General features: G+C 43.8%; 1 protein-coding gene across 2 annotated transcripts; it reads left to right on the forward strand.

Moving 5' to 3' along the window:
- The first annotated feature begins 38,218 nt into the window (after positions 1–38,218).
- Positions 38,219–118,516, forward strand: GDA (guanine deaminase). 2 transcript variants are annotated; one of them, XM_068236388.1, is made up of 14 exons: positions 38,224–38,733; positions 76,265–76,353; positions 84,369–84,540; positions 87,366–87,453; positions 89,896–90,001; positions 93,446–93,473; positions 96,458–96,565; positions 102,461–102,568; positions 105,231–105,328; positions 107,429–107,496; positions 109,506–109,757; positions 113,349–113,467; positions 117,142–117,169; positions 117,279–118,516. In XM_068236388.1, exons 1-14 carry the CDS (start codon positions 38,626–38,628, stop codon positions 117,347–117,349), a joined length of 1,443 nt encoding a protein of 480 aa, XP_068092489.1. In that variant the 5' UTR covers positions 38,224–38,625; the 3' UTR covers positions 117,350–118,516. The 2 variants fall into 2 exon arrangements, with proteins under 2 accessions (XP_068092499.1, XP_068092489.1); XM_068236398.1 differs by lacking the exon at positions 109,506–109,757 and having other exon boundaries at positions 38,219–38,733.
- Positions 118,517–144,179: the final 25,663 nt, after the last annotated feature.

Raw genomic sequence — 144,179 nt, forward strand, 5'->3', positions numbered from 1 at the left:
GTGTACCTAGTTTTAGAGGCAGAGGATCAGCAGGACAGCCAAGCAATGTGTATTGTTTAAAGGGAAATAAATATGGCTTGCATATTCACCTGTTCAGGTTACCTTCAAGTACCCATTCCTAAGGAAGGCCTTGTTCACATCGACAGCAGATAAGGCCCGTTGCATTTCCCCAGATGTGTTAAAGAGAAACTCCAGTGAAAATAATGTAATAAAAAAAGTGCTTTATTTATACAATAATTATGTATAAAGGATTTAGTCAGTGTTTACCCATTGCAAAATCTTTCCTCTCCCTGATTTACATTCTGACATTTATCACATGGTGACATTTTTACTGCTGGCAGGTGAGGTCAGTGGAAGGAGATGCTGCTTGCTGTAAACCGCTTTTATTTCCTACAATGAGGTTCACAGACAACTGTCAGAATCATGGTCCTGACATCACACTGTGAGAGGGGTTTCACCACAATATCAGCCATACAGAGCCCACAGATGATCTGTTTGTGAAAAGGTAAAGATTTCTCATGGGAAAGGGGGTATCAGCTACTGATTGGGATGAAGTTCAATTCTTGGTCATGGTTTCTTTCAAGTCTACATGCTGCATTTAGGTCACCCTCACCAGCTGACAGAAGCGCTGTACTGACCTGTTTGGTTCAATGCATTTATTCTTTGTCACTGGATGGTTAGGTGACCCTATGAAACTGGCATGAGTGCTCATTTTAACTGCCCGTGTTGGTAAGTTTGGATTCAATACCTGTGATTCAAGCATAGGCACAGCAATTTGGCTACATCTGTTTTAGTTCTGTTCTGTAGTTGCAGCATTTGTCACCTAATTTTTTACCAACCTCTTTACCCTTACTTTCCATAACCCACTTTCCTGAAGACTAACCCTGGCCTCCCCTTGAGTCAGAGACCTCTTCCACATGCCTAGTCTTAAAGAGACACTGAAGCGAAAAAAAAAATATGATATAATGAATTGGTTGTGTACTATGAATAATTACTAGAAGATTAGCAGCAAAGGAAAATATTCTCATACTTTTATTTTCAGGTATATAGTGTTTTTTCTAACATTGCATTATTCTATAATATGTGCAGATTACACAACACTCAGCATTCAAAATGAGTCTTTCAGAGCAGTCTGTGAAGTAATGACATCTCCTCTGGCAGAGGAAAAATAAACAGTTCAATTACAGTTGAGATAATAAAAGTCAGATAACAGCCCTCTCCACACTTGGTCAGAGAGCTTAATGGCTTGTTTGCATAGAGATAACAACTGGAGTTTCTCAACTCTTCCTGTACTGGAAACAATTAGACTGATGTATCTGATCTTAATGTTTTATTTCTTAGCTGTACTACACATACAAATCATAATATCATAATTTTTTTTTCGCTTCAGTGTCTCTTTAAGCTTTGCCTACTGTAACCTCCCTAAATAGTTAACCTTAACCAGTGTTTACCTTTGTCCCTTCAGCTTCAACTTGGACAACTGAAACGGGTGTGTTAGCCAAGAATTCCAGGGCTTAAGATTTAAATAAAAAGGCCTGCTGTATCTGTACATGTATCTGAAGTGGGCACTTAACAATACTTTGGGATGTGTCCTTGTTATCCTAAATGGGAAAAGTTAACCTCATCTAGCATGAAGTTTTTTGTTTTTTTTTAACATGATCTTGTTTAGCATTAGTTGGGTATTTATTATTTTTAAATAAATTGACTGCACAAAAGTGTACAGTAGAAGGGGGCTGCTCACATAAGCTGAGCCAATACCAGTAAGGGAAGAAGATTAGGCATGGCCAAACGGTTCCACTATTAGACCTGCTCAACGGCCGCTCATCAGCTTGCATTGGACCGCAAACAGTTGCGCACTGTCACCCCATAGTTACTCATGGAGCTGTTTTTTTACCCTTCGCCCTGCAGTTAGGTGGCGGAGGCCAGCCAATCCGAGCTGATCACCTAAGCCACTCCCCCTTTCTATAAAAGGCCAGGTCCCATCGGCCATTTTACAGTCAGTGTTAGTATAGGGAGAGGGGCTGCTGCTGCTGATACAGGAACAGTGTAGATACGCTGCATATTGCTCTAATTTGTAAGTAGCTGCTTGCTAGGTGCTCTACTAGTAGTTGTAGTGCACCAACTAGGGAACCCCAAAAGTCATTTTAAGGACTAATTTGTCAGTATATAGTGCTGACAACACACAGCAGAGAACTCCTATAATAAGGTGCTCTGCTGTGTGCTGATATATTTGTAGTGCACCAGCTAGAAATGTATACTACAAATGTGCTGTAGTCTAAACCTGTATGCTGTATTGTGCTGTGTGCTGTGCTGTGTGCTGATACTTGTAGTGTACCAACTAGGGAGTGATACTGGTGCTGTCAGTCACTGTCCTGTGGCCCAAGTCTGTATGCTGTGTTATATTGTGCTATGAAGTTGCGGATACAGTATAAGATGCTCTTCTGCTACCTGCTGATGCTTGTAGTGTACCAGCTAGGGACATAGCAAATTGCAATAGTGCAGTGGATATACTGTATTGTTGTGGGCTGTGTAGCTGCTTTACTGCACAGCTATGCTTCCCATCATATCAGGTGCATGTTAGCACCACCACCCCTCCCTGCAAAAAATATAACTGTCAGTTTTCAGTGCATTTACTTTCTTGTCCTTGTCCTACTTTCAGCAGGCCCACGGTGCCTTAACTTCCCCCTGCCCCCTCCCCAAAAGATATTTTATATATATATATATATATATATATATATATATATATATATATATATATATATATATATATATATAAACACACTATCTGCCTTAAACATGCCATTTTTCCTGAATGCTGGGTGCATTTGCGTTACAGGACACTGGTTAGTGCTGTGTGCATCCTGTCTTATCAGCAGGCCCACAGTGCCTTACCTATTGTCTGCAAGCTTGCGTGGCTGAATGGTCAGTACAGTATTACCATGCCACTGTCCGGGTTTGGGTACATTTTGAATACCTTTTTCAAAAGAATTGTGGCTGCGGATGTGCCCTGAAGGTTTCAGAACTTTGCCCTGCCATTTAAGTCAGTGGGGCTCACGGTTTAGCATTCACTGCGCAAACGTTTTGGGCGACGTTCGCCAACACAAAATCTTGATGTTCGGCCATGCCTAGAGAGGATCTATGCATGAGAGTTTACAATTCGTTTGCAGTGGAAGGCACTACCTTTTCATGGATAGCGTATAAACTAGACTATCAGGTCTGTGGGGAAGAGGTGCACACATAAAACCTGAAAGCCCATTTCTGAGAAAGTAGGATGGAATGCAGGCTCTTGTGAGCATCATAATTTTCCCGTTTCAAACAATAGTTTATCTGTCTCCATTATGGTATCTATAATTCTTCCCAACACAAGACCCTATCATAGTATCGAGATTCCGAGGCTGTGAGCTCCAGTACTTGTTGTTCTGTGAGTGTGACATCACTTATGTAGGGGCTTGAGGGAAAGTTTAAATAACTGCCCATGTTGAAACAGGGAGAATAGAGGATTCAGAATGATGACAAGTGTTGGCAGAAATAACTGTCACTCATATGAAAAGAGGAATATTGCAGGATTAGAATAACCTCAGGAGATGCAGCTTTCAGTCATAGCTAGCACAGGAGGAGAGAGTGTAATATCACTGGTGAAGAAGGATCCAAAGGTTACTCATAAAACAGAATTTTTCATAACGGCAATAACAAATACACTTGTCACCTGCTGTAACATCTGAGTAAGACAGTTAACCCAGCTGCTAACCTGATTAGATTACAAGTTGATGCAATCAGTCTTTTTTACAGCCAGGTGACAGTTTTGCTACAAGCGTGGGAGCGCTGCCAAGAGCACTTCCAACTAGAAGCAGAAGCATACTTGAAGTGTGCTTCAATTTTTTTTTCCTCTTTTCTTAGTCCGGGATCTTAAGAAATTAAGTTAAACATTTGGTTTTCTTTGTTACTGGTACAGGAGTCTAAACGAGCGCTGTAATCACAGCGCAGGAGATTTGGGCGCATACTGAGTAACTTTGGCGGGCGCCGTCAGAAGACTGAGCAGAAGTTACATTTTTAAAACACTATAATTCGGCCTCCAGCAATAGCGAATTATATCATTCCCCACTATCCACGTGGACCTAGAGGGGGAATAATAATTGTCGCCAGGACTTGTGCAGCAGCAGGATAAGCCATATACTGGCTGTATTCTGCGCCCAAGTCTCCAGGCGGCAATTACATATGTACGCAGTCTAAAGGCTCGGTTCACATCGGCTTCAAAAACGGTATGTTTATTGGAAGTGAACGTGTCCTGTTCTTTGTTAATCAATAGGATCTGTTCACATTGCTCTGTTAGAACGGATTCATTCAGTCTGTTCTGCTAAACAGACCGCAAGTTTGGGTCTGCAGCAATTTTTCCAGATCAACGTGTTAACAGAACAGAGGGTCACAGATGGAAAACTGATCCATTCCACATATAGATAGATAGTTTTTACACCAATCAGATTTTCATTTATGCAAGTGTGAACTGGGCTTATTGTCTACGGCTACAAGTATAAAGCTACATACATACATGCATTAACCATCAGCTGAAACAGCCAATAACAACCATTTCAGCCAATAGATCCTGCTTGGGTGTCATTAAGGATTCGTCCTGTCAAATCCTTAACCTCCTGGGTGGTATGCCCAACACTGTGTCGGGAAAGAAACATTTGAAAGCGGTATGCCGCCCAGGAGGTTTTCTAGCTATAAGGGTGCTAGAACATATTAGCTAAATTTAGCAGCCTCAGTTTGGGTGTCCCCCCTTAGTGATTCCCCTCCCCCTTAGCGATAGCAGGCAGGTGGCCAGTGCTGTTACTCACATGCAACTTGCCTGCGCCGATAGCACCACCAGTTCCGGTCTTCTTTTGCCACAGTACCTGGATGCAGTTGACATCATCAATTTGAGCACCGGGACTGTGGACGGAGAAGAACGGAGTTGGTGGTGCGATTGGCGAAGACGAGAGGCACGGCGAGTAACAGCATCGGCAGCCCGCTATCACTGCGAAGGAAGGCGGGGAGCCAGTGCAGGGGGAATTATGTACTGGGGGCACTTAAAGCTAGCTAACCTGTACTGGGGCATCTATTTCTGGCTAACCTATATTGCGGCACCTATGGCTGGCTAACCTGTACTGCGACACCTATAGCTGGCTAACCTGTACTGGGGCAACTATGGCTGGCTAACCTGTACTGGGGCACCTATGGCTGGCTAACCTATACTGCTGCAGCACCTATAGCTGTCTAACCTGAACTGGGGCACCTATAACTGGCTTACCTATACTGGGGTACCTATAGCTAGCTACCCTGTACTGGGGCACCTATAACTGGCTACACTATACTGAGGGCACTTATACTTGAGCCACCTATAGTGGGGACACTTGTACTCACCATTGGCGTGCTGATCCCTTGTCTTGTACCTCCAATAGCGACAGGTTCCCCGGCGGTCGGTGTTGATGACACCAGGGTCACGCAGTGTCATCAACATCTGATGGCAAACTAACTTTTTTTTTTATTGAATCAATACAATAACCTGCGGGGGATTCCGACGAAGGATGAGCACCACACGGTGGATGACACAGGACAGGTAACATATAATTGACATTTGAAAAAAAAAAAACCTCTGTTGTTCAACTGTTTATAAGCTGTGTGTTCTAACATATTGACAGTCTACAGGTATAGAGTCTAAAGAAGGGTTATTGGCCAAAATCTTTCTTTTTTCTGTTATCTGCTAAATGGTATCATCCTTATCCAAAATCTGCTTTACCTGATGGCTAACACTGTACAATACTGCTCCTGTTTGTAAAACAAGAATTACATTAGTAAACATCCTTTCAAGACCCCTTTTTGATATTCTTTCGTAATTAAGGCATCTGAATAACATTTATTTATATCTGCTGTAAAAAAGCACTACATTGGGTTAGTATAATAATTAGCACACTAATAATAAAAACCACTAGAATAGGTAGACAGTATAATGAGGGGCATTATAGGGCAGTATAAAAAAAAGAGTACTGTCATAAGGGAACACTGTGATTACGGGGGCTATAATAATAAACACTAATGTGGGATACTATGAGAGGAAGCACTGTAAGGACGAAGCATGGAATGGGGGCTAAACAACAAGGCTGTTACACCAAATCCCAACCCCTCCCCCGCTAATGCCAGGGTTCCTTGAGATAAGATATATATATATAGTTCCTCCAGGGTCTAAAGGATGAGAAAGGCTGATCTGTGTACTTCCTTCTGATGTTCAATTTATATAAGCCGTGTGTTATAACATCTTGTCAGCATACAGGATTATAGTTTAAAGAAGGCTTATTAGCCAAAGGCTTACTCTTTTCCTTATAAATTAACCCATAAATAGTACCATCCTGATTCAAAACATGAAAACCAGAACTTTGCCTTCTTAACCTCTCTGGCGGTAATCCCGAGCTACGCTCGGGCTGGCTGCCGAAACCTCTATGCAGAGTATTGCGCGCAGTGGGAGCTTTTACTCACCTCCCGGGGGATCCAGATGTCAGTAGCCATTCTCCTTTCTGTCTTTGGAGGCTCTGAATCACTCTGGTGAGCTCGCCATCATTGATATCATCAAAGAGTGACAGTGCCACGCAGAGGATGTAGGTAAAATTGCAGCACTGGAGCCCAGGGATGTGAGTGAGAGTATGGGCTGCTGCTCGCATTCTGGTGGCATTATTTTTTCCTGATTTTACGGTCTGAAACATTTTAAAACCTTTCTAAAATCCAGAAATAATCATACTGCCAAGGGGGTTAAAACAGAAGGAATTTGCGATTATTCAGGTTTTAGTAAGCATATGAGGAAATTGTCCCAGGATCCCAGCATCCATAGGGGCCCCCAAATGTCTGCCACCACCCCAGTAAATTATCTAACTCCTAGGTTCTCAACGTGTGGTACGCATACCCCAGGGGGTACTTCTGATTCTTTCAGGGGGTACTCAGGCTTGATATACTTAACCAAGAATAACAAATTTAGACTTTTAGAAAATTATAAATTTTATTTTAACAACACCAAATTAGTATTTTAGCTGATTAAAAGCAATAGTAAATGCTGGGAAATTGTTTAGAACCAATTATCATGTACTATGATTAATTATATATTTGCCAAGGGGTACTTGTGATCTGTTTACTATGCTAGGGGGTACCTGGTGAGTACAGGGTTTTAAAAGGGGTACAAACCAATAAAATGTTAAACACTGATCTACCTCACCCTTCCCACCGCAGCGTTACGGAGGCTGTGGTGACAGGCACACACTTGCCTCCTCTAAGTTCCAGGTGTTGCAGGTCTGTTTGCTTTCTCTTCAGTGTTCTCTATTTGGTCTCTAATGCCTGATATGAAAGGCAGGAAGTGTGGAGCAGCAACACTACTGAGAAGACAGAAGAGACTTCCAGCGTCCCGTTTTTGTTCACCATGAGCTTGCTGGGCAGTCTGTAACTCTGGGTCTTTCAAGTCCTACCTCAGAGTCAGAGCCATAATCATCAATACTATGCACTGATGAGGACAAATCTGAAACAGTCTGTTGTATTAGTGTGACTATACAATTAACAAGCTGACACATCATTACATTCCTGTAGTTTAGCTTTCAGGGACAACAAGGGATGAGTTGCATACTAATCATGTTTTTAGTAATAGGGCTTTTTGCTCCTTTTTAGCTTCTTACACACTCCTAGGAGCTCTGGTTCCCCAAAAGCTTGCTGTGCAATCCCAAACTTTGACTTGCTCATCTGCATGCATAAAACTACGCCACAAGATGGCAGTGCAGTGTCACATTGCTTATGAGAAGAAAACTGAAGTTGAAGTACAAAAGGAAAGAAATAAAAAAAACAAAATGCCAGTTATTTTCATACAGAAAAATGCCATTTGTTTCTTTATTAACTGGTGTTTTCATTATTAAATAAAAATAAATCCCCACTTTATGGCTGGCCTCTATTAATTACATCACTAACTATTTTACATTTATTTTATGAAAGCTGCACAAGTTTTGCAGCAGACCTGTGCTAAGAAAATATGAAAGCTCCCACTGCTGATCTTGTTCTAAAATATGTTTATTACCTGATTGTCACGTTTTGGGGTTCTTTTTTCTTACTTCAGTCATATGTCTGCAACATGCATACGCTAGCTTAGGCAAAGCAAAGAACTACTTGTTCTGAGTTAGAGAGGAGGATTTATTGAGGTATGTCAATTCCTAATGAAACTGAAACAAATCCATTGGCAAAATAAAAAAAAATGTGTTATTTGACAATTTTTAAAAAGGGCTATTTTTTCACTTTTTTATTTCTCTAAATAGAATGTAAAAAGCTGACACTGAAGTAAATAAAATCATTAAAAAAATCAATGGAATAGGAATACAAGTCCTATATATTTGCATTTATAAGTGAAAATGAAAAAAAAAAAAAAGATTGATAGGAATACTGTAAATTGCAGGTGATCTCCATTTAGTCAAACTTGTATTTGCAGGGTAAGAGCTTGTTCTAAAAAAATAAAAATGTGGCCTGGTTATGCCCAGACATAGTGGCTCCATCCCTGTTAGTTCAATCACATTTTTTTAATGTTCTTGCTTTGTTTGTTTGTTTTTTTGTGTATTTTTTTTTAGTGTGCGTTGTGAGGGGAGCCAGACCAACCAACAATTGCAAAATGCTCCTTCATTATGGGCACCAAACACCTTGGTACTTTTTATTCTGAGGGGAAGTGCCAGTAAGGGGGGAAATTGATGTATATACTTCACTGTGAAAGGCAAAGAGGTGGCCATTATTTCCCAAGTAAAAGGCTCTTTTATCATACATAAACACACAATGGTGCATTCAAAGCATATCCTGTGTGAGTACGCTGTACTCCTTGTCAGAGCTGGATTTACCAAAAGGCACTGTAGGCATGAGCCCACAGGCACCTGATGAAGGAAAGGCGTCTCACTCCCAGGGGAGGACTGGGACCTTTTGGCCTGGGGGGAAAACACAAACTAGAGGCCCGTTTTCACGACAGCCCCAGCCCAAACGACATCACACACGTGCCCCACGTGCTATATGCCGGTAGTCACGTGGGAAATACAGCAAGGACACTCAAGGGACAGTGTTACAGGTAAACTATAAATGCACTGGCACCGGGGGGTACATAATACATTTTAAGTTACAACAGTCAGGGTTTCTATCTCTTACACACAAGTCCTGCAAGCAGCCCTTCTGGAGTCTAGGGACTGTCTGCAAGCAGCCCTTCTGGGGTCTAGGGACTGTCAAAAACTTTTTAACCTAGATAATATCTTATGTAGCTGTGCACATGCAGTTAACAATGGTTAGAGACCAGACAGATTTTTCCCACGGACCCTGCAGGCAAGCCTCTGCTCTTTATCATGCTGTGTATATTTACTAGCTTGCCCGCTATGCAATTGCTCTGTATTTGGGCGTTTATTTCCCTCATTCAGCCTAGTGTTTCACATTGCCTTATACAAATACCTGAATTCACTAGGCACAGTGCCAGCCCTAAATCATTAAATGAGAGGCAGCCTGGGGGGAAATCTCCCCCTTCCCCCCTGGCCAGTCCTCCTCTGCTCACTCCCCTCCCCGAGAGCCTCCCTCCCTCCTTTCCTATGCACAGTCCTGATGAGAGTGTAAATGAGAGGTTACTCACCCTGTTCTCTGCATTCCACTGTGATTTCCCTTTAGTCAGGGGCACCACTAGCTACCTAGTACTAAGGTTCCTCTAGCTACCTAATACTTGGGGGAACCTCTAGCTACTTAATATTGAGGGTTCTTCTGGCTATCTAATACCAAGGGACACCTATAACAGGAAAGGGAAGTGTGGGAGAAGTGACAGCTGGGCCAGCCAGCACACTTGTCGGTTTGGGTTTATAGGTTCATGGAGGGGAAGTCTAGGGTGCCAAGACATCTGTGCCTATAGGCTCCTGTGAGGTAAATCCGGGCATGCTCCTTATTGTATTGTTCACATTAATCTCGTTTTGCATCCGGTTCGATCCACCACCACTCAGCTCCCCAGTCAAGGACACGCACCACAATACCGATACCTGGACAGGGAGGATTTCTATTGGTCCATCCTGAATTAGTAGTTATGGTTCCAGAAATTATGTCAAGTTTTAAAGTATAAGTTTTAGCACCGTATAGAAGCAGTGATGTCACAGCAACTCCACATAAATTCCAGTGCCACGATCATGACCATGAACTGTAGCAGTTGGTTTTGCAATGACTGGGGGGAATATACATTAAAAAAAGCCCTATAAATGGCAGGTTGAAAAGGCCATAAAAACCTCAGAACCAAAAAATCCTACTCTACAAAAGGTACAAAATGTACATAATGAACCAAGACCTATTGTTACAACTTCACATCCAATGAGCCCCAATGGGGAGGTTTCTAGAGAACAGAACCCCAACAGGATAGTGGCAGTATTATCAAGAACCAAATATGAGACAGGGGGAAGGGGGAGCCTGGGGGAGGGGGGGCCACCAGCACCCTTATTTCAATCTATGAAAAGCCCCAAAAAACCCAACAAGGGATTCCAACCCCCACCCCTCTCAAGATATGGGGAACAGTTCTATAATTTAAGACAAAGGAATGGAACTAATTTTAGAGGGGAGGGGCGATATGAGTATGATCAATTACCAATATCTAATAGATTCCAAGAACTGGTGGATTACGATGACCGTTTTTTAGGGATGGACCAAAGGAGCAGGTGGAATCACCATCAGGATTATCAGGAAGAAGAATGGGAGGGAGGGCAAAAAAGAACAGGAGAGGTACTAGAGGAGGAAGAAGAGAGAGACAGAAAAAGGTTGAGATAGGGACAGGCATATTTAACATCAGTGGGGTTCCATTGACTAAATCCCAATTGAAACTACTTGATAAAGGGCTCAATTATGCCCCTCCCAAGCTCCTTAATAAGTTTGAAGTATATCTGGGGGAAATAGATCACTATTTAACCCCCAGGATTCATCTAAAGAAAATACGGTGGAGACCTTCAAAAGGGCTATATTAGGAGAAACTTGAGGTTAAAAAACAGAGAAATAGCAGAATTATTGATTCACAGATTAAACAGCTGGTGGACAACAAAGATTTAATACTGAAACCCGCGGATAAGGGAGGGGTGGCTGGTGGTGCTGAACAGCCAGCAATATAAAACAGAAATGAAAAGATTACTTGGAGACCCTCAAACATATAAAAAGCTTACAAAAAATCCAACTATTGAATATAAGAAGGATCTAAAAGATATCCTGATGCAAGGAGACCATTATCTCCACTAATGAATTTAAATATTTACTCTCCACGTACCCGAGATTACCGGTTATATATTATAACCCTAAAGCCGCATCTACACGAGTAGATGCGGCCGCGATGCTCCTTATCAATCGAGCCGCTGATGCGATGAAGATCTGACAGGACGGATCTCCGCACCGCCGATTCCCTGCTCGATCCCCGCGAGGGGACAATGGCAGGGAATCGTGCGGGAGATAAGCGGCGCCGGCGGGGGCGAGCGGGGAATTAAATGCGGCGCACGCGCGGCGAGCGGGGACGCGGCAGGCACGCGGAAGAGGCGATCCGGCGGCTAATCGAGCCGCCGGATCGCTGCAATGTCCCAAGGTGTAGATGGGGCTTAAGATCCACAAAGATCAATTAAACCCACCAGGGAGACCCATTGTAAGTAGAGTGGGGTCTCTCACACAAAGGGTAGGGGAATATGTGGATCATTTTCTCCAGGAGGTGGTAAGGGAGCTGCCCTATCTCTTGAAGGACACTAAACATGTACTACAGAAATTGCGGGATATTGAAATAAAAGAAGATGACATATTAGTGATTGGAGATGTCACATCCTTATACACTGTCATCCCACATCAAGAAGGGATGGTGGCGGTGGAAGGAGGGCAAATACTTTGAAAAATAGACAAATCACCTTTTTACTAGAACTCCTCAACTTTGCCCTTACCCATAATTATTTCTGGTATGAACAGGAATATTATCTATAGCTTACAGGATGTGCGATGGGGGCTAAATTCGCCCCCTCATTGGCGAATATCTTTATGGATAAATGGGAACAGGAGATTCTTAGTCTAGATGGGGCTGAAAACATCTTAAGTTGGAATAGGTTTATAGATGACCTGTTTTTTGTATGCAGGGTAACAGTAGAGGACAATTCTGCCAGTTAGCAAATAATTACTGGGAACCAATTAAAATAACGTTCCCGCATGCTTATAAGCAAGTGGAATTCTTAGATCTGGTCATTGTTAAAGAGAGTGACCAATTAGTCACGAGAACATTCTTCAAGACCACTGACAAAAATGGATATATTCCCAGGGATAGCTGCCACCACAAAAGGTGGATGGATAACATCCCCAAGGGACAAATAATGAGGATGCGACGGAATTGCACGCATGTGCAAGATTTCAGAACACAAAGCCAAATTATAGTTCGCAGATTTGTAGATAAAGGATATAAACAGGAGGATCTAGACATTTTAGTGGAAGAAATTTCCCAGTATGAAAGATCCACCAGGAACAAGGAAAAATATAGAGTTTGATGTATTATTTGAATACAACTGTCAATATAAGGATGTTGAATCCATAATTAATAAACATTGGAAAATCCTTCAATTAGATGGCACATTAGGAAAAGTGCTACCAGTCAGACCAGGGTTTGTATATAGGAAGGCACCTAATTTGAGATCAAAGCTGGTCCCCAGCTTCCAAAATCCCCCGAATACAATTATGACAGATTTTTTAGGGCAAAAAGGCTTCTTCCCCTGCCGTAACTGCAGGGGTTGTAAAGAGGCCCAAGCGGTCAGAGGGAATACCCTTGTGGCTAGAAATACAGGACACCAACATCAGGTGAAGCAATGCATCACCTGTCATATGAAAGGAGTTATCTATGTATTATGGTGCCCATGCAATTTAGAATATGTGGGGAGGACTACGCGCAAGCTACACAAGAGAATTGGGGAGCATGTAGCCAACATAACCAAAGGTTTGGCAACGCACAATGTGTCCAATCATTTTAGGTTGCAACATAATAGGGACCCATCAGGTCTGAGATTCATGGGAGTGGAAGCACACACCAAAAGGTGAAGGGGTTCAAGCATGGTAAGGGATATATCCCAAGCTGAGGGGTGGTGGATTTTTAACATGAAGACTTCGGTACCACGGGGGTAAATGTGGAATTTGACTTAAACTGTTTTATTACTAATGATGTATAGTTCTGGGGGGTATGGGGATACACTTGCTGAGAATTCTGTGACCCTAAGGTGAACACACGGGTCATCACTGACACTTAAGCTGAGGGGATTGGTATTGAGGCCCAGAGGGACAGGTCTATAATTTGGGATGCACAGAATTCTCCCCCTGTGGATGATTTGGTCTGTGAGACCTTCATCATGTAAACAGGGGCCACGAGGGCAAAATAAGCTATGTATATGTCATTATGAGGTATAGGGTAAGCACCCCCAGACATACAAAGTGGAAGGAATATTTAAATCATATAGCCCAGGAATATCAGCTGTGTAAAATGTGTAACTTTGGCCGCAGTCAGATAATAATAGGAAGGGTCCACTGTATTCGCTCAAGAGGAATCTAATCTATAACAAGTTAGGAGTTTCAGTTTTGTGAATATATACAGCTCATTTAATTATTTATGAATTAATATACAGTACAATGTATATAAGTTTAATTGTTATCATGTATTTATTAATTTCGGTTTTATATGCTATTATATGTGTATTATGGAGATAGATAGGCCAGTTAAACTTTAGCAGGCATGATAGATTTGTGGCATGCATAATGAATTATCAACTGAAGTTATTAACTGAAGTAATGGGGTTGTGATATAAATTTAAACCTCTAGATGGCAGCTCTCTTTGTATGCTAGGAGGGGCCAAAGATACAAACGGCAATTTGATACATCCCCCAGCCTTAGGAACGCATCCCCTGGCACTTCCGGGATATGCGCTCCAGGCAGCAAAAGGACACGTAACTTAATGTGACCATTATGGCGCATGCGGGAAGGAGCCCGTTGCTATAATAGACGACGGCGTGCCTATGACGTCAGCCCCTGATGAGTCCAAGTGGACGAAACGCGTAGGGCGGAGCCAGGTGCGTCTGACGTCACAGAGTAACGGGATTGGTGCACGGAGAGGAGCGCTCGCTTGATTCAGCGGAGGTACGGGACGCTGACAGCGCGGTGAGAGAGCGATATTGCTGGGCTGAGATGCCCGATGAGCGCAGTTTCCTTTTATTCAAGTGAGTGCACTGGAGTGCGCAGGCCAGGGGTGCTTACAGTGTAAATGGTATTATGCTATGTGCTATTTATTTGTTTTTACATGTACAAATTGGATTGAACCGGAGATTTTATATTTTTGAATTGTTGGAGCTGTGGAGTTTGTTGCCTTCAGGCAAAGCGCTAGATCCACCTGGAGTCTGAGGTGGCACCCATATGGTGAGCGGCTGTATTAAAGGGGTGCTTTTGGATGTCACATGAAGTGGAGCACTAAATCACTTTTTCACTTGGTGAATGCATGTGTGTGAAATCCTGTATTAACAGTAATGCACTATGTGGAGCTTGTTTTTTCAGTTTTGTAGACATTAAGAAGAGGAGTGCTGTCACAACATTGTCACCATGCTCTCAGAGGCTGGCGCTCACAGTGCTATGTGATATCAAATCAATTCACAATCTAGTTGCAGCAAATGAAAGATTTATCAATCCACTTCACATCAATACTTAAAGTCCAACAGTATTTCTCATGTGTTCACAGTGAAATGCATAATTCGTTCATGCAGTTCCTAGGACAAATTCCACACACTGGTCTTATTTGCTTCACATGGATTTCCCATACACAGTTCTTATTGTATATGCTACTGGACAGGACAGCCTCCACCACACCCTAGTGAGAAACACTCACCGTGTGGTAAGACCCTCTGATAGGTCGATTGGCGCCTTGGGACAGTTATCGGGTCGTCCCCCACCACTTTTGCTATGTCCAAGATTCCTTTTCACTTTGCAGATCTCGTCTTTGCAAGTTAACCTTAATAAAAAGGCTTATGATAGTGTAATACTGTTTGTTTAATAAAAAATATAAAAATACATTGCACTTACAATATTCCAGTTAAAAACAGAGCGTAGAGTTTGCCACGGGCTCTCCCCCGTTTGGTGGCCGGCTGGCATAGATGTCACCAGAAGCTGATGGAGTGCTGACCGCCGAGCGCTCAGTCGTCCGCGTACTCCCACCGCCCCAGGTCACGCCGTCATCCACGGGTAATCCACTTAGTCTCTTCCGTGCCCTGGCCCCGCCCGGGGGGGGGGGGATTACTCGTGGATTACTCGTGGGAGTACGCGGACGGCCGAGAACGTACGCCCACATAAGCCTTTTTATTGAGGTTAACTTAAAAAGAAGAGATCTGCAAAGTGAAAAGGGATCTTGGACATAGCGAAGGTGGTGGGGGACGACCCGATAACTGTCCCAAGGCGCCAATAGACCTATCAGAGGGTCCTATCACATAGTGAGTGTTTCTTACTAGGGTGTGGTGGAGGCTGTCCTGTCCAGTAGCATATATAATAAGAACTGTGTATGGGAAATCCATGTGAAGCAAATAAGACCAGTGTGTGGAATTTGTCCTAGGAACTGTATGAACGAATTATGCAATTCACTGTGAACATATGAGAAATAGTGTTGGAGTTTAAGTATTTATGTGAAGTGGATTGATTAATCTTTCATTTGCTGCAACTAGATTGTGAATTGATTTGATATCGCATAGCACTGTGAGCGCCAGCCTCTGAGAGCAAACAAGTGTATATATGTTCCCCCACCCTCATGCCCATGTGCAGTGTTGAAGGCTCACCTGTCACACCAGTGCGAATCCTGGCTTTTTCCAGTGTCCAGTGTCACAGCGAGCACTTATACCACGTGACACTAGGCCCAAATAGTGATGTTGCTACATGTGCCGGTGTCACGTAATGCAGGCACTTGCTGTGATACCAGACACCGGTGGAGGCCAGGATTCACGCCGGCATGTGGCAGGTGATACTTCAACATGGCACATGGACACGGTGAGGGGGGGGGATGCAGATTATTGGTCCATAGGTCGTCACAATATCAAACGCAGTTTCCACCACACACTTGATCAAGCCTCTGTTGGTTTACATTGCAGGTGCAGCTTTGAGCGCTGTAATTTGTCTGTCTGTCTGCTTAATGTAGTGTGTATATCATTTATGATAAGCAGCACAAGTAATATTATGTTTTTATTGCTAGACTAGTGATAGGCCTTCCCCTAGTGGGTCCGTCATTGCCGTGGGGAAGTCTATTATGTAATAATCTGTGCACACATTATCACTGAAGCTAACACCTTCCCCTTTGCCTGTAGTGAGGGCTAGTTGTGTAATATTGTCCAGTTACTGGAGCTCTGCACATCCATACAGATTGATCATTCAGGTATAACTTCTGTTTGAAAGAGCTGCCATGTCTCCCGCTGCACCCATAAAAGATTTGCTGGGGGCCCCATGATTTGTAGTTGTGTCCATGCTCTAACCCCAACACAAATGTTTAGGTGCAAGGTCAGTACTTACAATTATCTTAATCTATAACCCACATCCTAGCTTTTAACAAAAATACTGAAATTCATCCCACATCCAACCCTAACCTTCAGTATAATCCCTTGCATACAACTATTATAAGAAACTTTACACTGACATTACATCTGATCTGAAAATGTATTTTATTGAAATACAATGTGCCAACAAATATACACCATCGCATTAAAAGTGTATTATTTCAATCCAAATGATGTATTCAGTCATGAGTACTGGATACAGCATAGTACAAACATAACCTTACACTGCTTTGTGTTTCTTCGATTGTCTTCTGTTGTCTTATGATTGAAGGACATGACTTTCGTTATTTACACTCTGCGGATCATGTTGACCTTGCTAGTGTATTTATTCAAGAAAGCAGATCTGACGAGTTCTTTGGAATGCATCATATCTGAAACTGAACACTTTTACTGTTTCACTAGACGCTCACAGATAAAATTAAGGAATCCTCAGAATGTTAAGTGTATATGGAACACGGACTAACAAAACTATTGTAGAAGCAATTTTAAACTGTTTTGTTGCTGTAACAAGCTGGTTACAGCTTGAGATATCGTGTTTATTTCCTTTAAAAGGGAATTTTTGTTTTGCAGCTATCTGCATATGCTAATAGGGTCTCATGATTTCTATTTCAACAGTTCTCTGATGTCACTTCCTCTCTGCTAAGCAGAAGTTCCTGCTAATGCAACCTACCTAGCCTCGCCTCCCGCTTATTGATTGGACAACAGTTTGAGGAAGCTGGAGCTGGGAAGGTCATAGTTACATAGTATATACCAGTAGTTACATAGTTAGTTTGGTTGAAAAAAGACATTCATCCATCAGGTCCAACCAGAAAAAAAATTACATAATAATAATAAAAGAAATAAAAATAAAACACCATCCTGAACCTGCCAATTCGTCTTAAAAGGCAAACATTCCTTCCCCACTCCAGATGGTAGTCAGATAAATCCCTGAATCAATTCTTCTGGGAATTACCTAAAGATTATAGCCGTGGATGCCCTTCAATGCAAGGAAAGCATCCAAGCCCTCTTTAAATGCAGATCTAGAGTTTGCCATAACTACTTCCTGAGGTAAGATGTTCCAGATTTTAACTACTCTCACTGTGAAGGGCCCCTTACTTAATAGAAGGCCAAAACCTTTTTCCTCCACACGCAAATCATGTCCCCTTGTCCGTCGTACAACCTAGGGACAAACAGCTCATCTGCCAAGCTTTTGTATTGCCATCTGCTGTATTTATACATGTTAATCAGGTCACCTCTCAGTCGCCTTCTTGCCAAGCTAAATAAGTCCGGTTTAATGGCCCATACTCACGAGGGACAATTGTCGCCGCAACACGCGGGGCGCGCGTGTTGCGGCGACAGGTCGCCCGTAAGTATGGGCCGCGCGCACACCGAACTGTCGCCCGGAAAGGGCGCGCACCCCGAACTGTCACCCGTCGCTGAAGTCGCCAGGCGATTGAAATGTTCAATCGCCTGGCGACAGTCGCTGCCGCAACTCTGCCGCAGCTGTCGCTAGTCCGCGTGAGTACGCGGACTAGCGACAGCAACCTCCATTGAGGTACGCAGAGCTTCCGGCGGGGGGAGGAGGAACGTCGGCGACAGCTTCCGTCGTGCCGCTGGACCCTCTTCCACGTGTGTACGTGCAGGGACCTGGCGAGGAGCTGTCGCCGGCCTGTCGCCCACACGCTCACGTGTGCTGGCGACAGGCCACTTTTACCGCCAGTGAGTATGGGCCATAAGAAACTGGAATGATTTAGCTTGGCAAGAAGGCGACTGAGAGGTGACCTGAATAACATGTATAAATACAGCAGATGGCAATACAAAAGCTTTCTTGGTAAGTGAGATCTTCCATCTATCTGATTCATTTAGTTGCCCGCCTTTGTACCCGTTCTGGAAGGTCAATGTCCTTTCTATAGTGTGGTGCCCAAAACAGTATTCCATACTCCAGATGTGGCCTCACAAGTGATTTATACAGAGGGAGTAGTTTACTAACAACTCAAGATATTATTTCCAGGCTATTGTGGGGAACAGTGTCAAATGCCTTTGCAAAGTCCAAGTACACTACATCTATAGCTTTACCAAAATCTAAATTTTAATTCACCACTTCATAAAAACTGAGCATGTTGGTGAGACAGGACCTGTCTTCATTAAATCCATGCTGTCGAACTGAAATAAGATTATTCTGTGCTACATCATTTTGTATAGTATCCCGTAGGATACCTTCAAACAATTTACACAACTGATGTTAAGCTTACTGGTCAGTTTCCTGGCTCTGATTTTATTTTTCCTTCTTGAATAAGTTAATAAAACATCAGATAGATGCCAGTCCTAAGGAACTGACCCACTTGAAAGAGAATCGCAGAAAATAAGATAAAGTCGCTTACCGATAACTGAACTCAACTCATTTAATACCCGAGGGTGGATGCCATTTGGGCCAGGTGCCTTATCTATCTTCATCGTGTGTAATGGTTCCTGCACGCCTTCCTGTGTTGAGCAATCCATGCTGAATGAGGTAGATTTGGAAAAACCCAGGGCCATATTATGAGCTTAAGGCCTCACTTTGGTAAAGACAGAGCAAAGCAGGAATTTAAAATTTCCGCTTTAGCTCTGTCCTCCACAATCAAGTTTCCTGCCTGATCTTGTAAAAGTTCTATATTCTCTACCTTCTTTCTTTTAGAGTTTATATATTTGAAAAACTTTTTGGGATTGGACTTTAAATCACTAGCCACTTTTTTTTCCACTTCCAGTTTCGCAAGTCTGATGACTTTTTTTAAAAAAGTTTTTGTTACATTCCCTATAATTCTTTAGTGCAGATGCAGTCCCCTCACTCTTTAGGGCACTAAAGGCATTCCTTTTACACTTCATCATGTCTAAAACAGTATTATTTATCCATACTGGCCTTTTTTAGATCTAGAATTTGTATTTCCATAAGGTATGTTCTACACTAGTCATTATGAATCTGTTTGAAAGTTTGCCATTTACTTTCAGTGTCCTTGCCCTGTAATCTACTCTCCCAGTCTACCAATCTTAGCGAGTCCCTGAGCTTGTTAAAGTTAGCCTTTTTGCAATCCATAGTTTTAGTTATCCCCTTGTCCACAGCCCTGTTGAGTAGTAGGTCAAATGTTACCATATTATGGTCACTATTTCCCAAATGTTCTCGAACTTGCACATTAGATATAACATCTGGTCTATTTGAAATGACCAAATCCAGCAGAGCATCTCCCCTGGTTGGTTCAGTTACCATCTGAGTTAAGTAATTGTCATCCAGTGTTGATATAAATCTGCCACTTTTACTAGAGCGAGTGGCCTCAATTTCCCAGTTAATGTATGGATAATTTAAATCACCGATAATCATGACCCCGCTTTTGCTAGCAGCTTTTTCAATCTGCTGCAATAATTGCACTTAGTTACATAGTTACATAGTTACATAGTTATTTTGGTTGAAAAAAGACATACGTCCATCGAGTTCAACCAGTACAAAGTACAACACCAGCCTGCTCCCTCACATATCCCTGTTGATCCAGAGGAAGGCGAAAAAACCCTTACAAGGCATGGTCCAATTAGCCCCTAAAGGGAAAAATTCCTTCCCGACTCCAGATGGCAATCAGATAAAATCCCTCCATTTCATTCATGTGTGGAGGTTTCTAACAGACTCCAATAAGCAATTGACAACTCTTATTTCCGGCACTTACCCATAAAGATGAACACTTACCCATAAAGATTCCACGCTATCACAGTCCTTAGCCATGTCATCTATAAAAACTAGAGATAATGGAGAAAACAAACATACAGACCCCCTCTCCTTTTTTATTGGATATATTGTTTTTATAAAGGCTCGTACACACGTCCAACATTCACACAAACACACACGACCAGCATGACAAACCACACAACCTGACGAACCACATGACCTATATGTCCACATGCCTAGACCTGCTAAGCAACCAACTCAATTAACATAATGCGCATGCAATGATGTGTAACTTCAGTGTAATTTCCCTTTAAAGTGGCCTAGTCACTCTCTGAAATATCTTGGCATACAAATCACCCTGAATTCTCGCAACCAGTTCTCCCATCATTTTACCCCAGAACGCATTAAACAAGATTTACAAAGATGGGATAAGCCTCAATTCTCATGGTTTAGGAGCTGCATCATTAAGATGATGATTATGCCCCGTCTTCTTTACCTATTTCAAACAATGCCTATATTTATCCCCTCCTCCTAATTCAAGCTGGTTACCCAGGCTTACTCCTGCCTTATCTGTAATGGCCAAAAACCAAGGTTGAAATACTCCATTCAGACTGCCCCCAAGGAATTAGGGGGTATGAAGATACCGAACCCTCGGCTGTATCATATTGCGGCTATCCTAACTAGGGTCATTGACTGGCATAGGCATGCAGCACATAAACGTTGGGTAGGTCTAGAAGAAGAGATAGTGGGTTTTAAACTAGATTGTCTATCATGGTTGGTTCGTTCCCCCACCGTCTCAACAATAGCCACGACAATGATTACACAGACCCTTAAGACACTAATAAATTATAGGGAAAAATTATCTGTTTCTCCATGGCCATTGCCGATGCTGCCTATTTTCAACAACCCTAATTTTCCATTGGGTATTATAAAAAACAGCTACCCTATATGGCGCGCTGGCACAAAACTAGATGCTTGGAGCTTACTTCAGTTTAAACACTTCCTTATGTCCCAAGGTCCTAAATCCAGTTTCACTAGATCACTCACTCCCTTTAAAAAGGCCTGTACGGGTGAAGGCCCTATAAGAGGTTCTCTTTCCTTGGCGCACTCTCTATTAAACGATACTGAAGACCCATGTCAAACATATAAAGATAAGTGGGAAAGGGATCTAAATATGACCTTCTCTGATAGACAGTGGCATAAAATACTTATCTTCGCCCATAAATCCTCTATTTCTTCTAGCAGCCAGGAGGCAGGCTACAAAATGTTTACCAGGTGGTACCTGACCCCCTCCAGGTTACATAAAATGTTTCCATCTACCTCTCCTTTATGTTGGAGATGCGGATTGGAGACAGGCACTCTACTTCATGGCTTCTGGTCCTGTAGCAAACTTAAGCAGTTCTGGCCGGATTTGAGAGAGATAATAAATGTCTTAACAGACTATCTCCCCCCGGACTCACCTGCCTTTTTCCTATTACACCACAACCAGTGGTCAATTAGGAGATATAAAAAACTCTCGCTAGACATCTAATCAATGCGGCAAAACTCTTAATAGCTAGAGGGTGGAAATCGGCTGAACCTCCTTCTATACAAGACGGAGTTTCGGGAGATAGATTGGATACAGAAAATGGAAGATTTAACTGCCACTATGCAAGAGAGACAGGAGCAGTTTTTGAGGACTTGGTTTAGCTGGGTCGAATTTAAAGAATCACCTAGATATGCGTCTCTCACATCCGGGTAGAATTTCCTTTCTGTGATGCTGCAGCCACAATAATGTAATTCACTTAATATGTAAGCCCCCCTAGGCGTTGAATTTATCTCTATGAAGGTACCTGGGCTCTGCATAGTCTACTTTCCTCAACATCTATTCCTATCCTTTCTTTTCCTTTCTAATTTCCTTTCCACCTTCATTCATTATACACATTGGACACTTCTCCTTTTTGATATCTTTAGTTCAGCTGTTTTTGCCATTTAGCTAGGTTTTTTCAGAGGTGCTGTCTGCAAGTTTGTCAAGACCGGGTTATGGATAGCTGAAATGGGACCCCGGGTGTATGATCCCTCAGGGCCCTGGGGCTCCTTCTGTATAATATTCATGGTACATAACTTTGTTTCTGCATCTGTTGTTAAAAAGTGTTATGCTGACGACCCTCTCTGGACTAAAATTTCCAAATATGGTACTATGTACTAACAAATTATATTATTGTTCTTTGGTGGCGCTGGCTTGCTACCAAGAACTTTACGCTGTTGTACCAGTTCCTTAATATTTCCATTGTGTATGTGATGACTCTACCTTGTCTATGTTTGGTATTTTGAAATTTTTTTATAAATAAAAGAATCTTCAAAAAAAAACACAATGCGCATTCAAGAGGACTGACGGACTACACAGTCAAAACAAGTACAAGTCTTTCAAGCAACTTGTACACATGCATCAACTGCATGATATCAGACCAACATAAATCCGACAGTTGGATCGGGCAAACCACCTGTTATCAGTTGCTCGTCAAGAAAACACTATAATCTTCCAAATTTACCATCCAATCATGGCTGGCATCTATCCATGTTTCCATTACACCTATAATATCATAGTCATTATCTCTCATCAGCAACTCCAGTTCACCAATCATATTTGAAAGGCTTCTAGCATTGGTTAGCATGCATTTTATAGTACCACCACAATTTACTTTTTTTTGTAGCACATACTGTAGCAGTAGAAGATTGAATCACCTCCTTATGCTTCATACCCTTCTTACTCTTTGAGCTCCTCATACCCCCCTCTCCAGCCTCTATATTCCCAGGGTCCCATTGACTATCTACTCTGTTTAACCCCCATGTAGTCTCTGCTACCACTATCCCCCCTCCCCAGGTCCTAGTTTAAAAACTCCTCCAAGTCCAACCTTCATGTTCTCAGGAATTGCATTTTACAGAGAAAGCCACAGTCCATAGATAGCTCTCAATATCTGTGAACAATCATAAGCGGACCCAAATGTTGGTTAGCAGTTATAGATGGTTCTCAGTTTTGGCCAGAAGTCATTAGTGGAAACCATCCCTTCCTCTATCAGTTGTTAGCAAGTACTACAAAGCTGAGGATGAAGAAGACGTACGAAAACATACAGGGCACTGAAAGGCAGGAAATACAAAGATGAACACTAAAAAGAGGCACTGGAAACTTTATTGTGCTATATTTGACACTTTTGGCACTGCTCACTTTTTTCAGCATTCCTATTTCCCCATCACCCTCCTCCAAGGACCACTTGGTTGTGTTTGCCCCCCAAGCCAAATGATCCCAGTCATCCCTTGGTTCTCATGCTTGCCTTATCTCCAGAAAAGTTTAGTGAGGGGGCAGATCAAAGTTAGTGCGAGGTTGGACTATTAGAAGACATATTTACAATATTTACAGATGAGTTAGTTTTAGTTATCAAGGCATGTGCTTGGCAATGTTGAGACCTGATTTATTCAACGAGCTGGAGATCTTCAAATTTGCCTGAACTTAAAGGACCACTATTGCGAAAATATGCAAATGTATAAAATGTACATTTGTTCCAGAATAAAATACACTAGAAATGTCTTTTTTTTCCTATGCCAACACTGCTAAAATAGTGTGCAAGTGAGTAGGGAAGCCTGCTGGCATGTTTATACAGATCCTTTCCAAGAAGTGCTTTTTTAAAAAAAAAATGAAGTAAATACTGAGAATCCCCCATGAGGAGATGGACTAGTCCAAAACCTGCCACATCTGTCAGATTTTTACTGCCTACTTTAAGCGACAACAACATCGGAGAAAAATCATTTATAACCTGGTACAAATGTACTTCTTATACATATGTATTTTACATTTTTCATTTTTTGTAAAAGTGGTCCTTTAATAATAATGATATTGCGCAGTGAGAGTTACAAAAAGGTTAATAATGTTATTTATGCTGGGATCCTGCCCTGCGCTCTCTGGCAACCTAGTCCTGCGCCTGTCCCAGATGTGCTCTCAGATAGCAAAATTGCCATCCTCCAGGTCCTGTCAGATACCCAATTTTTTGTAAACCCTCGCTAATCACTGGTGTTTACAACTCCAGCATGTTAGCACGCTGTACCTTGCTCTATTCCTGCCAGCCTGTCCAGCGTGCTCCAGGATACTCTGTCTTGCCAGTCCTGACCTCAGCCTGCTCAAGCTAAACCTATCCTGCTAGCCAGTCTGTCCAGATCACACCTGGTAACCTTCAACATCATTTTGACCAGTCTATTTGCTCAGTTGTTGACCCATTCACTCTTGATCGTGCCCCTGCCTACTAGCATTAATGACTTATCCCTATCACCACACTGAAGTGTTTGCCCTTCTGTTCTTCTTCTCACCAGTGTGGGTACCACAAGGGTCGTTACCTAGTGGAAACTATCAGAAAAGTAGTCTGCTGCCCACTAGGGGTAGCAATCTATTGCTCCTTGTGGGAAAACCAGTGGCCACTAAGACTCTGTGCCCTGATGAAGCCTCTAGTCTTCCAGTGGTAGTATAAGCAATAGGGCCCTGACAGTAAATTGGTGGTTGCATAATTGCAGGTAAGTACTCACCTGTAGTGAAAATTTTGCCTTGGATTTATAAAAATACAACTTATTGCTGTGGGTCCTGGATGCATGTTGCATGTCCTGGATATGTGCAGGCATAAACAGATTTGCCAGCCACCTTTAAACCAGCCAGTTTCTGTTCTGGAATTAGTCAGTAATAGGCCCCTTGCATTTGCTAGGAATAAATGTAAGAATGATTTGGCATCCCTGAATGTAGATTTCATAATACTGTACTCTACATAATATCTTTGCCTCAGGCTAGGTACACAGGGGTCAGTTACATAATGCACGCACGCATTATAATGAGTGTGATCTGCAATAGAGAATAGACATAGACTTTCATACAAAGCCTGCATGCAGCGAGTTAGAATAACGTGATCAGTTACAATGCAGTACTGTGAACAGTCCCATAGAATTGTATGGGCAGTGAGTTGACATGCAGAATTATTCTGCAACACGACCACTGTGACCTAGGCCTAAAGGTCTGATATCTCTCTATTACTAAATAGCTTACCTAAGATCTCTACATGCCATGTTAAAAAGAACAATGTGCAAAGCAAGACCAGATCAACCAAGATTTTCAAGTCTCATTAGAGCAGTCCAATGGATAAAATTAAAAAAAAGTTTCTAGTGGGAGCTGTTATTACTTTTTTTTAACATTTTTTTTTAGCAGGGTCAGCTACAATACTGAAACTACTAACTGGTGAAGTAAATAGCCTTAAAGGGCCTAAGGTGTTACCGAAGTGGGAAATTTAGGCACCTGGTATTGTAAGAAACTTGGGTGCCGCCATAGGCACCATTACAACTAGCGGCTATAGTGTGAAATATGGACACCCAATAAATAGCAAATTTCACACTAAGGGCACCCAATAAATAACACATTTAACACTCTAGCTGCCATTTATAATGGCCCCTATGGCGAAGCCCCAACATTATCGAAATGCGGTTTGATGGCGAGGGTCAAAAAAATGTAGGCATGGGGGGGCGGTTAAGGTTAGGCTTGAAGGGGTGTTTTTAAGGTTTAGGCATGGGGGGTTAAGTGTTAGGTGCGGGGGGGGGGGGGGGGGGTTAAGGTTAGGCATCAGCAAGGGAGGGTTCTGTGTGACAGTAGTGTTAAGTTGTAGTAAAATATTATTTTCCAATATTCTACTACGATAAGTTACACTTTAGGAACTTAGAATATCGGTAAACTTTACTGATATTGTACTAGCCAAAACTGGGTGCCCAAATTTTCATGCAACCTTTTTTCACGCACGTGTTTTGGTGGCACAAACCTACACTAGATAAGACAGGAATTTGAATGTTTTGTCTGAGCAGTATCTATAGCCCTGAGAAATTACATGGCACTCTACACAACAAGTCACATTACTAGTTTTCCTTTGAAGGTTCTTAAATGAAACCTGAAGTGAGAGGTATATAGAGGCTGTTATATTTATTTCCTTTTAAGCAATATTAGTTGCCTGGCTATCATGCTGATCCTCTGCCTCTATCACTTTTAGCCATAGACCTTGACCAAGCATGCAGCAGATCAGGCATTTCTGACATTATTCAGCATCAAAGAGAAACAAGAGAAATCCGGGCACCATCACCATCCACATCGATACTCTTTATTAACGCAGCATGACCAAGCATCCGGATGGACACAAAATGGCTATCGCAGGTCCCACACTGGTGCCCCCACCACTATCACACCTCCACCTATTGGGCTATAGATGACCACTGTGCCAATCTCCGCTATGCGGTAATATAACCCACTTTCACAAGAAATAAAGAGTATTGATGTGGATGGATGGTGCCCAGATTTCTCTTGTTTCTCTTTGACGCTGCATGATTTGGTTTCTTCCTTCATCATTATCCGACATGCATACGCCCAGCAGAAACGAAGTGGAGTGGAGACCAAGGTGAATGGGTGAGAACGGTGTTTACCTCCATACATACCGCTTTCAAAAGTTCATATAGGAAGTGCCACACTTATACTCTAGACTTTGCTGTGAAAAGTTTCTGACATTATTGTCATATCTGACAAGATTAGCTGCATGCTTGTTTCTCGTGATTCAGCGACTACTTCAGCCAAATAGACCAGCAGGGCTGCCAGGCAACTGTTTTTTTTTGTTTTTTGTTTTTTGAAGGAAATAAATATGGCATGTACTTCTTGCATCAGGTTCCCTTTAAAAAAAAAAGAGTGGGGAGCTCTTAGTCAGCAACTGGAGTTGAAATATATTGTTATATTGACATAAGCATATACAGTACCTCCCCATGTGACTTCTCTCACACCTTGTGATTGGACAGATATCAAGGCTGTGGGGAGATGTGGTCTGCTGCGTACAACCAGGAAGTGACATAGTAAGTGACAGTATAAGCCAGCATCACATATCTCAGTAACCATCTTATATTGTATAGTTGGGTTAAGGTTCTCCTTGAATTTCAATCTCTCAGATTCCTGTGAGAAATATTAATTAGTAGGAATCGTGAATAAATTAATCCAAACTCCCCTGGGCTAAACTGGCACTGTACATGGAACTAATCAGAAGGTTAGTGGTTGACAGCTGATGAATTAATTTGTTGTCACCTAAGTAACCTTTCATCTTCTGAATCAGATTAACCCTTTGCAAAAATTCGGCATAGTGTAGGTCGAAACTGATCAAAAATTTGAATCTGTGAACATCTTTTATTTAGGCCACAAAGGAGTTTATTAAACATAAGTGGTTGTGCAGTCCTGGCCTAGACTTGTTAAATCCTATCTGCTATTAGATTTTGGGAATGCCTGCCATGTATGCTCCCTTTTAAAAATGTCAGTAGTTTGACTTGCTGATTCTTTGTCTTCATTATTTCTGAATCACACACGGTACCTTGAACAAACATGCAACCAGCCACAGTCACCTGATCTGCATTATTGTTCTGAATAGAGATGGCCCGAACTGTTCGCCGGCGAACGGTTGCCGGCGAACTTCCGTGGTTCGCGTTCGTGGAGAACCGCAAAAACTTTTCCGGAAGTTTGATTCGCCCCCATAGTGCATCATTAGGGTCAACTTTGACCCTCTACATCACAGTCAGCAGGCACATTGTAGCCAATCAGGCTACACTCCCTCCTGGAGTCACTCCCCCTTCCCCCTTATAAAAGGCAGGCAGCATCAGGCATTGGACTCACTCGTGTGCCTGCAGTAATTAGAAAAGGGAAAGCTGCTGCAGACTCTCATAGGGAAAGCTTAGTTAGGCTCTTGTAGGCTTGTCAGCTTGCTTCTTGCTGATTCTTATTGCTAAAAAAGCACCCCTCAACAGCTCTTTTGAGAGATAATCTTGTTCTTGTGATCTATTTTTTTTTGTGTGTGGCCCACTTGCATTATATACAGCCCTGTCAGTCAGTCGCAGCTGGCCTTTGGTGTAATTCCTACTGTGCCACTGCCAGGCCCAGCACATTTAGTCACTGCCTGTGTGTGTGTGACAGGCAGCTCCAGATTTGTAATCCCATCCCAATCACTGCACCTGTTCACTGTTCAGTGCACCTACCTACCTACATACCTACGTGAGCGCACGAATCGTTAATATCACCAGTCATGGCACCTGTTCACGACGGTACCTGTGTGTGTGTGTGACAGGTGCACATTTGTAATACCCATCACTGCATATACCTAGTGCACCCACCTACCTACGTGAGTGCACGCAGTGTGATATACCAGTCCATGCATACCTGTTAACTGCACCTGTGTGACTGCACATTGTATCAGTCAAGTCAGTGCATACCTTTCACTTCATCCCCCCCAATATGGACAAAACAAAAGACAGAGCCAGATGCAGGCCACCTGGCAGGTCTGTTCGAGGTCGCGCTGTCGTGATTTTGTGTGACCCTCGACCAAAGTACAGTGTTCAGAAGAAGGCAAGTGCCATCAACCCCCAATATTGTCAGGACGTAGTTGACTATTTAACACAGAACAACTCATCTTTCTCAGCTTCCGCACGGAAGCGTGACATATCTTCCTCCTCCTGCTCTGATTCTGGCACCCCACTTAACATTCAGTGGGCCGCCACCACCAAAGTGCCATCACCCCAGGGCTCAGCGGTGTGGAATTTTTTTGTGTGTCTGCCTCAGATGAGAGCAATGCCTTCTGTACTCTATGCCACCGAAAATTGAGCCGTGGAAAGACCAAGACCCGCGTAGGGACAACTATGGGACCTTACGAAGGCACATAATTACAAAGCACAAACTGCAATGGGATGACCACCTGAGGAAATGCAGCACACAAAAGCAAAGCTACACACCACAGTGGAAGATACCAGGCCGCAATTTTTTCTCAAAAAAGGTGATACCTAAACTGTACCGTGATGTTGAAAGGCAAGTGGTGACATCTCTGGCACACAGCATTGGGTCAAGGGTCCATCTGACCACGGATGCCTGGTCTGCAAAGCACGCTCAGGCCTGCACGAAGACTAAGTCAGTGCCCCCACACAGCATCTCTGCCTGCATGCCGTGTGACTGCCTGCCCCAAAACTAAGTCGCTCCCCACACAGCATTTCTGCCCACAGGCCGCTTGACTGCCTTCTCCGCCACCACCAACAGGGTCCACCAGGACTTCAGGTGGATTCCTGCTAGCAGCGGCCGCTATAATAATTTTTCTGGTGCGTGTACATGCCTGCCTAATTTTTCTGGCTGCAGTGCAGCTGCACACAACAAAACAAAAGGTGTGTACATGTGTCAATTCCCCTTCTTGATCATTACCTTTCCGCGGTGAAGGGGCTTGCGTATCACAAAGAAGCAATGACCGCCGTGTCTCGGGGTTGGGGGGGCACACCCACGATAATAAGGTCGTTGCTTCATTGTGGACAGACCAGATTTGATCAGCTGGACAGTCACTGTTCGGTCATTCAGCGACCCTATGGACTGGAAAGCCGCCATCACCTGCACTCTCATCATGGTGCGCACCAGTCCAGCATGGCCGTCACTACACAAACAGCTGTTTGCAGTCACTGCATACCTTTCACTGCATCTTTGACTGCACATTGTATTATCTCAAAACAATGGCTGCGCACAAAAACACTAGCAAACTGCGTTCCACACTCCAAGTGGTATGCGTTACTTCTCCTAATCAGGGTCAGGCTGATTACTCCACTTCAGTGAGACACCACCACCACACCCCAAGCAGTGGCCACTCGCCGTTAGAAAAGACCCTCAGTTAGATGGGTCCACAGCGCTTGTGGGGTCATCTGGCCGCCCCCTGCCGCTTGGAGAGAAGGTCACTTCCTCACCACTTTCTGTGTCAGTTGCTGGCTCTTTCACCTCAAAAGACATATACCAGAGCTCCCATAGCGTAAAATTGTATAAAAGTTTTATTAATAAAAAGATTGCACACTTACAGACATATCCAGGGTGTTTTCGTATAGAGTTTTTGTGGGCTCCACCCCAAACGTTGGCCACCGGGTTGGCTGTAGAGCGCTGTTTCTAACGCCTTCCCCTCTGCGTCCAAGTTCCTCCCCTTGGATAGTGATAAGGCCGCGTGTACTTGACTGGTTTCGTCGCTCTAGGCGACTCCTCAGAAGCATGAGTCAGTGCTTACCCTAGCATTAGTCAGTGCTTACCTAAATAGTTATGTAATAGCCAATTGGGGAGTTTTGACCTAATAATTGGGTATTGGGCCATATGACCCTTTTCGCTCACTTTGTTTTTGAGTTAAGTCAGTGCATACCTTTCACTTGAATGGATGGCAGACTTGCCCTCCATAACAGATTCTCGTTAAAGGATTTAAAGTTAATTCATCTCATATACAGCAGGGCCTCGAAAGTCCTCCTGTATTGTTATTTTTGGTTACTACCTCGGCACGTGCATGCCATGCCTGCTGCCTTCCTTGGATGTGTGGTAGCTGTTCCTGCTCCTTTGCCCACAGCGTGCCTGCTGCCTTCCTTGGATGTGTGGGGGTGGTAGCCATTTCTTAGGCTCCCACTCCAGACCGGAATCGAACCTGGATTCCCCGGCCATTACCCGTGGTCACCGTGGTACTGAGAAAGTACCATCAAAAGTTTCACACAGTTGAATAAATGGCAGACTTGCCCTCCATAACATATTTCAGCAAGGCTTGGTGTACAGAGGCGCCAGAGTAGAATAAAAATGTTTAAAAAACGTCTAAAAGACGCACCAAGTGGAGTTCAATAAAAAAAAAAATTGTATTGATATATTGTGACTCAATTGAGTTTTATATTTTTGAGGGTGGTAAGTCCACCTGAACATCCCCCTCTTTTAGACGGTTTTTAAACGTTTTTATTCTACTCTGGCACCTCTGTACACCAAGCCTTGCTGAAATATTGAGTCCACCCTCGGTGGAGGGATGCTACCCCATTTCCTATCTACAGAGAGCGACATCTTAAAAACCTGAGTGGGGTCAGGTTCTAATACTCCCCATTTGCACTTGAAGTGGTTGCCTATGGGTAATCCATGTTTGTGAGTATATCTAAATATTTTGCTTTTAACCACAACCAACTTAACAATACTACACCATATTGGGCTCTCGATTTATCTTTGTCCCTCCATAACACATTCTTGGCAAATGCTTTCAATTTGGTTCGTCTTGCGCTGGGTCAAGGGTCCATCTGATCACAGATGCCTGGTCTGCAAAGCACAGTCAGGGCAGGTACATTACTTATACAGCAAATGGTTCCTTACTTGGATGTGTGGAATCGAACCCTGATTCCCCAGCCATTACCCGTGGTCACAATGGCAGACTTGCCCTCCATAACATATTCTCGTTACAGGTACTGAACAGCCAGCAGAAAATGTAATTTAAAAAAAATAGATGTAAGCTTTAACAATGGTAGAGAAAGAACTGTCGAAAGTTGAAAAGGCAGTCAGACATTACCTGATATCGCTGCGGAAGAGCAATCTCGCCATGGTGCGCACCAGTCCAGCACGGCCGTCACAACACAAACAGCTGTTTGCTGTGTGTTACACAGTGAGTTTGGTGTGTCAGTGTGAAGCAGTACTCTCAGGGGCGTAGCAATAGGGGGTGCAGAGGTAGCGACCGCACCGGGGCCCTTGGGCCAGAGGGGCCCCAAAGGGTCCACCCTCTATCACAGTATTAGCTCTCTATTGGTCCTGTGCTGGTAATAATCACTTCTATAGATGCTTTGAATAGTAGTAATCCTTAACACACTGTTCCCAATCCCCTTCTTGCACCTCTGACACTGTGGTTGTCCTTAGCAATTGATACAGCGCACCAAAAACTTGCCATGTATAAAGTTCTTGGGGGGGCCCCATGTAAAACCTGCACCAGGGCCCACAGCTCCTTAGCTACGCCACTGAGTACTCTAATCACACTAACCACACTCCCTGATTGATGTATACACATGCAAGATGTTTTAAAGCACTTTAGGCCTGCAATTTAGCATTCAATGTAATTTCTGCCCTTAAAACACTGTTTTGCGTCAAATCCAGATTTTTCCCCGAGGACTTTTGCCGTCTATACCACTCATCCATGCAAAAACTCAGACATTAGACCCCTTGAAACATCTTTTCCATCACTTTTCTGGCCAGCATAAGTGTTTCTAGCTTTCAAAGTTCGCCTCTCCATTGAAGTCTATTGCGGTTCGCGAAAGTTCGCGCGAGCCGAACTTTTGCGGAAGTTCGCAAACCTAAAATCGGAGGTTCGGCCCATCTCTAGTTCTGAATCAGTGATTCAAAAACTCCTTGAAGGTGGCCACATACCATACAATTTTTTAAATATCTGTTTAATTCAAAAATAGCAATCAATTTTTCTGACTGATTGTAACAATTCAAAAATCTGACCAATGTACCACCACCTATGTTCAATTTTTCCCCTATCATGAATAAAATAGTTGAAAGCTCAGAAAAAAAGTACATCAAGTAATTGACAATCCATCAAACACCATACATTTTTTGATAACGTTGGTCTGAAATTTCCAACATGTCCAATCTCCAAAAACCACCCTCCTGGGGGTGCCTAACCCTAAGACCCCCCTGGTGGTGCCTAACCCTAAGACCGCCCTGGTGGTGCCTAACCCTAACCACCCCCCTGGTGGTGCCTAACCCTAACCACCTCCCTGGTGGTGCCTAACCCTAAGACCCCCTTGGTGGTGCCTAACCCTAAGACCTCCCTGGTGGTGCCTAACCCTAAATCTCCCCTGGTGGTGCCTAACCCTAACCACCCACCCTGTGGTGCCTAAACCTAATCATCCCCCTGGTGGTGCATAACCCTAACCATCCTCCTGGTGTTGCCTAACCCTAACCATCCCCACTGCACAAAAACCCTTACACACATATAAACAATAATATATTTAATTCTTAAAATACTTCACTATAAATAACATGAATAGAATAATTTATATATTTGTAATAGAATAAATAGCCTTAAAATCACGTACACATTAATAATATTATAAATAGAAAAAGGTGTATATATATGTATATATATATATATATATATATATATATATATATATATATATATATATATATACATATATATATATAATATTAGAATAAATAGCCTTACAATCACGTACGCATTCAAAATCTTAAAATAACGGTAATATGAAAAGCGATATATTAGTAAGTTAATAAATCTGAAAACTATAATCGAGGCATTATAAGTCTAAAAAACAAAGTTAATACCAAAAGCGGTGTATTTCTAATAGAATATTCAGCGCTGCGTAATATGTTGGCGCTTTATAAATACAATAAGTAATAATAATAAAAGGTTGAAAACGATATTTAAGCTTTACACTATGAAAACGATAAAATAAGTGTGAACGCAAAGTTACTTGTTACAGTCTTGAAAGCAAAATTTAAAAACGAAAAAATAAGTAAAACCTCCTATAAGCGAAATTTAAAAGCGATAAAATAAGTAAAACATAATGTCAAAATGAATTTATAAACGATATTTGTAATAAACCTTATTCTGTAAACTTTTGTTAACACGATCCCTGCAACCAATATTTCTCAGGCGCCCAAATTTCCTGTCGAGCACTCGATAGCCGATATTTAGCATTGCAGTCTATGGTGACGCCCTTTTTGTCCATTAGCCATATGTGTCTTTTTTTACTGCTTCCAAAATGCTATCATGTTGTAATGGTATGTTCATATCAGACCGTTAGGTAGAATCCGTTGGATTAATGCGATGCATGCAGTGTGCTACCCGACAATATGCATTTTTACAGCTGCTGTGAAGCATACTTTTCATGCACTATCACACTGCACACATAACACACAATGCAACTTTTCCCTTTAGTTGCAATCCTTTTTTAACAGGACATACATTGCCCCAGTGTGAATCCAGGATCGGCACAACAAATAGTACCACCAAAAGTAAGTCTGCAGTGGATCTGTCTAGATTCTTTTCATTTCGGGACATCTGACAGACTTGTTTTTCTGTCTGTGTCCCTATTATGGTGCCCATACAACTTTTTCATTTTTTTCTTGATGAGATAATTTATTTTGATTATTCCTGTAGATCGAATATAAGGATTTTTCCAACATGTCTGATTGGATTTTTATTGACAAAATAGAATAACTGTTCGTTTTTCTTGATCGAAAAAAATAATTCTTTTTTACTTTCATTTGATTCAATGATTTTGGTTGAATAAACGGGAAAATTGAATTTATATTTTTTTTTATCGTACCGTGTATGGGCACCATTAGAGAGGTTTCCCTTACTTTTTGTTAGCAGTGGCATGACAGGAAGTCCGTGAAATCTTCTATTGACAACAGACAACAATGAAAGTACCTTTTTAGGAGCTTAAATAAGAATTTACAACAAGCAATCAGGTTTTCATTACTAAGTTTGTTAGGGTGGATTGCATAACGCACGCATTATAATGTGTGTGCGTAAACTGCAGTGGACACCGCACGCGTTAGGCTGGATTCACACTGTGCGCATTCCACAACGCACACTATAAAGTTCGTGAACTGCAATAGACACTGCGTGTAATATACCTCCATACACAATAAGCCAAAGCCTGCGTGCAGTGAGTTAGAATAACATGATCTGTTACAACGCAGAGATGTGAACAGGCCCATAGGAAGTGAGTTGACATGCAGAAATATTCTGCAATGCAAGGGAATACAGTGTGAATGCATGCTTATAACATACGTTCATTTAAATCCTGTATGCAGCGTGTTAGAATAATGTGATCGGTTACAATGCAAATATGTAATCATGAACATATAATTTGATCGCACTGCAAATGAGGCAATCTAAACTGCTTGTAGACTTTATGATTGCAGTGCTTTACTGTTAAATAGGCTCCATTACAATGCACTGCAATGCCCCACTATGAATGTGGCCTTAGGGTCTCATGCTTAACGACCGCCTAACGCCGATAGGCGTCGGCAGGTCGAAGTGGTGTTACCATGGAAACGGCCGCTCGTTCAAGCGGCCGTTCCATGTCAGTTCACGGAGGGTGTCTCCGTGAACAGCCTGCGAGCCTCTGATCGCGGCTCGCAGGCTAATTGTAAACACGTGGGGAAGAAATCCCGTGTTTACATCATACAGCAGCGCCGTAAAGGAGATCAGCGATCCCCGGCCTCTGATTGGCCGGGAATCGCCGGCATCTGATAGGCTGAAGCCTATCAGAGGTGGCGCAGGACGGATCACCGTCCTGTGCCACCCACAGCAAGGAGGGGAGGGAGGGAAAGGGAGCAAGACTGCGAATCGCTGCGGAGGGGGGCATTGAGGAGCCTCCCACAGAGCGGCGGCGATCAGACCCCCCCCCCCAGCAGGACACCCCCCTAGTGGGTAAAAAAGGGGGGAAGTCTGATCGCCCTGCCTTTCACACGATCTGTGCTGCGGGCTGGAGAGCCCACGCAGCACAGATCACCAGAAAATCCCCTGGTCATCAAGTGGTTAAGGACATCAACCCAAATGCAACATGCAGTGTCTTGGAACCACTCAACCAGAGTAAAAAATTGTATGTAATGCTTCTAGTGTGAATGGGCCCTGACTGTATTTTAAACTACTTATAACAGTTTAAACTATAACATGAAACAGCAAAAATCTGTAAGCATTACTGTATATTTTGTACATTAAGAAAACTTTGTATCTCTGATACATTGTAATTTAAGTCATCTGTAAGTAGGGGACTGTCTGTATTTAATCACAATCGATTAATGATCCTATCAACGACTCGAGACTGAATTGTCAGGTGATTGGTAGTGAATCTTGCTTGAGACCGACTAAAAAGAAAGGATAAATAGTTTTCTCGGTTGTTTAATGATCAGGTAAGCTGGTTAATATCAATGGGTCCTACTGATGCTACATTATCGACATGAGCAACCATCCAATTGGTGTATATCAGAACCCTGCAGAACTTTTTGGGAGAGCCAAGGGTCAGTGGCAGGGGTGCTCATCCAGATTCCGGATATCCGTGTAATCCGGATATCCGAACTTTTTTATGCTATGCGATTCGGATTTCGGATTTTTTTCAAAATCCGGATAGCTATCTGCAGATATTTAGGCGCATAACGCGGATATCCGCAGATATTGCGGATATCCGGATCTGAAATACTGTAACTAAGAAGATGACGTCCTGCAGCCAATCAGAGGGCTCCCAGCAGAAGCCCTAGCAATCAATCACAAAGGGGAACCCTGGCCAGCCCCACCTGACCTCATTGAGCCAATCAGAGGGCTCCCAGCCAAAACCCTGGCACCCAATCACAGAAAGAACACTGGCCAGCCCCCCTGTATATAATAAGGAGGGCTTTCATGATGAGACATATCATCTTAGCTTGCTGAATGCTCAATGAGAGACATGCTCCAGTGCTGGTGGCCTAGCAAGGGCTGTACACAGATATAAACCTAAAGCTGTTCAGTGATTAACCCATTCACTACTATCACTACACTATTGTTAAATCGTTAATTAGCTTGATTGATGTCATTGTATGACAGTCAGAGAGTGTGCTCCAGTGCTGCTGGCCTAGCAAGGGCTGTACATAGTGATAAACCAAAAGCTGTTCAGTGATTAACTCCTTCACTATCACTACACTATTGTTAAATCATTAATTAGCTTGATGTCATTTGTGTGACAGTCAGAGTGTGTGCTGCAGGCAGCTGCTATGTGTCTGTGTGTGTGCTGTGCACAGACCAGGCCAGCTGCTGCCTGCTGACCAGCTATTAGCCTTAGGTATAGGTTAGGTTAGGGATTAGGGGATAGGATTACTGTGTTATTGTGTAGTTAGTACTGCAGTCAGTGCTAGTAGTTGTTAGAGTAGTAGTACTACTGTGTTAGCTTTCTACAGAACTGCTGTGCTGTGAGCAGTGCCAGTGTGATAGTTAGTGTGCACTAGTGTCGTCTCCTCTGCTGTCCGACTGTCACTCGGCACTTGCCACTAGTCACGTGGCACTTGGCAAGTGCCACGTGACACTTGGCAAGTGACACGTGGCAAGTGCCAATTGCCACGTGCCACGTCCGGCTTGCTCCTGGCACACGTTACACCTGCTGCTGCATTGCCCTGCTAATGCTGCCTGTGCAGCTCCCACCGCCAGGGTGCCACAGGCCACTGATACCACCTATATTTAACCCAAAACACAATTGCTGCGTAATTTTTTGGAGGTGTCTTGGCTGAAAACTGTCATGTCCCAGTTGTGCGTTTGGACTTTGGACACAATGTGGGCTGCACGACCGCTGTCTAGAACCTAGGCCTAATGTTAATTGACAGACATTTTTTTTTTGGGGGGGGGGGGGATTTTAAGTCCCCACATCATCAATTAGTGTTCCCCTTTAAAAAATAATGATGCTACATGCCTCATTTACCCTAAAAAAACGTTTTTAAAGCAATTTAAAGGGCACTTACGGTTTTTCTATCCGGATATCCGAATCCACCCGGATAGCCTGGATAATGCGTTCGGATATCCGCATGTACGCGGATATCTGAAAGTTCGGATTCAGATATCCGATCCGGATCCGGATATCTGGGTATCCGGATCCAGATCAATTCGAATTTTGAAAAGGGGTATCCAAGCACCCCTGATCAGTGGGAAAGGCCGTAGTACAACTATGCACATTGGGATTGATTTTCAGTTCAATTGTTCAAAATGATTGAAAGGTAGCCTGCAGATTGGCTCATGTAAACACAGATTCAGTTCCTCAACCAGGTCAAACATCCAAAAAGTAGTTTCAACCCTTCCTCAATATTTGCAGAACCAACCAAAATTCTGGGTGGAGTTCCACCTTAACTCACAAATTACCCAAGTGTTTTATGCATAGTGTCATATGAAAAAAAATATAACTAGGTATAGCCAGCATTTCATATTTAGTTAGTCGGATCACACGAGCCTGTTTAAAAAAAATGATCTTTGGACTTTAAGTTGATAGCTGAGTTTATTAGTGTTTTGTACAGAAGGACAGTTCAATCTTGCGTATCAGCTTACCAAAGATTGTACTGTATAGTACACACCTCCTAGGGATTGAATTAGAGTGGTATGACTTCAGGCTTTATAGATTAGCTGATTGTACTCAAATCAAGCTGCCAAGATGTCTATTCTGTGTGCCAAAGATCATTACACAGCACAGAGGGAAGCAGGCTTCTGTTTGCTGCATGCAGCACATCTTTCATTGGTAATTTCCTTCTGATCACAGTCGATGACATCTTCAGCTTAGGCTTTCTAAGTGGCTTGTAAAATACTGTATTCACAGTGTTTGGATTTGGAGTTGTCATTGGTGCAGAGCAGTGAGTTTATCCTCCTCCTTGTATGACTGCTGATCCAGCAAGCCTAATAAAGAAGCATTCGATTATTCTGTGTTGTGCAAAGCCTGGACCGTCCTCTACAGACACCTGCTGCTGCTACTGCTGAGATATGGATACAGTGCAACATGTCTTCAAGGGTACCTTTGTCCATTCAACAAAGAGGGGTGACATGGAGGTGCTAGAAAACCACATACTGGCCACTGACATGAAAGGGAAAGTAAGTTAAAACTTTTCTTTTTTTTTATTTTACATTTATTTTACATTTTATTTCGTTTTAGTCTGTCTGCTAAATATTACCTCTGTTTGATGCATGTGTATGTGCTGCTATGTATGCATGTCAGTGTGTAAATGTATGGTATAAAGTTATGTCTGCTTAAAAACATATATTTAATTTCTGCTGCAACAAAAAAAAATTGATAGTCAGCAAGGCTTTCATACTTTGATAGAGGAATAGTATAGCTGAATGAAAGGGATTCCCCTTCTATTACTGAATACTCTAGATATGGGTGTGCATGAAATGAATTAAATTCAGTTTTTCTTGTTGTGGATAGAATGCATAACAATACTTGCCGTTATATAAATGTTATCTGTTATCCTAGCGTTTCTGTAAACAATTTCAAGGTTTGTGTCTGAGTAGAACAGCTACACAGTTCAAACTCAAGAGGGTCAATGACATGCTGAAAATGTTGAGTTACAATTGGCCTGATGCATTAATAAGCGCACAGCAATTTTACCAGAACTAACCGGCAGTAGAAGGAGTAGTACACATTACATAATTAGTGCAACTCACATAAACTGGATAATGCAGGACTTGCTATAGTAACGCGTATTACCATAGCAACTCGCGCATGACCCAGGTAACGCGAGTTGTGCTAATTGCGTAATGTGCACTGCTCCCCTAGTGTTAGGACCGGTACTATTTACTCAAAGTTAGTGCATCAGGCCCATAGTTACATAATTCATTTGGTTGACTGTCCATCAAGTTCAAAGAGAAAATTGGTCCTACACTGCCCAACACCCTCACATATCTCAGTTGATCCAGGGAAGGAAAAAAAATACATTACAAGGCTTTGGCCAATTACCATTAGATGGAAAAATAAAATTCCTACCTAACTCGAGATGGCAGTCAGATAAAATCCCTGGATCAACATTGCTCGTAATTAGTGAGAAATTATAGCCGTGGATGTCCTTCAATGTTAGGAAAATATTCAAGCCCCTTTTATATGTAGATATAGAATTTGCCATAACTACTTCCTGAGCGAACATATTATAATTTTAACCACTCTTTTTTTATAAAGAATCCCTTTCTAAATAGATGGCAAAATATTTTTCCTCCATACAGAGAACATGTACCCTTGTCCTTTGTACCCTTTGCCCAAGCATAGAGACAAAAAGTTAATCTGCCAAGTTTTTGTATTGTATATATACATATTAAATAGGACACCTCTTAAGGTGGCCACACACCATACAATTTTTTAAATATCTGTTCAATTGAAGAATTGCAATCAATTTTTCTGACTGATTGTAACATTTCAAAAATCTGACCAATGTACCACACACCTATGTTAAATTTTTTCCTCAATTATGATGAAAATGATTGGAAACTCAGAGAAAATTGCTAGGGTGTGTATATTAATAAATTAGCAATCCAACACACACCATACAATCTTTAGTAGAAAGATACAATCTTTAGTAGAAATTGAAGAGAAATATCTGGCATTCCGGATCGATTTAAATCGAAAAAAACGGGAAATACGATCGGATTTTTCAGTCGAATGAAAAAAAAGCTTTCGATTTTTTTTGAGAGATACGATCGTTTTTATCGAATTACTGTAAAATCTGATCATTTTATTGTATCGTGTGTGGCCACTTTTAGTCCTCTTTTTTCAGGCTAAGTAATCCCAGTTAATCTGATATTTACTGGTGAGACCCTCCATCCCTTTGACAACTTTGTGGCTCTTTTCTGTACATTATTGCATATTCCAGAGGCAGCCTTTCGAGAAAAAAACAAGGGCAGTATTATGCTAGCTTTCTGACTTTTTAGTTGTTTTTTTATGGATCCCTAAATTACGTGTTTGTTTATTTATTAGCTTTAGCTGCTGCTGCTTGGCAATTAATTAAAACATTTTTTATCACAATGCCAACCAGAGTTCTTGTCCAAGTTTCAGGTCCCCATTCATAGCCCTTTTATTTTGTATAATGCTAGAACACTGGTGTGGCCAAGGTACATGACTTTACTTTACTTGAGTTTCATCTGCTATTTTCTTGCCATTCTATGCAGCTGCTTCTGCATTTCATCACTATCTTACTGATTGTTAATAAGTCTGCATAACTTTGTATCTTCTGCAAAAATGGCAACTATGGGCTTGATTCACAAAAGAGTGCTAACTGTTAGCACGGCCGTTTTCACGGTTTTGCATTGTGCGCGATCGCGAATTTTCGTGCGAAATCTATATCGTTTTCACATAAAATTTCACGTTTGCATGCAAAAACGTTATTGTTTCGCGCGAAAATTCGTGATCGCGCAAAAACGGCCGTGCTAACAGTTAGCACTCTTTTGTGAATCAAGCCCTATGTCTTGAAAGCTATGATCTTCTTGTTTGGAATATATCATTTTGCAATTTGGCTATAAACAAAGCTGCTATTTCTTTATGGAGCCTCTGACAAAGCAGCAGAAGGGATGCAAAACATGCAAATAGTAGTGATGTACCATTTTGAAAAAAAAATAGCCATTGCATTTTGTATTGATATAATTATATCATAAAGATATTGGAAAAGATTATTTGTGCAATACATGTGTATTTAATGTTTTGATAATTCTGAAGCTTTGTAATAAAATCTTGTATTGATTTTATTGTTGTAACAAAAAAAAATTGTAATATAGTAAGCCCCTTATTAAAACGAAGATGAAAAAAGTCACATACTCACCTGTGGAAAGGAAAGGCTGTACATCCTATAGAGCCTTCCTGGTCCTCTCATGGTGTCCTTGTTTCAGCGCTGTCCTCTCATTGCACATATTTCATCAACTGGTTGTATACACCTTTGGGGATTCTCACTACAATATCAGCCATACAGGGTCCTCTGATGATCCGTTTGTGATAAGGAAAATATTTCTCATGGGAAAGGGGGTATCAGCTACTGATTGGGATGAAATAGTTACGGTTTCTCTTTAAAGCGGAATGAAACCCAGTAATTCTTCTTTGCTCTAAAACATTATTTACAGAATATTATATACTACCAGCATTTTTTTTTACTAGAACAGCATTCAAAGGGTTAAAGGTTTAAATACAGGACAGAAAAGCTCAATGCGGGGAAAGCTGGACGCATCCTAACTAGAGATAATGTTATCTAGTGTTTAATTGTATGAAGTGAGGAATGTAAACAAACACTTCTCTGACACTGCAGACTCTCCTGAACAAAGACAGACAGTCAGAAAGCATTTCTGCTTATATTTCAAGATGAAAAAAAAAACAGTTATGAATAAAATGCAAAGTCGGCTCTCAAAGCGAAAAAGTGTACTTTGGAAACTTGTAATTTCTGAATGAATAATAATACTTATGCACAAAAGCAAATATGATAACCGTATTATGTACAGCACTACGGAAGATGTTGGCGCTATATAAATAAAAAAAATTAATAATAGCATATAAAAAGTAGGAAAACATGTTTTTATAGAATATTATGTCAGGGTTTTATACCGCTTTAAGGGATCAGAGGGAGCTGTTCCAAAATTGTGTTAAGCAAGTTACAGTACAAGTTCAAACATTTAAAAAGTAGGTTAAAGATTTCCAGATAAAAATAAGAATATGCCTGACGAGGGATGAATCAGCATTGTGCTCAAAAGTATTTATTCAACAAAAAACGCTTTTCCGTTTCGCTTTTAGCGTTTGTTTTCTTTTGCAAAAATTAAGTATTAATAGGTTTTTGTGATTAGCTTAGAATCTTTTAAAGTTTACCACTGAATATCATTCTGATTCAAAATGTTCTGCTTTAACTGATGGATCACACAACTTCCATACAAGCTACAGTTATCTGACCAGTCTCATACTAATGCATAAGCCTTTACTGTATATCATTTAATAAATAAAGTTGCTAATGTTTACAATATTCATTTATAAATTATTCAGTCAATATTTGCTCCTACCTCATTCTAGACACAAAAGGGGGGGGGGGGAACACCAACTCTAGAGCAAAGTTCTGTGCAAGGTTGGAGGATCTGTTCCCACCATGCCAGCTTCACAATATAATCCACATACTGGATAAAAAGTTCATAAAGATTGGGGGAAAGGGGGAGTACATATTGCTGCACTGCCACATGAGTTGGGTGCCGGGTGGTGCCGCTAGCTGTAAAATATCAGTAATTTAGGCTACGGCTATTTTACTATTCACTCCTCGTCACACATTCTCACATGAACCCCCTGCTGTAGATGCCTTACCCTAACCCCCCCACCTAATAACTAACCCCCTTCCCATAAGTGCCTGAAAAGAACCCCCACCCACTTGATGCCTAATCCAACCTCCCTACCCCCCACCCAACCTTCTTGTACATGCCTTAAACTAACCTTGTAACGGTGATACCCAAATGACCAATTCAACTATTAATTACTATGTTGTAGCCAATCAGGAGTCCAAATCCCTGCTTGGGAGGCATCTGATCATGGCACCAAATTGACCTGATCTAGGAAGGGGAAAGGGGGGGGGGCTTTGCATTTCATGACCAGAATACATTTATTTTATAAACAACTGTGCAGCTGGCAGCAGGTGAGCGAGTGAAATTATCTGCAGTGAATAGTAAAACATACACACATGTATTTTCCCAGTTTCTTTTAATAAAACCAGGAGTTTTCGGTTTCTGCATATCATAGCTGCATGGCAACCTGGGCAGCATGGCATTCCTCATGGTGGTCACGCCTGCAGTAGTGTAGAATGTTTCAGGATTTAAGTTTCACTCAGCTTAGTAATCGGAAACCCACTTTGTGTGACCTAACAAATTAAAGCAAATAGTTTATGACTTTTGTGCTTTATTTTGAATCTGGATGCTATTGGTCTTTTTTTCCCTTCAACCTTCAATAGTGTCTCATATTTTAACATATTAAAGGGAACCCAAGGTGCAGGGGTGTAGCAATAGGGGTTGCAGAGGATGAGACCGCATCGGGGCCCTTGGGCCAGAGGGGCCCCAAAGGGCCCACCCTCAACTGCAGTATTAGCTCTCTATTAGTTCTGTGCTCATAATAATTACTTCTATAGATACTTTGAATAGTGGTAATCATTAATAAACTGTTCCCCATCCCCTTCTTGTACCTCTGACACTGTAGTTGCCATTGGCAGGTTTTGGTGCGTCGTATCAATTGTTATGTATAGAATGTATGGGGGGCCCCCAATGTAAAACTTGCATCGGGGCCCACAGCTCTTTAGCTACACCACTGCCAAGGTAAGAGGGTTATGGAGGCTTCCATATTTTATAAGTAGTGTCTGAGTCAAAACCTTGGAACAAGCTAATCCAGAAAACAGGCTAATCCAGTAAAACCGACAAAAAATGTTGGCCGACTAAGTTGTCCATGCAGTCTAAAAAAGTTGTGTACTTATTAGTAAAAATACCTAAAAAGCATTCCTGCAAAAATCCAGCTAAAAACACCTGTCTTCAGGCAATAAACAAACAAGTCTATTGCAAGAATATGCAAAGTTCCGCTGGCAATGTCTTCACAATGTATAAGGCACTTGTCCTACTGTAAGAATTGCTTAACATCCACCACACTGGTGTCGGGGCATATCTCTGCCCCCCTTTTTACTCACAGTCTGCTACATTTTAGCACTGCAGTACTGCTAATGCTGCTCTGCTGTGCTGGAGGGAGAACAGTGTGAAGGCATCTCTGGAAGGAGTTTGTCCAACGGACCATGCTGAGCTACCTGACGCAGACCTGGCCCTGGTACTCCCTGTCAGGCGCCGCTGGCTCAGTCAGGATCTGTAGCTAGTAGAAAGGACCTGAAGTCTATGTAGGTGATGTCACCACTAAGCTAGCCATTCACGCAACATGTTTTAAGAGGGATACACCTCTCTTTCCCCAACAAGGTGTTTTTATCTGGATTTTTGCACGGATGCCTTATAGGTATTTTTACTATTGTGTACAAAACTTTTTTAGACTGCATGGACAACTAAGTTGGCCAACATTTTTGAAGTCAATAGTTGTACTGTGTGTGTGTTTGATTGTACTTATGGTGTGGGTCTGCAGTGGTCAAGCATTGTCTGTATTTGTGAGTACAGTGTTTTATTGACACTGTTGTGTGTTTTACATCCGATTAAAGTTGATATCAGATTTTATACTGTTCAACTAGCACAGGAGTATATTCTTTCTCTATTTTCATTTCAATTTTGGTAGGGGTGTGGAGTTCCCCCTACAAGTCTCCTAGCTGCTTTTCACCATTTCCTGATTTGCTAGCGCCACAACTGTAAAACCAGGGCAGTACAGTGGCTTAGTGGTTAGCACTCTCGCCTTGCAGTGCTGGGTCCCTGGTTCGAATCCCAGCCAGGTCAACATCTGCAAGGAGTTTGTATGTTCCCCCGTGTCTGCGTGGGTTTTACTCTGGGCACTCCAGATTCCTCCCACATCCCAAAAACATACAGATAAGTTAATTGGCTTCCCCCTAAAATTGGCCCTAGACTGCGATACATACATGATACATACATAGACATACAGTATGACTATGGAAGGGATTAGATTGTGAGCTCCTCTGAGGGACAGCTAAGTGACAAGACTATGGGCCTGATTCACTATTTGATGCGTGCTAACTAGGGTGCTAAGTAGTTAGCACGCACCAAGCTGAATCAGATCGCGCACAAAGGCCGGTGCGCGCGAAACGTTGCATCGTGTACAACAAAACGGCGCACCCTATGCGCCTATAACGGCGCATTGGATGCGACCTTAATGTCACATGAAAGGAGAGAGAGGGTCCGCACTTGTCAGAAGGAGCAACCTTTATTGAATGGACGTGTCCATAAACAGCCAAGGCAACGTTAGATAGCTAACATGTTTTGGACTATTAGCTATCTAATGTTCCCTTGGCTGTTTATGGACACGTCCATTCAATAAAGGTTGCTCCTTCTGACAAGTGCGTACCATCTCTCTCCTTTCCTGTGACCTCTTGGATTTGCTGGCCAGGTCGTGCACTGTCAGAGAAGTAGTGAGATGTAGCAGTGTTCACCCTGCCAAAAGTTTTCTTAATGTCGCATCATGCAACGTACTTTGCGTGCGAATGCTAATTAGCGCGCGCAAAGGATTTTTTGGTGTGATAAGGGGCTTTTCACAAGTGTGCTAACAGTTAGCACCGCTTTGTGAATCAAGCCCTATATATACTCTGTAAAGTCCTGCGGAAGATATTGGCGCTATATAAATACTAAATAATAATAATAATAAATAGGCTGAAGTCATCTGGCAGTCAGTAGGCTTTGGTTAAGTCGAAATTAAGGGAAAAACATTTCTCATTAATGGGCATGACTAATTCATCTAAAATGTTATGGACATTCACCTCGTCTTAGTAAAAAATATCTGAGCTAATGTCCTGTGTGAGGGCTGGTGCACACTGGAGTGGTTCTGGAGCGTTTTTAAAATGCTTGCAGGGGGAAAACCACTTGGCTAATGAAAGTGAATGAGCTGGTACACTGTGCACCAGAGCGGACTAGCGACAGTTGTGGCGAAGTTGACCGCGCCAATCGCCTGGCTACAGCAGTGACGAGCGACGGTTCGGGGTGCGCGCCCGTGTTGCGCCTCATACTCACGGGCGACCTGTCGCCGCAACACGCGCGCGCCGCGTGTTGCGGCGACAATTGTAGCCCGTGAGTATGGGCCATAAGAAACTCTATAAGGAGTGCAGACATCTATTGTGGTGTTTGAAACTCCCCCTGACTATGTCAAGGTATTCCAGGGTTTTCAATTACTTTTACACTTCAGTAAGCATGTGGAGTTTTCAGGAAGCGTTAAATAACTATGATGCAGAACTTCAGCAAGCATGGATGAAGCAGCACCCACGGTAGCAGGAGTGTGTGTGCCCTGACCCACTCTCCAGTACCTTTTGGTGTCCCAATCTGCATACACAAGGGTCTGCACCATGTTCAGTAAAAAACAGTGTTTTTTATTTCTTCAATCATCATTATTATTATTATTATTATTTAGTATTTATATAGTGTTAAAGAGAATCTGTATTGTTAAAATCGCACAAAAGTAAACATACCAGTGCATAAGGGGACATCTCCTATTACCCTCTGTCACAATTCCGCTGCTCCCCGCCGCATTAAAAGTGGTTAAAGATAGAGTGACCAGATTTTTGCGGGTCCAACCTGGGACGGGGAGGGGGGCGGGGGGGGCGGCGCGAGCAGCGCGCCGCGGCGAAAAGTGGGGAGGACTGAGGAGCGCGCAGCGCCGAAGACCGGGGGCGGGGGGGGGGGGGCGCGGCGAAATATGGGCGTGACCATGACATTGTATGGGCGGAGCTAACGTAATGATGTAACAGCGAGGCATAAGAAAGCAGTGTTTACGCCATGATGTGGACAAACGAGACTTTGCATCATGGGTGTGCAGAAACTGTGTGATGCTAATAGTATACCGTAACCACAAAGCAGCAAACATAGCCATCTATGACCATTAAATAATAAATGCAGTAACAGTTACCCCGGACACCAGAAAATAAACGCAATAGGCAACATGTCAGCACAAAATAACCGCAATGCGGGCAACATGTCAGTATAAAATAAATGCAATGCGGGCAAACATGTCAGTATAAAATAAATGCAATGTGGGCAAACATGTCAGTACAAAATAAACGCAATGCGGGCAAGCATGTCAGTACAAAATAAACGCAATGTGGGCAAACATGTCAGTACAAAATAAACGCAATGCGGGCAACATGTCAGTACAAAATAAACGCAATGCGGGCAAACATTTCACCAGAAAAGAAACGCAATGCGGGCAAACATTTCACCAGGCAAGAAACGCACTGCGGGCAAACATTTCACCAGGCAAGAAACGCACTGCGGGCAAACATTTCACCAGGCAAGAAACGCACTGCGGGCAAACATTTCACCAGGTAAGAAACGCAATGCGGGCAAACATTTCACCAGAAAGGAAACGCACTGCGGGCAAACATTTCACCAGGCAAGAAACGCACTGCGGGCAAACATTTCACCAGGCAAGAAACGTAATGCGGGCAAACATTTCACCAGGCAAGAAACGCACTGCGGGCAAACATTTCACCAGGCAAGAAACGCACTGCGGGCAAACATTTCACCAGGCAAGAAACGCACTGCGGGCAAACATTTCACCAGGCAAGAAACGCAATGCGGGCAAACATTTCACCAGGCAAGAAACGCACTGCGGGCAAACATTTCACCAGGCAAGAAACGCACTGCGGGCAAACATTTCACCAGGCAAGAAACGCACTGCGGGCAAACATTTCACCAGGCAAGAAACGTAATGCGGGCAAACATTTCACCAGGCAAGAAACGCACTGCGGGCAAACATTTCACCAGGCAAGAAACGCACTGCGGGCAAACATTTCACCAGGCAAGAAACGCAATGCGGGCAAACATTTCACCAGGCAAGAAACGTAATGCGAGCAAAGTTCACCTGGAAAAGAAAGCATTTACTCACCTGGCAGAAGTCTCCTCTGGCGCGCTGCTCCGTCCCGGGACCGTTTTGTTCCTCCTGCTCTGGTCTCCCGCGATGACAGGGCTACGGCAAGATGGCGCCTGAAGCCCTGTACTGGAGACACATAGTCTCCAGTACAGGGCTTCGGCAGCCATCTTGCCGTAGCCCTGCTCGCCTGCCGGTGTCGGAGCAGACACCGGAAGAGGAGGCTGGAGTGGGGCTGCAGGCAATGAACTGGTACGGCGTCTATAGACGCCGCTGCTAGTTCATGCGGAGAGAGTGGCCAGAGTCCCGAGGCCGGGACGTCCCGCTGCTGAAAGCGGGACGTTTCCCGGGACCTCATGCTGCCTGGGACAGCGGACCCCGAATCCGGGACGCGTCCCGGGCAATCCGGGACGTCTGGTCACTCTATTAAAGAGAACCAGAGATGAAGCACCCTCATGTATTTTATTACATTTATCAGTGGGAACATGACAGTAAACACCTACCCTGCTTTTAGTTTCATTGTTATCTGCTTAATTAGTCTATTAGCAACTGTGATAAGAATCCATCGACTATTCAGTCGAGGTTTGACCTGGAATCATTATAGCTGAGTCACTCTTCTGTGGAGTCCTTTCAAGCCCAAGCCTTCCCCCTCCTGGCTTAGATCTTCTGCTTTGCATACTAAGAGCTGTGATGACTGGGAGGGGCTGCTGCTCCTGAGAGAGAAGCCCTGTGGCTGTAATATGATCCCTGTGTGCTCTGTGTGCACTAGATTCTCATAGGAATGAAACTGCAGTTATTATTAGTGACACTTCCTACAGGCAGATCATACCAAAATGAAAGCACACAGATGAAAGGCTGCATAAGCCTAGATAGCAGCATAGTCTCATATAGCCTAGACAGCACATCCAGAACAACTCATATAACCCGGAAGGAGAAGGGATATGAGCCGGCGGCCATATTTGATTTTTCCTGGAGCAATAATGGATAAAAAACACTAAAAAAGGCACACCAGAGCGGCAAAATTATCAGGTAGAGCATTTATTCTTTACAAGCTATCAACTAATATGTTTATTTTGTGTGAAACGTTCATCTCTGGTTCCCTTTAAAAACAGTTTTTAAAAGTTTGTTTATAAACAAACAAAATGGCCACCAAAACAGGAAGTAGGTTGATGTACAGTATGTCCACACATAGAAAATACATCCATACACAATCAGGCTGTATACAGCCTTCCTTTTGAATCTCAAGAGATCATTTGTGTGTTCCTTTTCCCCTTCAGCTCTCATCCACTGAAGTGTCAGGCTGTTTCTTACTGCAGAGTGCAGACAGCTCTGCCTGTATGTAATTCCTCAGTATGTGAAAGCCCAGCCAGCTCAGAGGACGATTTATCCAGCTTGTAAAAGATAAGAGAGAAGAGAGTAGCTGCCCTAATGTAAATAATACACAGGCAGTGTGCATAGAGGGGCCTGGAAGGGGGAGTACATAGCAGAACCACAACACTGAAGAACTTGGCAGCCTTCCAGACACAGGCCGACAAGTCTGACAGGGGAAAGATACATTGATTTATTACAGAGACTGTGATAGTAGTAAGTGCTGCAGTAAGCTAGAACACATTAGAATAGCTTTTGGAACTTGTAGGATGATAAAAAACAGGATGCAATTTTTGTTACGGAGTCTCTTTAACATCTCCCGCAGTGCTGTACAGAGTAGTCTTGTCACTAACTGTCCCTCACAGTGGCTGGCAACGTAATGCCTAGTCCATCATAGCCTAGGGCCAATTTTAGGGTGAAGCCAATACATTTATCTGTATGTTTTTTTGGGATGTGTGAGGAAACCGGAGTTCTCGGAGGAAACCCACACAGACACGGGGAGAACATACAAACTCTGCACATAGTGCCCTTGCTGGAATTCAAATCAGTGACCCAGCGCTACAAGGTGAGAGTGCTATCTACTAGACCAGGGGGTACTTCTGATGGCTCCAGGGGGTACTCGGGCTTGATAAACTTAACTAAGAATAACAAATTCAGAGTTTTAGAAAATGATAAATCTTATTTAACTACTCTGCGACCGCTCCACGCCAATGGGCGTGGCCGCGGCGGCAGCCCCAGGACCGCCTAACGCTAATTGGCGTCAGGTCCTGGAGCCGGCTACTGAAGGAGATCGCTCGCAGACTGTGCGCGCATCTCCTTCTCAGGGGGTGGAGCTCCGCCCTGCCTTCAGTCTCCGAGCGGCAATCGCAGCTCGGGAGACTGTTAGGCGGCGTGATTGCCGTCTATTTACATGTACAGCGCTGCGATCGGCAGCAGCGCTGTACTGGGGACAGCCGCTTGACATGGCTGTCCCCTCTATAGGCTGGGCAGTGATCGGCTCTCATAGGCTGAAGCCTATGACAGCTGATCACCCTGATTGGCTGGCAGGGGAAGGGAGGGAGGGAGTAGGGGAAATCAAATAAAAAAAAGGCCATTTTGATTAAAAAATAAATAAAATAAATATTTGTATAAAAAAAAACAAGTTTGGAGCGATCGGACCCCACCAACAGAGCTCTCTGTTGGTGGGGGAAAAAAAAGGGGGGGGGGGGGGGTCACTTGTGTGCTGTGTTGTGTGGCCCTGCAGCTTGGCCTTAAAGCTGCAGTGGCCAATTAGGGAAAAAATAGCCTGGTCTTTAGGAGGTTTAACACTGCGGTCCTCAAGTGATTAAACAACACCAAATTAGTGTTTTAGCTAATTAAAAGCAATAGCAAATCCTTGGAAGTTCTTTAGAACCAATTATCAGGTACTACGATTAAATATATATTTGTCAAGGGGTACTTGTGATAATGTTTACTATGCTAGGGGGGTACTTGGTGAGTAGAGGGTCTTAAAAGGGGTACATACCAATAAAATGTTTAGAAACACTGTACTAGACCACCGTGCTGCCAAGGTGCAAGGTGCTGTCTGTGTCTTGCTATGGTGATTAAATAAATCAAAAGAGCTATTTTTACTGAATGTGGTGCCAACCCTTGTGTATATTGCAGAAGTTGGGGAAATGTATAAATTGTCATCTGACAATAAATTCAAAAGAAAGCTTGCTTGTTTCCCTGCTGACAGTTCCAAATATTAACCACAGAATCACCTGACATATAAAAACACAAAAAATGTTATTAGGGCTCCCTGGGGGTAATTTATGTCATATAAGAGATCTTGAGCCTGGCATGTGATATATACAGAAGTATTTGCAAGTGTCACTATGTAAAGGGGCCCATACACCTAATGATTTTACCGCCAATATACATCAGATTCGATCACTGTGATCAAATCTGCTGTGAAATCGTTGCACAAATGTTGACCGAACGATCGATTTCTGACTGAAATCGATCATTCCCTTCGATTCCCATCGTTCCTGTCCGTGCGGAAGATTTCGCTCGATCGCTGGCGAGTCGGGAGTGCGTCGATAGCGGCGTTTGAATGTCCGACGACCAACGCAATACAGAGGCAATACATTGCCTGTTCCGCCGGCACGTGTCCCCGCTGTCACCGCTGCTCTTTCTCCGCTGGGCTCCGAGTCTGTCCTGGCAGGAAGTTTAACCACTTGATGACCCACCCTTTACCCCCCCTTAAGGACCAGCGCTGTGTTTAGTGTTCTGTGCTGGGTGGGCTCTGCAGCCCCCAGCACAGATCAGGTAGCAGGCAGAGAGATCAGATTGTCCCCCTTTTTTCCCCACTAGGGGGATGATGTGCTGGGGGGGTCCAATCTCTCCTGCCTGCGTGTGGCTGGCGGGGGGGGGCACCTTAAAGCCCCCCTCCGCGGCGAAATTCCCCCCTCCCTCTCCTACCTGCTCCCCCCGGAGTTCGGGGCTGCACAGGACGCTATCCGTCCTGTGCAGCCAGTGACAGGCTGTCCCCAGTCACATGGCGGCGATCCCCGGCCGCTGATTGGCCGGGGATTGCCGATCTGCCTTACGGCGCTGCTGCGCAGCAGCGCCGTACAATGTAAACAAAGCGGATTATTTCCGCTTGTGTTTACATTTAGCCTGCGAGCCGCCATCGGCGGCCCGCAGGCTATTCACGGAGCCCCCCGCCGTGAATTGACAGGAAGCAGCCGCTCGCGCGAGCGGCTGCTTCCTGATTAATCAGCCTGCAGCTGGCGACGCAGTACTGCGTCGCTGGTCCTGCAGCTGCCACTTTGCCGACGCGCGTTATGAGTGCGCGGTCGGCAAGTGGTTAAACAGTAGAGCGCCCTCTACTGGTTAAACTTCCCCAGACGTGAAGTGAAGCTGGAGCCCTGGAGTCGAGCGCGGAGAAGAAGACAGCAGGGACTGGAGGAGTCGCGCCAGCCGGATCAGGTAATGTATGCAGGGGGGGCGGCAGCTTCACAGATTGTGATCGGTTTCATGCTGAATTGAGTCACAATCTGTTTGCAGTAAAGGCAGCCATACGATCCCTCTCTGATCAGATTCGTTCAGAGAGGGATCTGTTGGTCGATCTGATGAAAAAATCGACCAGTGTATGGCCACCTTAAATGGTAGAGGCAAATCTGTTAAAAGAACACACTGTCCCTCTCCTTGACACTAAACACACATTTTACAGTGCAGGTGTCCTTCACTAACTTCACTGTTGTGAGAAAAAGACAAATGTAGTAAGATAAAACCATGCCCTACAGTAAACAATTTTTAAAAGACTAAGGCTTTCTTGCACACAGGGACGTTACAGGCACACATTAGTGCAGCCTGTAACGCTCCCCAAACGCACAGCAATGTAACACAAGTGGGCTGTTCACACTGCCTACGTTGCGTTACATTGTAACGGAGCAAAGTGCTGCATGCTGTGCGTTCTACGCGGCTTAGCCGCGTTAGACTGTTTGCACATGCTCAGTCATGTTGGGGAGGAGGGAAGAGCGGCCGGGCACATGGCTAATTAGTATTCACTGCACTCAGTGACGTGCAGTGTTTACTTCCTGGAGCGGCCGTTCTGTGCGGCGATTGGCCGGGCGAGACCACGTGATGCCGCATGCGTCCAAGAGTACGCATCACGGCATCACGGACACCAGAGTGAGCTGTACAACGCGGCTCACTCCGACGTCCACACCAGAGAGCACCAGGCGTTGCGTTAGGGGCACATTATGTGCCCTATAACGTCCCCTAAACGCAACGTCCTGGCCATGTGACAGCGATCCCCGGCCGCTGATTGGCCGGGGATCGCTGATCTAGTACAACGCTGCTACTGTAGCAGCGTTGTAAAAATGTAAACAAAGAGGATTATTTCCGCTTGTGTTTACATTAAGCCTGCGAGCCGCGATCGGCAGCCCGCAGGCTATTCACGGAGCCCCCCGCCGTGAATTGACAGGAAGCAGCCGCTCGCGCGAGCGGCTGTTTCCTGATTCATTATCCTGCAGCCGGCGACGCAGATGTGCGTCGCTGGTCCTGCAGCTACCACTTTGCCGACGCACGTTATGAGTGGGCAGTCGGCAAGTAGTTAAACGTGAAGCATAGCTTGACACAAGTGTCTTGCAGCGATCTACAGGTATCTTAGCCCATTTTTCATGGGCAAAAGCCTCCAGTCCAGTCACATTCTTAGGCTTGTGCGCTGCAACTGCTTTCTTTAAGTCCCACCAGAGGTTCTCAATCGGATTTAAGTCTGGTGACTGCGATGGCCACTCCAAAATGTTCCAGCCTTTAATCTGCAACCATGCTCTAGTGTACTTGGAGGTATGCTTGGGCTCATTATCCTGTTGAAAGGTCCAACGTCTCCCAAGCCTCAGGTTTGTTTCATCAGTGCACAGAACACAAATCCCCAAATTTTTGTGGTTTGTCTACATGACTTTTGGCATACTGCAGTCGACTCTTCTTATTCTTTGGAGACAGCAAGGGGGTGCACCTGGGAGTTCTGACATGGAGGCCTTCATTACGTAGTGTGCGCCTTATTGTCTGAGCTGAAACTTCACTACCCGCACCTGACAAATCCTTTTTTCCGTTCCTCAGCAGTCACACGGGGACTTTTCTCCCAGGGCCACCATCAGAAATTTTGGGGCCCCTCACAAATCATCAGTCCTGGCCCCCCTCCCCCCCACCACGAACTGAGAAATGTGCGTAGCCATTACATGTTGGCAGAGCTAGTTGCAGGTTTGCTTTCCACAGATTAATCACGAATAACCACAGTGGATACTCGTGATTCATATTAGCTCTAATTGCCGCAGCTGAGCGGCTAGATGCGGAACAATTAATTACACAGAACGCCGATCTCCGTCCAGCATTTCAACGAGGTGCAAGCGTCCGAATGGACGCGTTGCAAGCCTCGCTATGGAGCACTTCCTCCTTCAAGCCGGAAGGAAGAAGTGCTCCATCATTTTTTTAGAACCTCCCAGTTTTATTTTCTGTTTTAAAAAGCTAAAAAAGTAGGTTTAACCACTTCAGCCTTCAGTCGTTTTCACTTTATGCATCCGAGCAATTTTCACCTCCCATTTATTAGCCTATAACTTTATCACTACTTATCACAATGAACTGATCTATGGCCTGGTGCACACCAAAAACCGCTAGCAGATCCGCAAAATGCTAGCAGATTTTGAAACGCTTTTAATTCTTTTTCTGTAGCGTTTCACCTAGCATTTTGCGGTTTTGTGAAGCGTTTTTGGTGTAGTAGATTTCATGTATTGTTACAGTAAAGCTGTTACTGAACAGCTACTGTAACAAAAAACGCCTGGCAAACCGCTCTGAACTGCCGTTTTTCAGAGCGGTTTGCGTTTTTCCTATACTTAACATTGAGGCAGAAATGCCTCCGCAATCCAAAATCTGCAGCAGCCCGGGAGTATGCGTTTCTGCAAAACGCCTCCCGCTCTGGTGTGCACCAGCCAATTGAAATACATTACCCTAGCGGATCCGCACCCGCAAGCGGATCGCAAAACGCAGCAGAACCGCTCTGGTGTGCACTAGGCCTATATCTTGTTTTTTCCGCCACCAATTAGGCTTTCTTTGGGTGGTGAATTTTGCTAAGAGACACTTTACTGTAAATGCATTTTAACAGGAAGAATAAGAAAAAACGGAAAAAAATCATTATTTATCAGTTTTCAGCCATTATAGTTTTAAAATAATACATGCCTCCATAATTAATACTCACGTATTGTATTTGCCCATATGTCCCGGTTATTACACCATTAAAATTATGTCCCTATCACAATGTATGGCGACAATATTTTATTTGGAAATAAAGGTGCATTTTTTCCGTTTTGCATCTATCGTTATTTACAAGTTTAAAATAAAAAAAATATAGAAATATTTAATCTTTACATTGATATTTAAAAAGTTTAGACCCTTAGGTAAATATTTACATGTTTTTTTTTATTGTAATGTTTTTTGTTTTTTTAATATTAAACATTTTATTTGGGTATTTTTTGGGAGGGTGGGATGTAAACAGTAGTCTTAGAGTGTAAATGTGTGTTGAGTTTTATTTTTTTTACTTTTAGTTGCAGTTTTACTTTTTGGCCACAAAATGGCGGCCATAAGTTTGTTTACATGACGTCACTCTAAGCGTAGCATATGCTTAGAGAGACGCATGGGGGAAGCAAAAGACAGAAAAAGCGAAGCTTCTGAGAGAAGCTGTCGCTTTTTCTGCGGGGGAGAGGAATCAGTGATTGGGCACCATAGCCCGATTCACTGATTGCCAGGCTAACGAACGCGCGATCGGCCGCGGGAGCGCGCAGACACGCACATGGCCTCCTGGGCGTAGCTAGTACGTCCAGGAGGCCAAAGTAGTTAATGCTATTGTCTCATATGATGATGATTCAGCTTTTCCCATAGTCTCACAGTCAGCAATCATGTGACCCCCAACAAGACAAATTCAGCAGTCATGTGACCCCCAACAAGACAAATTCAGCAATCATGAGGCCCCCAAAAAATCATGAGGCCCCCAACAAATCATGAGGCCCCCAACAAGACAAATTCAGCAATCATGAGGCCCCCAACAAGACAAATTCAGCAATCTTGAGGCTCCTAACAAATCACGAGGCCCCCAACAAGTAAAAATTCAGCAATCATTAGGCCCCCAACAAGACAAATTCAGAAGTCATGAGGCACATAAATAGACAGCATTTTCACATAAATAGGCTTAATATGGTAGACACCTCTCACCTGGATTCTGAATTCTGACAGGGACCCCCAGGTTAGGTAGTGAGTGACAGGGACCCCCAGGTTAGGTAGTGAGTGACAGGGACCCCCAGGTTAGGTAGTTAGTGACAGGGACCCCCAGGTTAGGTAGTGAGTGACAGGGACCCTCCAGGTTAGGTAGTGAGTGACAGGGACCCCCAGGTTAGATAGTGAGTGACAGGGACCCCCAGGTTAGATAGTGAGTGACAGGGACCACCAGGTTAGATAGTGAGTGACAGGGACCCCCAGGTTAGGTAAAGAGTGATAGGGACCCCCAGGTTAGTGACAGGCGCCCCCCAGGTTAGATAGTGAGTGACAGGGGCCCCCAGGTTAGATAGTGAGTGACAGGGCCCCCCCCCCAGGTAAGATAGTGAGTGACGGGCATTCCCCAGGTTAGATAGTGAGTGACAGGCGCCCCCCAGGTTTGATATGTGAGTGACAGGCACCCCCCAGGTTAGATAGTAAGTGACAGGGGCCCCCCAGGTTAGATAGTGAGTAACAGGCGCCCCCCAGGTTAGATAGTGAGTGACAGGTGCCCCCCAGGTTAAATAGTGAGTGACAGGGACCCCCCAGGTTAGATAGTGACAGGTGCCCCCAAGGTTAGATAGTGAGTGACAGGGACCCCCAGGTTAGATAGTGAGTGACAGGCACCCCCAGGTTAGATAGTGAGTGACAGGGACCCCCCAGGATAGATAGTGAGTGACGGGCTCCCCCCTCACCTCCCAGCAGCAGCCCAGCATCAGACCTCGATCAGCGAGCGACCCGACCAGTTAGAGCGGGTGCACGGACGCACCACGCTCTATATATGCGGAAGTGATGTCACTTCCGCATATAAGTGTGGTGTCCGCTAGGTCCTAGCGCCCGCACAGTGGTCACCCGCTGATCGAGGACTGATACAGGGAGCGCAGCGGCGTCCAGCAGCGAGGGGGTTGTTTAGGTGGGCTGGGACTCCTTGTTGTCCCCCCCTGATGGCGGGCCTGTTTTCTCCACTTTGCGCTTCAGGTACCGCACAGCAGTCGAAGCCAGCATCTTCTTTCTGCCACGACTAGGTAGCGTTTCAACAGTGCCCTTTGCCTTGAATTTGCAAATGATGCTTCCTATGGTGTCTCTTGGTATGTTTAACATCTTTGCAATCGTCTTATAGCCATTGCCCTTCCCGTGAAGAGAAATCACCTCTTCTCTTGTCTTCCTGGACCATTCTGTTGACTTCACCATGTTTGTAAACACACCAGTAAATGTCTAGAAGGAGCTGAGTATTAGTACAGTCATTTTAAATCTGCATAATTGGTGCTTATTATGCTTGATTGCTGCTTGTTAGGGATGCTCATTCGGATTCCGCGGATATGCAATTTCCGAAATTCCGATCGGAAATTGCATTTCCGCATCGGAATGCGGAAATCGGTAATTCTAGTGCGGTAGGCGGATTTCCGCCGGAAATCGTGGAAATTTCCGCCGGAAATCGTGGAAATTCCACCCAACTTTAACATTGATTTTCTCAAAAACTATAAGGTCTTTTTGAAAACTTTTTTTGCATCTTGTTCAGAAGATTCGGTTTAATAAACCTTGAAAATTTAGTGTTTCTAGGACTTAAGGGGGCTTTTCTATTAACCGCTAAAATCGGCGGATTTTTACTCTAATGTAAAATGCAGAAAATCTGCATCTGCCTATTTTCTGCATTTCACATTACAGTAAAAATCCACCGATTTTAGCAGTTAATAGCAAAGCCCCCGTAATTCCTAGAAACACCAAATTTTCAGGGTTTATTAAACAGAATCTTCTGAACAAGATACAAAAAAAGTTTTCAAAAAGACCTTTATAGTTTTTGAGAAAATCGATGTTAAAGTTGGGCGGAATTTCCGTGATTTCCGGCGGAAATTCCGCATTGGAATGCGGAAATTGGTAGCGGAAGGCGGAATCGGTAATTTGGCAATGGCGGAATGCGGATTTACCGCATAATTGGAAATTGGCATTCCGACCATCCCTACTGCTTGTTAACATCCACAGGTGTTTTCAATATCTGATCGAAAACACTTGAATGAACCTCTGTTCTTAAGAGTGGTAGTCTTTAAGGTGTTGAATAATTGTGTCAATAAAGAAATCACACAAAAAAATGTAATACTGTATTACAAAAACAATTGTCATTTTAGTTGCATTTGGTTCTTTAAAAAGTCTTTGTAAGATTTCATTCTAAACACAATTACAAATGTACACTAAATTCCCTAAAACCCTTTACAGCTTTGGGGGTTGAATAATTTTGAAAACAACTGTATGGACCAAGGAATTCCATATAGCGCTACACGGCCGTGTGAGGGGAGACGTTTCTTTTCTTTGTCCTGAGAGACTGACAGCTAAGGACACAGAGAGAAAATACTTTCTGCTCTCTGCACAATTGTTCAAATGACTGTATCTGCTCAGCCACTGATAAGGAATTAAAGAAAGTTTTGTAGACAAAGATTTGTAGACAGTCCCTATTCAGTGTTTAGCAGGCTCTTGTGTACAGGGCTGTTCTACCCCCAGCCTTTCTACCCCTCCCCAGGTGTTCTGTACTGTAGTGATGCTGGAGGAGTCTGCAGAGCCAGTTCTGCTCAGAGATGGACAGAGTGAGTGTAATAAGCTGAGGCTGGGAGCACACTCATCTATCAGTTTTCTGTATGTGTTTTCGTATTTGTGAAAACATGCACGTTTTATCACAGACGCTAATGTAATAGATAGAGAAAATGCATGCAGTGCTTCACTGCTGTCTGTTTTTATCTGCATGGGGAAAACACATTCAAGTGTGCACAGTGCTGGGCCGAAATTACGCATTAGCGTAATTACGCATCGTAATTCACTACAAATGCACCGTAAGCGTTACGTGTAAGGTTACGGTATTACGCGTAATTAATTACGCGTAGACCGTGGGTTACGTTTTACGCGTAACAAATTACGCGTAAGACAGTAAACTCCCATTGAAATTACACAGTCTGCCGTAATTGCGTAATATTACGCTCCCGTATAATATAAAAAAGCCGCCGACTTTAAGGGTTAATAGCAAAGCCCCCTTAAGTGCTAAGAGCCTCAAATTTGGAGAATATATTAAGGAGATCAGAAGGAATAAGAGGAAAAATTTTTTTTTCAAAAAGACTTTATCGTTTTTGAGAAAATCGATGTTAAAGTTTCAAAGGAAAAATAGATACATTTAAAAACCCGCCGACTTTAACGGTTAATAGCAAAGCCTGCTTAAAATTTAGAAACACCAAATTTACAGGGTATATTAAGGGGATCCGTGGGAATAAGAGGAAAAAAATTTTTTTCAAAAAGACCTTATAGTTTTTGAGAAAATCGATGTTTAAGTTTCAAGGGCAAAAATGTCTTTTAAATGCGGAAAATGTCAGTTTTTTTTGCACAGGTAACAATAGTGTTTTATTTTCATAGATTCCCCCAAGTGGGAAGAGTTTTACTTACTTCGTTCTGAGTGTGGGAAATATTAAAAAAAAAACGACGTGGGGTCCCCCCTCCCAGACCTCTTTAACCCCTTGTCCCCCATGCAGACTGGGATAGCCAGAATGCGGAGCACCGGCCGCGTGGGGCTCCGCACCCTGACTATACCAGCCCGCATGGTCCATGGATTGGGGGGTCTCGGAAGGGGAGGGGCAGCCAAGCTTTCCCCTCCCCCTCCGAGCCCTTGTCCAATCCAAGGACAAGGGGCTCTTCTCCACCTCCGATGGGCGGTGGAGGTGGAGGCCGCGATTTCCTGGGGGGGAGGTTCATGGTGGCATCTGGGAGTCCCCTTTAAAAAGGGGTCCCCCAGATGCCCACCCCCCCCTCCCAGGAGAAATGAGTATAGAGGTACTTGTACCCCTTACCCATTTCCTTTAAGAGTTAAAAGTAAATAAACACACAGACACTTTGAAAAAGTATTTTAATTGAACAAAAAACATAACCACGAAAAAAGTCCTTTAATATTCTTAATTAACCATTAATACTTACCTGTCCCTTTAAAAGCCAGTTCCCACGCAATATCCTCGGAAATATACTAATCAGTTACAATGTAACAAAGCTATTACAATGTAACAACTTTGTTACTTTGTAACACCACCGCACCCGACGTCACTCGCCGCCACCGCCGCGTCTGCGCTGACCCGACAGAGCTCTGAGCTATATAGCTCAGAGCTCCCTAAGCATCTTTGTATTTGGGCTCCAAGGAGCCCCATTGGTCCTTAGCAGACCAATGGGGTTCCTTTAAATCAGAAGGAACCCCATTGGTCTGCTAAGGACCAATGGGGCTCCTTGGAGCCCAAATACAAAGATGCTAAGAGAGCTCTGAGCTATATAGCTCAGAGCTCTGTCGGGTCAGTGCGGGACGCTAAGTCCCCGCCGCCTCCCGCTGTCAGCCCCGCCCACATCTGTCACCCACATGTCACCCACATGTGGGTGACATGTGGGTGACATGTGGAAGAGGCGGGGAGGACAGCGGGAGGCGGCGGGGACTTAGCGTCCCGCACGGACCCGACAGAGCTCTGAGCTATATAGCTCAGAGCTCTCTTAGCATCTTTGTATTTGGGCTCCAAGGAGCCCCATTGGTCCTTAGCAGACCAATGGGGTTCCTTCTGATTTAAAGTAACCCCATTGGTCTGCTAAGGACCAATGGGGCTCCTTGGAGCCCAAATACAAAGATGCTTAGGGAGCTCTGAGCTATATAGCTCAGAGCTCTGTCGGGTCAGCGCAGACGCGGCGGTGGCGGCGAGTGACGTCGGGTGCGGTGGTGTTACAAAGTAACAAAGTTGTTACATTGTAATAGCTTTGTTACATTGTAACTGATTAGTATATTTCCGAGGATATTGCGTGGGAACTGGCTTTTAAAGGGACAGGTAAGTATTAATGGTTAATTAAGAATATTAAAGGACTTTTTTCGTGGTTATGTTTTTTGTTCAATTAAAATACTTTTTCAAAGTGTCTGTGTGTTTATTTACTTTTAACTCTTAAAGGAAATGGGTAAGGGGTACAAGTACCTCTATACTCATTTCTCCTGGGAGGGGGGGTGGGCATCTGGGGGACCCCTTTTTAAAGGGGACTCCCAGATGCCACCATGAACCTCCCCCCCAGGAAATCGCGGCCTCCACCTCCACCGCCCATCGGAGGTGGAGAAGAGCCCCTTGTCCTTGGATTGGACAAGGGCTCGGAGGGGGAGGGGAAAGCTTGGCTGCCCCTCCCCTTCCGAGACCCCCCAATCCATGGACCATGCGGGCTGGTATAGTCAGGGTGCGGAGCCCCACGCGGCCGGTGCTCCGCATTCTGGCTATCCCAGTCTGCATGGGGGACAAGGGGTTAAAGAGGTCTGGGAGGGGGGACCCCACGTCGTTTTTTTTTTAATATTTCCCACACTCAGAACGAAGTAAGTAAAACTCTTCCCACTTGGGGGAATCTATGAAAATAAAACACTATTGTTACCTGTGCAAAAAAAACTGACATTTTCCGCATTTAAAAGACATTTTTGCCCTTGAAACTTAAAAATCGATTTTCTCAAAAACCTTAAGGTCTTTTTGAAAAAAATTTTTTTCCTCTTATTCCCACTGTTCCCCTTAATATACCCTGTAAATTTGGTGTTTCTAAATTTTAAGCAGGCTTTGCTATTAACCGTTAAAGTCGGCGGGTTTTTAAATGTATCTATTTTTCCTTTGAAACTTTAACATCGATTTTCTCAAAAACTATAAGGTCTTTTTGAAAAAAAAATTTTCCCTCTTATTCCTTCTGATCTCCTTAATATATTCTCCAAATTTGAGGCTCTTAGCACTTAAGGGGGCTTTGCTATTAACCCTTAAAGTCGGCGGCTACCTAACATTGATCCATGCGTCAACTTTTCCGCTTGGCAGCATGACCTTACGCATTAATTGCTAGTAGGAATTTACGCGTAAGCCTAAAACGTAACAACTTGAATTACGGTATTCTTACGCGTAATTGCGTAAGGGCAATGCGTAATTACAGACATGTACCGAAATTGAATGTCTATGCCGTAAGCGTAATTTCGTAATGCGTAATAGCGTAAAATTACGCGTAATGATCCGTAAGCGTAGCTTTTTCCATTACGATCAGCACTGAGTGTGCAATACCAGCCAATTGATTAACATTGGTTCTCAGTTTTCCTGCAGAGAAAGTGATGGGAAGGTGCCCCATCCAGAGTTTTGCAGGAGGCCCAGTGATTTCTAGTTATACCCAGTGGCGGCTCCAGCTTCAAATTTTTGGGAGGGCACAAAGGGAGCCCATTTGGGTGATCAAAATCGATGTTTGTATGGCGAGCTTTAGACATTGTTTGCCTAAATCAGGTGATAAAATTAAGGTTAACTAGTTAAGCAATGATAGTAAGCAAATGTAAACATCACAAACAGAACTCAGAGGCTTTTGAGAAGAGCACACTGTCCAAATGATGGTGCTATTATTAAACAAAAGTTACCTACAGATGTACTTGCTGGCATGCTTTAATCCTTACTTGCTAGCTGCTCCTGTGAGGATAGATCACAGACAAATCATTCCAGATCCCAGCTTATGTCTCACGACTCTACAAGCAAGGGCAATGGTAAGAAGCAGGTGGTAGAGAAACACTGTGAGTGTAATTCCTTATCTTAGTAGCTAAGCATTGCTGGAGACTAGATATTGTATAATGTATTGGCTAATTTAAAAGAAAATGAATACGCTTTCAGCTTGTAAGACTTCTTCAGATTGTATTCGTGTTGACAGACAATGTTAGAACATACAATCAGAAGGAGGTAGAGAGTATTTGCAAATAGAAGTGTAATCCAGATACATTAATTACAAGGGATCTTGCAAGGATTGTGAGGTATTTATGGCAAATAGATAAGACCCTTGGTTTACTTAACACCCACATAGACTCAGGCTGACATGGAGAGTTTTTTACAGACCCTCTCCTTTTCACTGTACTCTGCTGGAGCCTGGAAACGGTTAACTGTTTGCTACTGAGTGGGGAGGGGGGCACTCAGGAGGGCACAGTGATTCCCAGAGGGGCCCAGTGCCCCAGTGTAGCGTCGCCCATGGTTGCACCCCTGGTGCTACACTAGAGAGGTCAGGCATGTAAGTGTGATCATTACTATACTTTCATTCAAACACCATAATGAGTTCTGAATATTAAATTAATAAAAATGAAAAAGAAGCAGAAAGGCCTTGTAGCTTGCTTTCCATTCGCGTGGCCGTCCATGTTGGGCTTTTTTGACACTTTTTTTTTTTTTAGATTTCTGTGCATTGGACGTTTTTATTAAGCGCTTTTCTAAGCGCTTTTGCAGAGCGATTGCGTTTTTTCACTTCCTGACATCAGTCAGGAAATGAACTATTTGATCCGGAAAATAATAAATACAATGTATTTATTCTTAAAAATGCTCATGCAATCGTCGCTGCACAAAGCGATTTTGTGAGCGTTTTGCGTTTTCCTATATCTTCCATTGAGGCGGAATCGCCGAAAAAATGGCCCAAACACCGCTTTTCTGAGCGGATCGGAAACAAACCACTCAGATGTGAGTTTTCTCATAGAGAATCATTGCACAATCGCTTTCAGGGCGATTTTGAAAATTGCCAGCGCTTAGAAAGTGTCAAAAACACCCCTAGTATGAACGAGCCCAAAGGGTGGAAGCTCCCAAGAGCTCAAAAGGCGTATAGAAAAACCAATCCAGTGAGTGAAGACACAGGGAGAGAGACAAGTGTACCTAGAAAGAGAAGGGTGCTAAGGTCCACTTTTGACATGAAGCACATGATCAATGCTGTCAAAAGTAGAATAGCAGGACATTGCACTGCCCAGCCTTCACACAATAAACATACATGCGGCCCACCTTGTGACTGCTGTATAGGAAACCATGCATACACAGGCACTGTTCCATTCACTGTAGCCATGCAAGTTTGCAGTAGCAGCAGCTTCCCCCTACAGTAGTGCCCTCCACAGAGATGGCAAAGTTGCTGTCCTTTACTTCACGCTTTCGAACAGATAGCGACCTCCAAGCTGCTTTACACCTCAAGTAAAATAAAAATGCAATTATAGTGTAGATTGTTAAAACATCAAGATACCATCCAGAGAGAAGGAGTGCATATCCAGCCTGAAAACGAACAAAATGAATGCCACCTTGCTGGGATTCGATTGGTCCATTTTCAAGCTCCATACATTTGCAAATAATATTTGCATAATCCTGAAACAATTTGCATCTCATTGAACATGAATTTCCGCTATAGATCTTATATAGTGCCAACCCCTTACCGAATTGCATCCAGTTTATATACACTTTACATACCCAAGCCATGTTCAGTAGGGATAAAAATAGAAGTCATTTCATTTGATTTTAATTATATAATTGAAATAATTTAGTAAATAGTCTTCTGTTATTGGTATATTATTCTGACATTTTGGTCCTTGGCAGCATATTTCCATCAAGTACAGATTCAGAAGGCAGTGTCACTTCGGCATGAATGGATACAAGACAAGGCTAACCCTCAGATATAATTGTATCCATACACTTCCTCTCTCAGAAATCCACATAACTAATGCTGCAATAAAATGCCACTGCTGAAATTATTTTTTTTAAAAAAAGCGCAAATGCTTATTAATAGTGGAAGATTTACTTAAAGAGGAGCTGTTAGGTATAGGGTCTCAGAGAAAAAAAAAACACATATATCAGTAGCTAAATATTGGCTGTACTTACATTACATATGCATTTCACTGTCCACGTTTGGATTTCACAGAATTTTTATATAGTATTTGCAGAGAATGATGCTCCTGACAGCTCATGGCAGGTTCCATGTTTGACTGTCTTGTATGAAGCCAATTGTGATGTAATATCCTCCCTTACCCTGCTTCCTGATGATTCGACTCACAAAAAAGATCCGGATCAAAGATCCTAATGGTTCATGATCCGGACAACACTACTGTGCAGTGAATATTAATTAGCCATGTGGCTAGGAACAATAGCGGACTGATGCAGTATACTCTAACGGAACATGTGCCCTGTGAACAGCACATTGATTTTTCAGTGCTGTGAGCTGGGCTGCAAGTTGCAAGCTGCTGTAACATGAGCCTGTAACTTCTCACTGTGAAAGCAGCCTTAGGGCGGGATAGGGAAATGAAGGGGAGGACCAAGGGAGTGCAGTAGGGAGAAGAAGCAGCCCCAGCATGCTTTGCACTATCTGTTATGCTGCCTGCCGGCCTCCTTAGGAGCTTGGGAATAAAGAGGATTGCTATTCAGCAAAAATCAAAGTAAGAGAGATTTTTAACTTCAGTATTGCCTTTTTGGCTTCCTTCTAAACTGTTTAACACAGGAGAATAGCTTTTGCAGCCTGACAGTTACTCTTTAACCACTTGATGACCCAGCATCACTTGATGACTTGCATTCACAGTGCAAGTGGAAAAAGTATGTGAACCCTTGGATTTAATAACTGATTGAACCTCCTTTGGCAGCAATGACTTAAACCAAACATTTCCTGTAGTTGCAGATCAGACATGCACAACGGTCAGGTGTGATTTTTGACCATTCCTCTTTACAGAACTGTTTCAAATTCAGCATTATTCTTGGGATGTCTGGTGTAAATAGCTTTCGTGAGGTCATGCCACAGCATCTCAATTGGGATGAGGTCAGGACGCTGACTGGGCCACTCCAGAAGGCGTATTTTCTTCTGTTCAAGCCATTTTGTTGTTGATTTACTTCTATGCTTTGGGTCGTTGTCCTGTTGCAACACCAATCTTCTGCTGAGCTTCAGCTGGTGGACAGATGGCCTTAAGTTCTCCTGCAAAATGTCTTGATAAACTTGGGAATTCATTTTTCCTTCAATGACAGCAACCTGTCCAGGCACCGACACAGCAAAGCAGCCCCAAACCATGCTGCCCCACCACCATTCTTCACAGTTGGGATGAGGTTTTGATGTTGGTGTGCTGTGTCTTGTTTTCTCCTCACATAGTAGTGTGTGTTTCTTCCAAACAACTCAACTTTAGTTTCATCTGTCAACAGAATATTTTACCATACTGCTGTGGAACATCCAGGTACTCTTTTGCAAACTTTAAACACTTAAGGACCATGGGTTTAAACCCCCCTAGTGACCAGTCCATTTTTTACAAAATGGGCCACTGCAGCTTTAAGGCCTCGCTGCAGGGCAGTACAATTCGGCACACAAGTGCTTCCCCCCCTTTTTCTGCCCACCAACAGAGCTTTCCGTTGGTGGGCTCTGATCACTCCCAGGATTGTTTGTTTATTTTTTTACAAATATATATATTTTTTTTAAATTAAAAAAACATATTTTTTATTTATTTCCCTATCACTCCCTCCCCCTGCCAGCCAATGACAGCGATTGGCTGCCATAGACTTCAGCCAATGAGGGCTGATTGCTTTCCTGCATCCCAGGATGACAGCCATGTAACACGGCTGTCCCCAGTACAGCGCTGCCATAGATTGCAGTGCTGTACAGACTAAAAAGACGGCGGTTTCACCATCTAACAGTCTCCTAGTGGCAATTGCTGCTGGGAGACTGATGATGGAGAGGAGCTCCGTCATCCAATCGGAGATGTGCGCGCACTGGCGCGCAATCTCCTGCAAATCCCTGCCCCAGGACTTTATGACTATTGGCATTAGGTGGTCCTGGGGCTGCCACCAAGGTCCTGCCCATCTGCGTGTCAGAATTCTAGCGGTTTATTTATGCCGGAAAAGCTGTCATATGTGTATGTTTTAATGTTTTATGCAAAATTTCATTGTAAACTGTAAAGTTGGGGTACTTCTTTAAAATATTGCTCTGGGACATCTCAGCATATTCCAGGCAATGAAACTTCCTTGGTTATAGAAGTTAAAACATTTTTGTTTATGTTACAAGCATCTTTCAAATGTCAAGGTTATAGATAAGCATTTTGTGTGAATACAAAAAGAAAGAAGTTTAAAAATAACATTGCTGCAGCAATCATATATGTATATATTTGATCTGTTATTACACAAATATTAGTAATCTAACATATATATATATATATATATATATATATATATATATATATATATATATATTTGTGCGTGTGTGTATGTGTGTGTGTGTATATGTATATATATATATATATGTATATATATATATATATATATATATATATATATATATATATATATATATATATATATATATATATATATATAATGTGTGTGTGTATGAGTCTTATCAAACATTCTGGTATGTCAACAATAAAACATTGCAAGGTTGTCCCATATTTAGGACAATTATGCCACCTGGCAGTTTCATAGTCTTTTAAAATTAATATTATTAATACTGCTTATTATCTAAAAATGATTAAATAGTGATATCTGCCGGTGGAAATTATTGCATTTATTTGTTCATAATAGAAAATGATTTTAAACTATTAGGTTTTAATATGCAATTATATTCTATGATTAATTGTTTTAAGAAGAATTATATAATATGTTTTATATTTAAATGAGTATATTAGAAGCCCTGTGTACTTCAATAAGCATTAAGCAATAAGCATTAAATTACTATATCTGTTATTCACATATTTTCTGGGTCAACATGACCAATTTTATTTTTGACAGACACATTTCAAAATAATTAGCAGAAAGACACATTATCAGAAATGCGTCATGAATGACATTATTTAATGTTTGAAAAGTCCCAATGTCTGGGGCAAATTAGGCAGCCATATTGAATCCATGTGTATAAAAATAGGTGGTTTTGATAGCTTTCAGAGACATCCAGACTGAATCTCTCCTGAAAGACACCTACTCAGCTACAAGCCAGAAGCTACCTTTCCCACACGTGGTTCTAGATGCTGACAGAATAGGGGTAATATGCTTAATATTATGGTGATTTACTTTATTAATTTTTCAGCATTAGCCTTTGTTAAGATGTAAGCAAGAAGTTCTTTTAGAAATTATTTTTTATGTTATTTTTTCAAGAAGATTACTAAAAGTTTTTACACAGCTACTAGATACACAGCTATTGATAAAGATGAGACCACTTTTGATCCTCTTCTAATTAACACGACTTTTATATACTTTTTTGAATGTGCTAAGAAGATTGATGATTGCTTGACTATAAAGGTCTGATGAGATGGAATACTGTTAGAAGGAAATGCTACTTGGAACTGTTCATATTTTGTATATATGCTGTATGATCAGCAAATACATTTTTTTTAACATAAAATCATATTACTGAGTGCTCTGATTCATTTCAAGGTATACCGGCAATCTATAATTACTGTTATATAGGGTTCAGACCCCGCTATGCCAAATTTATATGATAGCAACACTTTAAAGGCCGGTCCTTTACTGAGTTAGCAATCATGAAAAAGGCAAGAACCATACAGGTTTTTGACAGGCGTGACACAGGCGTGAGAATATTGTACCGTGTTAGCCAGCAGTAAAAGCAAGAATTTTTGAATCAGGATGATACCATTTACTGGCTAACTTAGAGATAAAGAAGAGTAAGTTAGCCAATAAATGGTATTATCCTTATTCAAAACTTCTTGGTTAAAGTGAACAAGAGACGAAGCACCCTCATGTATTTTACTATATATATCAGTGGGAACATTAGATAAAACACCTACCCTTCTCTCTGTTTCACCCTTCACTGCTCAGCCTGCTTGTTATCAGCCCTGATAAAATCCCCGACTGAGCATTCAGTCTGGCTTTGCTCAGGAATCATTATAGCTAAGTCTGTCTTTTCTGATGTCTTTTCAAGCCCAAGCGTACCCTCTTTTGGCTCTGCTATAATGACTCAGCTATAATAATTTCCTGAGCAAAGCCAGACTGAATGCTCAGTCAGGGATTTTATCAGGGCTGATAACAAGCAGGCTGAGCTGTGAAGGATAAAACAGAGAGCAGGGTAGGTGTTTTCTCTAATGTCCCCACTGATATATACTGTATGGTAAAATACATGAGGGTGCTTCATCTCTGGTTCACTTTTAACAACAACTTATTGTGCCAAGATAATTGTTAATGTTATGTAAGGCAAGAACGTATATAAGCTGTAGAATGACATCAAAGGGGCTTGTGTACACTTTCAGTAACTAGAAAAACAATGGAGACCCACCAAGACTTAAAGTGGCGTGAAACACCACATTAGCTGGAAAAAAAATCATCCAATAAGATATTATTTATTTTTCTCATATATTGTTGTTGTTAGTGTTTACTGTCAGATTTAATAGAAATGATATATGAAAAAAGAAAACAATATTTCTGCTGGTTTCCATTTTTACTTTTTCTCTGTGTTGTCAAAAATGAAATAATTTCTTTTCCTTTTGTTTTCTAACCCAGCTCAGTGTTAATTTACTGCTTATTTACAGATTACTGTCCCTCTCCCAGCAAACATCACCTAGATAACAGGCTTACATCACGTTGTAAACTCTTCATAGGGAGGGAGGATTCAATTACCTTCTGGTCATAGTGTCCCTATATTATCTGAAAGAGGAAGCTTCTATTATTTGCATTTTGAAATAAGATTGTTACTGTACTTAAAAAAAAAGACTTCCCTCAATCCTGTTGGCACTGCACAATTCAGCACAGTCCAGCAAAGGCACACAGACCAGGTAAAATAAAAATAAAAATTAGGGGGCATACAGGGGCCTATTTTAGAAAAAAGGGTTTACATATATATTTGGGGCACTAACTATTTTGAGGCAATTTTTTTTATTTTCGGATGTTACAATCCCCTTTAAAGAGAGGTTGAATTGACACTAGGCAAATAGTAAGGTTGTGATAATACAACCAAACTGTTTACTTTTGTTTAGAAGTGCTTCAGTTTTGCACGATGATTGATATCTTCTGATACATTTCACCAGTTTCAATTTTTCATTGATAATAATGGGTGTAGCAAAGACATAATTTGTCAATAAACTGCATTTTAGCACTATTCAAATGCTATCAGGGCAATAGATACAAGAAAGAAAAAAAACCTTAGTGAAATCAACTGAAAATAGTCAAAAAAAGGTTAAATGCATGTGGCATAAATAAGAAATAAAAATGTCCCTTCATAAATGGGATCTACAGAATTGATTTGTAAGGCATGCATATATTAATCATGAACTGAATCTGTCAAAATAATAATTTCTCTGATGTCAATTTAGAACAGCTCCCAGAATGGATGGGTTCCGAGAAAGTATTATATTGATTAGGCGTTACCAAAATACTTTCAGTACTTGATTATTATTATTATTAATTCTTTTTTCATGCTGTTTCTTCTTAGTATTATGCAAAGTCAAGCAGGGCTGCTGAACACTAATTACATTTCTACCTAATGTCCTTTTAAAATGCTTCAACATATTAATGCTAAGCTTTGTTTTTTTTTTTTTCTTTTTTGCTGTAATAAATTCCGTGGGCAGTGATAAAGTCACCTTTTCAGTACATTTAAAAAAAATATATATATATAAGAATCCTCATTATTTTTCAGTATACAGAGAGTTTTAGCAAACACAGTGATTATGGCACATCACTGACTAAAGCAGTTGTAAAGTAACACTTCTAATTCACTGTACATACTTTCAGGGCTGGTTTAAGCAACAATGGGGCCCCAGGGCAAAATAAACCTGGGGGGCGCCCCCAACAGATACCCCGGGACAAAAATCGGCATTAAGGGACCTTTTTTGCAGCTGGTATAGTCAGGGTGTGAAGCCCGAATCGGTCGGAGCTCCACATTCTGTCTACCCCAGCCTGCATGGGGGACAAGGGGTTAAAAAGTTTCAGGAGAGGGGACCCCATATAATTTTTTTTAAAATTCCCACACTCTAAACATAAATTTTTTGGGGGGAAAATAGGAAAAAATGCCAGGGATCTTCATACAGCCATATTGCGGCTGTATAGCGATCCCTGGCCAAAGCGCTGCGGCTGCGTATGGACCCCCTGGAAACTCCGTCAGGAAATTTATTGCTCTTTCCTTTGATGCATGTAAAATTACACTACCGTTAGGTTTGCTACGAAAAGTGACATTTACCGCATTTTACTTTTTTTCCTTCGAAACTTTAAAATCGATTTTCTCAAAAACTATAAGGTCTTTTTGACAAAAAAAAATTTCTCTTATTCCCAATGATCTCCTTAACATATCCTGCAAATTTAGTGTTCCTAGCATTTAAGGTGGATTTGCAATTAACCATTAAACTCGGCAGGTTTTTAAATGTGTATTTTTTTTCCTTTGAAACTTTAAAATCGATTTTCTCAAAAACTATAAGGCCTTTTTGAAAAAAATGTTTTTCCTCTTGTAGCCACTGGAGGCCCCTACAAGCTCTTGGCCCTGGGGCAATTGCCCCCTTTGCCTCCATGGTAGCGCCGGCCCTGCATACTTTAAATACTCTAAATTTAGAATAGAATCATCTTAGAAACATACTGATATGTACTTTAGGGTCACATGCCAGCTAAGTTGCTAACAACTGGTCACAACTTCTACTAACTGCCACAAAGTTTCAATATATTTTAATAGTTTCCAGTGATATTAACTCACTGGCACTATTAACTAGTCACAGCAACTGCTTGCTAAGGTTAGAAGCAAGTTATTATTACTGACTTTTATATAGTGCTAACATATTCCACAGCATATTCCATTGCACTGTTCGGACATTTTATACATAAATGGGTCAGTCAATAGAGCATTACCAAGATGCAATAGGAGAGACGTACCCACCCATATGACATTTCAGTCTAAAGCTGAATTTCCAACCCCCCCCCCCCCCCCTCGTGACCCGGGAAGATGGATCCCAGCATTGTCCATCAACGATGAGCATTCCCCGACCCATCTTCCTCTAGGCGAGTACGGACAACATCATGTGACGGCACAAGATGGACGTGAACAGGATGTCAAGCGATTGCGGTACTTTGCGCGGTGTCGTCAGGGATCATAAAGATACGTTTTTTCCAAGACGGTCGTTGTTGCCGCGCCTGCTAAACATCTTTGGTGTAATCGCATGCCTGTAGCCACATCGCGAGATCACAGAAACAATCACTCATCACTCAAAAAATTGCCGGTCAGAAAAAAAGTGGTTAAGGGCCTTTTGAAGATGAGGGGTGCACACAAAATGTATTGAGGTATGTTTTCCACACTGGACAATCCAGTTGTGCTGGCTGGAAAAAAATATTGCTGCTGCATTAAAGAGACTCCGTCACAAAAATTGCATCCTGTTTTTTTATCATCCTACAAGTTCCAAAAGCTATTCTAATGTGCTCTGGCTTACTGCAGCACGTTCTACTATCACCATCTCTGTAATAAATCAACTTATCTCTCTCTTGTCAGACTTGTCAGCCTGTGTCTGGAAGGCTGCCAAGTTCTTCAGTGTTGTGGTTCTGTGATGCATCTCCCCCCTCCAGGCCCCTCTCTGCACACTGCCTGTGTGTTATTTAGATTATGGCAGGTTCTCTCTGCTCTATTATCTTTTACAAGCTGGATAAATCCTCCTCTGAGCTGGCTGGGCTTTCACATACTGAGGAATTACATACAGGCACAGCTGTCTGCACTCTGCAGGAAGAAAAAGCCTGACACTTCAGTGGAAGATAGCTGCAGGGGGAAAGAAACACACAAATGATCTCTTGAGATTAAAAAGGAAGGCTGTATACAGCCGGCTTGTGTATGAATGTATTTTCTATGTGTGGACATACTGTACATCAACCTACTTCCTGTTTTGGTGGCCATTTTGTTTGTTTATAAACACACTTTTAAAAACTGTTTTTAACCACTTTTAATGCGGCGAGGAGCGGCGAAATTGTGACAGAGGGGAATAGGAGATGTCCCCTAACGCACTGGTATGTTTACTTTTGTGCGATTTTAACAATACAGATTCTCTTTAAGAAGACAACTGGAATGAAGATTGATTTGAGAATGTAAGTATGCATTCTGCTAATATAATCATTAACCCCTTCCGTCCATCCCCATGTCAGGCACATCTCTAATGAAGACCTACAAATGCTCAGCTAATACAGCACTTATAGGTCCACTTTAAAAGCAGTAATACATTCAATAAAAGTGCTTCTAAGTTCCTACAATGTGTACCCTAACAATCTTGGCATCCAAGCAAGTCACATGATTGTCATTCATCCTTCTCAAGTGACAGTCAGGGGACCTGGTTAAGGACATGACTCGCATTACAAAATGTATACGACAAAGTGATTCATAGGAAAGTGGACTAAAGTGATGCTCAAAAGAGAGTTCGCAATCATAAGTACAAACACATGACATTATGCCGCACGCAACCCCGTGGAAGATTTCTCACCTCGTTTTCTGTCCTGGTGGCAACTGGCAACTACAGCTGTGTTATGATCGGTGACCTTTTTGTGGAGTTTATTCTCAAATAATACTTCACAAAAAGTTTGTGGTTTTCTACTGTAAGAACTAGAATGGACACTGAATACTTATATCTTGCAAGATGGCCTGCTATCGAAATAAGTATTATGCTTGAAATGAATTAAGTTATTTGTCTTTAAAGCAGACATCACCTTAATTCCTAAAGTGTCTAATAAACCCTCTAAGTTGAGTACAAATTAGGCCTCATTTACACTTAATCAGTTGCTCTCAGTTATACGGTAACTGAAAGGACAACTGATTTTCAAAGTAATTCCCATGTTTCCCAATGGCTCGGTTCACAATATATGCGCTTTAACTGAAAGATTTTTCATAATGCACTGCTATGGAGAAGGAAAAAAAAAACGTGCACCAACTGATTATGTGTAAATGGGGCCTTAGTAGCCAAATGACGACTCACCCTGCTGAAGCTCAAATCCCCATCGTTTTTAAATAGTATTCCCCCATCGAGTTGTCGCAACTGGAAGGGAGATGTAATTCAGGGAGTGGCAATCGCTGGACCCCTTACAGGCCCCGCGCACTATAGCATTGCTTCTATAGCAGCGCATAGATTCGCTGCTCAGCACCGTGCACCAAAACAACCTTCTTCGCCTAAGTTGCTGCGTCCTCCATCTGCGACCTGGGTCTGTGTAAATTGTGTTGTAACAGCCACTCTGGGGGGGATCTGGGGCTGCCGTGGCTCCTGATTGGCTGCCTGGGTAGAGTGGGGCAGTCCAGAGCCTGGGAGCAAAGGAATGGTCAGTGAACTGTTTGCAGAGGGGGGAGAAGGCAATTGGACGGAGCAGCTGTGGGTTGTAGTGCCTGTTATTCTAATGGGCCTCAGATCAAGTATATATGTATACAGTATATGTATATATCAAGCTTGCAAAGGCAAGGACTTTCCACTGGTGTTTCTTGTTTCTGTTGAACTTCGCCATATGTACATGTACCAGTACTGGTGAGGTTTCAAACACACACATTAATTGCATGTATTTGTACTTGTGATGCTGGATGTCCTGATTGTACAGCTTTTTTAACTACTCAGGTATCTATGCTCCCCACTGTTTATCTGTTGTCTATTTTGTACTATGAACAGCACAACGGAAGATATTGGCATTAAATAAATAAAAAAAATTATAAAAAATAAATATAAAAATTACACACACACACACACACACACACACGACAAATTGTGGCCCTTAATGTATGAAGAACACTGAGCAAGATAGATTACTAATTGTCCCTCAGAGAGACGCAAAGTTTAATGTCCCTGCTGAAGTCTAGGTCTAGCTTTACTGGGCATCCAAGTTAATCTACCAGTATGAAGGTCTTGTGATTTCAGGCCATGAGAAGAAATGGCAGCAGCCAAAACATATAAGTTATGAATATGGGCACTAGAATTTCTCCCCCCTCCCCCCCCCAGACAATTAGTACTGGTCTCCCCCAACAGAAGTGATGCATCATGGGCGTTCCCTCTTGCTCACATACAACTAAATAATCACAAATACCTTCTGTTTTAATTCTAATTTATATTTAGCATAGCTAAATATGGGGTTTTTTTTTTTTGTAAGGAGGCTTTTATGTTACTTTTTAGTCCACAAAAAAAATCCTAGTGGCTTTGACTCAGCACAACATACCGTATTTTTCGGGAATATAAGACGCTCCGGAATATAAGACGCACCTAGGTTTAGAGGGAAAAAATCAGGAAGCCGGCGCCCTGAGCGACCGCTCTGGTCGCACAGGTCAAAGGCTGGCTATGGACTCACCTCCATATGGATTCCAGCGCTGGGTGGTCCTCTCCGCCTCCATCTTGTCAGCTTTACACCTGTAAAAGAATCGTTAGCGGCAGAGCGGCTCACCTTCCTCCAGCGGCGGCGATCTGCAGTCGTCTTAACGTGAGCCGTCATTATGGGAAGCCGCGTGGTACGCAAGATGACTGCAGATTGCCACCGCTGGAGGAAGGTGAGCCACTCTGTCGCTAACGATTCTTTTACTGGGGTAGCGCTGACAAGATGGAGGCGGAGAGGACCACCCAGTGCTGGAATCAATAGGGAGGTGAGTCGCTCTGCATTTATTAATACCAGGGGAGCAGGGGCCGGCAGACCACACAGGGGGACAAGGCAGGGAGTCCCCGACGTAGCGGCGGGTCGGCGGTTCGTATCGACGGGCGTTTTTAAGTTGGGGATTCCCTGCCTTTGGAATATAAGACGCAGGGACTTTTTCTCCCCATTTTTGGGGGGAGAAAAAGTGCGTCTTATATTCCGAAAAATACGGTAATTAGGTACTCTGTAATGACTTACTGTGATTGTTTTTCTTTTATAGTCCTTATACCGGGGTAACTCTGACTTAACCACCCTCTCCACTCACCATAAAACTGAAAAGGCTGCTCAGCTTTAATCTGAGCAGCGTGTTTGTACAACAGTATTTCCTAAACTGTCGCCCCAAACAATCCAACAATTATTTTCTGTGGCCATGATGTTACTAGCAGAGCAGAAACAAGAAACAGGTAGCTGGGCTTAGCAGAAGGGCTTACAGAGGAGATGTAGAAATGTCTCGGCTCCCAATTTCAGCTGACTAATGTGATATAAGTACTTAATACTTTAAATGTAATGACAGAATAAACTGGCACCATCTCTATTAAGACATACGTATGTGTTACAGATTGTGCTTAATTTCAAGGAACTGCGGTACAACATGTACTGTATATACCCATGTTCTTATTGCAGATCTCTCTTCCTCTAGATCCTGTTCCTGGAAGATGCTCAGTCTCAGGCAAGGTTGGCTCAGAAGTGGGGATTTGATGACAGCAAGATTGAAGAACTTGGCAAAAAGTATGTTCTCATTATTGCTCTTTTAATTAGTTTTGTTGGTAATGTTAATTATAATAATGTAGTGAGTAAATCCTGACCTGCCTCTCTCTTAGTCTCTGATCCCTGCCACTTAAATCACAAGTCACATGAATTAAAGAGAGCACAGCAATAGTACCAAGCCACACTATTTAATAGACTATGGAAATGGGCAAGGAGAGCGGAACAGTTGAATTGGGCGCAAGATATGTCCTGTTTAAAAGGGCGCCCACTGTAGAACGTCAACTACAAATAGTGGCCCCTGCAACTACTTTTATAGCTGGTGCAGTGGTGCTCAGCAGAGCTCGAATATTCGAGTAGCTCGAATATTCGAGCTCTTTTTTCAGCTATTCGAGCTCGAATACCGAGCTCGAATAGCTGCAGCTATTCGAATGGGCTATTTGAGTGAACTCGAATAGCCCATTCACTATTCGAGCTATTCGAGCAAACAGCGCTATTCGAGCTCGAATACCAAGCTCGAATAGCATCATAGCCCAGATTGATGTCCTTAGAGCCAATCAGAGGGCTCCCAGGCCCTCTGACGGCAGCCAATCACAGAGGGGGACCCTGGCCAGCCCCTACCCTATAAATAGCGGCCGCCATGTTCCGTTTTTCCGTCCTTGCCTGACTTTGTACAGAGAGAGATCTGCTCTTTTGTGCTTTGGCTTAGCAAGAGCTCTATTGTGGTCAATTACCTAGCGTTTTTGCTCACATACACCTCCTATACACACCTATATTGTTGTTAGTTAGATAGACATTGTATTTTAGTTAGTAGCTTGTGTGTTACATAGAGACAGACACAGCTGCTGCAGGCAAGCTTACACTGCTTTAGGCCTCAGGGCCTTGCCTGTGTGGGCAGCTGTCCTCCTGTCCTCCACACTCTATTTCCTTCTGATTACTATTGATTATTGTAATTTCTAGTTGTACTTACTAACTACTTACTACTAGGGACACTCAGTCACTGTTCATAGGCTAGCTCCTGCGCTGCGTGTGTGTGTGCGTGCACTGTCAGTACACACACTCTATTTCCTTCTGATTACTACTGATTATTGTAATTTCTAGTTGTACACTTACTTACTACTGGCTGGATAGTGTAATGGTTAAGGGCTCTGCCTCTGACACAGGAGACCTGGGTTCAAATCTCGGCTCTGCCTGTTCAGTAAGCCAGCACCTATTTCAGTAAGGAGTTTCTTGGGCAAGTCTCCTTAACACTGCTACTGCCTACTGAGTGCGCTCTAGTGGCTGCCTCGCAAGCGCTTTGAGTCCGACAGGAGAAAGGCGCTATACAAATACTGCCATTATTATTATTATTATTACTTACTACTAGGGACACTCAGTCACTGTTCATAGGCTAGCTCCTGCGTGTGTGTGTGCGTGCACTCAGTACACACACACACTCTATTTCCTTCTACTTAATCTGATTACTACTGATTATTGTATTTTCTAGTTAGTGTACTAGGGGACACACTCACTGTTCACTGTTCACACTTATACTGATTACTGAATTATTGTATTTTGTATTAGTACTGTACTAGTAATCACTTAGCGATCTAATCACTTAGTGATTAGTGTCACCTCACCCACCAACCCACTCCATTAAAGTACCCCACTTTTTCACCCGCCCTTTTAAAAAACTTTTTTGTTTACGCCCAAAACATCAAAGATGTCTGGAAGTGGCAGCCAGCGCGGTTTGGGCAAGGGGAAGGGCAGCAAGGGAATCAAGAGGAGAGGGAGCAGCATTGTGGCAAGCCGCGGCCGCGCCACCATGCACAGTTCCGCAGCAGCAGCAGCTGCATCAGTGGCTAACATTCCTCCTATAGCCACTGGCCGTGGACGCCTTGGGCGCCGCCCAGCAGGAGCAACTCACGCTGAAGAGACACAGCAGCAGCAGCGTGTAGTACCTGCTCCTATTTTCCTCCAGCCGGGTCAGAAACGTCCCATTGAGGAAAAGGATGCAGACACTGTGGTGCAACTGATGACGGAGGATGAGCAGCCCGCCATCAGCTCTGCATCCGAGGCCTCCACCCTCACCACCACCACCACCACCCCTGTTCGCAGCAGCCGCCCAGCAAGGCCTGGGGAGGAGGCCAGTTCACCGTCAGTCGCCGACCTGTCATTCAGCAGTCTTTTTACCCCAGGCATCATGAGTCAATTGTCTGCTGTTGTTGGCGATCTTGAGGAGGAGATGCTGATGGGCACTTTGGGGGAGGAGGGATTGGACAGCAAGACTGTGGCAACAGTCAAGCAGCCCATCCATGCATCAGGAGAGGAGTTTGGGGGGTCATCATCCCAGCAGGACATGTTTCAGGAGGGAGATGATGATGGTGACACGGTGACAGACAAAGACTGGGTGCCACCAGCTCCAGGGGATGTCGTCATCAGCAGCTCTGAGGAGGAGGAGGAGGATGCGCTTGTGGGCCTTGCAAGGAGGCGCATCATTGCAAGCATTGGCAGCAGTAGGCAGGTCCCACAGCCTGCTGATGTCTCAGGCTCAGCAGCAGCAGCAGCATCTGCCAGTACCACCACCAGCCGCACCCAAGCCCCCGCCCCAACCACCACAGGGAGACAGGCAGCAGCGGCTCCAGACCATAGGGGGTTGTTTTTGTCACCAATCTGGCGATTTTTTCAACCATGCCCACAGTGTACAGCAAGTACGCCACTTGCAACCACTGTCAGCGGAAGTTGAGCAGAGGTGCAGACCCCTTAAAGTTCAGCACCAGCTCGCTCATCAACCACCTTGCTGCGAAACATTTCCACCAGCATGAGGAGTTCCAGAGGCTGAAGGCATCTGGTGCTGGCAGTGGCACCACACCCATCACTGCACAGCCTTCAGCAGCAGCAGCAGCAACAGCAGCCACCCACCCTCCTGCTCCTCCAGCAGCACCAGCAGGAGTGCGGAAACGCACTGCTCCTCCCCCCTCTGCAACTCCTGCCGCCGACACTGAGGCCTTTTCTGGCAACCAGTCCTCAGTGGCCTCCTCTGCTGTGTCTGCTGATTCCCGTGCCAGCAAAAGGCCACGCCAGAGCCTTTTGAGCGAGTCCTTCCAGGGGGTGGTTAGGGCTCTGCCTCCCAGCAGCCGTCGCGTGCGTCAGCTGAACGGCTTGCTGGCACGGGCCATGTGCTCCCAACTCCTGCCGTACACACTCGTGCAGGAGGGGAGCGACATGCGTGCGCTGCTTGCTTGTGCAGCCCCAGACTGGCAGCTCCCCAGCAGACACTTTTTCGCCCGCAAGGCCATTCCTGCACTGCACCGCTTTGTGATGGCCAATGTGGAGCGAGGGCTGGAGCACGCGGTTGGTGAAAGGGTCCACGTCACCATGGACTCCTGGAGCAGCCGCTTCGGGACAGGCCGCTACCTGTCCTTCACTGTCCACTGGGTCAGCTTGGTGGAAGGGGGTGAGGATGGGAGAGCAGCAGCGGGCACAGCAGCAGCAGCAACACAGTGGGTGGTGCCACCCCGCAGGGTTAAGGGAACTGCAGCAGGTTCCTCCGATCCTCTGCCATCCTCCGGCACACCTGGCCAAACCCCCCGCCTCAGCAGCAGCGTGAAGGCCCGCCACTGCCAAGCGCTGCTGCAGTTGGTCAGCCTTGGGAAGACCAAACTGACGGCAACCCATGTTTTGGCCAAACTCCAGGAGCAGGAGAGGATTTGGCTGACCCCCAGAGGCCTCAGAGTCGGAGAGGTGGTGGCCGACAATGGGGCCAATCTGGTTGCCGCAATTGACAGGGGAAACCTGACCCACATCCCCTGTCTTGCCCACGTGCTGAACCTGGTGGTGCAGAAGTTCTTGCGCACCTACCAGGGGATGGGCGAACTGCTGGAAACGGCAAGGAACGTTGTGCGTCACTTCCGGCGCTCGGCTGCAGCCTGTGCAAGCCTGGAAGACGTGCAAAAGGAGCTGGAGCTGCCACGCCATCGGCTGATCCTTGACGTTCCAACTCGCTGGAACTCCACCCTGGCGATGTTGGAGCGTCTGGTTGAACAGAAGCACGCTTCCAACATGCGTGCGCCACCAGCTATTTATTACGCTCAAAAATAGCTGCATGTCTTTAAAAAAAAATATATAAAAGAGAAATAAGTGAAGAAGAAGAAGACGATATAGAAGAAGAAGAAGATATAGAAAAAGAAGAAGAAGAAGGAGAAGAAGAAGAAGATATAGAAAAAGAAGAAGACGAAATAGAAAAATAATAATAATAAGAGGATATAGGAAAAGAAGATATAGAAAAAGAAGATATAGAAGAAGAAGATGAAGAAGAAGAAGAAGATGAAGAAAAAGAAGATGAAAAAGAAGATGAAGAAGATGATGAAGATGAAGAAGATGAAGAAGATGAAGAAATGAAGAAGAAGAAGAAGATGATGAAGAAGAAGAAGATGATGAAGAAGATGAAGAAGATGAAGAAGAAGAAGAAGACGAAGAAGATGAAGAAGATGAAGAAGAAGAAGAAGAAGACGATATAGAAGAAGAAGAAGAAGACGATATAGAAGAAGAAGAAGAAGAAGATATAGAAGAAGAAGATATAGAAGAAGAAGAAGAAGATATAGAAGAAGAAGATATAGAAGAAGAAGAAGAAAATGAAGAAGATATAGAAGAAGAAGAAGATATAGAAGATAAAGAAGAAGAAGAAGAAGAAGAAGTATATACACTACTGAACAGAATTTTGGACACAACTTCTCTTCTCTTTCCACCTTTTTTTTTTAAAGGAACATCCCCATGTAATCACTTGCTGTTGTTACTTTTAAAAAAAGATGTTTCTTGCATCATTCACCCTCAAAACAAGTGTTGGAAGCTATTTAAGGCCAATTCGAATAGTCAGCTCGAATAATGAGCTCGAATACCGACTCGAATAATTTACTATTCGAATTCGACCAAACTCGAATAATAAAAAGGGGTATCCGAGCATCACTGAGCTGGTGCTCTTTTTAAAAATGGTGCATCCCGGCGTGTGCCCACCAAGGTTAGGTTAAGAGCGGTGATGGGGGGTTAAAGCGGAATATAACCCTGCATTTCAACTTTGCTCTAAAACATTATTTACAGCATATTATATGCAAAAAGCATTTTTTTTTTTACTAGACCAGCATTGGAAGGGTTAAACACAGAGGTTTAAAGGTCCGTGGAGAGATATGCAGAAGTTCAGATTGTTATATTCTATTTAGTCACATTCAACACTTAGATACATTTATGTAAACAAAATGTATCTATGTCAGCTTCAGATGCTTCTGCAGAAATCTCCAGGAACTTTAAAGCTCTGTGTAATGCTTCCAATGCTGGTCTAGTTTAAAAAAATGCTGGTTGCATATAATATACTGTAAATAATGTTTTAGAGCAAAGTTGAAATGCAGGGTTATATTCCGCTTTAAGGTAAGTTGACGGGGTTAAGGTTAGTTGTTGGGGTTAAAGTTAGGCATCCACCGGGGGATAGTTAACAGTGGTGTAGCAATAGGGGATGCAGAGGTAGTGACCGCACCAAGGCACCGGGACCAAAGGGGCCCTCCTTCAACTACTTTATTAGCTTTTTGCTGGTACTGTGCTAGTTATGATCACTTCTATAAATGCTTTGATTAGTTGGAACCATTAACCACTTGCCGACCGCACACTCATAACGTGCGTCGGCAAAGTGGCAGCTGCAGGACCAGCGACGCAGTACTGCGTCGCCAGCTGCAGCCTAATTAATCAGGAAGCAGCCGCTCGTACGAGCGGCTGCTTCCTGTCAAATCACGGCGGGGGGCTCCGTGAATAGCCTGCGGGCCGCCGATGGCAGCTCGCAGGCTAGATGTAAACACAAGCGGAAATAATCCGCTTTGTTTACATTTGTACGGCGCTGCTGCGCAGCAGCGCCGTAAGGCAGATCGGCGATCCCCGGCCAATCAGCGGCCGGGGATCGCCGCCATGTGACAGGGGACGTCCTGTCACTGGCTGCACAGGACGGATAGCCGTCCTGTGCAGCCCCGATCACCGGGGGAGGCAGCAGGTAGGAGAGGGAGGGGGGAATTTCGCCGCGGAGGGGGGCTTTGAGGTGCCCCCCCCGCCACCCACAGCAGGCAGGAGAGATCAGACCCCCCCAGCACATCATCCCCATAGGGGGGAAAAAAGAGGGGCAATCTGATCTCCCTGCCTGCACCCTGATCTGTGCTGGGGGCTGCAGAGCCCACCCAGCACAGATCAATCAAACCAGCGCTGGTCCTTAAGGGGGGGTAAAGGGTGGGTCCTCAAGTGGTTAATAGACTGTTCTCCTCCCCAGTCTACACCTCTTTCACACCGCAGCTGTCCTTGGCAGGTTTTGGTGCTCCATATCAATTATTATGTATAAAGCCCTTAAGGGGGCCCAATGTAAAACTTGCACTGGGGCCCATAGCTCTTAAGCTCCAACCCTGATGGTTAAGGTTACGATAAGTGCCCACCATGGAAGGGCTAAGATTAGGTGCCCACTGGGAAGGGGGGGGGAGGAGTTAAGGTTTAGCACCACCAGGGGAAGGTTCTGTGTGAGAGAAGGGAGAGGTTAGTTCATTGTAAAATATCTGTAAATATTTCCAATATTTTACTATATGAATGGAGTAATAGAATATCGGTAAAATTACAGATATTTTACTACCGCTATCCGGCAGTCTTTTAAACATGCACATTTTTAACATGTATTCAATGAGAGATTCATTCATAAGATAACCTCACCCTTCCCCAGGAGATCCTCACTTGCTTCCTTTTTCCTCTCTCCAGCTATGCGACAGAAAACAGTAAATACACTTTATCAGCAGTTAGTTCCCTGTGAGAGATTGAATTGCTCCTGTGTAACAATGTGTAATGCTAGGTACACACCATACAATTTTCTGGCAGATTTACCTGCCAGATCGATTATTTCCAATATGTCCGATCTGAATTTCGATCGATTTTGATTTTCCAATCGTTTTTTTATTCGTTTTTTTCATTCAGTACTATGAAAATTGATCAAAAATAGACCAAAAAGTGATTAAAAATTCAGATCGGACATGTTGGAAATGATCGATCTGGCAGGTAAATCTGCCAGAAAACTGTATGGTGCGTGTACGTAGCATTATGTCCAGGAATGGGAAGGAAAAAGAATCAATGACGACACAGCAATAAAGAAATGTATTATCCCATTGACTGCACAAGAGAACCTAGTTTGGCAGCCTTCTGTGAAAATTCTATTTACTCCCCTGGCGAGATCATCCTTATAAAGCTGGGGGGGGGGGCAATTTCTTTCTTCTTTCTTTTGTATTCTTTGTGGTAAGTTGAGGTGGGAGAGTGATCAGAGAAAGTGGCGTCTGGGCTCCTTGTTGGTCACTAGGCCCCAGGAAGTTGCCTAGGTTGCCTTGTGGATAATCCTGCTCTGGGACTCCTCTTCCAAGGGGGAAGAGAGGTCACCATAGGCTCTGGGTGGGGGGGTTGCTTCAGGTGGTCCCATGATTGTTGTGTTTGCTGGAGGGCCCAGAGGGGTATTAAGACTGCAGGCAGAACACAACAGCCAGTGCAGTATCGGTCAAATGTCAGTTATTAACAAAAAAGGAACATTTCTTGGATACTGACCTGACCCATTATCTCTTAATTAGAAATGGACAAAACATTATACTCTAGATATTCCTAAAGCAAAAAAAAAGGCCTATCAGGTTTGAAATCCATTTATTGATTGCCTGACAGCTGATTAATCAGTCAAGCTGGACGATATCAATTAATAATAGGTGGTTATTAATGTGATGCAAAGTTCCTGTTCAGGGTTGTTGACAGTCGTAGAGCAGCAGAAGCTGCTTTATTGAATTTTCACGTCACATGACTACAGTACTCTTGATGTCAGTCCAGGAGTTTCAGCCCCAGCAAACACCATATGTTTGGGGTATTAGTGCCACTGATGTTTGATTGCTGCAGAGGGCACATGTAATATTTTGTTCTTTTTTATGTAATTTGCAAATGGAAAGTTTATATGGAGTCACGCATAAGCATTCTCTTACATTCAGTGTTTTACTTAATACATATTTGTATTCTTCTAGTGAATTCTTCATGCCTGGAATGGTGGATACCCATATCCATGCACCCCAGTACTCCTTTATAGGAACAGGTATGGAAAGACCTCTTTTGGAGTGGCTGCAGTACACCACGTTCCCAACAGAAAATATATACTCCGATGTGGAGGTTGCTAAAACACTGTACAATTCTGTTGTGGTAAGGTTTCATCATTTTTAGTACTTAAATACAGAATTAAACTGTTATTTTGAGTGGTCACTAGTAATGGTGGTGTATTGCATAGGACTTTCACCATGCAATGCTAGAGTCCCTGCTTCAAATCAGAGCCAGGAGTTTGTAGGTTCCCCTCATGTTTACATGAATTTCCTAAAGGTATTCCAGTTTCCTCCTACATCCCAAAACATACAGATAAGTTTACTAAATCCCCCTAAAAGTAACATTTGTCCAGTGGCATAACTACAATTTATGGGGCCCCCCAGCAAAATTTTGATTGGGTCCACCAAGGGCTCATTCACACTACAAGAGCTTTTCTGAGCGCTTGTGATTTTAAAAGCTCTTACTAATATTATTCAATCACAGAAAAAAGGCATTTTTGTATGTTAGTATTATTATTTATTTATATAATGCCAACATCTTCCATAGCACCAGTGGTGTAGCTGTGGGCCCCAATGCAAGTTTTACAATGGGGCCCCCCAAGCACTCTATACATAACAATTGATACCGCGCACCAAAACCTGCCAATGGCAACTACAGTGTCAGAGGTGCAAGAAGGGGATGGGGAGCAGTTTGTTCATGTATTATTACACTATTCAAAGTATCTATAGAAGTGATTATTATGAGCACAGGACCAATAGAGAGCTAATACTGTAGTTGAAGAAGGGCCCTTCGGTGCCCCTCTGGTCCAAGGGCCCTGATGCGGTCGCAACATCTGCAACCCCTATTGCTACGTCCCTGCATAGCACTGTAACTCAAACCCTAAAGTCACTAGACATGTACATGTTTATTAGGTGGATTAGCTCAAGGAGATGGGCGTGGGATGTGAGCAGTGAGGATAATTGGTAAATCAGTAGGTACTCACAGAGGCAAGGCCCCTGTGATAAGGTCCATACAGACACTATACTTGGCGCAGGCAGCAGGTCATGGTCCTCTCTTCTGAGAATCTGCTGTGTGTACCGCTGCCCAGATTCATCACCAAAAGATCAGTCTTGGCTGATTTACATTGTTCTCTTCCTTACCCCACCGCCAAAAGCCACTCCGTTGTGTACCCTGTCATTGTCTTTCCTATCCCCTCCATAGCAATAAAACGCAAAGCTAGATTTCTAGCGACTAGTGACGCATCTGTACAGGATTCAGCCACAAACTGTTTCCCAATGGACTGACTCCTCATCTCTGTTATTGCATATGTCTACCCACCTGAAGACATAGCAGCTGACCCCTTCCTTCCATATCTACAAGCTATATGTATGAAAAATGACTATATGTCACCACTCACCAGGTCCACAAGTGTCCATTCAGTAAAATAGGAAAGATGGGTCATTCAAGTTTGTCTTTGAAAATACTGTAGATCTGTATAAGGATGAAAATTTTGCTATAGGGCCACGATGATCTGTAGATAAGGTACATGTGGCTGATTCACAAAGCTTTTCTGTTGAATTATCTCACCTTACTCATTAACACTTAACTGACTTAACTCATGATTTATCTCTCCTTATCTAACTTAACTCAGGATTTATCTCTCCTTATCTAACTTAACTCATGATTTATCTCTCCTTATCTAACTTAACTCATGATTTATCTCTCCTTATCTAACTTAACTCATGATTTATCTCTCCTTGGCCAATATGCAATTCAGATATGAGTGGCTGAATTTTCTCCTAAGTTAAATGTTCATGACTTGTCAATAAAATGCCCTTCAAACCACAAGCAAACAAAAGAGTACTTGATAGTACTGTACTTTTTGTCAACTTGTTGTTACTTTCCCATTTGCATAGTACTGAAAAGTTATTTTAAAGAGAAGCTGAAAATGTATCTCCTTGGAGAAAACTCGGGAGAAAGTTAATTGCATATGGGTCCTTCCTTATTGTCTCATGAATTATTTCTCCTTATTTGTTTATCTCATGAATGAGGTCTTCTTAAAGGGAAGGTCCAAGCAAAAAAAAAAATGAGCTTCACTTACCTGGGGCTTCTACCAGCCCCATGAAGCCATCCTGTGCCCTCATAGTCACTCACTGCTGCTCCAGTCCCCCGCTGGCAGCTTTCTGACCTCAGAGGTCAGGGCCGAATTGCGTACATTTTTACACATTCCCACTAGTGCAGGAACATTAATGCATACATTTTTACGCGCTAGTGGTGCAACACGTACATTTTTGTTCCTGCACTAGCTGGAATGCGTAAAAATCTATGCAATGTGGCCCTGACCTCCGAGGTCAGCAAGCTGCCAGCGGGGGACTGGAGCAGCAGTGAGTGACTACGAGGGCACAGGATGGCTACATGGGGCTGGTAGAAGCCCCAGGTAAGTAAAACTCATTTTTTTTTTTTTTGCTTGGACCTTCCCTTTAAAGTTAAGCTGAAAACAAGTAAGCTTTGTGAATCCACCTCCTGGTCACACAAGCTATTCCCCAATCACTAGCTTATTTGCTACTGATATTTAGTTACTAGTAAAGTAGCAGTACATTGCTCTGTAGTTTCAAAGCAGGAATAACAAATCAAGTGTAACCCTGTGATTCCTAAGTGCCAGTCCTGTCACTGAATGGGGAATGACCTGTGTGACAAAAGCCTAAGTTTAATTTGGCTAAACAGAACATCACATGAGTGAATGAGTTACATGACAGAAATTGTGACAGAAATGTGTCATCCCCTCTTGTGAAGTTCTGTCACCACTCTGTTATTGAGCAATATGCATGTTGGCTTTATTGTGCTTTCACTAAAATAGATCTATATTTAGCACAATGCACTTTAAATAACTGAACGCTGTTTTTGTATATTGCATTGATTGCATGTTGTTTGTTTTGTTTATCTTTCAGAGAAGAACACTTAAAAATGGCACAACAACAGCATGCTACTTTGGGACAATTCATACTGATGCCTCTATTGTATTAGCCGATATTGCCAGTAAGAACAATACAAAGCTCTAAAGGGTAGTACACACGCCTGACTTAAGTCAGCAGAGGCAGCTGATAGCAATGGCCTCAGCTGATAATAAGGCATGTGTACAGTGCCCACCAACCCTCAAGTGATCTCCCCCGCCCACAGTGTGCATGCACTCCGTTGTCCCTCTGCCAGCCCCCCCCCCCCCCCCCCCGCATAACAACACAGTGTGTCGTCAGCTAGTAGTCAGCTGACACCCGGCTGTGCAGCCCAGCAATGTCGCCCAAGGGGATCGGATTTGGGTCCACACCTTTAAGCACTTGTACTTTAAACAACACTCAAAAACCTGACTGGTCCTGCACTGCCCCCATACCACCTACTGCCCACCACAACTATTTTCCATAGGCAGGCAATGGTATCCATAGCCTTCTCCCCTTCAGGTGGCAGGTTAAGTTAATCTTGTCAAGAGAAATATCCTAGCAGTAATGTTGATTCTCTGGAACAGAAAGTCACTCAGCCAATGTAAGTATCCTAGTCGCCCAGCTGGAACAAGTATGCAGATCATGGATTACTTTTCTGGTCTGCAAATTTGTTCCAGATAGCATGAAAGTATCGTAGCCAGAGATTCAGAATGAAAACCAAGACAGTAATAATTTCAGAAGGTTTTCAAATAGTTTTATTACTGCTGTTGTGACAAAGTCACAGCACACAGCATTATCATCCCCCCCCCCCCCACCAATGCCCCCTGTGGCCCTGCTTGGCAACAATTATGAGCGGGGAGGAAGTGACTGTTCTTCCTCTAGAACTCCACCCCCTCAATTTGTTTGTATGGCCGGTACCAGTGGCTCACATTGATGACAGGGTCAGGAGCCAATGAAATCGGCTCCTGACCAGCTAACGGAGCTCTGCTGTCATACCGACAGCAGGGCAAGTGAGCTGCGGAGTGAAGAGAGTGACGTGATCGGCAGCAGCGGCAAGAACGTGCGGTGGTGGTGAGTGAAATCTACGCCCTGGCAGGAATAATAGCCTCCAAACAGGGCGTAGATTTCAGTCACTGCCGTCCGAAAGCGGTTAAAGTGAACCTCCAGACTAAAAATCTACTCGGCAGCATTGAAAATGCTTGGTGTTTCTTTAACAGTTTCACAGCATCAGAACTTTGTTTTTCTTACGTAAGCCTTATTTTTAGCTGCACAGAAGCTAAACTTCACCCATCAAAGAAAACTGCCAGGGCATTTTTCCCCTGATACTGTGCAAAGCATGATGGGATTTCTTATGTTGTTGTTCTCGTTGCCTAGCAACTGGGAGGGGTGATCAGGACACAGTACAGTTGGAGCTGTGTCTCATGCTCCCTGTCACCTCCTTTCAACCAAAAAGATGGCTGCCCCCATGAAATCACAAACATTTGCCTGTTCTTTTAAAACAGGGTGGGTAAGAGCTTATATTACCCATCTATGTTAATTAACATAACTAATGTAACTTAATGACAGTATGTTTGTTTAGCCTGAAGTTCCTCTTTAAGGTGGAATTCCTGTAAAATATAGTTATTCTAAATTACAGTACCTGCTCACTACTTTCTGATGAGTGCTGGATTGCCAGGCAAGATAATGAAGCTTGAAAGCCTAATGCATGCTCCGCCTGGCTATGTCTTGCCGCGGGAGTGGGCGCATACCCCAGGGACTTACTGAGCATGCGCCGACCCCACCAACCAGGGCTTTACAATGGGGCCATTTACAGATTATCAGGCCATGGAAGGTGCAGTAAGTCTTTGTGCACCTCCCCACACAAACACAGAGTGTCCATTTCTGATTACATTTAGGACTAAGGTATATTTTCAGGCCTGAGCCCACTAACGCAGTTGTATCCACTTTTGTCCACTTTTCAGCATCTCTAACATTGGTGTGTAACTGAAAAGCGGACACAACCGCGTCAGTGGACTCAGGCCCTGAAGGATTCATTATTTGGATTTTCTTGCAGTCCAAGGAATTCTCAAAAGTCTTCTCCAGCACCATAATTCGAAGGCATTGATTCTTCGGCACTTAGCCGTCCAACTCTCACAACCATACATTTCTACTGGAAAATCCATGGCTTTGACTAAACAAACCTCTGTTGGCAAGGGGACGTGTCAGCTTTTTATTACATTGTCTAAGTGTGTCATGGGCTCATGGCTTTGCTTCCAAGGAGTAAATATCTTTTAATTTCATAGCTGCACTCTCCACCTGCAGTCTATTAGTGGCACTATTAGTGTTGTGCTTTTATTGGGCCGAGTACAGCAACCTGGGGGAGGGAGGGGGGAGGAAAGGGTGTTGCTTCCAAAACACATATACATGATAACATTTGAATATAATTATGGTTTGCGTTTTTTTTGTACTGAAAGGTGCTATTTGTATTTTCTTTCAAATGTTGTTGCCGTGGTCTGTCTACTCTAAGCAGTCTTAGATTCATGGCATTTATATATTTGTTTTATAGGCCAATATGGTCAGAGAGCGTTTATTGGGAAGGTTTGCATGGATACCAATGACGTATATCCAAAGTATGTTGAAAGCACTGAAGAGTCTATAAAGGAAACAACAAGGTAGTAAATATGTTTTGCTTACTTCAATTTAACTATTCTAGGCATCTTTATTTTATAAAACTAGTCACTCATCATCTTAAAGGTGCCCATTAATGGTAGAATTCTTCACTAAATGCGATCTTTCAATGCGATTTGAATGATCGTAACCAATCGGAAGGCTCACATTGTTCACATTTACTGAACCATTCTTTCTTCAAATGCGATCATAAAATCCAATTTTAGGATTGCTTTTACCCTATTTAGCAATCGACCAAAGAATCATTACTTATCGATTCCTCATCAATTGCCTTCACAAATGTCAAATTTTCTATACAATTCAATCGTAAAAATTGCACCGAAAGATCGCATTTGGTGAGAAAATTGTACCATTATTGGGAACCTTTACCCAGATGAAGGGGTACTGAAGATAAACATATTTATCTACACACAAAACACTGATAAACAGTACTTGCATAAACTGCTATGATACAGGCATATACCTATGTATATGGTTATTTCTAAGATTCAGGCATTTGCTGGTACCAGTTTTTATGATATCAGCATCTTCCTATTCAACAACAGTGATAGAGGCCCGTGGCAGGCAAGGCAAGACCATTGAGCAAGTTGTGATAGAGGCCTGTGGCAGGCAAGGCAAGACCATTTAGCAAGTTGTGGTAGAGGCCCATGGCAGGCAAGGCAAGACCATTGAGCAAGTTGTGGTAGAAGCCCGTGGCAGGCAAGGCAAGACGATTGAGCAAATTGTGGTAGAGGCCCTTGGCAGGCAAGGCAAGATTATTGAACAAGCTGTGGTAGAGGTGTGGAGCTATTGGCTCCTGCTACCTACAGGATGAGGACTTAAACAGCCTCACAGACCCTTCAGAGCGGCCTGGTACATTGTGTGTAGTTTTAATGATTGAGGATTGAATAGGAACATTTGTAATTCACACATTTTTAAGTATTTATTTTTCTCCTTCAAAAGTTTCCAGATGCAAAGAAGTTAAACTCTCTTTCAAGACTGGTGATCGACTTACCTGCAAGAATGAGTCTAGCAATAATAGGATTAGCAGATTATTTGAGTTACACCTGCATGTACAAAAGGGTTAGCATGAAACACAAAACCTGAGAAACTGCTTATTAGTGTTAGCCCAATGTGAGGAACAAAGGCCTTATATTTTACCCAGGGATTACACAGTGTTTCCAACAGCGCAAATGTTGTTTCCAGCAATATTTTAAAGCATCTTACCAGCAATGGAAAACAGTGTTCAAAGATTAATTGCAACAGTTGATAAAACTAGGAGGGTACTTTTTATTTAGCATATCCTGGAGCTTTAAGAACAATATTGGATTCCATACTCTCATTAATTCCCCACATTCAGTTGCTACCTACTTTCTGTCATTATCAAACTATATCCCTCAGTCTTCACTTTCTCACCAATGGCAACTCAAAAATGCTACTACATGCCCTTATTATATCCCACCGTGGGTATTGTAACACCTATGAGCTATCAAATTACAGACTACTATCTCTCCAATTCATACTGATCTCTGCTACTCAACTCTACCTTTCTTTCTGCTCCTCAGCTGATGTTCCCTTTTTTGTCCATTATTTCTAATATGCTAGTTCAAACCAGAACCAGGCCATCCACAAGAAAAACTAGGCACATGCTTAAAGAGGAACTTAATTTAAACCCATGATTGAACGTCATCCCAATCAGTAGCTGATAACCCCTTTCCCATGTGAAATTGTTACCTTTTCCCGAAAAGACCATTATGGGGTTCTGTGTGGCTGATATTGTGGTGAAATTCCTCCCACAGTGTGATGTCATGACCTAGGTCCTGACAATTTTCTGTCCTTGAACGTCATTGCATTGTGGGAAATAACAGCTTTTTTCCAACTGCCAAGCAAGCTCTATCTCCCTCTTTGCATAGAACTCTCAGTAAACGAACATTCCGCACAGATCATCTGGCAGAACTAAAGGTGTCACCACCTGTGATAAATGTCAGAATGTAAATCAATGTAAGGAAAGATTTTATGGATACACACTGACTAAATAATCTATAAACGAATACTGTAAAAAAGAAGCAATTGTATTCATTATGTTACTTTCACTACAGCTCCTCTTCAAGGTCTGGTTGAAGTTCAGGTGCCTGGTTTGCCATCTCATCTCAGCCTCTGCCTTCACCTTACAATAAGGCCATATTGCGTACAGGTGGGGTCAAGGTTACCACCTTGCCTTGGGGTCCATTAGACTTCTTAAGGTGCCCATCCCCGATACATTCTTACCACATTTATGTAACATGAGAATGACCTAAAGCAGTGCTTCTCAACATTTTGTTTGTATGTACTCCTTTTAAAACCCTGTACTCATCAAGTACCCCCATAGCATAGTAAACATTGTCACAAGTACCCCTTGACGAATATATATTTAATCATGATAGTACATGATAATTGGCTCTAAACAATTTCCAAGCATTTACTATTAATTAGCTAAAACACTAATTTGGTGTTGTTTATATAGGATTTATCATTTTTTAAAACTCTAAATTTGATATTCTTGGTTAAGTATATTAAGCCCCAGTACCCCACTGGAACCATCAGAAGTACCCTCTGGGGTATGCGTACCACACGTTGAGAACCTAGGAACTAAAGTATCCTTTCAAAGAGTATTCAATCAGTTTGCCCTATTACTCCATAGAAATTTGTACAACCAAGAATGCTTCATTAATCGGCACCAGATTTTCTAAAAAGCTTTCCTGTCCCCTACATACAGCTCCAGTCCCTACTGATTTCTAGCCACGGCCTCCATTTCTACAGCTGCACAAAGGAGAGCAGTTTGAATAACTGTACAATAGCTGCACTAAGCCGGTAAAGAAGCCTTGCAGCCGGTTGTAATTTTTACTTACCATAACTAACAAAATGTTATACTTCATAAATTACAAACTGGAACTCCTGCACACTCAGCTTAAAGGGAACCTTAACTGTGGGCCCCCAAAAAAATTCACTTGCCTGGGGCTTTCCCAAGCCTCCTGCAGCTGTCCTGTGCCTGCGCCGGTCCTTCGGTGCCCTCCGGTCTCCCTCCGCAGCTAAATTTCGTTTTCGGCCGACTGCCAGTCGTCCTCCGGCAAAGCGTCCTCTTATTCCGCATTCCCCGTGGTAAAAAGCCGTAAAGCGCATCCGCGTGACGCAAGTCGCGTCATGCGGGACGCGCTTTACGGCTCTTTACGGCGGGGAATGCGAAAGAAGAGGACGCTTTGCTGGAGGACGACTGGCAGTCGGCCGTTGTCTCCTGGCAGCCCATTTCTACATTCTGGAGAAGGATCGCTATAATCATTTGCTAGTTGTTATACCTCATAAGTTAGGTATAAGATTAGAAGAAGTCAACAGTACCAGTGATTTACTGATCTAGTAAAGTACATGTAAGGGTTAACATGAGAGTGAGTTATGTATTCTTTTATTTTTTATAGATTTATTGAAGCCCTAAAAAAGAAAAAAGTAAGTATACAACTTTAACGTTAGTGCTATAGTACAGAAAGTATTATTTGTTATGCATTTTATAATATAGTGGATTTATTGTTGCCATGTTTGTGCTTTGTGTTAATAGATTTTTTTCATCTTTTGGTTTCTTTTTAATTAAGAATTAACATACTGCATTAAGACACAAGCACAGATATTAATATTAAAGTGACACTGAAGCGAAAAAAAATCATGATATAATGAATTGTATGTGTAGTATGGATAATTAGTAGAACATTAGTAGCAAAGAAAATAGTGTCATATTTTTATTTTCAGGTATATAGCCTTTTTTTTATAACATTGCCTCAATCTCTAATAATAGCAGTTTCCACAATACACTCAGCATTTTAAATTATTTTACAGAGCAGGCTACTGACCTTTATAACTTTTCTCTGCAGAAAAACTAGAAACAAAGAAGAAACAATGAGAGACAGTTGAGATAAGTGCTTCAAACGACAGTGCTGTCCATGACTTTATAAAGTCGCAGAGCTCAGAGAAGCTCTTTTGCATAGAAAACAACTGAAGTTTCTTAGCTTTTCCTGTACTGGAAACAATATGAGATTCATATCTGTGGTAATAATGTTTTATGTCTTAGCTGAGCTGTACTACACATACAAATCATTATATTATAAGTTTATTTTCACTTCAGATTCCCTTTAAGAGTGGTACAAAAAATCTGTACAGATCATTTCGTGTAGCAGTGTTTGAGTGATCGCTGTAAAGAAACTCTGTTTGAGTCCTAGCTGAGCAGTTTGTTTTGCTCCTTTGAAGTTCCTGCACATGAAAAGAGGTATTGAGCAAGGTGAACAGTTCTGGCAGATGGTGAAAAAGGAGCCCAGCGACATCAGTGGAAACCTGTATACACTTTGGATTTCCAGCTGAAATTATCAGGAAGAACAATAATATTGGCAAAGCTTAATAATCACACGTGCAAAGTGCAATCTGGCTGATATATTTTTATTTGGCCACCATCTTTGTACAGATACACACACGACATACACGTGAATCAGCTAAAGGGGGTCATACACAGCTGAATGTTTTCAGCAGATTCGATCAATTATCAATTCTGACAGTGATGAACTGACAAGTATAACCAATTGATAAACTTATGAACTATTACAGATAGCTTGTCAACTGAAAGCCTGTCAAAGCAGTGTGGTAAGTGTAAATACATAGACAAGTGGACATGGGAGTAACATGGGAAATCAGTGGGCTTGGTACTACACTGAGTGGTACAATCCAGTGGAGTCAGTACTTAGATTTTCAATCAGATTTCTGCTAAAATCATATTGGGATTGAGTGGTGTAAGCTGCTACATTGATCATTACTCGAGGAGTAATTAGACACTTGGTAGTGGTCACTGCTTAAAGAGTAAGTGTCGGGCATAAAATCAAAAATCAATTCTTTATTTTTATCTGGTAAACAAGGATGCTTATGCTAATCAGGCAATCCAAAAGTTAAAATCACTATTACTTTTCTTGTTGATAAATTATTACTCCCCAGCTTACCTGACTCTTATTTGGTACACAGAAAATGTGATACACGAAAGAGAAGTTGCAGGGCATGCTGGGTTGTCTTTTTTGCTTCTCTACTTCCCCTCAGACTTAACTAATGCAGCCTGATTGGCTGAAGCCTCTTTCCCTCCTGTTTTCCCCTCCCACACCTCTGTTCCTCTCTGATTTACCAACATTTCTCAGGCTGAAACAATGCACTTTCTATAGTGAATGGCGGGCAAATCAGGCAGAGGAGACTAAGGGCGGATATTACATCACGACTGGCTTCAAAATAGCCACAGTAAATATGGAAACTGTCTAGAATAGGATTCTCTACTTTTCCTTTATAAAATTCACAGGAATCATAACATGGACAGGGCAATACATATGTTATGTAAGTAGAGCAAGTATTTATCTACTTTGCATATTTGTTTTTTTTTTCTGAGATAGTATGGCTGACAGCCAGAGGCAGGACAAGGTCCTCCAGCACCCAAGGCTGAGACACCAAAGTGCGCCCCTCCATCCCTGCCACCCCAGCCATCACACACTGATTGCTATTAAAAGAGACCCCACAGGGCCCACAACCTCCCCAACACCTTAATATCTAGTTATCTGGCTTGCAGTCACTGCTATGTATCCTTTTTTGTTTTTTCTTTCTGCTTCAAACACAATTAGGAATGACAGCTGAATGAATTCTGCGCCCCCTCCTACACTGCGCCCTGAGGCTGGAGCCTCTCCAGCCTATGCCTCGGCCCTGCCCTGCTGACAGCTCATCTTTAAGCATAGATTTCTTATAGATAAATGAGCAGTGTAAATGCAGTAGCAGCTGGCTGAAAAAAAATATAAGAAAAACTGAAACTCTTTCCTATTTTGAACACAAAAAAAGCCTCTTGGATGAGTTGTGAGTAGTTATCCATACATTTGGTTTCATGTGGGCCCCCTTTTTGGGTCCTCCGGCAGCCAAATATTTTTGGCCTAGATACCATTTTATTGCTCCACTTACTATTTTGGTTTCTACCAATAAATCCATGCACTCCAAAGAGCAGCAGATACGTCCAGCCAAAAGAGGCTACCCTGATCACCTCTGCCAGTGACTTGTCAATCTTTACCTGTGATACATAAGCTAATACCAACAGTTCTGGGTGTCCAGGAAGGTCAAGAAAGGTTAAAGGTTGAGGAAGGAAATACTGTAAAGGTGAAGCATTCAGGTGATGTTAGTGTTGTTATGCTTTTTTAACTTGGGGTTGAAGGTCTGACTTTGAGAGTTTAGGTTTAGCCATAGTTTAGAGTTCAAGTAGAATTTGCAAAAAGACTTTGATACACAAGCATAGATGCTTTAAACTGCATTTGTTGCTTGGCGACTCTGTCATACCGCAACGTCATAAAGTGTGCCTGCTCAATGTGTGCATCTTGTCATCTGAGGAATTTTCTATTACCAACTAACTAATGTAATATTTATGGCTTTCACAGTATGACAGAGTAAAACCCATCGTAACTCCCCGGTTTGCCGTATCCTGTAGTGAAAAGCTGCTGAGTGATCTTGGCCAATTAGCTGAGGAAAATCAGCTACACATACAGGTATGTTTTAAACTAAGTTCTTTGTGTTTTTTTAATGGATTGCAATAAATTCCAAATTTAATTAAGACATGAATTAGACATATGGGACCATGTGGAATTTGAGGTGATAATAAGCTCAAAACGTGCAAACTTCTTAACACCTTACATTGCTCTTAATTTACCAGCAAATCCAATTGCCGGTTTCACCTGAGCGATGTCCGAGCAAAAAGAGCATAACTCAGACGAGTACTAACTATTCGCCTGAGGGATGCCGCTGTGTCCTCTATAATGCCAAGCGATAGGGAGCAAGGTATTTGTGCCATGGAGCTGTCCTTCAGGGAGATGCGCAGACCCAATGTCCACCACTAGAGCCACCAAGCACTTATCCGCCGCTCCCCGCAGGATGCTAGGCTCTGCTGGCATCGTCACTCTCCATCACCTTCCATAGCTCCACTGAACCTGCTGTGACCGACGATGCTTGTCGCCGTTTCTCCATCTTCACTGGAGTCCAAGCAAAAGCATCTTTGAAGCTACTACTTGGGCTCTCCATTTGTTCACTAGGTGGACAAATGAGAATCATCCTGATTCTCATTTGAGACTCATTGGGGTGTTATTTTCATGTGCATAGAGGGAAAAAACTCACTTGGCGGTCATTTTGCCCAAGCAAATTCTTTACTTTAATTCTTACTTAAATGTTTACTTTACTTTAATCCTTTAATTCTTTTTCTTTTTTCTTTATCGCTGGTGCGTTTGTGAATTGCATAGGGCCCATGGTCTTACAGCTACTCTTTAATCAAACTGTAATTTGATTAAAGAGTGAGAGTGGGCATGAATGAGAGTGGGCATGAATCACTCCACTCTTTATTACCAGGTTTTGTCTGACATTCAGGGTCAGTAAACAAATGTTTTACTTTGTGACCATCTCCCCTAGTCATGCTCATGGTGTTAATCGGCAGGGGCGCCGCGAGGCATAAAGCGAACCAAGCGGTCGCTTGGGGCCTCAAGATCTTAGGGGCCTTGGCGGCTCCGTGACGTCGGCGTGACGTCACTTTTTCCCCGCAGCCCCGCGGGGCTGGCACTGGCAGAGCAGAGCAGGGCTACGGGAAGATGGCCGCCGCCAAAGCCCTGCTCTGGAGACTATGTCTCCAGTACAGGGCTTCGGGTGGCCATCTTCCCGTAGCCCTGCATGAATCAGCGCGGGAGATTGGAGGAGGGAGCCAGGGAGGGAGCTCCGTGGGAACTGCGCGCCTGAGGAGCCGGTGTTCCAACATTTTAGCATACCCGACAGAATAGCATACAAATGCTACTGAGCATGTGCAAAGTCATGCAGGGCATACATTAACCCCATAATACCCATCAGCAGCATTAACCATTTCAACCCCAGTTAGCTGCCTGTGTGCTGATGTGCAATCTCCACTATCCAAGTGGACATAGAGTTAGAATAAAAAGTTGTCCGAGCGAAGCGAGGACCGAGCCCACAGCCCAGCGAGCGAAGCGAGCGGGCAAGGGGACACTGATTCTACTAACAAGGGGTATATCACTTTAAATGTATGCTATTCTGTCAATGTATGCTAGTTAGTTGGAACACCGGCCGGGAGAGGAGACGGGGAGAGAAGACTTCTGCCAGTGCCAGCCTGCCAGGTGAGTAAATTCTTTTCTTTTTGCAGCCCTAATTGCGATTGATTTCTGCTGAACTGAGCCCTAATTGCGTTTGATATCTGCTGAAAATGTGGCCCTAATTGCGATTGATTTTTGCTGAACTGTGCCCTAATTGCGTTTGATATCTGCTGAAAATGTGGCCCTAATTGCGATTGATTTCTGCTGAACTAACTGTGCCCTAATTGCGTTTGATATCTGCTGAAAATGTGGCCCTAATTGCGATTGATTTCTGCTGAACTGTGTCCTAATTGCGTTTGATATCTGCTGAAAATGTGGCCCTAATTGCGATTGATTTCTGCTGAACTGTGCCCTAATTGCGTTTGATATCTGCTGAAAATGTGACCCTAATTGCGATTGATTTCTGCTGAACTGTGACCTAATTGCGTTTGATATCTGCTGAAAATGTGGCCCTAATTGCGATTGATTTCTGCTGAACTGTGACCTAATTGCGTTTGATATCTGCTGAAAATGTGGCCCTAATTGCGATTGATTTCTGCTGAACTGTGCCCTAATTGCGTTTGATATCTGCTGAAAATGTGGCCCTAATTGCGTTTGATTTCTGCTGAACTGTGCCCTAATTGCGATTGATTTCTGCTGAACTGTGCCCTAATTGCGTTTGATATCTGCTGAAAATGTGGCCCTAATTGCGTTTGATTTCTGCTGAACTGTGCCCTAATTGCGTTTGATTTCTGCTGAACTGTGCCCTAATTGCGTTTGATATCTGCTGAAAATGTGGCCCTAATTGCGTTTGATTTCTGCTGAACTGTGCCCTAATTACGTTTGATTTCTGCTGAAAATGTGGCCCTAATTGCGTTTGATTTCTGCTGAACTGTGCCCTAATTACGTTTGATTTCTGCTGAAAATGTGCCCTAATTGCGTTTGATTTCGGCTGAAAATGTGCCCTAATTGCGTTTGATTTCGGCTGAAAATGTGTCCTAATTGCGTTTGATGTCTGCTGAAAATGTGCCCTAATTGCGTTTGATTTCTGCTGAAATGTGGCACAAATTGCGTTTTTATTTTCTGGTGTCTGGGGTAACTGTTGCTGCATTTATTATTTAATGGTCATAGTTGGCTATATTTGCTGTGCTACGGTTAAGCTTCGCCCATACAATGTCATGGCCACGCCCATCTTTCGGCGCGCTACGCGCGCCTCAATCACCCCCACATCAATTTTTCCCCGCAAACAGCCCGCCCCAATCCGCCCTCCTGCTCCACCCACATGTCATGGCCACGCCCACTTATGCGGGATAACCACACCCATTTTTCGCCGCGGCGCAGGATAGGGCCTCTTGCTACAGTCCGCTTGGGGCCACAAAAACCTTAGCCGCACCCCTGTTAATCGGCTTTAAATTTAAGTTAGTTTACAAGATTTATTTTAGTATTTGATGAATGTCAGAAGAAGCTGCTGTTGATTAGATCTGTTTACTCTAACCAGTATCAGTGTTAGATCAGATCTAGCTATTCCATTGGAAAAAGGATCACAGTACTATATACACTAATGCTAGGTACACATGATACAATTTTCTGGCAGATTTACCAATTTTTTCCAACATGTCCGATCTGAATTTCGATCGATTTTCCGATCGATTTTTGTTCCTTTTATGGAAATTGATCGGAAAATCAATCGAAATTCAGATCAGACATGTTGGAAAAAATCGATCTGGCAGGTAAATCTGCCAGAAAATTATATTGTGTGTACATAGCAAAACAGCATGTGCAAAGGGGACTAATTATACTCCTAACTTAAAGGACAACTTAAGTAAGAAGTATATGGACGATGCCATATTTATTTCCTTTTAAGCAATACCAGTTGCATGGCAGCCATTGTGTTCAATTTGGCTGCAGTAGTGTCTGAATTACACAAGAAACAAGCATGAAGTTGGGGTAATATGCAGAGCGCTCAACAATATCTGATATCTACTGAGCCCCTGATGAGTCATTGGACGAAACTAGTAGGGCGGTGCCAGGCAGAGTGAGGAGACGCCAGGATGAACTCAGTAGGATTTTATATGCGCATGAGAAGTTTTTAAATTTAAGTGCGCTACTTTTAACAGTTTTGAATAACAATGGATTTACACTATGTCAAGCCTGTTTTGAGTCATAGGCAAAGTGTGATATGGAGCAAGTGAATGCCATACTCACCAAAAAGCGCTGTTTGCTGACCTGCTTCTGGTTAGCAAGACAATCTGGTGAGAGGCTTGATTTATTATAAGGTGGTGGCACACTGGGTGCTTTGCTGTGTTACCGGGGAGCACTTAAGCTAGTGATCATACCCTGCTATAGCAGTATCACACTATTGCCATTCCATTTCCTTTACATGTGGGGAGTGATAAACCTAGAATATCTGGATTGTGGAAACCGGAATCTACTGGCTGGGCCAGAAGCGTTTTCTGCTGATTTTCATTTGATCAGCCATCTTATCTGGTGAGCGTAATCTAATACTATTAAAGGAATACTATCGATACCCAAGTGTTCTAAAATGACAGTGTGAAAATAATGTAAACATTTTCCTACTTTTCATGTTAAATATCAGAGGTAAAAACTGTAATTTATTGAGGGTAGGATTTAGCTATATTGGGACAAATCAATTGCAGAAGGGGTGTCTGCTTCAATGCACAGCCAGAGTTGCATATCAAACTACAGAAAGAAAATATCAAACATATCAAACTCTGAAAGCAAAAACAGAATTCGTTACATTTCCTCTGCTCTCTTCAGACACTTCAGTCAGAACACAGGACACAGGAGCTGCAGCTCTTCTCTGTCACACACAGAGCTACACATAGAGTTAACTGATCAAGTGTGAGGGGAATTTCCCCTCTCCTCATGGCTCAGTCAGCCGTCAGTTTTGGCGTCAGTAAACTTTGAATGTATTTTGCTAACAGTAAACAAAGAAGTTGCTACTAAAATGTATACACCAGTACTTAGCAGCACTTCCCAAACAATTCCTGTGTTAATTGAAAAAAATATGTGAATCGATAGTATTCCCTTAAGCTGGATGATGCCCGTGGAAAACTGAACATAGTGTCAAGAAGTCTGAAGGACTTTGTTCAGGGACTTTTTTTTTTTTTTTTTTTGTTCTTTTATACTTCATCTGTTTTGGCTTTTATTGTTTTCTTTATATTGATCCTATGAGGACATTCTAGGGATTGCATGCATATATGTAAACTGAGTTCAAAGTAGATATCAGATATTGTTGAGCGCTCGCTCTGCATATTACCCCAACTTCATTGATTATTCAAAGTGATACACACACTTTTTATGCAGGAGTGATCCAATAGAGCTAAACTAAAGTGTAGTAAAGTGATTAGTAATTTGATATTAGAACGAGGAGAGCATTTGTGGGCAACCTTTTCATTTAAAAGAAACAAGCATACAGCTAATCTTGTCAGATTTTACAAAAATGGCAGAAACACCTGATCTACTGCATGCTTGTTCAGGGGCTATGGTTAAATGTATTGAGGCAGAGGATCAACAGGACAGCCCAGCAACTGATATTGCTTAAAAGGAAATAAATATGGCAGTCTCCATATACCTCTCACTTCAATTGTCCTTAGGTACACAAATCTCTATCTGACCAACAGGGATGCAACCTCCATTGCCACATACCAGTATCCCATGCACTAGTTCAACATTTCTGCATTTCCTATGGATAGTCTGCTTTCCTCCTATATCCCAAAAACATTCTGATTATATTGTTGTCAACCTCCCCCCCCCTCTCCTCCAAAATCCGTTGAGGGACAATTGGTGACATACCTACCTACTCTGTAAAAGTGCTGGGGAAAATGCCAGTGCTATATAGATCAATAATAATAATAAATGGAGTAGGATCACCACTGAAAACCTTCCAAATTATAACATAAATATTACTTACTAGTAGACCCAAGCCCATTTAAAAACGGGCTCTAGGTCTTTTTCTGGCCGCCACCAGTGCGCGCCCTCCGTGCGCACCTCGCACGCAACTGCCAAGCGCTGCGCGCGCGCCCGCCAAGCACGCCCGCACCCACCCACCTCGCTTACCCGCCCGCAACCCGCCCACCTCGCTCCCTGGTCCCGTCCAGCTGTCCGTTACTGCGCACATGCGCAGTAACGAAGAACCTGGGACACAGGGACAGCTGCTGGACGCAGCGACAGTTAGGGTTTTATTATAGAGGATAGTTTTGTCATTTGTCAGTTGAATGTGCTTTTTGATCATTTCTTTTTTGTTATGAAAAGTTATTTCAGCTCCATAATATTTCACTCTTCTTTATTCCCTTTCAGAGCCACATTAGTGAGTCTCTCGCAGAGATTGATGAGGTGTTAAGATTATTTCCTGACTATAAAAATTACACTGAGGTGTATGGAAGAAATAAGCTTCTGACACATAAAGTGAGTTTTTAAAAATGTAGAAGAAAGTACAGAGTACATTTCCCCAGCAATGCTGCAGCAGATTGTCAGAGAGTACAGAGTACATTTTCCCAGCAATGCTGCAGCAGATTGTCAGAGAGTACAGAGTACATTTTCCCAGCAATGCTGCAGCAGATTGTCAGAGAGTACAGAGTACATTTTCCCAGCAATGCTGCAGCAGATTGTCAGAGAGTACAGAGTACATTTTCCCAGCTATGCTGCAGCAGATTGTCAGAGAGTACAGAGTACATTTTCCCAGCAATGCTGCAGCAGATTGTCAGAGAGTACAGAGTACATTTTCCCAGCAATGCTGCAGCAGATTGTCAGAGAGTACAGAGTACATTTTCCCAGCTATGCTGCAGCAGCTTGTCAGAGAGTACAGAGTACATTTTCCCAGCAATGCTGCAGCAGATTGTCAGAGAGTACAGTGTACATTTTCCCAGCAATGCTGCAGCAGCTTGTCAGAGAGTACAGAGTACATTTTCCCAGCAATGCTGCAGCAGCTTGTTAGAGAGTACAGAGTAAATTTTCCCAGCAATGCTGCAGCAGATTGTCAGAGAGTACAGAGTACATTTTCCCAGCAATGCTGCAGCAGATTGTCAGAGAGTACAGAGTACATTTTCCCAGCAATGCTGCAGCAGATTGTCAGAGAGTACAGAGTACATTTTCCCAGCAATGCTGCAGCAGATTGTCAGAGAGTACAGAGTACATTTTCCCAGCTATGCTGCAGCAGATTGTCAGAGAGTACAGAGTACATTTTCCCAGCAATGCTGCAGCAGATTGTCAGAGAGTACAGAGTACATTTTCCCAGCAATGCTGCAGCAGATTGTCAGAGAGTACAGTGTACATTTCCCCAGCAATTCTGCAGCAGATTGTCAGAGAGTACAGAGTACATTTTCCCAGCAATGCTGCAGCAGATTGTCAGAGAGTACAGAGTACATTTTCCCAGCAATGCTGCAGCAGCTTGTCAGAGAGTACAGAGTACATTTTCCCAGCAATGCTGCAGCAGATTGTCAGAGAGTACAGAGTACATTTTCCCAGCAATGCTGCAGCAGCTTGTCAGAGAGTACAGAGTACATTTTCCCAGCAATGCTGCAGCAGCTTGTCAGAGAGTACAGAGTAAATTTTCCCAGCAATGCTGCAGCAGATTGTCAGAGAGTACAGAGTACATTTTACCAGCAATGCTGCAGCAGATTGTCAGAGAGTACAGAGTACATTTTCCCAGCAATGCTGCAGCAGATTGTCAGAGAGTACAGAGTATATTTTCCCTGCAATGCTGCAGCAGATTGTCAAAACTACCTTATGTGAATTAAGCGATACTTGAACTTTACGAATAAAAATTTGGATAGAAAGCTTTAGCACATTAATTATAGTAAAAGTGTACAAAATTGGGCTTGTAATTTTATAGGCAGTAGATTTGTTCCAGATCAACCATTTAGATTTTTGAAGTGCCATAACTATGTTGGATAGTATTTTATTATATAGCATTTTAGCATATTTTCTTTGGCCATTGCCACCTAGTGGTTGATGGACTAAATGGTCTCGGAGCCCTTATTTCCATGAGGCTGCATGCTGTTTCATTCAATGATTACTAATTGTGGAATTACCTGTCCATTCATAAATGTTCCTTTTTCCAAAATTGACTTTCAATTTGCAACCTTTACAAATTTCATTAGGAGAATTTATTCCCCTGGTCTTACATTCAGTTGCTCTTGAGGAAGAGAACACTATTTATTGAAACACATAGAGCTGAATACTGTCTACATTGTATATCATACTTTCTCCATCCTTGGTTGTCCATGTCGCAGACCTCTTTAATGTTTTATACAGAACAATACTTATATATAGGAGGCGTGTTCTGAATAGGGGTGCATTGGTTGTCCTGGTGGTCTTTTTAAAGAGAGTCTGAAGCGAGAATAAATCTCGCTTCAAACCTCATAGATAGCAGGGGCATGTGTGCCCCTGCTAAAACGCAGCTATCCCGTGGCTTAACGGGGGTCCCTTCACCCCCAAATCCCCTCCGTGCAGCTGGGGAGCGCTTCCGCATTGGGGCAGGGCTAACCGCCGCAGCCCTGCCTCATGCGCGTCTATCAGACGCGTACCTCCGCCTCTCCCCCGCCCCTCTCAGTCTTCCTTCACTGAGAGGGGTGGGGCAGAGGCGGCGATGCGCGTCTGATAGACGCGACTAGAGGCAGGGCTGCAGCCATTAGCCCTGCCTCCAGGAAGGAGATTTCACGACCAACTTTGCGACCAAGTCTTGCGGGGGTGGGTTTGGGGGTGAAGGGACCCCCGTTTAGCCGCGGGATAGCGGCGTTTTAGCAGGGGCACACATGCCCCTGCTAACTATGAGCTCTGAAGCGAGATTTATTCTCGCTTCAGAGTCTCTTTAAATATGTATAAAGTTTTAACATATTTGTCAGAGCTAGTAATCACTCTATCCCCACTGTAGTCTTGTTTAGGCCTCTATTCAATAATGTAATACTGATTTATCCAATTAGTTCTGTCTATAAGGTACCCCATTCGGCCATTCTTGTCTTAGCAAGTGATGGACTAGATGGTTGGTTCCTCAAGTGGGTGGGCCTTTTTTCCATGACAGGGCTGGGCAAGCTCAATATTTATGTGTGTTTATATCCTTCCATCCTAGACAGTAATGGCACATGGCTGCTATCTCTCTAATGAAGAGCTACTTGTTTTTAAAGAAAAAGGAGCTGCATTATCACATTGTCCAAATTCAAATATTTCGTAAGTTTAAGTCAAAATATATTTCAGAAGTACACTAACAAAATTGAATAAAATATAAACCGCTTATTTTTCTCACAGTAATCCGTGTGCCTCATACCGCATCAATCTCCTGCCATTGCTTACTGCTCAGATTTAAACTAAGCTTATTCTGCAATAATTGGAGTATGCTCGTATTTATGTCTTTTGCCAGGTCGCTTTGCATTTACAATCACATTTTTGCCGGTATTCAATAGAATTGTGCACATGTATTTTTATGAAAGCATGCATAAGTGCTGTGGAAGTGCAAAGACAAATGCATGCACCAGATGAGAGCTGCACATAGTGTGAGAAAGCACAAGAAAAATATACAAAATTATTCCAGAAAGGCTTGACTATTAATAATGCAATAATCATCACTAGTTTTGCCCACAGAAAGGGCTGTCATAGAGATCCGAGAAGCCACTGATTTTTTTCTTGATTACTCGTTCTTTTCTTTTAACAGCAGTCTATACACAGGCATCAACACAGCTGATCTGACAGTTTTCCAATGCATCTCCCTGCTCCCATCATAGCCTCCTCTTCTGCCACTCAGGCTCAGCTCACTCTAGGTCTGGTGTCCAGCATTTTGATGGAACGGGCAGTGGACTCCAAAGGGATGGAATAAGCCTGTCCATCTGTTTCTATGGGCTGCTTTACACCAAGTGACGTAGCTAAAGAGCTTTGAGCCCCAGTGTAAATTTTACATTGGGGCCCCTAATCGATCTGTACATAACAATTCATATGGCATAACAAAACCTGCCAAGGACATCCACATTATGAAAGGTATAAGCAAAGGGGAATGGTTTGTTAAAGAGAATCTGTATTGTTAAAATCGCACAAAAGTAAACATACCAGTGCGTTAGGGGACATCTCCTATTACCCTCTGTCACAATTTCGCCGCTCCCCGCCGCATTAAAAGTAGTCAAAAACAGTTTTAAAAGTTTGTTTATAAACAAACAAAATGGCCACCAAAACAGGAAGTAGGTTGATGTACAGTATGTCCACACATAGAAAATACAGCCATACACAAGCAGCTTTCCTTTTGAATCTCAAAAGATCATTTGTGTGTTTACCTTCTGTCCCCTGCAGCTCTCATGCACTGAACATTACAGGCTTCCTGCAGACAGCTCTGCCTGTGCCTGTGTTTGTAATTCCTCAGTATGTGTCAGCCAGCTCCTTTCACAGCCTAACAGAGGAGGATTTTTATCCAGCTCTCTTTCACTGATAAGCAGAGACGCTGCTGGCTTATGTAAATAACACACACACTGGAGTGTGCATAGAGGGGCCTGGAGGGGGACATACATAGCAGATCAGCACGGAAGAGTTGGCCGCCCTCCAGATACAGGACGACAAGTCCGACAGGGGAAAGATACATTGATTTATTACAGAGAGGGTGATAGTAGAAAGTGCTGCAGTAAGCCAGAGCACATTAGAATATGTTTAGGAACTTATAGGATGGTAGAACAAAGCATGACATTTTTGATACAGAGTCTCTTTAATGATTACCACTATGCAAAGCATATATTGAAGTGATAATTACCAGCACAGTACCATTGAAGAGCTAATGCTGTGGTTGAGGGCTGGCCCCTGGTGGGCCTCTCTGGTCCAAGGGCCCCGGTGCGGTCGCACCCTCTGCCTCCCCTATTACTACACCACTGTTCACACCTATCTGTTTGTATTGAGTTTGTTTCTGACAAAACCTGACCTGTATGATTTTTTCAAACAGTGGACAGTGTTAATTAATCCAATTACTGGTATGAATCTGCACCAGAGTGACAGTGGACCTGTGCCAATACAGCAAATCCATACAGTACAGATATGATTCTGTTCTGGCTGGGTCTATTATAGTGCAAACTAAACATCACGGTGTATCACACCAAAACTCAGATGTCTCTCAGATGATTTGGCTGCACAGCAAATTAATTTGCCCGTTTGAATACTGCTAACAAAGTTAGTGCTACAACTGAGGACTTTAGCATGAACTGTAAGCATTGTAACTGTAATTTGAAACTCCTATGAAACAATTCATTTGTCAAATTAAGTTGGTGAGATCTATTCACATTTATGACTTATTGCGTTTAGATTGTGTAGCGGTCATCTTGATGTGAGAAATGTACTAAAGCACAAGGTTAAACTGGGTCTCGGAACAGGTAAGCTAAATGCATTTCATGATTTTGATTTCACTACTGCTCTTTAGGCCTCATTCAGATAAACACAAATGACAGGTGTCCACATTGGCAACCACCACTAACCATGGTAGTACATTGCTACAACCACACCCACTATAGCTCAGCTCTCACAGGGCATTTATACTGAAATCATTAAAATAGACAACTGACAAACACTGTGCTTGTGGTGTTTTGTTTTTTTTTACTATGTGGCTAACACAATGCTAAACAATTTTACTTCTAAACACCTAAGTGAACTGTCAGGTCCCATTGAGCGATATGCTGCTTGCTTTACCAGCGGACAAAGCAGTGGTTTCTTTATTGGTATTGAAGGAACACATTCCAAACGATCTAATGCTACATGTCCTTTTAGCTACCCTTTCGTGGCACTTTTGTGGAAAGAGTGTTATTTACAGTATGTCACCAAATAGTAAGGACTCCTTCTCATGATATCTACACCACATAGAAACTGATAACTAATAACTGTTCCCCCCTTCCAGCTGTAGCTGAACTGTGCTGGATGACAAGCTTCCTTCATCTCTGGATATGAGCACATCTATAGATACTGATATTGGTTAAATAAGCTTAGGAATAAGTCTATGTTCCCATGCTTGTCCATTACCATAGGCACTCGGCAACTAGATAAGTGGAGCCTGTTATCCCTCTAACCAAGCCTGGCTAATTGTCAGGGAAATCCACTGAGTCACTCTATCTAGACTCTACACAATCATAATAATAATTCCAATACTTTATTAGCACTTTTCTCCTACCAGACTCAAAGCGCTTACGAGGCAGCCACTAGAGCACACTCAGTAGGCAGTCTTGCCCAAACATGAGGGGACCGTGAGAGGAACCCGAAGGCTCTATATAGGACCCAGAGCCTTCCCTCTCCAATCTTTCAGTTGACATTCACTTTAAAATTCTTGTATACAAAAGAGTAGCTGTGAGTAGATGGGAGATAATTTCAGTAGTAGGTTAGAGTTGCATTTGGGATGCTATCTTAAAATGAATTAAACTACAGTAGGTATGGAGACTGGTGAGACCTTAATGGTAAGCTTGAATTGTATCCAATGTGTGATAGGTAACCAGTGGAGCGATTGACTAAAGGGGCCCATACACTCAGTCGATTAGCGGACGATCGATCTAAATCGATCGATCCATCGATCACAAATCGATTGCCTGATCAATCAATTTGTGGCCGATTTCGATCGATTTCATTCGATCTGACATGCTGGAAAATCTAGGTCGATCTGATGAGATTGATTATCAATTTGCATTGGACCTAATGGAAATCTGATGGCAAAAAAATGCCATCAGATCGATTTTCCTACTGAAATCTATTGGAAATCTGTTCGTAGTAAAAAATGTTCCTAAACACATCAGATAGATCAGAAAATGTATCTGATGATCTATCTGCTGCTAATCTAACACGTGTATGGCCACCTTAAAGGAGTTATCAGGCAAATCGTGTAAAATTAGCTTTACTCACCTGGGGCTTTCTCCAGCCCCTTGCTGCTGACTGTCCCACTGCTGTCAATCATGGCCACGTGGGCCGCGGGGAACTGCGCAGTTCGCTGCGGCCCACGTGGCCATGATTGACAGTGGCGCTAGGCGCAGCCGCAGTAAGGCCGGCCCCGCGGTCGGCCTGAATACCGACCACGGAGACCAGGGTAGCGGCGGGGAGCAGAGTGGTCGGCGTGGGACAGTCGGCAGCAAGGGGCTGGAAAAAGCCCCAGGTGAGTAAAGCTAATAAGAAATGTAATTCTGGATGCATTGGAGTAGAGAGGAGATATACAAATTACACATATGGAATATGAGGAGGCCATGCACTATTTTGTTTGCTTTTATTCTTGGATCATTTGCATTTTCTGTAAATGTTAGATCACAGCACATCAAATTCAGGTACCTGGATTTATCAGTTTTCTGGAGTGGATTTTTTTTTAATTTAGGTTTGTTGGCTTATCTAACTGTATGCTACTGTGACCTAACAGATATCGCTGGAGGATACTCCATATCCCTCCTGGACTCAATCCGTAAGGCAATTGAAACGTCAAAGATTATTTTTATGGAGAAACAAAAGAAACAGGTGGAGGGCAATGAAATAGACACATTCCAGAAGATGAAAATAGAAACAAATGCAATAAACTCAAATGCTAAAAATGAAATAGTAGAGAAGGAAGCAAGCTATAAGGTTTTAAGTATTAATGAGGCTTTCTGGCTTGCAACTCTTGGAGGAAGTGAAGGTCAGTATTAACTAAAAACAAACCCTTGCCTTATGGATGCTGTGAAAAATGATATTGCATATACAACATCATATCAAAAATGATATACTCAAAGAAGTTAATAAATGTTAGTTCCCAAAAGCAAAATCTCAATAGGTGCCCATAGTTTATGACAGGGGCCCTCCAACAGTTTAGATAAGGGTTTGATTCGCAATCTTTGAAACTTTTGGGGGCCAGGCTTTGTGGAAAGAGAGAAATCGCCCCAAAAATTATAATTTCTGCACCTAGGTCATGTAGGTCCTGTATGTTGTAACTACTGCGCCTAGTTCATGCACGCCAAACTCTGGACAGCAGGCTAAATCTGGCCGCAGAGTTAACAAATATGGCCTGCAAGTGGTTTCCCAAATTTGTATTATGTTTGGCCCACTTTGGACAACTAGGGAAGCTATTGAAGGTGAAGCCAGGGAAGTCGTATGAGGGAGGGAGGAGGAGCACTAGACACCAGGGAACTGTGTAGCAGAGGGAGACAGGGTCACTAGACTGAGTCAGGCAAAAACAGTGCTGGAAATATGGGTGCCGCGATAGGCAGTAATGTGAATTGTGGCTATAGCTGATTATGCCTAGAGAGGTGCTCAGTCAGTAATAATGATTAAAACAGTGTAATTCGGCTGCCTGCAAAAGATAGAAACTGAATTACATCTTTACCCAGTGTCAATGGGAGCCTGGAGGGGGAGTAGTAATTAACGTCGCAGGGACTTTTGCAGGAGTCGGGTGAGACATTTTTCAGCTTTACCCTGCTCCCAAATTTCCCGGCAACTTAATAACTTGTGTGCCACTAGACACCATGGAAACTGTATAGGGGAGGGGGGTAACTAGACACTAGGGAACTGTATAGCGGAGGGAGGAGGGACCACTAAACACCAGGGAATTGTATTGGGGTTGGAGGATCACTAGACACCAAGGAACTGTATAGAGGAGGGAGGTGGCATTAGACACCAGGGAACTGTATAGAGGAGAAAGGAGGGTACTAGACACCAGGGAACTGTATAGGGGAGGGAGGGGCAGCCGATAAATATCAGAGAACTTTATAAGGGAGGGAGGTGGCCACTAGACATTGAGATTGGTCAGCAACTTGGTCCCAGTGTTCAATTTTGTCCCACTTTGTATTTAAATTTGACACCCCTGACTTAGGTATGCTATAATTGTTCTGTTGAATCAACTAAAATGTGTCCTCCGTTAATTCCAGTCACTATGTCCCCTACATTAAGGCAGAGAGCACCCATAAAATCGTGCATGTTTTGATGCACATGTCAAAACATTCACTTCTGCACTGGCCATTGTAGTTGAAGGCCCGCTCAGGAATTGCATGTCGCTTGCTTTCGATCACTTTTTGCATTCACTTTTTTACTGTGATGTTAAATTGCACAGCAGTTTGCTTCTTCCCACAGGGCATACAAGTTTCTGAATTAAATATACTGCGTCATAAAATATGAAAACATTGTGCATTGCAACGCAATCTGAAAAAATTGTGAATGATCACGGAAAATCGTGGGCCGAAAAAACATGTTTGCAAATACAGAATGAATGCAGAGCACCATAAACCCCCGCAAACACCCACAAAATTGCTAATGCAAGTGTGCTTCCAAACTAATACAGATATCATATCCATCATATTGTTAATGTTTTGCACCATGCCAAAAGTTATAAAGGAAATGTATGTGTGTGTCTATATTAGTACACACACATATACATGCGCAATATTTCATGCTTTCCTCCTCAGAATGGAGTTTAAGACTTTGTAACATCTTGAAAAGTGTACTACAGAGGTTTATACTTTGTATTGTGATAGTACTGCTTTTATTATGGGATGAGAATACTAATAATTTTTTATTGCATACAAATTTAAAGCAAACTAATATGCAGCTTGGTATTGGGCCAGCCTAAATTGTCAGAGAGTACATTTAGCCCATTAAATTTGCATGCAAGCTGGAAATATTAGCATCTCGTTGAACAACACTTGTACTGGTCAGTGTTACTATTGCTAACACACACACACATTTATAAAAGTGTACCCATGCTTACATTCAGGGCCAGACAGAGGCTTGGGAGGCAATAGCCTCTGGCTGCACAGCCCTGAGGATGCCTGTGTCCACTGAGTGCCCTTCCTTGCCAGAGTATGTGGAGTGAGCTGGAACAGTTAACTGTCTTGACGCTACTGGAATCCTTCTTAACCCTTTTACTAGGTCACATTTACATCTGACCTGTAGATGGAACTCTGCTACTTGCATTTCTAATAAGATGATCTGTACTGCTGTGGGTTGTTGGTTCCTGTCTAGGCATGCTGGAAACAGCAGTACACTGTTTGGTGAGCAGCACACCCCAAACTCCTTTTCACTCACTTTAGGGTACATACACACAGCATACAAATGTCTTTAGCTGCGAGGCAGGAACTAAAGACAGATGATTGCAAGGTGCGGTTTTAAATGACAATTTGCACCAGCAACAATTGTACACATGCGACAACATACTGAGTGATGTCACAACGGAAGCAGTCTGCCACGGACTTGTAAAGTGATCAACGTCGTCTGCTTCCAAGCTATCCACAAGACGAACTCTAAATTGCGCGATGGTTTGCACTACAAAAGTTGTGCGTGATCAGACGGCTTGATCTCTTGTGCTAGGGCTTGTCGGCAGACAGTCTTTGTCACGCGCTGCCAATTCATGAAGTATTTGTTGCACACAACCTCCTCCGTTGCCTGTTTTGAGAGACATTTGTATGGGCCTTTAAGCAGACACACCCAACTCAGCTACATCTGAAGAGTATTGTTTATACTTTAACCTAACGTTAAAGAGAATCTGTATTGTTAAAATCGCACAAAAGTAAACATACCAGTGCGTTAGGGGACATCTCCCATTACCCTCTGTCACAATTTCGCCGCTCCCCGCCGCATTAAAAGTAGTCAAAAACTGTTTTAAAAAGTTTGTTTATAAACAAACAAAATGGCCACCAAAACAGGAAGTAGGTTGATGTACAGTATGTCCACACATAGAAAATACATCCATACACAAGCAGGCTGTATACAGCCTTACTTCTGAATCTCAAGAGATCACTTGTGTGTGTTTACCTTCTGTCCCCAGCTTCTCTCATGCACTGAACATTACAGGCTTCCTGCAGACAGCTCTGCCTATGTCGGTTAATTCCTCAGTATGTGACAGACCAGCTCCTTTCACAGCCTCCAGAGGAGGATTTTTATCCAGCTCTCTTCTATCACTGATAAGATAGCAGAGAAGCTGCTGGCTTATGTAAATAAAACACACACTGGAGTGTGCATAGAGGAACAGTTCAACACTGAAGAACTTGGCAGCCTTCCAGACACAGGCCGACAAGTCTGACAGGGGAAAGATACATTGATTTATTACAGAGATGGTTATAGTAGAAAGAGCTGCAGGAAGCCAGAACACATTAGAATAGGTTTAGGAACTTGTAGGAAGGTAGAAAAAACGTTGTAATTTTTGTTACAGAGTCACTTTAAATGTCATTAGACATTTATATTACATATATGTGTGTTTTGAAAATATTAACAGAAATCATTTTCTTGATTTTATTCATAGCTCTGAGTATTGATCACATAGTTGGAAATTTTCAAGTTAACAAGGAATTTGATGCATTGCGAATCAACCTTGAAGCCCTCAACAGCCCCTTTGAAGTGTTTTCTGATATCTCAAAAGAGGTACCATTAACAATTAAGATTACATTTGGCTAAAACTGGTCTTGTGTAGATAAAAATAAAGACACCACCATCACCATCACCAAAATGTTACAGCTTCTTCTTCTTCAAAAAAAATCCCCACCAAATGTAATAGCTTCATACTGGTAATTGTGATATACATTCCCTATTTATACCTTCAAACATCAAAGAATATCGTCTTCTCAAAATGCCTTTCATCCATGGTGCAGCTTCAGGCATTGAAATCTGACTAATTCTGGGAACACACCATGCAACTTCCATCTTCCAGTCCGAATGACGGGAATTGGACGATTATTTCCGACCTGTCCGATCTGTTTCTGTTTCTGATGTTATAATCGGAAAATTGATCCTTTTTCGATTGGGAACAGTTTGGACATGTACACATGATACAACTTCCAATCATATTACCTGGCGATCGGACAGGAAATTATATTGTGTGTTCCCATCATTAAAGAGACACTGAATCGAAAAAAAAAAATATGATATAATGATTTGTATGTGTAGTACCAAACACACAGGAGAAACTCACTTCCCAAACAGTTCTCTGCTGCTTATATAGAGCCTGCAGGCTGCTTGTAAGCCAATCAAGAAGTGCACATACACATGACACCTAGTCTGCAGTGATTGATTCAAACAGAAGCTGAGCTACTCAGCTAGTCATAGGAGAGGGTTTCAGTTCCATATAGACAATGGCTATATGGCCAGCAGGGGGCACCAGCGTGCAGGATATACCCTCTCATCTGCCCCCCTCCTAACTAAACTGCATGGGAATCTATATTAAAATTTAAAAACAATAATGGTGCACAAGCCAGCCTGGGGCCCCAGGAACTCTCACTGCCCGGGGCCCCAGAACCAGCATGCAACACCATATGTGAGCGCAGCCAAGCCCTGGATCTGCCACACCCAGGAGCTTGTCCCCAACTGCTCTGAAACTTACCAAACACACAGGAGAAACTCACTTCCCAAACAGTTCTCTGCTGCTTATATAGAGCCTGCAGGCTGCTTGTAAGCCAATCAAGAAGTGCACATACACATGACACCTATCTCTGCAGACTAGGTGTCATGTGTATGTGCACTTCTTGATTGGCTTACAAGCAGCCTGCAGGCTCTATATAAGCAGCAGAGAACTGTTTGGGAAGTGAGTTTCTCCTGTGTGTTTGGTAAGTTTCAGAGCAGTTGGGGACAAGCTCCTGGGTGTGGCAGATCCAGGGCTTGGCTGCGCTCACATATGGTGTTGCATGCTGGTTCTGGGGCCCCGGGCAGTGAGAGTTCCTGGGGCCCCAGGCTGGCTTGTGCACCATTATTGTTTTTAAATTTTAATATAGATTCCCATGCAGTTTAGTTAGGAGGGGGGCAGATGAGAGGGTATATCCTGCACGCTGGTGCCCCCTGCTGGCCATATAGCCATTGTCTATATGCAACTGAAACCCTCTCCTATGACTAGCTGAGTAGCTCAGCTTCTGTTTGAATCAATCACTGCAGACTAGGTGTCATGTGTATGTGCACTTCTTGATTGGCTTACAAGCAGCCTGCAGGCTCTATATAAGCAGCAGAGAACTGTTTGGGAAGTGAGTTTCTCCTGTGTGTTTGGTAAGTTTCAGAGCAGTTGGGGACAAGCTCCTGGGTGTGGCAGATCCAGGGCTTGGCTGCGCTCACATATGGTGTTGCATGCTGGTTCTGGGGCCCCGGGCAGTGAGAGTTCCTGGGGCCCCAGGCTGGCTTGTGCACCATTATTGTTTTTAAATTTTAATATAGATTCCCATGCAGTTTAGTTAGGAGGGGGGCAGATGAGAGGGTATATCCTGCACGCTGGTGCCCCCTGCTGGCCATATAGCCATTGTCTATATGCAACTGAAACCCTCTCCTATGACTAGCTGAGTAGCTCAGCTTCTGTTTGAATCAATCACTGCAGACTAGGTGTCATGTGTATGTGCACTTCTTGATTGGCTTACAAGCAGCCTGCAGGCTCTATATAAGCAGCAGAGAACTGTTTGGGAAGTGAGTTTCTCCTGTGTGTTTGGTAAGTTTCAGAGCAGTTGGGGACAAGCTCCTGGGTGTGGCAGATCCAGGGCTTGGCTGCGCTCACATATGGTGTTGCATGCTGGTTCTGGGGCCCCGGGCAGTGAGAGTTCCTGGGGCCCCAGGCTGGCTTGTGCACCATTATTGTTTTTAAATTGTATGTGTAGTACAGCTAAGAAATAAAACATTAGCAGCAGAGACACAAGTCTAATATTGTTTCCAGTACAGGAAGAGTGAAGAAACTCCAGTTGTTATCTATGCAGAAGAGCCATTGAGCTGCACGGCTTTCAAAGTCGCAGAGAGCTCTGTCTTCTGAAGCTTGTTATCTCAACTGTCAGTCATTGTATTCTCTTTTTCTCTCCAGAGGACAGTTCAAAAGTCACTGGCCTGCTCTGTAAAATCATTTATAATGCTGAGTAGTGTGTAAACTGCAAATATTAGAGAATGATGCAATGTTATAAAAAACACTAGCTGAAAATAAAAATATGAGAATATTTTCTTTGCTACTAATGTTCTAGTAATTATCTACACAACCAATTCATTATATCATCTTTTTTTTTTTTTTTTTTGCTTCAGTGTCTCTTTAAGGCTACTGAATTATTTCAAGGTTACACTAATGCTTACAAAGAAGATATAAACAGATTGAGGCTTTAGATATAGAAATTTAGCATCTTCCTTTAGAAGTTTCAGCTCCTGCTCAACTCAATCTCATTTTAAATTATGTTTTGTATACTAGACAAAAACCATCTGTAACATCTGAATGTGAATTAATTGTGTCTCCAGTTCTTATGTCAAATCACAATACAGGTATTCCCCCAGCTGCCTATACACCACGGGCCGATTCCCAATCGACTCAGCATGAAATCTTTCAGGAATTAGACTCATGATGCCGCCTCACTGTCCCCCGTCTGCGTTCCCCCCAAATGTTTTATGTCCCCCCCCCCCCCCCTCCTGGTGCCCATGTGTAAAGATTCGTTATTCATCTGCCATACTTTCGCATTGGCGATCCAGGTGGCTGCCGGCATTATGGGACACGTGTAACATCACACACGTGCCCTGCATGCTATATGCAGGTTGTCACGTGGGACCTAAATGCAGAAGTACGGCAGATAAGGACACCGGAAGGGGGGGGGGGGGGAAGCGAAGCATAACCAGGGATCTTGTCAGTCCAGGTTTTCTTCAGCAGAGACTAACTACCTAGGTGTCAGATGGAACTTAGGAGCCTGGACTATGTCTTCATAGCTCCCTCCAAATTAGACCTAATTGCTGCATTGTAGTCATATAAAAACACAAGACATTAGCAAAGTATTGATCTTATAACAACGATTAATAAGAAATGTGATAAGCTAAAATTGAATTTCTTTGCAAGAACAAAGCTATGTGTAAAAGTTTAGCTATTTAGCAACAACATATTGCGAATACTACCGGTATATGCAATGTTCTACTTTGTTCTTTGTTTGTAGTATATATTTTTCACTGAATGTTCGATTCAAAGACAATTCTATCGGTACAATATAACGCTTATGCTGTAACTGTCTTCTAGCAAGTACCAATACAAATTTGAAATTGTAAAACACAAGATACAAATAGAAAAATGTCTTCACATGACTAAATTACTTTTATCTATTTTTTTTAAGGAAATGGTCCAGAGATTCCTCTTTCTTGGTATGTAATATAGTATGTGTAAAAAAAAGAAAAAAGAAAAAAAAAAGATTTTGCTGTTATGTTTTTTGTTGTTGTTGTTGTTACTCTTAACACCAGTGTGTGTTTTCAGGTGATGACAGGAACATCACGGCTGTTTATGTGGCTGGAAGACGTGTGATGCCTTTACCCAGCAATGCATAGTGGGGTTTAACTTGGGGACCATTAGGGACTATCTGGAAATACTGTGCCTCTATTTTCTTAACATTGCTGTTATTCTTGTATTAAAACCTTCAAAATCACTTTCAGTTACTTCCAGACTATCAGATTTTCTCCTCTTTCCTGGGTTTGGCAAGCTCCTGTTAAGTTAAAATGTACTTTATTTCTTAAAGTGGACCTGAACTCAGAACTTCCTTTCTGCTCTAAAAGATAAGCAACGGCATAATCTTTGAGGGCTCGTTCCCACTATCGCGAATCTGCATGCGTCCAACGCATGCAGATCCGCACATGTAATGCAAGTGGATGGGCCTGTTTCCACTGTAGCGTTGTTGAGGTGCGTTTTTTTCAGCGGTAAAAAAAACGCACAAAAGAGCCAACGATTTCGCCTGCGTCGGGAATCCGTGCGAATCGCCGCTAATGTATTTAATAGTAAAAACGCATGCGTTTGTTACATGCGTTTTTACCCGCGATTTCGCGTGCGATTTCGCACCTTTTTCAATTTTATTTAGCCCTGGCAGTGTCATGGTTAATTTCGCATGGCACCCTGCCATGCGAAATCGCATGCGAAATCGCGGGTAAAAACGCATGCGGAAACGCATCCGCATGCGTTTTTACAAGCGTCGGAATGCGGCCGAAATCGCGTCGCAACAGTGGGAACGAGCCCTGAAGAAAAACATTTATTTGCTACAGCTGATACAAATCCTGCAATAAATCTGCAGTGTGTCCACTTCCTGCTTTCATGGAAGCAGGGTTAACATCATGTGTTTACACATTAGCTGCTCTGCCAAGGCTGCTGGTATCCCTGTGCTGACACAGCTGATAGATCAAATTACAGTTGTGATTAGTCACAGATGAGGGAAATTAGACAGGCTAAACTCTTTAAATACATACAGGATGCATTTTCCTTTTGTTTTCTTTTTGTCCTGTGCAAGAGTTCAGGTCCATTTTAACCTTGCTGTAGCTGTTGAGTTTCATTTAAAATGTACCTTGCACTGTAGTGGGAAATATGCCTCACTACAGAAATATGCAATACAAGTGTAAACCTGCACACAAACAATGATTTGCACAATGCATACATCAAGGAAAAATGCTGTTACAATATTTTGTCTGTTTCAAGCTTATTAAATTAAATTACTATTTCCGCAGAACAAAGTTGCCAAACCATTTTTGTCTAATGACCGTTACTCTTCAACTTTCATAAGTGATTTTGCATTACTTGGTTTTACTTTAAAGAGTAACTGTTAGCCCAAAAAATCAAATTTAAATCTCTATTGCAATGTGTTAAATAGTTTGTAAGGGAGCCAAAAAGGCAATGCTGAAGTTAAAAAGCAATCTAATTTTTTTACTGTGTGGCTATCATTCAGCCTTTTCTCCAAGCTCCTAAGGAGGACGCAAAGCCGCATAACAGATACTGCAGAGCATGCAGAGCATGCCCATGTCTGCCCGACCCCCCTCTCCCCCCCAGGACCAGGTGCCGATGTCTGCCCGACCCCCTCTCCCCCCCCAGGACCAGGTGCCGATGTCTGTCCGCTCCACCCCCAACCCGCCCCCCCCCCAAGAGCCGATGTCTGTCCGACCCCCCAGGACCAGGTGCCGATATCTTCTCACCCCAAACAGCTGACACGGAGAGAGAGCGGGAGCGGAGTACATCTACACACTTCCAGCGCCGCCACCGTGCATCTCTCTCCTGCTCGTGATTCTCTCACATGTGACTCGGCGGCGGCTGCTCTGCGGTGGCGGCGCTGGAAGTGTGTAGATGTACTCCGCTCCCGCTCTCTCTCCGTGTCAGCTGTTTGGGGTGAGAAGATATCGGCACCTGGTCCTGGGGGGTCGGACAGACATCGGCTCTTGGGGGGGAGCGGACAGACATCGGCACCTGGTCCTGGGGGGGGAGAGGGGGTCGGGCAGACATCGGCACCTGGTCCTGGGGGGGAGAGGGGGGTCGGGCAGACATCTGCAGTATCTGTTATCCGGCTTTGCGTCCTCCTTAGGAGCTTGGAGAAAAGGCTGAATGATAGCCACACAGTAAAAAAATTAGATTGCTTTTTAACTTCAGCATTGCCTTGTTGGCTCCCTTACAAACTATTTAACACATTGCAATAGAGATTTAAATTTGATTTTTTTGGGCTAACAGTTACTCTTTAAGGCATTATTTAAACTGGGCAATATGCCTCACTGCAGAAATATACAATACAAGTATACTGTATAACTACACAGAGATAGTCACACAGAATGGTATGCACAACGCATAAATAAAGAAAAAAATGATGGAACAATATTTTCTCTGTTTCAATCTTATTAAATCAAATTATTATCTCCGCAGAACAAAGTTGCCAGATAGTTTTTTTTGTTTAAAGAGACACTGAAGCGAAAAAAATATATGATATAATGATTTGTATATGTAGTACAGCTAAGAAATAAAACATTTGGAGCAGAGGCATAAGGCTAATATTGTTTCCAGTACAGGAAGAGTTGAGAAACTCCAGTTGCAAAAAAAGCCATTGAGCTCCACGAATTTCAAAGTCGCAGAGAGCTCTGTCTTCTGAAGCTTGTTATCTCAAGTGTCTGGCATTGTATTTTTTTTTTTCCTGCAGAGAACAGTTCAAAAGTTCACTAGCCTCCTCTGTAACATCATTTAGAATGCTGAGTAGTGTGTAAACTGCAAATATTAGAGAATTATGCTATGTTATAAAAAAAACAATATAACTGAAAATAAATATATGAGAAAATTTTTTTGCTACTAATGTTCTAGTAAATATCTGTACTACGCAACCAATTCATTATACCATAATTTTCTTTTCACTTCAGTGTCTCTTTAATGACCCTTATTTTTCCAGTTTCAGAAATGATCTTGTATTACTTACTTTTACTTGAATGTACAAGTTAAAGGACAACTTTAGTGAGCAGAAAATGGAGGCTGCCATATTTATTTCCTTTCAACCCAGCGGCAGCTTCTAATGAGATGCCTCGTTTGAAGCTGCTTTTGCAGTGGCAGTCTCTGTCAGGACAACTTGTTTGGCTGCCTAGTGCAGCCAAACTAGTGTGTGGGAGTAAGAAGCTATATTTACCTGCGCTGGGTCGGCTTCTTTTGCTCCACCGGCGGCTCTGAACTCTCGGTAGGTCCCAGTCACTTTTGATCACATGACATTAGATGTGATCAGGATCCAGGAGACCTTGTCAGCAGTGCAGCCCCACCCGGTGGAGGAAGAGGGGAGATTGAAGAGACTCTTCCATTACCCCTCTTCCACCACTGTGTGGCGCTGTAACACTGACACGGTCTCCTGAATCCCAATCACGTCATATCATGTGATCGGAACTGAGGAGACCTGCCGGGATTGCATTTCCACTGCGGTGGAGGAAGAAGAAGATGATACAGCCTTCCAGAGAGGTACAGTATGTATCCGCTCTCCCTGTCGCCACCGCTATCCTGCAGAGCCTGCCAGGCTGGGGAAGGCACACTTCCCCAGTGGCAGGAAAATTTGGGCCCTGGCTGCAGCCAAATCAAGTTTTACTTCATTTGGCTGCTTAATAGTGAAAAACAATACCAGTTGTGTGGCAGTCCTGTTGATTTACTTGGCTGCAGTATGTCTGAATCACTCCAGAAACAAGCATGCAGCTAATCTTTTCAGATCTGTCAGTAATGCTAAATGCAATGGCTAAAAGTATTAGAGGCAGATGATCAGCAGGATAGCCATGCAACTAGTACAGTATTGCTTAAAGGGAAATAAATATGGCAGCCTCCATATCCCTCTCATTACATTTTTCCTTTAAGCAAGATTTATGGATTGTTTCCCAGTGCCTATAGACACAGATGTTCTGGCACCCTGAAATTCCCCCTCCACGACCCCACAAACCCCTGCTAAACCGCACTGCAAGTATGCTGGCTGGCCCAGCTGTCACCTCTCCCCTACTCTCCCTGCCCAGTTCAGGTAGTCACAGGTGTCCCTTGGTGTTTGGTAGCAAGAGGTATCCTCAGTATTAAGTAGCTAGACGTTCCCCAGCTGGAGGGAGATCTTGTTAGTGGAATGCTGAGAGCCAGGGGGGACTCTGCATAGGGAAAGAGGGAGGAACACTCAGGAAGGAGAGTGAGCTGCCTTTTCATCAACAGCCACCTATAGGCATGAGCTTACAGTGCCTTATGGAAAATCCAGCCCTGACTAAGGTTGGATTTTCATCATAAGAGCCTATAGGCACGAACCTAATCCAGCTCCTTAAAGTAAACCTCCAGACTAAAAATCTACTCAGCAGCACTGAAAAGGCTTGGTGTTTCTTTAACAGTTTCACAGCATCAGAACTTTGTTTTTCTTACATAAGTCTTATTTTTAGCTGCACAGAAGCTAAACTCCGCCCATCAAAGAAAACTACCCGGGCATTATTCCCCTGATGCTGTGCAAAGCATGATGGGATTTCCTATGTTGTTGTTCACGTTGCCTAGTAAACTGGAAGGGGTGATCAGGACACAGGACAGTTGGAACTGTGTCTCTTGCTCCCTGTCACCTCCTTTCAACCAAAAAGATGGCTGCCCTCATGAAATCAAACATTTGCCTGTTCTTTTAAAACGGTGGGTAAGAGATTATATTACCTATCTATTTCAATTAACATAACTAATGTAACTTAATGACAGTATGTTTGTTTAGACTGAAGTTTCTCTTTAAACTCTAAGCACACTGTGCCACAAGCCCCACCCATTACACCGCTAGCAAACTGGCCACACTTGTCCATATTAGTGCTATTATACTGTATTAAAATACATGCTTTATCTGCACAATCAATCATATTAAGTTTTTACTCCAGCAGGCACCCCTCCAATTAGTAGTGCCTCAATGTTACATGCCTATTATGCCTAATGGGAAAAACATTTTTTTCCTTGCTGCCAGTTGTTGCCATATTGTTTGTCATGTCAGTACTGTATGCACATCAGCTTTGTAAATCATGTGTAACCTGTTTGACAAATGAAGCTTTTTTTATCAGTTTATAGTTCATAGAAAGATGATAAAGGTCAGTCCTAGAAATTATTTATTTCTGCACACAGGTCTAAGCAATGCTCACCTGGATAAATGTGTATATTTATTTATTTATTTATTTTTTTAAGTTTTGTTCGAAACAGAGGCTTTTTTTAAAGGCATGGAAGCTAGTGATCAATTTTATAAATATAATGTTGTTTGTTTTTCAAGACACAGTCGTTTTATGCTTCTCACACACATGCAAACAGTCTGTTCTGGAGAGAGGCAGAACGATTAGCAGCAAACAAGTGAGCACCAACCCACAGAAGGTATTTAAAAATATTCAGCTTCATATTAGCAATAATGCACTCCCATAATGCTTCACTTCAGCTCACCATCTTGCTCATGTGAAGGTTATAAATTTGAAAATACTTTCTCTGCTTGAAGCTTAAAGCAAACCTGAACTGAAAATTCAAAGTTAGAATAAACATACATACGGCATACTTACCTCCCGCATAGTCTACTTCCCACTCTCTTTCTCCTCTCCTGCGTCCTGTTTGTCCACTGTGATCAATGGAATTCTCCATTTTCCATTTTGAAAATGGCCATTTGACCATAACAGCTTCCAGGTTAGTACATTGTTAAACTGTAATATCGTCCACATGAGCCATCGGGAAACATGGCCATTACTTTGCACATCAGTTGTCCTTTCAGTTATAACTGACAGCAACTGATATGTTTCTGTTCTGTCAAAGAACTGGAAGACATCATTGTTAGAAGAAAATGGTGAGCTGATAGGAACTGATGGTTAGGTAAGTATGTAATATTCATTTGCAGGTGCATCATGTGTTTATTTTTAATTATTTTACTTGGTTCAGGTTTACTTTAATATTTCATGTTAAGACGGATAGCCTTTATGGCATATTGTTTCTTTAAGCTCTCTACAAAATCTCAGCAATTCCAGTTGGACATGATGTTACTCCCCCATGTTACTCTGTAACATGACTTTCATTACACAATACAAATGTTTGTTTAGCTGAGGTTTGCTTTAATGAAATCTTCTTCTATCACTGCAGTGTTATTTACAGGTTACACTGAGCAAAATACTTTTTAAAGTAAACCCTCATATAACCTCTGTCCTAAACGCATAGAATAGACAGGTCATTGCCACCAACGTATGCAGAAAGGTAAACTTCAAAAGGTCAGGTCATTGGAGAGTGCATTAAAGAGGTGTTGACAATGGGAACAAAAAAATATTATTCCTTTCTCAGCCATGAGCAATGACGCAATTTAGGGATTCTACAGCACTTGCCCACCCTGTTAAAGGGGCACTGAAGTGATACACAGTAGAAGGTAGTTAATTATTCAGCATACCCACTTTTACATTAATTATCCTGATTTCAGCATCAGAAACACTTCTTGTATCTATTTATAAACGGAATTTATGATCTTCCCACCTCGGTCATCCCTGACCCTACCAGATGTGCATGTCACTGTTACCCACACTACCATTCGCTCTACCTCTCAAGCCCGCTGTCTGGGTGTCACCCTGGACTCCACACTTTCCTTCACTCCCACATCTAAAACCTCACAAAGTCCTGCAACTTCCACCTCCGTAATATCTGCAAGATCTCCCCTTTCCTGACCTCTGCCACCATCAAACTCCTCATCCATGCCCTCATAATTTCCTGTCTTGACTACTGCAATGCCCTTCTGTCTGGTCTTCCTATGACCCGAATTGCCCCACTGCAGTCCGTCATGAATGTGGCAGCAAGAATTATCCACTCCTCCCATCGCTCCACCATGGTGGCCCCTCTCTGTAAATCCCTTGACTGGCATCCTATCCAGTTCAATCAGAATCAAGAAACTGTGTCTGGCCTACAAATCTGTCCACAAAACCTGCCCAACCTACATTTCCGATCTTACTCTTAGGTACACACCTAGCCGCTTACTCCATTCCTCCAATAAACTTTGCCTGACTGCCTCCCGCATCACCCAGTCACATGCACGCCTCAAGGACTTCTCAAGAGCTCCAACACTATGGAACTCCTTGCCTCCCCCCATTAGGGCTGCGTGCTCCTTCAACATCTTCAAGAAGGCCCTCAAAACTCACCTTTTCACTCTGGCCTACCACCCCTCACTGGTGCTCTAAATCTGCATCTGAACTCTGGTCCCCTACCTTTTTGTGTCCCTGTCCCTACCTCTCCCTCTGGATTGTAAGCCTTCAGCAGGGTCCTCCTCCTTATGTCTCCTACCTGTTCATGCACCTTCATTACCGTACACCTAGCCTATGGCTCTGAGCGAACTCTACTTGCCTAATCTCCATGCTCTCATCAAGTGACTGACTGAGCATTACCTTGTACTCATACTGTGCTGCGTGACCTGGTTTGCATGTATTCCTGTATTGTCTTATTGCTGTATGTCATGACCAAATATTGTCTGTAACCTTAACTAATGTCCAGTGCTGCGTAATAGTAATATCTTGGCGCTTTATAAATACAAACAATAAATACATAATCTATATATTGCTGTATATTGGTATATAGCCCTGCCTACTCAGTGATGTCACAGCCTAGGCTGTTTAGCTATGTTCAATTGTCTTCCAAGAGCATTCTGGGAGACCAGGTATTATTTCTAATGGCTTCTGAACACAAAGTAAACAAACATTATTTTATTAGTAAACAAACAAACATATTTGGGATAATTTTCAGAGGGTGAGGAAAGATTTTGCCCATTTCCAAGCTGCATATATGGGCATAATCCAGAATTCTTGTTATCTCATTGACCATCCCACTGCTGATCTAAAACTGTCTGGATTTCAGCTGTCAGACAGTGGAGCAGATTTACCAAAACCAGTGCAAGGAAAGTTAGAACAATACTGGTGCAAAAGTGGAACAGATGCTCAGTGTCCTTTTACAGAATTTATTTGCATGACTTCGTTTAACAGCGCATGAGGTGAGGATTTGGGGCTTACTTTTATTTACATTACATAACTGGATTTTCATCTTGACTAGATTATTACAAATCTGAGGCCCCATTCACACTAGAGCGTTTTGTCGCGATTTCGGCAAAACGCTCAAACGCTAGTGCTTTTTAAAAGCTCTAGCGTAATGAAACCCTCTGGGCCCGTTCTTACTTGGGCGATTTGCGCTAATCGCCGCAAATCGCCCAAAAATGGGCAAAAAGCCAAACGCAAATGCGTAGCCTGCACCATTTTCAGGCGATTTTCAGGCAATCACGTTTCAGTGCTATAAAAGCGCAAGCGCGGAAAAATCACTCCTGCAAAACGCTGGCAAAAATTGCCTGCGTTTTGAAAACGCAGGTGTGAATAGAGCCTAAATCATATTGGGACTGATTCATGAAGCTGCGCTGTTATAGCAGTGCAAACTACTTGACCCCAGTGCGAGCTAAATACAGGGCTGCACGGTCGTGCTGCATAGCATGCCTTCCTTAGTTAGGCGCCCTGTTTACATAATAAAGCCCGCTCCCGGGTGTTAATTAACATAGTAGTGGCCGTGCTAGTGAAGTATTGTGGTCTCGATACTTAATAGCACCCAGGAGCAGGTGTTACTATGTAAACAGGGCACCTGACTAAGGAAGGCATGCTACACAGCACGACCGCATGTAGCATGCATCCTTGTATTTAGCTCCTGCTGTAGTCATGTAGCTCATGAATTAGCCCTTATTGCCTTTAGTGTAAACTGCATGTCAAGATGATCAGTAGATTCCGAGAGACAGGCGCATATTTAATAAAACCAGGCCATGGAAACAAGACAAAAAAATCAATGGTGCACCTGCCCAGAGTAACCAACGTGGAGCATGGAGCAACTGCTCCACTTTTACACCAGCATAAGGCCTGGGAATCACAATTTGTGTTTTGTAACAAAAATACCTTGCAATTTTTAAAGGAATTTGAAGGAATGCAAATTGCCTTTCTCCAATGCAGTCGCTATGAAAATGCTACATGCATCGCTTTTGCGATCTCATAGAAAGGGCAATGCTGTAATCAGCCTCATAGGGCTCCACTGTCACAGCGTGACATTACAAGTGGCCCCAAGCAAAGGGCCCACTTAATGCATTGGTATGCATTAGTACACGTTGGTACGTTTTTTTTCCATAGCAGTGCATTGTGAAAAAGCTTTCAGTTAAATTGCATACAGTGTGAACTGTGCCATAGGAAAACATGGACATTACTTTGAAAATCAGTTTTCTTTCAGTTATAACTGAGAGCAACTGATTAAGTGTAAAAGGGGCATTACTGTCCTTTCCTTGCCCTGCTAAAATCACTAAAACTAACTAAATAAAAACTGCAAATTGTTTGCATAATTGATTATCTTTTGTGCATTAAGTGCTTTGTAAATGATTTCAAATCCATATTGCTCCATTTTGCCAAGTTTAAATCCCAATGCGTTCAATATATCTATGGCCAAAATTTCCAATACAAGGATCGCACACACGTCGGTAGGTAGGCTGGTGCTGGACCCCCAGGCAATGTGCAAGTAATTTTCATGAAGGAGTCCGCACACAAACCGTAGAAGCAATAAACGTGAAGTGAGGTGTATGTCTTATCTGCTATCTGTTTTGACAAAGGGGACCCTGCGTGGCCCCGAAACGTGCGTCGACCTGCACGATTGTGCATATTGGGGTCACTGAACGTGTTTTTTGTTCAAATCTGCTCACATTACGTGTATTTTCTTGAGAAAACCTGCACAATTACCGGTATGTGAATTGTCTGGGGAAAGGGTCACCAAAACTTGGGCCCTCTGTCTTTGCGTTGCACTTTTAAAGGGAACCCGAGGTGAGAATAATATTGAGGCTGCCATATTTATCTCCTTTTAAGTAATACCAGCTGCCTGGCTGCCGTGTTGGTCCTCTGCCTCTAATTCTTTCAACCATAGACCCTGAACAAGCATGCAGCAGGTCAGGGGTTTCTGACAATATTGTCAGAACTGACAAGATTAGCTGCATGCTTGTTTCTGGTGTAATTCAGTTCACTACTGCAGCCAATAGATCAGCAGGGCTGCCAGGCAACTAGAATTGTTTAACCACTTGAGGACCGCCCCCAGCCGATGGGCGGCGGCAAAGTCCGGGCCCAAACGACCGCAATACGCCCATCGGCGGGGGCGGCTGCGGGATTCGCCCCTTGATCGCCCACAGCACCCCTCAGACCCCCCCCTGCCCACCCCCCAGACCACTGTTTGCACTCAGTCACCCCCCTAATCACCCATCAATCACTCCCTGTCACTATCTGTCAACGCTATTTTTTTTTTAGTCCCTAATCTGCCCCCTACTCCCTCCTGATCACCCCCCCACCCCTCAGATTCTCCCCAGACCCCCCCCCAGACCCCCCCCCCCGTGTACTGTATGCATCTATCCCCCCTGATCACCTGTCAATCACCTGTCAATAACCCGTCAATAACCCGTCAATCACCCCCTGTCACTGCTACCCATCAATCAGCCCCTAACCTGCCCCTTGCGGGCAATCTGATCACCCACCCACACCAATAGATCGCCTGCAGATCCGACATCAGATCACCTCCCAAGTGCAGTGTTTACATCTCTTCTCTCCTCTAAACACCCACTAATTACCCATCAATCACCCCCTACCACCACCTGTCACTGTTACCCATCAGATTAGACCCTAATCTGCCCCTTGCGGGCACCCAATCACCCGCCCACACGCTCAGATTGCCCTCAGACCCCCCCTTATCAATTCGCCAGTGCAATATTTACATCTGTTATTCCCTGTAATAACCCACTGATCACCTGTCAATCACCTATCAATCACCCATCAATCACCCCCTGTCACTGCCACCCATCAATCACCCCCTGTCACTGCCACCCATCAATCAGCCCCTAACCTGCCCCTTGCGGGCAATCTGATCACCCACCCACACCAATAGATCGCCCGCAGATCCGACATCAGATCACCTCCCAAGTGCAGTGTTTACATCTCTTCTCTCCTCTAAACACCCACTAATTACCCATCAATCACCCCCTATCACCACCTGTCACTGTTACCCATCAGATTAGACCCTAATCTGCCCCTTGCGGGCACCCAATCACCCGCCCACACGCTCAGATTGCCCTCAGACCCCCCCTTATCAATTCGCCAGTGCAATATTTACATCTGTTATTCCCTGTAATAACCCACTGATCACCTGTCAATCACCTATCAATCACCCCCTGTCACTGCCACCCATCAATCACCCCCTGTCACTGCCACCCATCAATCAGCCCCTAACCTGCCCCTTGCGGGCAATCTGATCACCCACCCACACCAATAGATCGCCCGCAGATCCGACATCCGATCACCTCCCAAGTGCAGTGTTTACATCTCTTCTCTCCTCTAAACACCCACTAATTACCCATCAATCACCCCCTATCACCACCTGTCACTGTTACCCATCAGATTAGACCCTAATCTGCCCCTTGCGGGCACCCAATCACCCGCCCACACCTCAGAACGCCCTCAGACCCCAGCCCTGATCACCTCGCTAGTGCATTGCTTGCATCTATTTCCCCCCTCTAATCACACCTTGAGACACCCATCAATCACCTCCTGTCACCCCCTAGCACACCTACCCATCAGATCAGGCCCTAATTTGCCCCGTGTGGGCTCCTGATCACTCGGCCAAACCCTCAGATCCCCCTCAGACCCCCTTCCGATCACCTCCCCAGTGCATTGATTGCATCTATTTTCCCCTCTAACCGCCCCCTGAGACACCCATCAATCACCTCCTGTCACCCCCCCTAGCACTCCTATCCATCAGATCAGGCCCAAAACATCCTGTCATCTAAGAGGCCACCCTGCTTATGACCGGTTCCACAAAATTTGCCCCCTCATAGACCACCTGTCATCAAAATTTGCAGATGCTTATACCCCTGAACAGTCATTTTGAGAAATTTGGTTTCCAGACTACTCACAGTTTTGGGCCCGTAAAATGCCAGGGCAGTATAGGAACCCCACAAGTGACCCCATTTTAGAAAGAAGGTATTCTGTTAGGTGTATGATGAGTTCATAGAAGATTTTATTTTTTGTCAAAAGTTAGCGGAAATTGGATTTTTATTGTTTTTTTCACAAAGTGTCATTTTCCGCTAACTTGTGACAAAAAAAAAATCTTCTATGAACTCACCATACTCCTAACAGAATACCTTGGGGTGTCTTCTTTCTAAAATGGAGTCACTTGTGGGGTTCCTATACTGCCCTGGCATTTTAGGGGCCCTAAACCGTGAGGAGTAGTCTAGAAAACAAATGCCTCAAAATGACCTGTGAATAGGACGTTGGGCCCCTTAGCGCACCTAGGTTGCAAAAAATTGTCACACATGTGGTATCGCCGTACTCAGAAGAAGTAGTATATTGTGTTTTGGGGTGTATTTTTACACATACCCATGCTGGGTGGGAGAAATCTCTCTGTAAATGGACAATTGTGTGTAAAAAAAATCAAAAATGTGTCATTTACAGAGATATTTCTCCCACCCAGCATGGTTATATGTAAAAATACACCACAAAACACATTATACTACTTCTTCTGAGTACGGCGATACCACATGTGTGACACTTTTTTGCAGCCTAACTGTGCTAAGGGGCCCAAAGTCCAATGAGTACCTTTAGGATTTCACAGGTCATTTTGAGACATTTGGGTTCAAGACTACTCCTCACGGTTTAGGGCCCCTAAAATGCCAGGGCAGTATAGGTACCCCACAAGTGACCCCATTTTAGAAAGAAGACACCCCAAGGTATTCTGTTAGGTGTATGATGAGTTCATAGAAGATTTTATTTTTTGTCACAAGTTAGCGGAAATTGATATGTATTGTTTTTTTTTCACAAAGTGTCATTTTCCGCTAACTTGTGTCAAAAAAAAAATCTTCTATGAACTCACCATACTCCTAACAGAATACCTTGGGGTGTCTTCTTGCTAAAATGGGGTCACTTGTGGGGTTCCTATACTGCCCTGGCATTTTAGGGGCCCTAAACCGTGAGCAGTAGTCTAGAATCCAAATGCCTCAAAATGACCTGTGAATAGGACGTTAGGCCCCTTAGCGCACCTAGGTTGCAAAAAAGTGTCACACATGTGGTATCGCCGTACTCAGAAGAAGTAGTATATTGTGTTTTGGGGTGTATTTTTACACATACCCATGCTGGGTGGGAGAAATCTCTCTGTAAATAGACAATTGTGTGTAAAAAAAATCAAACAATTGCCATTTACAGAGATATTTCTCCCACCCAGCATGGGTATGTGTAAAAATACACCCCAAAACACATTATACTACTTCTCCTGAGTACGGCGGTACCACATGTGTGGCACTTTTTTGCACCCTAAGTGCGCTAAGGGGCCCAAAATCCAATGAGTACCTTTAAGATTTCACAGGTCATTTTGCGACATTTGGTTTCAAGACTACTCCTCACGGTTTAGGGCCCCTAAAATGCTAGGGCAGTATAGGAACCCCACAAATGACCCCATTTTAGAAAGAAGACACCCCAAGGTATTCCGTTAGGAGTATGGTGAGTTCATAGAAGATTTTATTTTTTGTCACAAGTTAGCGGAAAATGACACTTTGTGAAAAAAACAATTAAAATCAATTTCCGCTAACTTGTGACAAAAAAAAAAAAAAATCTTCTATGAACTCACCATCCTCCTAACGGAATACCTTGGGGTGTCTTCTTTCTAAAATGGGGTAATTTGTGGGGTTTCTATACTGTCCTGGCATTTTAGGGGCCCTAAACCGTGAGGAGTAGTCTTGAAACGAAATTTCTCAAAATGACCTGTGAAATCCTAAGGCTAATTTCACACCAGGACGTTGCGTTAGAGGGGGCGTTAAGGTCGCATAACGTCCCCCTAACGGAACGCCTGGTGGTGCTAGATCTGGACGTCAGAGTGAGCCGCGTTGTGCAGCTCACTCTGGCGTCAGTGATGCCGTGATGCGCACTCTTGTGCGCATGCGGCATCACGTGGTCCCGCCGGCCAATCGCCGCACAGAGCGGCTGCTCCAGGAAGTAAACACCGCACGTCATAACGTGCAGTGCATATTAATTAGCCATGTGCCTGGCCGCTCTCCGCTCCTCCCCAACATTACTGAGCATGTGCAAGCAGTCTAACGCGGCTCAGCCGCGTCCAAAGTACTGCATGCAGTACGTTGTCTTGTGACGCAGCGTTACAATGTAACGCAATGTCCGCACTGTGAACAACCCCATTGATTTTTCATTACTGTGCGGTGGGCTGCGTTACAGGCTGCTCTAACGTGCGCCTGTAACGTCCCACTGTGAAACCAGCCTAAAGGTACTCATTGAACTTTGGGCCCCTTAGCGCAGTTAGGGTGCAAAAAAGTGCCACACATGTGGTATCGCCGTACTCAGGAGAAGTAGTATAATGTGTTTTGGGGTGTATTTTTCCACATACCCATGCTGAGTGGGAGAAATATCTCTATAAATAGACAATTGTGTGTAAAAAAATAAAACAATTGTCATTTACGGAGATATTTCTCCCACCCAGCATGGGTATGTGTAAAAATACACCCCAAAACACATTATACTACTTCTCCTGAGTACGGCTATACCACATGTGTGGCACTTTTTTGCAGCCTAACTGCGCTAAGGGGCCCAAAGTCCAATGAGCATCTTTAGGCTTTACAGGGGTGCTTACAATTAGGCACCCCCCAAAATGCCAGGACAGTGAACACACCCCACAAATGACCCCATTTTGGAAAGTAGACACTTTAAGGTATTCAGAGAGGAGCATAGTGAGTCCGTGGCAGATTTAATTTTTTTTTGTCGCAAGTTAGAAGAAATGGAAACTTTTTTTTTTTTTTTTCGTCACAAAGTGTCATTTTCCGCTAACTTGTGACAAAAAATAAAATCTTCTATGAACTCACCATGCCTCTCACTGAATACTTTGGGATGTCTTCTTTCCAAAATGGGGTCATTTGGGGGGTATTTGTACTATCCTGGAATTTTAGCCCCTCATGAAACCTGACAGGTGCACAGAAAAGTCAGAGATGCTTGAAAATGGGAAAATTAACTTTTGGCACCATAGTTTGTAAACGCTATAACTTTTACCCAATCCAATAAATATACACTGAGGCCTAGTGCACACCAGAGCGTTTCCGCTGCGGTTTGCGATCCTCCTGCGGGTGCGGATCCGCTAGGGTAATGTATTTCAATGGGCTGGTGCACACCAGAGCGGGAGGCGTTTTGCAGAAACGCATACTCCCGGGCTGCAGCAGATTTTGGATTGCGGATGCGTTTCTGCCTCAATGTTAAGTATAGGAAAAACGCAAACCGCTCTGAAAAACGGCACTTCAGAGCGGTTTGCCAGGCGTTTTTTGTTACAGTAGCTGTTCAGTAACAGCTTTACTGTAACAATACAGGAAATCTACTACACCAAAACCGCTACACAAAACCGCAAAACGCTAGCTGAAACGCTACAGAAAAAGAAGAAAAAGCGTTTCAAAATCTGCTAGCATTTTGCGGATCTGCTAGCGGTTTTTGGTGTGCACCAGGCCTGATTGTTTTTTTTTTTTTATCAAAGACATGTAGCAGAATAACTTTCGCGCTCAAATGTATAGGAAATTTTACTTTATTTGAAAAATGTCAGCACAGCAAGTTAAAAAAGTCATTTTTTTGCCAAAATTCATGTCTTTTTTGATGAATATAATAAAAACTAAAACTCGCAGCAGCAATCAAATAGCAGCAAAAGAAAGCTGTATTAGTGACAAGAAAAGGAGGTAAAATTCCTTTAGGTGGTAGGTTGTATGACCGAGCAATAAACCGTGAAAGCTGCAGTGGTCTGAATGGAGAAAAAGGCTCTGGTCCTTAAGGGGCGAAAAGACTGTGGTCCTTAAGTGGTTAAAAGGAAATAAATATGGCAGCCACCATATCACTCTCACCCTGGGTTCACTTTAAGTTACAGTTAGCCCCGCCCTAATCCGGTCATGGCCACGCCCATTTTTTCGCCGCGGCACGCTTCACGTGCCGCAGGTCATAGTCACACCCATTTTTTGCCGCAGCACACGAAGCAGGTCGTCAGCTCCCCCAGAAATTGGTCCAGCACCTGCATAACACCCCCTAAAAAAAATTCCTGGAGCCGCCACTGTCTGTGAAATTTAGTTTACTTTATACACATAAGTGGTTTGATATTATTCTGTACTGTCGGCATAATAGCACCCCATTTTCTAAAATCATGTCATGTTTGATTTCCAAAATGGGAAGCCATAATTTACAAAATGTCAGTCACGGTTTTCCTTCTTCCTTTTCATCTGGATAGTAAAAACATTTTATGTGTACATAAAATGAAACAACTGACCAGGGTCGGTCCTCTCATGAAGCAAGGTGAAACATTTGCATCAGGCGGCAGAGATTACAGGGGCATCATTTTTGTACTGTGTTTACACTAACAGCATGTAGTCAGAGTAGGAAGAGAACAAGACTCACAGCCAGCCAGTGTGCTATTGTGTTGAGCTGCAGCATGTCATGTGAGAACATTAATTGAGGCAGAGTCAATTGTCGGGTGCTGTGTGATCATTCTAAATCGGGTGGGCGTGGGGGGTGCATCCTCACAAGTTTGCCTCAGGCTGCAAAAAGTCTAAAACTGGCCATGCAACTGACTTGCAGGCGTAGAATCAGGGTGATGATCCATATAATGTGTGCATTTAAAAAGAGCACCTGGTAAAGTGAGATCTTCCTGACTGGTAATTTTACAAAGATTCTACTACCCCCCTCTGACACTTAAACCTCACATTAACCTCCCCCCCCCCCCCCCCACCTATGCCTAATGCTAACCTCCCAACTACCTACACCCTTAACCACTTGAGGACCTAGGGCTTTCTACCCCTTAAGGACCGGCCACTTTTTTTTCCATTCAGACCACTGCAGCTTTCACGGTTTATTGCTCGCTCATACAACCTACCACCTAAATGAATTTTGGCTCCTTTTCTTGTCACTAATAAAGCTTTCTTTTGGTGCTATTTGATTGCTCCTGCGATTTTTACTTTTTATTATATTCATCAAAAAAGACATGAATTTTGGCAAAAAAAATGATTTTTTTAACTTTCTGTGCTGACATTTTTCAAATAAAGTAAAATTTCTGTATACATGCAGCGCGAAAAATGTGGACAAACATGTTTTTGATTAAAAAAACACCCATTCAGTGTATATTTATTGGTTTGGGTAAAAGTTATAGCGTTTACAAACTATGGTGCAAAAAGTGAATTTTCCCATTTTCAAGCATCTCTGACTTTTCTGACCCCCTGTCATGTTTCATGAGGGACTAGAATTCCAGGATAGTATAAATACCCCCCAAATGACCCCATTTTGGAAAGAAGACATCCCAAAGTATTCACTGAGAGGAGTAGTCTTGAAAGCAAATGTCGCAAAATGACCTGTGAAATCCTAAAGGTACTCATTGGACGTTGGGCCCCTTAGCGCACTTAGGGTGTAAAAAAGTGCCACACATGTGGTACCGCCGTACTCAGGAGAAGTAGTATAATGTGTTTTGGGGTGTATTTTTACACATACCCATGCTGGGTGGAAGAAATATCTCTGTAAATGACAATCTTTTGATTTTTTTTACACACAATTGTCCATTTACAGAGAGATTTCTCCCACCCAGCATGGATATGTGTAAAAATACACCCCAAAACACATTATACTACTTCTCCTGAGTACGGCGATACCACATGTGTGACACTTTTTTGCAGCCTAGGTGCGCTAAGGGGCCCAATGTCCTATTCACATGTCATTTTGAGGCATTTGTTTTCTAGACTACTCCTCGCGGTTTAGGGCCCCTAAAATGCCAGGGCAGTATAGGAACCCCACAAGTGACCCCATTTTAGAAAGAAGACACCCCAAGGTATTCTGTTAGGTGTATGACGAGTTCATAGAAGATTTTATTTTTTGTCAAAAGTTAGCGGAAAGTGACACTTTGTGGAAAAAAACCAATAAAAATCAATTTCCGCTAACTTTTGACAAAAAATAAAATCTTCTATGAACTCGTCATACACCTAACAGAATACCTTGGGGTGTCTTTTTTTCTAAAATGGGGACACTTGTGGGGTTCCTATACCGCCCTGGCATTTTACGGGCCCAAAACCGTGAGTAGTCTGGAAACCAAATGTCTCAAAATGACTGTTCAGGGGTATAAGCATCTGCAAATTTTGATGACAGGTGGTCTATGAGGGGGCGAATTTTGTGGAACCGGTCATAAGCAGGGTGGCCTTTTAGATGACAGGTTGTATTGGGCCTGATCTGATGGATAGGAGTGCTAGGGGGGTGACAGGAGGTGATTGATGGGTGTCTCAGGGGGTGGTTAGAGGGGAAAATAGATGCAATCAATGCACTGGGGAGGTGATCGGAAGGGGGTCTGAGGGGGATCTGAGGGTTTGGCCGAGTGATCAGGAGCCCACACGGGGCAAATTAGGGCCTGATCTGATGGGTAGGTGTGCTAGGTGGTGACAGGAGGTGATTGATGGGTGTCTCAAGGTGTGATTAGAGGGGAGAATAGATGCAAGCAATGCACTGGCGAGGTGATCAGGGCTGGGGTCTGAGGGCATTCTGAGGGTGTGGGCGGGTGATTGAGTGCCCTAGGGGCAGATAGGGGTCTAATCTGATAGGTAGCAGTGACAGGGGGTGATTGATGGGTAATTAGTGGGTGTTTAGGGTAGAGAACAGATGTAAACACTGCACTTGGGAGGTGATCGGACGTCGGATCTGCGGGCGATCTATTGGTGTGGGTGGGTGATCAGATTGCCCGCAAGGGGCAGGTTAGGGGCTGATTGATGGGTGGCAGTGACAGCGGGTGATTGATGGGTGGCAGTGACAGGGGGTGATTGATGGGTGGCAGTGACGGGGGTGATTGATGGGTGATTGATAGGTGATTGACAGGTGATTGACAGGTAATCAGTGGGTTATTACAGGGGAGAACAGATGTAAATATTGCACTGGCGAATTGATAAGGGGGGGTCTGAGGGCAATCTGAGCGTGTAGGCGGGTGATTGGGTGCCCGCAAGGGGCAGATTAGGGTCTGATCTGATGGGTAACAGTGACAGGTGGTGATAGGGGGTGATTGATGGGTGATTGATGGGTAATTAGTGGGTGTTTAGAGGAGAGAATAGATGTAAACGCTGCGCTTGGGTGGTGATCTGATGTCGGATCTGCGGGCGATCTATTGGTGTGGGTGGGTAATCAGATTGCCCGCAAGGGGCAGGTTAGGGGCTGATTGTTGGGTGGCAGTGACAGGGGGTGATTGATGGGTGATAGGTGATTGGCAGGTGATTGACAGGTGATCAGTGGGTTATTACAGGGAAGGATAGATGTAAATAATGCCCTGGCGAATTGATAAGGGGGGGTCTGAGGGTAATCTGAGCGTGTAGGCGGGTGATTGGGTGCCCGCAAGGGGCAGATTAGGGTCTGATCTGATAGGTAACAGTGATAGGGGGTGATAGGGGGTGATTGATGGGTGATTGATGGGTAATTAGTGGGTGTTTAGAGAAGATAACAGATGTAAACAATACATTTGGGAGGTAATCTGACGGCGGGTTTGCGGGTGATCTAATGGTGTGGGTGGGTGATCAGATTGCCCGCAAGGGGCAGGTTAGGGGCTGATTGATGGGTGGCAGTGACAGGGGGTGACAGGGGGTGATTGATGGGTGATAGGTGATTGGCAGGTGATTGACAGGTGATCAGTGGGTTATTACAGGGAAGAACAGATGTAATGAATGCACTGGTGAATTGATAAGGGGGGGTCTGAGGGCAATCTGAGCGTGTGGGCGGGTGATTGGGTGCCCGCAAGGGGCAGATTAGGGTCTGATCTGATAGGTAAAAGTGACAGGTGGTGATAGGGGGTGATTGATGGGTGATTGATGGGTAATTAGTGGGTGTTTAGAGGAGAGAATAGATGTAAACAATGGATTTGGGAGGTGATCTGATGTCGGATCTGCGGGCGATCTATTGGTGTGGGGGGGTGATCAGATTGCCCGCAAGGGGCAGGTTAGGGGCTGATTGATGGGTGGCAGTGACAGGGGGTGATTGATGGGTGATTGACAGGTGATTGACAGGTGATTGACAGGTGATTGACAGGTGATCAGGGGGGATAGATGCATACAGTACATGGGGGGGGGGGGGGGTGATCAGGAGGGAGCAGGGGGCAGGGGGGGGGGGGTATAAAAAAAAAATAGCGTTGACAGATAGTGACAGGGAGTGATTGATGGGTGATTAGGGGGGTGATTGGGTGCAAACAGGGGTCTGGGGGGTGGGCAGGGGGGGGTCTGATGGGTGCTGTGGGCGATCTGGGGCGGGGGGGGGGGGAGAAAATCAGTGTGCTTGGTGCAGACTAGGGTGGCTGCAGCCTGCCCTGGTGGTCCCTCGGACACTGGGACCACCAGGGCAGGAGGCAGCCTGTATAATACACTTTGTAAACATTACAAAGTGTATTATACACTTTGTATGCGGCGATCGTCGGGTTAACATCCCGCCGGCGCTTCCGTATGGCCGGCGGGATGTTGCGGCGAGTGAGCGGCGACAGGCGGAGGCGGAGGATCGCGTCACGGATGACGCGATCGCTCCGCCCATGCCCAAACAAGGACCGCCGCATTTTGTCAATACGGCGGTCCTTGCGGCCTCTACTTCCCGGCCGCCATTTGTCTATACGGCGGTCGGGAAGTAGTTAAAGGGACCCTAAACTGAAAAAGATGTGGATTTTTCCTTTTAAAATAATACCAGTTGCCTGACTCTCCTGCTGATCCTGTGTCTCTAATACTTTTAGCCACAGCCCCTCAACAAGCATGCAGATCAGGTGCTCTGACTGAAGTCAGACTGTATTAGCTGCATGCTTGTTTCAGGTGTGTGATTCAGCCATTAATGCAGCTAAAGAGATCAGCAGACTGCCAGGCAACTGGTATTGTTTGAAAGGAAACATCCATATCCCTCTCAGTTAAGGTCCCCTTTAAATGCCTAAAGGCTGGGATTTGGAAAAACCGAGGAAATCCACCTGCTGGCCAAGTAGCAGAAACCCTGTGTTATCACTCTCAATCAGTGGCGGCTCCAGCTTCAGATTTTTGGGGGGGCTCAAAGGGGGCACGAGGGCTGGCAGCCTGGGCTTGGGGGGGGGGGGGAAAGATTTGGGCGTGGTCATGATGTCATGTGGGCGGGGCAAACTGTAATGTAGTTGTACCAGCTAACGTAGTTACATGAAAAAAAAATGAAGTAAACGCACATAATGACAGGTAGCCTTTCACCAGTAAATGCACATAAGAATCAGCTTTTCAGCAGTTAATGCACGTAATGACAGACAGCGTTTCCTCATTAAATGCACATAAGAGACAGCTTTTCACCAGTTAATGCACATAATGACAGACTGCGTTTCTGCAGTAAATGCACATAAAGGGACAGCTTTTCACCAGTTAATGCACGTAATGACAGACTGCGTTTCCGCAGTAAATGCAAATAAGAGCCTGCTTTTCACCAGTTAATGCACGTAATGACAGACAGTTTCCCCATTAAATGCACATAAGAGCCTGCTTTTCACCAGTTAATGCATGTAATGACAGACAGTTTCCCCATTAAATGCACATAAGAGCCTGCTTTTCACCAGTTAATGCATGTAATGACAGACAGTTTCCCCATTAAATGCACATAAGAGACAGCTTTTCACCAGTTAATGCATGTAATGACAGACAGTTTCCCCATTAAATGCACATAAGAGACAGCTTTTCACCAGTTAATTCACATAATGACGGACTGCGTTTCCGCAGTAAATGCACATAAGGGACAGCTTTTCACCAGTTAATGCACATAATGACAGACTGCGTTTCCGCAGTAAATGCACATAAGGGACAACTTTTCACCAGTTCATGCACATAATGACAGACAGCATTTCCCCAGTAAATGCACATAAGAGACAGCTTTTCACCAGTTAATTCACATAATGACAGACTGCGTTTCCGCAGTAAATGCACATAAGGGACAGCTTTTCACCAGTTAATGCACATAATGACAGACTGCGTTTCCGCAGTAAATGCACATAAGGGACAACTTTTCACCAGTTAATGCACATAATGACAGACAGCATTTCCCCAGTAAATGCACATAAGAGACAACTTTTCACCAGTAAATGCACATAATGACAGACAGACAGTGTCCCCAGCATAGGTAGCCAGGTGTATAGATGTCCCCAGTATATGTAGCCAGGCGTATAGCTGTCCCCAGTATATGTAGTCAGGCTGGTGGTGGTGGTGGGCTGGGGGCCCCAGGGCACCTCAAGCCTGACTGGTGGTGGGCTGGAGGCCTCATGCCTGCGTGGCTGGTGGGCTTTGGTCCCAGGGAAGCTCAGGCCTGGCTAGTGGTGGTGGGCTGGGGGCCCCAGGGCAGCTCAGGCCTGGCTGGTGGTGGTGGGGGGCCCCAGGGCAGCTCAGGCCTGGCTGGTGGTCGGATGGGGGGGGGCCCAAGGCAGCTCAGGCCTGGCTGGTGGTGGTCGGATGGGGGGCCCCAGGGAGGGCAGCTCAGGCCTGGTGGGAAGGCCTCAGGCCTGGCTGGTGGTGGTGGGATGGGGGGCCTAGGGCACCTCAGGCCTGGCTGGTGGTGGTGGGATGGGGGGCCCCAGGGAGGGCAGCTCAGGCCTGGTGGGAAGGCCTCAGGCCTGGCTGGTGGTGGTGGGATGGGGGGCCTAGGGCACCTCAGGCCTGGCTGGTGGTGGGATGGGGGGCCCCAGGGAGGGCAGCTCAGGCCTGGTGGGAAGGCCTCAGGCCTGGCTGGTGGGATGGGGGCCCAGGGCACCTCAGGCCTGGCTGGTGGTGGTGGGATGGGGGGCCCCAGGTAGGGCAGCTCAGGCCTGGTGGGAAGGCCTCAGGCCTGGCTGGTGGTGGTGGGATGGGGGGCCTAGGGCACCTCAGGCCTGGCTGGTGGTGGGATGGGGGGCCCCAGGGAGGGCAGCTCAGGCCTGGTGGGAAGGCCTCAGGCCTGGCTGGTGGTGGTGGGATGGGGGGCCCAGGGCACCTCAGGCCTGGCTGCCTGGTGGTGGTGGGATGGGGGGCCCCAGGGAGGGCAGCTCAGGCCTGGTGGGAAGGCCTCAGGCCTGGCTGGTGGTGGTGGGATGTGGGGCCCAGGGCACCTCAGGCCTGGCTGGTGGTGGTGGGATGGGGGGCCCCAGGGAGGGCAGCTCAGGCCTGGTGGGAAGGCCTCAGGCCTGGCTGGTGGTGGTGGGATGGGGGGCCTAGGGCACCTCAGGCCTGGCTGGTGGTGGGATGGGGGGCCCCAGGGAGGGCAGCTCAGGCCTGGTGGGAAGGCCTCAGGCCTGGCTGGTGGTGGTGGGATGGGGGGCCCAGGGCACCTCAGGCCTGGCTGCCTGGTGGTGGTGGGATGGGGGGCCCCAGGGAGGGCAGCTCAGGCCTGGTGGGAAGGCCTCAGGCCTGGCTGGTGGTGGTGGGATGTGGGGCCCAGGGCACCTCAGGCCTGGCTGGTGGTGGGATGGGGGGCCCCAGCCCAGGGAGGGCAGATCAGGCCTGGTGGGGAAGGCCTCAGGCCTGGCTGGTGGTGGTGGGATGGGGGGACCCCAGGGCAGCTGGGGCAGAAAAACAATTTGGAATTGGCAGTTGACGACTGGCTGGCTGGAGAGGACAGCCACCGCCCACCGCACCCACCTTGTCGGAGTTCCGACGGCGACTTCCAAGTCCTGCTGCTGTCCTGTCAGCTCCAGCCTCCTTCAGAGTCCAGCCTGAGCCTCCAGTCCACTCCCGGGCCGTGCCGTGCGCAGCGCTGTCTGACAGTGACACACTGTCCGTCCGACCGTCCATGTGGGTCGGTGCCTGGCCTGGCCTGGGTGGGGGTGTGTGTGTCACACTGGCTGACTGCGTGACTGGCCTGGCTGGCGTCCGTGGCGTGCCGCAGAGAGAGTGACGCACGCAGACACTCTCTCTCACTCAGATGTTGGAGTCGGCGGCAACTGGCTGCGCGGCGGGCGGCGGCAAATGTCACGTGACGCCGGACGCGTCACATTTTATAACGCCGCTGAGTCACCACCACCGTACGTGGTGTACCTCCCCCTGGGGCGGGCCTGAGGCTGAGCAGGGTAGGTGGGTGGGAGTCCGTGTGGTGGGACTGGGACTGCCCGGACTGATGATTCGCTGGGGTGGGTGGTGCCACACAGCCCAAGCCCTCGCCCTCCAGTCCTCCCACCCAGGCAGCCAGGCTCGGCGGCTCCACTGCACTGCATTGCAGACGAGCCGAGGTCGGGTCGGAGCGGACACTTGCGGCGGCGGGGGGGGGGGGGGGCTTTGAGGGGGGCTAATGAGTTGCCAGCTGGGGCTTAAGCCTGGGTAAGCCCCAGCGTGGCGCCGCCACTGCTCTCAATAGAAACCTGCAGTAAGTCTTCGCTGTGAGCATCAACACCTGACTACTGCTGCTTGGCCAGCAAGTGGTTTTCCTCAGCTTTACCACCTCCCAGTCCGACACTGCCTAAAGGGCTTAATTTCTTGGGGGCCTGATTCTTGGTAGAGTGTAACTAGGGGAGAGCAGCACCCGTGAGATGCCCCAACTACTAACCTTCCCCTCCTCCGATACAGGGGACAGAGGAGAAGATTTATCAACGCATTACCGACAGTTTTTTCTTTTTAATCTGTTCTAACCAGCAAGGAGAACAGTTCTGCATGATAAGAACGTTCTTCAATCCTAGGTAATAGTGGCAGTTTAGTATGAATTTCTAGAGCTGCACTACAGTTAAGAAAAGTGCAAATCTATCCCTAAACTGGCGCAGATTAAGAAGTGCTTGATAGCTGTTCTACAGAACATATAGTGCAGAAGTGAAGGCTAGGCATGATTTGTGAGGTGCTCTCCCCCCCCCCCCCTGCTAATTCCTCCTCAGAGCCTGCTGCTATCAATACAGCAGATGTACAGCGCCACGGAATATGTTGGCGCTTTATAAATCAATAATAATAATGTATCGGTTACCTCGGCAACAGCAATTCCCCTCACACACTGCACTGTCTGAGAAACCTTCCTAGCTCCTCCTATTATACAACAGTTTTAGAAGGAATCTGCACTATCTAATGATTTCTTAAGATGCCTGAGACAGTTCTGCACTGATTTCTAAAAACCTACCAATATTTTGTCTCTTGATAAATGTCCCCCTATACTTCAGATCAGGTGTTTGTGTGGCTACATTTGTTATGGTTGTAAAGATCATGATAGCCACACTTGTTTTATGACCTTTGTAATATGGGCCCCAGTCTTTGAGGGTCACCAAGGGAAGGAGTGCGAACATTGGTGGGTGGGCATCAAAGTTTCACTGGGGGGCCCCATGCAGGGCCGGGCCGAGGCATAGGCTGGAGAGGCTCCAGCCTCAGGGTGCAGTGTAGTAGGGGGCGCAGAATTCATTCAGCTGTCATTCCTAATTGTGTTTGAAGCAGAAAGAAATAAAAAAAGGGGATACATAGCAGTGACTGCAAGCCAGATAACTAGATATTAAGGTGTTGGGGAGGTTGTGGGCCCTGTGGCCCTCTTAGTCTAATAGCAATCAGTGTATGACAGTTGAGGGGGGGAGGGATGGAGGGGCGCACTTTGGTGTCTCAGCCTTGGGTGCTGGAGGACCTTGTCCCTGCTCTGGCCCCATGAACTGTAGTTACACCATTGCGTCTGTTTAAGAAGGGGAATTTCTGTTTTGCTTGGTGTCTGGAGTCATTTACAGCCACAGACGAAGGAGGCCTGTGCATGAAGTACCATCAGAATTGAAAAGTGTGCTCCTCCACCATAGAGTTTTTGCTTTAAGTGGTGTGAGACTGAAATTGGTTAGGAGTGTGGAGTGACGCCTACAGTGAAGCATAAAGTACACCAAAAATATATTTTACTGCCACTGTAAATGTGGAAGCTGCCACCTCACCAGTGGCGTAGCTAAAGAGCTGTGGGCCCCAATGCAAGTTTTACATTGGGGCCACCCAAGCACTCTATAAATAACAATTGATACGGCGCAGCAAAACCTGCCAATGGCAACCACAGTGTCAGAGATGAAAGAAGGGGATGGGGAACAGTTTGTTAATGATTACCACTATTCAAAGTATCTACAGAAGTGATTATTATGAGCACAGGACCAATAGAGAGCTTATACTGTGTTTGAGGGGTGGGCCCCCCGGGGCCCCTCTGGCCCAAGGGCCCTGATGCGGTCGCAACCTCTGCACCCCCTATTGCTACGCCCCTGCACCTCACCTTATATTTCATCAGGTGCAGGTGTACTCCTTAATCACGTGCAATATTTCATCAGGTAAGCTGACACTCACTCACTGTGAGGCAGCCAGGCAAGTCTCTTGTAATGGCATGGTTGCTGTGGTGTCTTGCTGTGCCTTCTCCCCATCAGCCCCAGTAGCACGGATTGTGTAGTGTGGTGACGTGTGAGGGTAGAGTTTCTCTGTTATACAAAGAGCCAGCCAAGGTAGAGATGGAGACATCAGGGAAGCAGGGGCAGAGGAGGACAGAGCCCAGCGCAGCAGCTCAATGAGAGAGGCTTGCAGGACAGGCATTCATTTCATTCCCGAGTCACAACTCCTGATAGCAGCTCTCCCCTCAGGCTTGCACACAACTGAACCTAGCACAACGGCAGCAAGGATGCCAGCTGTGGCCTGTGTGTGCCACTGCCACTATTTGGGCAACAGACTCACCTCAGGCCGCATACAACTGTCCTTGTGATGACCTGAAGGCAGCCCTGTTCCCACTATGTGTGTTGCACATCACCCATGCTACACTCGTAGCGTAAAAAGCACACTTTTCCGTAGCATGGCCAATGGATATGGAATACACACATTTTTGCATGTTATTCAGAAATGCACTGTAGACAGAGTATTAGGATAACTTACAACATACACACGCAGGTGCATAACTACAGGGGAGCAGCCCA

The sequence above is a fragment of the Hyperolius riggenbachi genome, chromosome 1, assembly GCF_040937935.1.
Source record: "Hyperolius riggenbachi isolate aHypRig1 chromosome 1, aHypRig1.pri, whole genome shotgun sequence".
Classification (NCBI taxonomy): domain Eukaryota; kingdom Metazoa; phylum Chordata; class Amphibia; order Anura; family Hyperoliidae; genus Hyperolius; species Hyperolius riggenbachi.

Coding starts and splice junctions, on each gene's coding strand:
- GDA (XM_068236388.1), top strand. CDS start 38,626: ATGGATACAGTGCAACATGTCTTCAAGGGTACCTTTGTCCATTCAACA. Junction 87,454..89,895: donor TGTATTAGCCGATATTGCCA/GTAAGAACAATA, acceptor TTTGTTTTATAG/GCCAATATGGTCAGAGAGCG. Junction 105,329..107,428: donor TGTCCAAATTCAAATATTTC/GTAAGTTTAAGT, acceptor TATTGCGTTTAG/ATTGTGTAGCGGTCATCTTG.